A 121,896-nucleotide genomic window follows, 5' to 3' on the forward strand; every position below is an offset into this window, starting at 1 on the left:
GGTCCCTTCCAACCCTGATATTCTAAGAGCAAGGGTACTATGTTTGTAAGCAGCTGACTTCATACTTTTTTGAGAACTGTCCCTCTGGATGTTCCAGTTCTGATGCACATGTGGCTCTTGAGCCTTGGATCGGAGAGTTCTAGATAGCAGTGCCCATTAGGCCTGATCATGTGCCCTATGCCTCCTTGTGGCAGACACTGAGGCTATAGAGGGGTGCATGGGAGAACTGCTCTCAGTTCCTTCTCTACCACTCGGTCCAAGACGGAACACTAGCATGTCCACCTAGAGCATACTTGGCCTTCTCTTTATAACTTTTCCTATCAAAGCTATTTAGAGTTGTTGTTAGTATTAGCATAGTTAGCTAGTATAGGTGAGAGGACTGTTTTCCCGCTCCTTTCACCCAGGAGACTTGTCTTCTCCTGGTGCTGTATGCTTGGCTTACCAACATGAGCAGTGGGTATAATAGGCCCGGGCAGGCCAAGCCTCCCCTGGTGCAGCTGCCACTGATCCAGCGCTAAATGCCTAGGATGTGTTGGCCCTCCCTAAGCTCCACCTGTTCCCCCTCCTTGCTCTGCCCCTTCCCCAAGGCCCCCACCGCCTGCCACAGCCACTGCCTGATCAGTCCCTCCTCTCCTCCTCCACTCCATTCCCCTCTCTCCAGAGGTCCCCCCCACCCTCCGTGTCCCTCCTCTCCTCCACCCCTCTTTCCTTGAGATCCCCCCCTGCATCCCTCCTCATCCCTCTGCCCCTGGAGGCTGGCGGGGCCTCAGCTCCAGCCGGTGGCCTGGAGCAAGGGGCTCAGGCTGGCCTGCAGTTCAGGCCAGTGGTTGGGCCGATGGCCTGAGGAGGCGGCTCGGGTTGGCAGCTCAGTGGTGCGGCCTGTCCCAGGCCTTGGGCTGGCAGCTCAGGCCAGCACTTGGGCTAGCGGCCCAGGGTGACCTGAGCATGGGGGTTGGATGGGTTTCTGGACGGCCAGCAGCCTAAGAGTCAGAGTGGTCTTTTCAACCCCCTGTGAAAAGGACCAAAGCAATTGGATCTCTTTGGATGAAAATCTTATTTGTTTCGGATCATAAACTACCAGGAGGCCATGGCCAAATATAGTGTTATCAATTACAAGAAACTCATGGCCTTTATTGAACATTTGCCACATGACTTCAGGGAACAGTTCATGTCAATTGCTGCAGAGGGCTAGCTGTTAGCCAGAACACCTCTCCAGGCATCCCCAGGCCACTCCGGACACTGCTGTAAGATCCATTTCCACAGTGACAGTTATGCGCAGGGCATCCTGGCTCTAGCTTTCAGGGTTTCTAAGAAAAATCCAAAGTCCTGTAGAAGACCTCCCTTTTGATGGACACAGGCTCTTCTGGGAGACCACAATTGAGTCTCTGCACACGCTCAAGAACACAGGTCTACCCTGTGTTCTGTGGCATTTACACACCTACATGCAAAAAATGTTCCAGGAGGACACAAAGTTCCCAGAGATCATGCCCTGTTCAGTTTTCAGGGTACCAAAGACCAGCAGAACCCCCCGAAAGAAACACAGGTTTCAGAAGAAGAGGGCCACCCAACCATATCTTGACTACTGGCTCCTCAAAGGCCATTTTTGAGGCAGTATTGTCATCCACCCAGAAGGCCCTTGCTCTGTTCCGGACATTGGGACTTCAGCTGAATGCAAAGAAATCCATGTTACTATTGGTGCAAAGGATACTGTTTATAGGGGCATACTTGGATTCAGTGACAGCCAGAAAGTACCTCCCTTTAGACAGATTTGCGACTATTGGGCCTGATAGGGACAGTTCCAGGAAGCCCTCAGACACCAGTAAGGAACTTCTTCAACTCCTTGTCCATATGGCAGCATGTGCCTTTGTGATCAGTCATGCAAGGCTGTGGCTCTATTGTTTCCTAGATTCATTGAGAACTACCTATTCTCTGACTAATGATGCCTTGGACAGGCAGATGACAGTTCTCTTGCATGTAAAGAACTCCCTAAACTGATGGAAGGAGCAACTCCACATCTGTGCGGGTGTCCCTTTGTTCTGCCTAACCCCATCAGTGCCTCTAACAACCAACATATCTCTGTTTGGGTGGGGAGCCCACCTTAGCACCCTCCTGCTTCAGGGCAGATGGACAACCCACAAAACCGTCTCCACATCAACCTGTTGGAGGTCAGGGCAGTCAGGAACTCTTGCCTCCATTTCCTGTCCTTCCTCGAGGAAAAAGTCCAGCATATTTTACATCAACATGCAGGGAGGAGCAACATCCCTCTCATTGTCTGCTGAAACCATACAGCTCTGGAACTGACGCATAAACAATCATATTCAGATTTCAGCAGCCTACCTTCCAGGCATCCAGAACACTACTGTCGATGCCCTCAGCAGACACTTCTTCCATGGCTACAAAGTGGAGCTGGACAGGCAGGTCCTTCAAGACATATTCTCAACATGGGAATGGAAAAGATCGATCTTTTTGGCACCTTTGAGAACATGATGTGTTCTCACATCTGTTCAAGGGGGTGTCTGGGTCATCACTCCCTGGAGGATGCCACTGTGGAGGAGGAGTCTGTTCTATGACTCCCTGGAGGATGCCACTGTGGAGGAGGAGTCTGTTCTATGACTTTCCTCTGATGACCCTAATTCTGCTGGTGGTGAACAACATCAGGCAGGACAAGTTCACAGTTATTTTCATAGTAACTACCTGGCTGAGAAAAACTTGGTACCCTTACCTGCTTCCGCTGTGTCCAACCACCAATGAACTCCCGACCATTCCTCAGCTCCTGTCTCAGGATGCGGGTCACGTGCTTCACCCTGATCTGCTGGTTCTATGTCTCTGAGCCTGGCTTCTGGATGGTTCTCGGGAATAGAGATTTCCTGCTCTATGGAGGTGCAGCAGGTTTTATTAAGCAGTAGAAAAATATCAATCTGCACTACTTATTTGCAAAAATGGATGAGATTCATCCATTGGTGCAGTTGTCACTACCTCCAACCTGAATTGGTTCCCCTTTCCCTCATCCTAGATTACTTGTTGGATCTGAAGACATCTGGTTTATTCATCAGTTCAGTCAAGGTACCCATGGCCACCATATCAGTCTTTCATACCCCTGTTGAGGGATTCTCCATTTTTACTCACCCAGTACTGTCCAGATTTATTAAAGCTCTGGATAATCTCTTCCCAAACATAAGACACCCCACTCCACTTCTCCTCTGGGACCTCAACCTGGTTTTCAACCACACCATTAGACCTCCATTTGAACCAATAGCGATCTGCTCCCTACTTCATTTATCTACGGATAGGGCCTTCCTAGTGGCTATCATGTCAGCTAGTAGGCTTAAAGAGATTGGAGCCTTGATGGCAGATCCCCCACTGCCAGAGTTATAAGGCCCAGATCGCCACGGGTATTTAGGTGCCCAGTTCCCACTGAAACATTGAACACCTGGGAGTTCCCAGTTCCCATTGAAACATTGAACACCTGGGAGTTAGGTGCCAAAATAACACTGAGGATTGGGGTCTGAGTTCTAATCCACTGCAGTTATATTGGGGATGGTTTTCAGGCATGGTCAGGTGGGTTCTGGCTTTGAGATCTGGGTGCTGCCCAGGTAAACTACAGTCTGATCCCAGATGCTCCAGACAGGGACTCACTCTGCCCATCTTTATGTTCATTTTCTTCCCGTTTCTTTCCTCTTCAGCTCCAGCTCCTCCCTGGCAGATCAGTCCAGTGATTCTGGAGATCCTCTGCCTGGTGTCACTGGGAATAGCAAGGGTCTTGGTTGCCAAGGGTAAGTATTTTCAGAAAAAACATTAGGGGCCAAATTCTGATATTAATGTCACTGGTCTAAATACAGTGCTGAAAATAAGGGGCTTACTGTACTTTTACAGTTGTGACTGAGAGTGGGATCTGGCCTTAGAAATCTGCTCTGAATCATTAGAAATAATTTCAAGTAAATATTCTTCTTAACAAGAAGAAAAGGAGTACTTGTGGCACCTTAGAGACTAACCAATTTATTTGAGCATAAGCTTTCGTGAGCTACAGTATGTGTCCGATGAAGTGAGCTGTAGCTCACGAAAGCTTATGCTCAAATGAATTGGTTAGTCTCTAAGGTGCCACAAGTACTCCTTTTCTTTTTGCGAATACAGACTAACACGGCTGTTACTCTGAAACCATTCTTCTTAACAGTGCACTTAATTTTCTTTTACTGAGATGCATATTTGCACATTTCGTCCTGATTTTCCCTGGTCCTAGCATGGGTGTGCAAGGAAGGGGCAGAGAACATCAATGGGAAATGTACAAACAGCTTCTCCTGGTGGCCTGTGAAAGCCCCTGATAAGGGTTGCTGTGAGTCTGGATGTTGACACACAGTGTGTTTGCTGTGTTGGGTGCCCACCCAATTACATGTCATGTCTGGAGCAGGATTTCAATGCACACTGAACTAAGATAAACTAGGGAAAAGATCCAGAAGTGGCCAGTGAAATAGCAACAAGCCCAGGGTGGAGCTTTATTGTGATTTGTGGAGGAAGAACAGAAACAGCAGCAACAATTCCAAGAGAATCTACTTCAAAGTCACAGGAGTTGTTAAATTAGGTTGCATTGATGAGTCTGCCAGTAAATCCTCACCCTTCCTTGTCCAAAATGTAATTGGAAGATTAGCCACCTCGTTACTTTTGAGCAGGTGATTACTGTAGTCCTGTGAATCCTTAGCTATATGATTGAATCTTTTTTTGATAGGAGAAGTGCTAACTGTGCATTGGGCCTTGGATTAGGATGTTATGACAAGGCTGTACAGGCTGCTATTGTGAACAGATTGGGGTGTCTGCAGAAAAGTGCTGACACAGGTTCTGAAATGAGCCATTCTCCTTGGGAGTGCAGCCACATGCCTTTGTCCAGCAGGTATTAGCTTGGTACAAGGCTGAGACCCAGATGGTACTGGAATCAGATTTGTACTGATTTGAATAGTTTCCCAGTGAAAGTGCAGACTTGGGTGCACTGGCACCAGCCATGCACATTAACTGAAGTTGCACAAAAAATGGGAGACTATCTGAAAGCAGAGTAGACCCATAAAACATCATGATCTTGGCCATCCCCTAACACTGGAAGGCAGTCGTACAGATGAGTTAAAGATGGACCAGTGAAGAGAAGAAAGAAAGTACACTGAATTCTAAGGGAGGGGGAAAATGGACAAGAATCCTCATCCAGTACCCTGAGATGCCCACCAGCCGTTGATGTCATCTGTTTCCATTGTAGAGGATGGGGGCATTTTAAAAAGTCCTTTATGGAATGTGACTGTAGAGAGATATGTGGATATACACAGGCCACAAGAGTCAGGTCTCTTCGGCTTCCCAAGAGTAGCTGTGTTACAGTGAATGAGTGAGCATTCTCTGTATTCATTCTCTCAAGAACAAAAGAAAAATTGGAATTCCAGCCAGGTATCCTGTATCTGATGATCCTCATGTATCCGGAAGATGTGAGGACTTCTGTCCCTTTCACCACAACAGGGGTTGCAATCTGTCTCCAAATTCCTGGGTCCTCGCCAGTCTAGCCCACAAGCCTCAGCATTCACTGAACTATTAAACAGGCTGAAATTATCAGACAGGTCAAAAGAATAGGGAAGCCCTGGGAAGACGGCTCAGGAGTCAATGCTATAATGTGAGTTTGACATTAGCTCATTTTGGTTTATTTGTGGTTTCAAAACAAAATGGGTCAGGTGTTTAGATTCTTAGCCCTGGTCTACACTACGAGTTTAAGTCGAATTTAGCATCATTAGATCAATTTAACCCTGCACCCATCCACACGACGAAACCATTTACTTTGACTTAAAGGGCTCTTAAAATCTATTTCTGTACTCTTCCCCAAACGAGGGGATTAGCACTGAAATCGACTTTGCCGGATCGAATTTGGGGTAATATGGTCGCAATTTGACGGTATTGGCCTCCGGGAGCTATCCCAGAGTGCTCCATTGTGACTGCTCTGGACAGCACTCTCAACTCAGATGCACTGGCCAGGTAGACAGGAAAAGGCCCACAAATTTTTGAATCTCATTTCCTGTTTGGCCAGTGTGGCAAGCTGCAGGTGAGTGCAGATCTCATCAGCAGAGATGACCATGATGGAGTCCCAGAATCGCAAAAGAGCTCCAGCATGGACCGAATGGGAGGTATGGGATTTGATCGCTGTATGGGGAGACAAATCCATGCTATCAGAACTCCATTACAAAAGACAAAATGCCCAAACATTTGAAAAGATCTCCCAGGGCATGAAGGACAGAGCCTATAACAGGGACCCACAGCAGTGCCACATGAAACTTAAGGAGCTCAGGCAAGCCTGCCAAAAAACCAGAGAGGCAAACGGCCGCTTGGGGTCAGAGCCCCAGACATGCCGCTTCTATGATGAGCTGTATGCCATTCTAGGGGATGCAGCCACCACTACCTCACCCCTGTGCTTTGACTCCGTCAATGGATTATCATGCAACAGGGATGCGCATTTTGGGAATGAGGAAGATTATGATGATGAGGAGGAGGTTGAAGATAGCACACAGCAAGCAAGGGGAGAAACAGTTTTCCCCGAGAGCGAGGAACTGTTTCTCACCCTGGACCTGGAGCCAGTACCCCCCGAACCCCCCAAGGCAGGCTCCCAGACCCGCCAGGTGGTGAAGGGACCTCTGGTGAGTGTACCTTTGTAAATATAATGCATGGTTTAAAAGCAGGCGTGTTTAATGATTAATTTGCGGGCAGTACAGCTACCGGAAAAGTGTGTTAACATGTCTGGGGATGGAGCAGAAATCCTCCAGGGACATCTCCATAAAGCTCTCCTGGATGTACCACCAAAGCCTTTGCAAAATGTTTCTGGGGAGGGCAGCCTTATTCCAACTCCATGGTAGGACACTTTACCACGGCAGGCCAGTAGCACGTAGTCTGGATTCATTGCATAACAAAGCCTGGCAGCATATGGTCCCGGTGTTTGCTGGCATTCAAGCAACATCCGTTCTTTATCTCTCTGTGTTATCCTCAGGAGTGATATCATTCATGGTCACCTGGTTGAAATAGGGGAATTTTATTAAGTGGACATTCAGAAGTGGCTGTTCCTGCTGGGTTGTTTGCCTGTGGCTGAACAGAAATCTTCCTTGCTCTTAGCCACATAGTGGGGGGAGGGGTGAAGCGATCATCCCAGAGAATTGGGCGTGTTGGGAGGGTTAGTTGGGTTTGTGCTGCACGTTAACCCAAAACCCGCAGCCCCTCCTTTTAAATTGCCAACCCATTTTAAATGGCCAACCCAATGGCTGTTTGGTATGGGAAATGAGGTCACTGCTGTTTGAAACCATTCCCACATGTTATTAAGATTAAAGAAGCCAAAGAAGACTGTGGCTTACCATGGCTGCCTGCAAGCCGAATTCTATTGCCCTCTGGCTCTGCGTGTGTGATCTCTCACACCAAACCGGCAGACCTTCAATATACGAGGCAAAATGAGACCTTGTAGCAAATGCACATGTGCTATGTAATGTTAACAGCAAGGTTCACCCTGAAAGAGTCTACCCATTGTTCTCTAAAATGTGTCTTTTTAACTACTACTCTCCCTTTTTTCCCCTCCCACAGCTGCAAATGTTTCAATGCTCCCCCTATCATCACCGTCCCAGAGGCTAGCGAAGATTAGAAGTTGAAAAAAACACACTTGAGATGAAATGTTCTCTGAGCTCATACAGTCTTCCCACAGTGAAACAGCCCAGCAGAATGCATGAAGGCAGACAATGTTAGAATCCAGGAAAGAACAATGTGAACACGAGGATAGGTGGCGGGTTGAAGATAATAAGTGGTGGGTTGAAGATGATAGGTGGCGTCAGCTTGCTGAGAGAAGGCAGAAGTCAATGCTTAGGCTACTGGAGGATCAAACTGATATGCTCCAGCGTATGGTTGACGTGCAGGAAAGGTAGCATGAGCACAGACCCCCGCTACAGCCCATGTGTAACCACCCACCCTCCTCCCCAAGTTCCATAGCCTCCTCAACCAGACGCCCAAGAATGTGGTGGGGGGCCCTCTGGGCTCCCAACCACTCCACCCCAGAGACTGCCCAAACAACAGAAAGCTGGCATTCAATAAGTTTTAAAGTGCAGTGTGGTCTTGTCCTTTCCTCCTTCCCCACCCGTCCCAGGCTACCTTGGCAGTTATCCCCCTAGTTGTGTGATGAATTAATAAAGAATGCATGAATTTGAAACAACAATGACTTTATTGCCTCTGCAAGCCGTGATCGAAAGGGGGAGGGGAGGGTGGTTAGCTTACAGGGAAGTAGCGTGAACCAAGGGACGGGGGGGTTTCATCAAGGAGAAGCAAACAGAACTTTCACACCATAGACTGGCCAGTCATGAAACTGGTTTTAAAAGCTTCTCTGATGCACAGCGCTCCCTGCTGTACTCTTCTAACCACCCTGGTGTCTGGCTGCACGTAATCAGCCACCAGGCCATTTGCCTCAACCTCCCACCACACCATAAACATCTCCCCCTTACTCTCACAGATATTGTGGAGCGCACAGCAAGCAGTAATAACAATGGGAATATTGGTTTCACTGAGTCTAACCAAGTCAGTAAACTGCGCCAGCGTGCTTTTAAACGTCCAAATGCACATTCTACCACCATTCTGCACTTGTTCAGCCTATAGTTGAACAGCTCCTGACTACTGTCCAGGCTGCCTGTGTATGGCTTCATGAGCCATGGCATTAAGGGGTGGGCTGGGTCCCCAAGGATAACTATTGGCATTTCAACATCCCCAACAGTTATTTTCTGATCTGGGAAGAAAGTACCTTGCTGCAGCTGTTGAAACAGACCAGAGTTCCTGAAGATGCGAGCGTCATGTACCTTTCCCGGCCATCCCACATTGATGTTGGTGAAACGTCCCTTGTGATCCACCAGTGCTTGCAGCACCATTGAAAAGTACCCCTTGGGGTTTATGTACTCACTGCCTTGGTGCTCCGGTGCCAAGATAGGGATATGGGTTCCGTCTATGGCCCTACCACAGTTAGGGAATCCCATTGCAGCAAAGCCATCCACTATGACCTGCACATTTCCCAGAGTCACTACCCTTGGTAGCAGCAGCTCAGTGATTGCATGGGCTACTTGGATCACAGCAGCCCCCACAGTAGATTTGCGAGGGCTACCTGGATCACAGCAGCCCCCACAGTAGATTTGCGCACTCCAAATTGATTCCCAACTGACCGGTAGCTGTCTGGCGTTGCAAGCTTCCACAGGGCTATCGCCACTCGCTTCTCAACTGTGAGGGCTGCTCTCATCTTGGTATTCTGGTACTTCAAGGCAGGGTAAAGCAAGTCACAAAGTTCCATGAAAGTGCCCTTACGCATGCAAAAGTTTTGCAGACATTGGGAATCGTCCCAGACCTGCCACACTGTGCGGTCCCACCATTCTGTGCTTGTTTTCCAGGCCTAGAATCAGTGTTCCACAGCATGAACCTGCCCCATTGCCACCATGATGTCCACATTGCTGGGGTCTGTACTTTGAGAGAAGTCTGTGTCCATGTCCTCATCACTCTCCTCACCACGCTGCCATTGCCTACTAACCTGCTTTTGCAGGTTCTGGTTTTGGTTCTGCATATACTGCTGGATAATGCGCGTGGTGTTTAGAATGGTCATAACTGTTGCAGTGATTTGAGTGGGCTCTATGCTTGTCGTGGTATGGCATTGGCAGGTGAGCAGAGTGGCAGCAGAAGTGGCGGGTGGATGGCAATGCTGACAGCAATATGGCACCCGCACGGAAAAAGGTGCGAAATGATTGTCGGCCATTGCTTTCACAGAGGGAGGAGCAAGCTGGCAGCAGATGGTGCAGTACAACTGCTAGCCATCATCATCTCCTGGGTGCTCGCCAGCAGACTGTGCAGTACAACTGCTAGCTGTCATCGTCTCTTGAGTGCTCACGGTGCTGCTGGCTGGGAGAGCAGCCTGAGGCAGAATGGCCCCCTCAAGGATTGAATTCACAACCCTGGGTTTAGCAGGCCAATGCTCAAACCACTGAGCTATCCCTCTGCCGCTATTCCAGGTAGGACTGAATCTCCATTAGACTGACCTGAGAAGAGAATGACCTGAGTCACTCCCATGTCTGCCCAGGCACCCCTGACAGACCTCACCGAGATCTGCCAGGAGCACCCATGTCTGCTCAGGTGCCCCGACCAACCTCACGGAGGCCAGCCAAGAGCACCCAGGAGATGACGAGGATGGCTACCAGTCATAATGCACCATCTGCTGCCCCAAGGCAATGAGCTGCTGCTGTGTAGCAATGCAGTCCCACATCTGCCAGTACCCAGGAGATGTACAGTGACGGTGAGCTGAGCGGGCTCCATGCTTGCCATGGTATGGCGTCTGCATGGGTAACCCAGGAAAAAAGGCACAAAACTATTGTCTGCCATTGCTTTCACGGAGGGAGGGAGGGAGGGGAGGCCTGACGACATGTACTCAGAACCACCCGCGACAATGGTTTTGCCTCATCAGGCATTGGGATCTCAACCCAGAATTCCAATGGGCAGCAGAGACTGTGGGAACTGTGGGATAGCTACCCACAGTACAACACTCTGGAAGTCAACACTAGCCTCGGTACTGTGGACGCACTCCACTGACTTAGAATCATAGAATCATAGAATATAAGGGTTGGAAGGGACCCCAGAAGGTCATCTAGTCCAACCCCCTGCACGAAGCAGGACCAATTCCCAGTTAAATCATCCCAGCCAGGGCTTTGTCAAGCCTGACCTTAAAAACCTCTAAGGAAGGAGATTCTACCACCTCCCTAGGTAACGCATTCCAGTGTTTCACCACCCTCTTAGTGAAAAAGTTTTTCCTAATATCCAATCTAAACCTCCCCCACTGCAGCTTGAGACCATTACTCCTCGTTCTGTCATCTGCTACCATTGAGAACAGTCTAGAGCCATCCTCTTTGGAACCCCCTTTCAGGTAGTTGAAAGCAGCTATCAAATCCTCCCTCATTCTTCTCTTCTGCAGGCTAAACAATCCCAGCTCCCTCAGCCTCTCCTCATAACTCATGTGTTCCAGACCCCTAATCATTTTTGTTGCCCTTCGCTGGACTCTCTCCAATTTATCCACATCCTTCTTGAAGTGTGGGGCCCAAAACTGGACACAGTACTCCAGATGAGGCCTCACCAATGTCGAATAGAGGGGAACGATCACGTCCCTCGATCTGCTCGCTATGCCCCTACTTATACATCCCAAAATGCCATTGGCCTTCTTGGCAACAAGGGCACACTGCTGACTCATATCCAGCTTGGTCATATCCAGCTTGCTGACTCATATCCAATGGTCTTAATGGTCTTAAGTGGGGACACACACAATCGACTGTATAAAATCAATTTCTAAAAATTCGACTTCTATAAATTCAACCTAATTTTGTAGTGTAGACATAGCCTTAGTGTATGAAACACACAACATTCCCTTTGAAACAAACGGTTAAAGACTGATCAGCTGAGGAGACTGAACGACTCTAGAATTGTTTCCAATGGTTTTATGACAATAATGATATAATGCCGCCCTAGCACCTTCCATCGGAAGACCTCAAAACACATTAAAAACATTAGTTAATAAAGCTGCAGATTACCTTGTTGATAAGTTAGTATTATTATGAATCCCATTTTACAGGTGGGAATTGATGGACACATAAGGTAAATGACTTCCTTGAAGTGGCTAGAGGGAGGAATACAATCCAGGTCTTAGGCTTTCCAGTACACTGCACAGACCACTAGACTATGCACTCTCCGTAATTCCACCCCTGTCTATTCTGACTTTACCCTCTTGATTTTCTCTAATGAGTAAAGAGATCATTTCTCTCTGAGGAAGAGGCTCCCAGTGCTGCCACTTTTATCACAGTCCCCAAAATTGCCTGTCTGGGGCAACCAGGTGTTGCCAAATTTAACACGATTAGCTGTGTCTATGGCAAGCTGTGACAGTGATAATGAAGTAAGTGGAGTTTTACACCATTTATCCATTGTCTGACTGTCCATTTCAGATTCAGTCACTCCTGCCATGTGCCATGAAGCTGTTTCTATCTTACCCTCAGGTTTTGAGTTTTTCTTCCTCCTATTTTGACACTGAATCTCACTAATTAATGTGTGTGTGTGTGTGTGTGTGTATGGGTGTGTGTGTCCCCTATGCATGTATTTTGCAAGGTCATTTTTAACAGCTGTGAAACACTGTGGTGTCCTATTGATTGGTTCTCTCCAAGCTTCCAGCTATGAAGTTCTTGCTCCATGGGTCTGTGAAAAAGATCTAAATTAATCTCCTGCTGCACTTTCCCAGAATATGCCCACTGCTCATGCTTGTTGGATCCTGACCCCCCAGTAGGGCAGGGCAGATGACATTCTGAGGCCCTAAGCTATGTCAAGTGTAAAAGGCCCCATACCATAAACATAAATGAATTTATTATTTTCACAGAAAGGACATTGAATATCTAAACAGGAAAGCTTTATTTTTGCATATATACAAAGCTGAAGTTGTAAAAATAAAACAATAATCTTCATTTTCAGCAGCCCTCTCTGTAACAATAACATCATGACAGAAATAAATTTTAGACAAACTCTTTGAACTAATTGCATATGTAAGTAAAGTAGAAGTAAACAACACAATATAAAAGATACAAAATAAAAAAAAAAAGTAAATAATACAATTTACTAGAAGAGTTCTCAGTAAATTTTTCGTCTCTGTTGGGGCATCTAAATTGTGGAATTCCTTGTCTGAATATGCAATGAGACTCTTAGAGGATATAAGATGGCAATAGAGGACACAAGAGGCAATAAAGGATATAGGATGTGGATAACCCACGAGCTTAAAGCTCAACTATTACTTATATTGATATGAATTACACCCAGGTAATAAGCAAACCATCAGAAAATTGTATGTGGGTTGTATTTTTCCAATAAATTGATTTTTTTTCATTTTATAGAAGGTTACACTGAATTACCTAATATTGGCACTAAAATTAGTAGCAGAAAGTTTTTATTCAAATCATTAAAAATTAATTTTATATTATAAATATGGAGATTTATATATCTATGCAACAACTTATTTTTATTAATATATATATGCCAAAAACCTGTGTTATTTTACTAGGATATTTCTGTGAAAGTTAGTGCTATTTTGTCTATGTTCTCACAGGAAAACAAGAGAGGATATATATATATATTTTTTACACCGTGAATAAGGAAAATTATACTTTTCATATGAATAAAGGAAAAAAAATGTTTGATTAATTTTATTAGGGAAATACAAATTTTATCCAGACTATATAAAAATATATTTACAAATGTTTATTCCGATTTAATTTTCGGTATGAAAAAATGAATTGTTGGGATTTTTCTTTTGCCTTACTATAAAAATACAATGTATTGTGCATAGGATAGGTGATTTATAAGTCTATATAAGAATTTTTACATAGCATACTACCTAGAATAAAATATATTCTTGTGCGCTCCAAACCGGCCGAGCAGAAAATCCTACTCTTTTTTCTAGGCAGACATTTCTCTTCGCGTTCGCTTTTCTATCCTCTGCCTCCCCCAGGACCACTACTTAATCTCAAGTAATCACCTCGGACACACAGAGTGACAATAAGCTATATGTGCAAAAGGGAAAGAGAATTTACCAGAAAAAAGACTGGTAATCTCTAGACAGGCATTGAGAAAGTGAGAAAAACTAGCCTATATTCAAGCAAATATCATGAATATTAGAGGCTTTAATAGCCTAACAATCATATATGCACATAGTTTGAAATAACTTGCTCATCAAATGCAGCTGCACGGCTACTGAGAAGCATTGGAGAGATGGTGCCTCAGGCGGGCAGTTTTTATCCAGGGCTCCTCCACACACAGAGAGAGATTTGAGGAGGCACAATTTGTTTCATTCATTTGGTTCATTCATCGCACCCCCGGCATGCCTGCCCCTCTTTACTGTGAAGCCTTTAGCATTTTTCCTCATCTGATTATTCCTACGGGACAACTGGATGAAAATGAGATGTCTGTTATGCAAGATTGGGGGATGAGGTGCATAGGTAAAGTTGTGGGGCGGGGGAGCCCTGGGCTGGAATAGCAGGGCGTGCGGCAGCTCCGGAGTCAGGGGCATTGGCAGAGCTGTGATAGGAAGCTGTCTATGCCCAGCCCAATTTTTTCCAATGCTTTTTCCTCCTGACTTTCATGAACATTAGATTCATTCCCAAATTGTTTCAGAAACTGTGCCCATCTCTCCCACCTGCTGCCCTACTAACCGCACAATGAGTACCTCTACTGGGGATTCGTATATGTCACTGGCAGGCAGTAAACTGTGCATTTCCATCCTAGGTTTACGGTCACCCATCATGGTACTCTACAGCACTGTGTACTTTTCCTCAGTAGAGGAGCCAAGTCCGATTCTTGTGACGAGCAAAACCCCTGTATTTGTGAGAAGAAAGCTGTTCACCCAGAGCCCACTGCACTGGCAGAGGAAGGATGAAAAACCATGAAAATCATTTCCTGATGTACCCTGATTCCTAAACACAAAGATAACCCTTGGATTAATCTCTGGTCCTGGCCTAATATATCACATTTATTGTAATTGCCATTTATAGTATTTGTATAGTATAGTAATTGCCATTTTCAAATATTTTGTTGCAATCACAGAAAATGTTGATTAGTTGCAAGAAGGACTTAGGTACTCAGAATGAGCAACAGCAACTTCATTTGGACTGGTGAACAGCCAATCAGAGCACCCTCGCTACGCTCTCACTAGCCCAAACTGTGGTATATTTAGCCATGAACCTGTGATGCCATTTTTTCCTGGGTATTGAACCTTAAAATGTCCGAGAACTCTGCCTTTCTTCAGCAGAGCAGCCATTTTGTTCTCAGAGTTACCTCAGCTTGTTATGGAAGAGGCACACACACTGTTGTGTTGGGGGCATCCCAGGTTCATTAAGTGGATCCCAAGTCCCAAGCCAGATGCCTAAGAGAACTCTACTTGCCCACACAAGGCCCAACTCCAGTTTCCCTTCCTCAGCCTTTGAGGAGGCAGGAATTAATCCCAGAAACAAATGCTGCTTTCAGAGAAAAAACAACACTTGTGTCTGGGCAGAGACAAAACCTGGATTACAACAAAGAGGCCATTCAGAAGCCTTCGGGGGGGGGGGGGGTGCGTGGTGTCATGCATGCCTCTATCCACAGCAATGGTCCAGCATACTGAATCCGCAATGGCAGATGTAGAGAGGGATGCTCTGTAACCCAATTAAGAGTGAAGCTGGGCAGGAAACCTTTTCCTGTCTTGTGAGAATTTTCAATATTTCCCACCCCAATCAGGATGAAAAGTCAAAATCTTTTTAATATTTTGCAAGCCAAAAACCTAAACAAAAAATAGATCAGGTCAATAGAAATCTTTCATTTAGACATTTTAAGAAGTTTAATTTTAATTTTTATTACAATTAACTTTCAAAACAAAAAGTCATTTTGAACTCAAAAGAGAAAGTATTACTGAAAGGGACCTTGATGGGTCATCTAGTCCAGTCCCTTGCACTGAGTCAGGACTAAGTATTATCTAGACCGTTCCCTGGCAGGTGTTTGTCTGACCTGTTCTTAAAAAATTCCAAAGACAAAGATTCCCCAACCTCCCTAGGTAACTTGTTCCGGTGCTTAACTACCCTTACAGCTAAGAAGATTTTCCTAATGTCTAACTTAAATCTTCCTTGTTGCATTTTAAGCCCATTATTCCTTGTGCTATCCTCTGTGGTTAAGGAGAACAATTTATCACCCTTCTATTTATAAAACATTTTATGTACTTGAAGACTTATGATACCTTCTCTTCTGCAGACTAAACAAAACCTTTTTTTTTTTTTCAATCTTTCCTCATAGGTCATGTTTTCTAGATCTTTAATCATTTTTGTTACCCTCCTCTACACTTTCTCCAAATTGTTCACATCTTTCCAGAAGTGTGGTGCCCAGAACTGGACACAGTATTCCAGGTGAGGCCTTATCAGTGCTGAGTAGAGTGAAGAATTACTTCCTGTTTCTTGCTTTCAACACTCCAGCTAATACATCCCAGATTGACACTGGCTTTTTTTGCAACAGTATTACATTGACTCCTATTTAGTTTGTGATCCACTATAACCCTTAAATTCTTTTCTTCAATACTTCTTCCTAGGCAGTCATTTACTGTTTTTGTGTATGTGCAACTGATTATTTCTTCCTAAGTGGAGTACTTTCCATTTGTCCTTATTGAATTTCATCCTATTTATTTCAGATCTTCTTCAGATCTCACTCACAACTTTTATCCCAGTGATTAGGGTCCTGACCTTGGATGTGGGAGACCCCAGCTTGAAGTGCCCCCTCCACCTGATGGGGAAAAGGGATTTGAACCGGGCTGTCACCTCTCAGAAATTTACTCAAACCACTGGGATATGAACTAGTCTGATGTGAGGCTTCTTCAATCTCTCCTCTTGAAGCTGTTGCACTTTGAATAAATAATGAGAAGGGGCCAGAGAGAGGAAGTAAGCCTGGGAATGATTCTGTAGCCTGGTGGTTAGAGCCCTCACCTAGCGGGATGGACACCCAGGATCCAATTTCCTTGCTCCAATACTTTTTTAAAAATTATGTATCTGGAAAGGAAAAGTTACAGCTGGAGACACTGAGAGAGTCCAGCATCACAATAGCCCAGAGGTTAGATTACTGTGAGAGGTGCAAGACCCCAGTTCAGATCACTGCTCCCCCTCAGGCAGAGGTGGGACTTGAACTGTGGGTCTCCCACACCCCCAGTGAGTACCCTAACCACAAGGCTAATAGTTATGAGGGAAGTGGGATATGGGGGGGAGGGATAGCTCAGTAGTTTGAGCATGGGCCTGCTAAACCCAGGGTTGTGAGTTCAATCCTTGAGGGGGCCATTTAGGGATGTGGGGCAAAAATTGGGCATTGGTCCTGCTTTGAGCAGGGAGTTGGACCAGATGACCTCCTGAGGTCCCTTCCAACCCCGATATTCTATGATTCTAAGTGCAATTGCCTAACCCCGAGAGAGGGTTTGCAGCTAAGAATCCCAACCACAGGAAGTCCTTCTTCCCCCATAATCATTCCTCCCTATCTGCTGTGACAATTATCCCTGATCAGCTACCCAGGTTTATATATATACTTATATAAGCATTGTATATTTAAGTGAAAGGTTTCCCAGACTATCTGGAGCTCTGTGGGCATAGAGGCAATCAGGATTATTAAATACACTCTAACACATAGAATTCATGAACAGGGTTACTTATAGGTCAAGGGTTAGTGTTCCAAACCCCATAACATTGCGCTGGCAGAAGTCAGGTCTGTCCTGAACAAAGGAAGGAATGTTCCTTTCCTAAAATTGTTTTTAAGGAGTAAACAGTGCCATCAAGGAGGCAGGGAAGACCAAGGACATTCAGACAGGTGAAAAAAACAGCAGGGAATATCCTTCCACATAGAATCTTTACCTCCTAGTTCTCAGCGGGAAACGTTTTTCAAGAGGGGCACTGAAATTATAGAAAGGAGGGACAAACATTCCAAGGATTCATTGCATTCTCTGCACCTGAGAAGAGAAAAGGAATCAGTTGTTGGCCCTGGGGAGGGGGTCATGACCTGAGAGTTTGGTCAGTAATCTGCTGGAGCATGTGGCATGAAAGTTTGCTTTCCATCTAAGACAGTTTCTTACATAGATAGTAATAAATGTTTTATCTTTATTTTTCTGTAAACCATTTCTGACTTTTATGCCTCATTACTTATACTTATTTAAAATCTATCTCTTTGTAGTTAATAAACTTGTTTTACTGTTTTATCTAATCCAGAGTGTTTAAGTTGGAGACTTGCACTGTTGCACTGCATGCTTTTAGCCGGTCAGATGAGTTTCTAGCAGAAAGATAGTGAGCATTTGCCAGTCTTGTTCGGAACCAGTATCCAACGTCAGGATTAACAAATGACAATGGACTTAACAGTGGCCTCCAATTTTCAGTGTGTGGTATCTCTCACTTACATAGAAAGTATGATGTGACAGCCATGTTTGTTCGCATAAACTATGCTGTGTCTCCAGCATTCTTAACAGCCTCATTAAGTAATTCTAAAATTAGCTTTGACAGTGACTGGCTTGTAAGATTTTCTGCATGTCGATGCAGTCCAGAGTCTTGGTGTTTTGCAGCCTTTTCATGTAGGTTGTCAGCATTGGCATTACTGATTGGTCTGGCAAACCAAATGTGACGTTCCCCTCTGGTGTTATCTGGACCGGTGATCTGCTAGGTCACTCCAATCCTTGACTCTGGGAGCCAGCCTTACCCTGCTCTGCTGTGAGAACGCCCACTCCTGGGCTGTTCACACACAGCCTCTGGCATGTAAGCTGCTCCTTGGATTGTGTAACCAAATGACACTAGCCAATATCTCTGGTCTCAGACACAACCCTAGGAACCTCCATCTTGCAGTGCCAGTTATGCCCGCTGGACACTGCAAGCTTATGTGAGTTCGTCAATTTCACAAAGAAATTTATATGCACCAGGCTTGTTAGCCCAAGGGGAGTCTCTGACACTCTTCAAACCAAATGCACTGCTTCATGTAGAATAAACAAATAGATTTATTAACTACAAAGATAGATTTTAAGTAATTATAAGTGATACGCAAACATTCAGTGGTTACCAAAAGAAAATAAAATATAATCACGCAGTCTAAACTCTCAACCCAATTAGACTGGGCAGCAACTAGATTAAGCAGTTTTTCTCACCCCACTGGATATTGCAGTCCTTAATATACAGGTTTGTTCCTTAAACCTGGGCCAATCTCCTGTGTTGGAGTTTTGTCTTCTTCTCAGTGTCTTGGTTGCTTGCAGCATAGGTGGGGGCAGGAGAATGGCACAGTATGTGTCCACTCTGTCTGTTTTATACCCTCAGTCCATTTGCTTGGGGAGCACAAGTCCAGGCATGTCTAGGGGGGCATTGCTGCGTCTCTCTACCTTTTGTAAAACCATGTTGTATTTTGTCCCATTTACCATTGACTTCAATGTCCTTAACTGTTAGGGGGCTTATTCCTTCACCCACTTACTTCCCTGGTCCTTCTCGCATGAACAGAGAGCAACAATACCCGAAGTCCAAAGGTGCAAACAATTCGATGTTTATTGGGGTGAACTTCCAGCAAGCATGATTCCAGTTTCCTTCCTTAGTATCCTCCTTCCCAGCTCTGACATCACAGAGCCTTACGCCTGTGTCCCTGTTCCCATTCCTACCCTTAGCCAAACATGATTCTAACTTCCTTACTCCCATTCCCTGTTCCCATTTCCCCCTTTAGCAAAACATGATTCCAATTTTCTTACCCCCATTCCCTGTTCCCATCTCCCCCTTTAGCAAAACATGATTCCAATTTTCTTACCCCCATTCCCTGTTCCCATCTCACACACCCACATGCCCACCCCCACCCCCACCCAGTCACTCCTCATTGACTACAGATTATATAGTAAAACTTGAGTTCTGCTTAGCTATACCTTAACCAATCATTTTCCTGAAATTTAACTAACCAATCCTAACATATTGTAACATGATTATGTAACCAATTATATCCCACCACCTTAATTAGTTTACACCCAGCAAAATTAATTATACAGCAGACAGGAGCAATCACAAAACCAGACAAGAGATTATACAAACAACAGCAAAGTGGGAACTATAATGACAAGACAATACAGAAGTGAGGATTTCACATCCCAGCTATTGATAAGTGAGTTCTTGCCAGACAGGATGCTATCAAACTAAGTTTCCTTTTACATTTTCTAGGCACCTCCCCCTCTCTGGAGGTGACAGGAATACAATCCTGTCCTGATAGTGCCCAACAGCCCAACAGCACCTTATTTCACTGTGACTAGTTTGGAATGTGAGGATGTGACCGTTCGCTTCCCAGCTTATGGCTGCCTCGGCTGCTTAGCCAAAGGCCTTAGCCTAAGCACAGGGCCACAAACTGTCACAGTAAGAGAAGGCCCTTACACCAGCAGACAGTGATTTTGATTCTTTCTTTTATACCTCTATCACTAGCCAAGTGATAAGAATACACCTAAATTCTTAGAGTATAGGCCTTTACAGACAGGCCTGAATATCTATATCCTATATCCTTCTCCTTCAAAATTTTTTCCAAGACCTTGCATACTACAGATGTCAAACTAACAGGCCTGTAGTTACCCAGATCACTTTTTTTTCCTTTCTTAAAAACAGGAACTATGTTAGCAATTCTCCAATCATACGGTACAACCCCTGAGTTTACAGATTCATTAAAAATTCTTGCTTGTGGGCTTGCAGTTTCGTGTGCCAATTCCTTTAATATTCTTGGATGAAGATTATCTGGGCCCCCCGATTTGGTCCCATTAAGCTGTTCGAGTTTTGCTTCTACCTCAGATATGGTAATATCTACTTCCATATCCTCATTCCCATTTGTCATGCTACCATTATCCCTAAGATCCTCATTACCCTTATTAAAGACTGAGGCAAAGTATTTGTTTAGATATTGGGCCATGCCTAGATTATCCTTGACCTCCACTCCATCCTCAGTGTTTAGCGGTCCCACTTCTTCTTTCTTTGTTTTCTTCTTATTTATATGGCTATAGAACCTTTTACTATTGGTTTTAATTCCCTTTGCAAGGTCCAACTCTACTTGACTTTTAGCCTGTCTCACTTTATCCCTACATGTTCTGACCTCAATAAGGTAGCTTTCCTTGCTGATCCCTCCCATCTTCCACTCCCTGTAGGCTTTCTGCTTTTTCTTAATCACCTCTCTGAGATGCTTGCTCATCCAGCTTGGTCTACAACTCCTGCCTATGAATTTTCCCCCCTTTCTTGGGATGCAGGCTTCCAACAGCTTCTGCAGCTTTGATTTAAAGTAATACCAGGCCTCCTCTGCCTTTAGATCCATAAGTTCTTCAGTCCAATCCACTTCCCTTACTAATTTCCTTAATTTTTGAAAGTCAGCCCTTTTGAAATCAAAAACCCTAGTTGCAGATTTATTTTTGTTAATCCTTCCATTCAGTTTGAACTGAATTAGCTCATGATCACTTGAACCAAGATTGTCCCCTACAACCATTTCTTCTATGAGGTCCTCACTACTCACCAAAACCAAATCTAAAATGGCATCTCCTCTAGTCAGTTCAGCAACTAGTTGATGAAGGAATCCATCAGCTATCGCATCTAGGAAAATCTGAGCCCTATTATTATTACTAGCACTCGTCCTCCAGTCTATATCTGGGAAGTTAAACTCTCCCATGATCACACAGTTTCCATTAGTATTTACTTCATTAAAAACATTAAAAAGGGCTCTATCCATATCCAAATTAGATCCCGGCGGTCTATAGCACACCCCAAGCACTATCCCAGGGGAGGCTTTAATAGTTTTCTTCCCCAGTGTAATTTTTGCCCAGATGGACTCTGTCTTATCCATTCCATCACTTCTTATTTCTTTACATTCTACCTCATCATTGATATACAATGCTACTCCACCACCTTTACCTTTATTTCTGTCTTTCCTAAACAGCACATACCCTTCAATGCCCGTAGTCCAGTCATGACTACTATTCCACCATGTTTCTGTTACCCCTATAATATCTGGTTTCACTTCCTGCACCAGTAGCTCTAGTTCCTCCATTTTGTTACCTAGGCTCCTCGCATTGGTATACAAACATCTTAATTTTTGCTGTTTGGCCTCGCTCAAATTCTGTACCCTATGAGGCACGGTCATTCTACAGCCAGTATAACCTATTAGACTGGTATCCACACTGCCCTTCCTCCTTATATCCATTCTCCTACCCATGGCTGTATCCTTTTTTACTTTGTTTTCTTCCCTCTCAATGCTAAAATCCGGTGTGGAGATTACCTGGACATCTCCCAACCATCTCCCTCAAATTCCTAGTTTAAAGGTCTCTTAATCAGTTGTGCCAGCCTCCATCCTAGAAGTCTATTTCCTTCCCTACTCAGATGAAGTCCATCCTGAGAGAAATGACCTCTGTCCATGAATGCCTCCCAGTGGCCATACATCCCAAAGCCCTCCTTATAGTACCACTGCCTAAGCCATCTGTTGATAGTCATAATCTTGTCACCCCTTTGTTGCCCTTCTCTAGGAACAGGCAGAATCCCACTGAAGATCACCTGAGCCTCGATTTCCTTAAGCGTCTTCCCCAGCCTAGCATAGTCTCCCTTAATACTTTCCAGCGAGAATCTAGCCGTATCATTTGTTCCCACATGAAGGATAATTAGGGGATTCTTTCCAGCTCCCTTTAGGATCCTTTTCAACCTCAGGTCTACATCCCATATCTTAGCACCTGGAAGACAGCACACCCTTCTATTCTCTGGATCAGCTCATGTGCACAAATAAGATGACCACCCTCTTTCCAAATGCTTTTGTTGCTCTGCGCATACTTCTAACACTTCCTGTAACAGTTGCCAGTGGAGAATGCAGCTTCTCCAAGCTGAAGTTAATAAAAACACATCTACGCTCCACAATGACACAGGACAGGCTGGTCGGCCTTGCAACCATCTCAGTAGAGTATGAGCTGGCCCAGACTGTGGACCTTCAGGAAGCAGTTCAAATCTTTGCGACCGAGAAGGCACAGAAAACACCACTTTAATTATTCAAACAGATACAAATGCCAATGTTTACTATGCAGACAAGAAAAGTTACATTTGCTGTTCAGGAGTTTGAAAGTTACGTGTTACTTAAAATTTTTGAACAAGGCATTTTAAGTTGTTAGTTCTCCTTTATTGGGGTAGGTAGCAGAGCAGTACCATGAGAGGAGTAGAACAGGAAGAGGGGCCCAAGCGAGGGGGCTTGGAGGCGTCATTTGAGCTCCCTGCCTCAGGTGCCAAAATGTTGTGGGCCGGCCCTGGCCTGCCAAAAGCTGCAGAGAAGTAAGCGTGGCATGGTTTTGCCTTCAGAACTGAGTGCCTGGAGACCAGATTTCAGTGTCCGTGATGCGATTTTCATGGCTGCAAATTTGGTAGACCCCTAGTTATGATTCAGACAAACACTGGGGATTGTTCTTCTTGTACCAAATAGCTTCATTGTCTTCCAGATAATGGAAGTGTCTTGGCCATAGTCCACAGTTCCATGATAAAGCCAGGAATAGCACTCAGCTCTCCACTGGGCTACACTTGCCTCCCTGGTAAGTCAAGTAGGGAACTTGAACACAGAGACCACAGGCTAGACTCTGATTTAATTCATATCAGTATAAATAGGGAGTGAATGCATTCACTTCATTGGAGTTACTCTGGGTTTACACCAGAATAACTGACAGAAGAATCTCGCCCCATGTTTTAAGAAGTGCAGAGACACGAGCTGATCATTGGTTGCTTAGACAACCTTGTGTAATAAATTCAATATTTAAGTGACCTTAAGCAGATTAAATTCACAGGTAAATCTATAAAGAGAGAAGTTCCTGTGAGCGCTTTGTGAGGGGGCAGCGCATTTCAAACTACCAGAGTGAGAACTTCCTGTGCAGTTTCAGATGGGCCATTGCAGTGTGAATAATTCTTCCTCTCTCAGCTCCTGTTGTCCATCTCCTTACAAGGCAGTGTCAGGGTGATACTAGACTGTCTCTCTCCATCCTCAAGGGATTTTCATGAAGGACAAAACCATTTGTGGCACTTCAAGGTCTAGTTCCTGCACGGCAGCCTCCTATCAAAGAGCTACAAAGGTATGAGTTCCACATTCTTCAGGGACTTTCATTGTTAGAGCACGTAGTTGTTGTAAGAGGCATAGTTTATTACTTTGATATACTTCAAGAAATGAGTGAAATTAGTGATTCTCGAATAGACATATGTCTGCCTCCTGTACAATATTTTTCTTCTGATTACAAGTTAAGAGACAGTATGAAATATAGTACCATTTCATTATTATTATTTATAATAAGTGACTGTTGAAGGATTTATTATCACAGGTGTTAGAATTCTACATTTCTGTATTTTATGCATCTCTGGTGCAGTATGTAGATTATCTAATTGTATATGGCAAATCTAGCAGATCAGCATAAACTGGGGAAGACCAGAGATCTAATATCTTAATTTTTAGTAAGGAATTTGACAGTGTTTTTCAAGAAATCTTACTTAGCAAATTACTTCAAATAGTCTTGGATAAGAACATTATCACTGAATTAAAAACTGGTTGAAGTACTGTGAAAAAAGTGTAATGATAAATGGAAATAGACTGAGTTTAGTGTCAGGATCTTTGTTATTTATCATCTTTATCTTCACAAATAGTCTGGAAACTGGAATACATAGCCTGTTAATGTAATGTAAACTAATGTCATGTAATTCTCAGATGATGCTAAATGGAGGGTTGTTGCAAACACAAACAAGATCAGATAGATAATCCAAACACATCTGGAAAGTTTAGCAAAATAAGCAGAACATTATATTAAAACTATAACATCTGATGTAATAATCCAACACGACTATTCAGTGGTAGGGAGAAATGGAAGCCAGTAATGATGAAAGAAATCTAGGAGTGAGAATGGAGAACAGATTAAACATGTACTTGCAATGTGTTATGTTTCCAAAAAGGTAAATAACATTTTGTTCATATGTAGTTGCATTATGTTACAGGATTGTCTGTCTATGGCTCTGATGAGAGTGTACCTAGAATACCACACTCAATTCTGTGCACTTCCATTTGAGTCATTATTATTAGTATTTTATTGTTTATTTGTTGAACACCTAGTGTGTAGCTATCTGTATAGAATATAAGGGAGATGGCCCAAGATTTTCAAAAAATTCATGGAGGATAGGTCCATCAATGGCTATTAGCCAGGATGGGCAGGAATGGTGTAACTTGCCTCTTTTTGCCAGAAGTTGAGAATGGGTGACAAGGAATGGATCACTTGATGATTTACTTGTTCTGTTCATTCCCTCTGAAGTACCTGGCATTGGCCACTGTTGGAAGATAGGACACCGGGTTAGATGGACCTTTGGTCTGACCCAATATGGCCATTCTTATGTTCTTAAAAATGGGTGTCTGAACTTAGGTTCCTAAATTAATATATAGGCATCTGAAAGTAGATTTATGTTAAAAAATATTGAGCACCCATCAGCTCCTCTGAAGTCTATGGTTAGTACTGGGTGCTCAGCACTTTTGAAAATCTGGATGCTTAAATAGGCACCCACACATAGACTTGGAAGCTTAATGTTTAGCACCAATTTTTGAATATTTTGGCCATGGTCCCTAATCCAAAGATTTAGATAAACATGGCTTTTAAAAAACTAATTTAAAAAAAGGCAGAAAGTGGTTGGAAGTTTTGAAGGAATTCATAGAAAAGACATGACCTTTATTAAAGGGGCTGGCGGGATTGACTTATAAACAAAAGATGGAAGAACTAAGTGTGTATAATGAACTTTGTGCAAACTGTGACTAAAAGGGGATGCACAATAACTGTTTAGAAATATTGAAAGTGTATCAGCATCAAAGAGGAAATGGATTGCTCAGAGTGGTGTGAGGTTGTGGAGCTAGGTGTAAAGGGAGGGAGGTAAGACAAATATGTTTCCCAAGGTAAGTGGTGGAAATCCCTCTGCAAGAAACATTTAAAATTAGACTAGATAAAGCTCTAGACAGAATCCTACGATAAACATATGAAAGTATAAGCCCCAGTCTGTTTTCAATGCAAGACTGTTGTATAGACCATGGGGAGTTGGGTGGGGAAGAGGGTCTCTATTTCACCGGCTAGAGAAGGGAAGCAATCTCCAGGCCCAAGTCCCTTTTCATCCCCTTCTTTATTGTTTACAACAATGAGAACAAACAAAAATGAGAAAAATAACTCAACTGAAAACACTGCTCATAATCCCCAGAGGCTTCCCTGCCTCAACCAGCCAATGGGAAAGAGGACTCCTTTCCCCTGTGACCTTTCTGGACCCTGATTCCTGTTCTTCCCTGCCATGTGAGAGTCAGGGATCTCTTAACCGTTCCAGTCTGCTGCATTATCCTTGTTACAGACTTCCAAAGGATGAAATAAATGACATTAATATGGGACTGACATCTTTACTTCTATCTCTGCAGCATGAGGCCACATTCTGACCTCTTTTGGACTGTGTAAATCTGGAGTAACTCCAGTGATTCCCATGGAATTACGCCAGGTGTGCACAGGGCTGTCTCAGACATAACTTGGTCCTGTGACTCTGTACTCGAACTCAGTGTGCATAGTACTAAAGGATATCACACAAGGGGAGGAGCAGATGGAGGAGGTGCACCAATCAAGTGTCAGTTCTTGGAGGCACTGGGCTATAAAGTTTTGTTCCTAAATCCATATATAGGTATCTAAGGGTGGGATTTTTAACAAAAGTACCTAAATGATTTAGGTGCACAATCCCTATTAAAGTCATTGGTATAAAACAGGACCTCTAGAAACCTAAAGGGGGAGCAGAAAGGGGCACCCCTTGTAATATTGCACATGTTTGACATATGCTGTCAGCATTTCCCCCAGCACAGCCATCCCTGTCAGCAAGGGGAGGGGGCCACAATCCGGTTCCAGCACTACCCAGAAATTGTCTGACTGAGGGCTCTTTTGCTACTGGCAGAGCTAACTGTTGCCACTAACGATTGAGTTCTCCAGCATTAGGAGCCAGGTTGTGTCCACCCTCCCTCCACTTCCAGAGCAAGTGAAATTGTAGCTCTGTCTTTTAAACTCCTAAATCTGTCCCCTCGGGGTATTATTTATTTGTTTGTTTTTCTTTTCTGAATCCCTCTAGTTTGTCAGTGTGTATTAATGTGTTCCCCATTCAGAACTATGTGCCACGTTCCCAGTGCAGTGAGAAGGAGGCTTGGTTCTTCCAAACCCTCAGTTATTCTGCTATTAAATCCTGACGATTGCTGTTGCTCTTCCTTAGTACATGTATCAGTTTCCATCTGATCCCATTTTTCATCTCACTCGACTGAATCCAACTTTTCTATCCCAGAATACACCAGAAATGTGTGAGCAGGCAGTGACCTATGTAGACCTCAAATTTCAAACTCTTTCCAAGGAGCAGAAGAAAAAGACACCTAAGAACACCAGGGACAAAGGTGCGGTATGTTTGTAGGCATTTGAGAACATATCTGCTATTACTGATATTTTATTTTCCATGTTAAATCTCTTCCTTGAGCTGTACATATAGTACCTGACATTATCTACTTATATTATTAGCTTTTTCTTCAGTGTCAGGCACAGTTATTTTAGTAATTTGTTAACATCTGTCAGGCACTGAAATGCTCCTAGAATGGTACACTGTATTCAGGCATGGGGAGCAAAAGTTATCGTACCTTTGGACCCCTGGAACACAGTTCTGTGATTGTGTTATCGCAAACCAGTACATGTCAATGGCTGTTGTTGATTTGCCCTGTGTTCAAGGAGACACGGTCTCTTTAAGTCATGCTTTGTGGTTGGAGGATCAAAAAAGATGATGTGTGAATTATTCTCTCCTTTCTGAAACCTATTTGTATTTGAATAAATTACCATTTTTCTATTCTTTGCCTTCAATATCATGAAGTCATGACTGATCCTTAATTGTCCACATTTATTTACCATCCCAGAGCCTTAAGATCATTCCTGTCCAGCAGAGAAATTCCTGAGCTACAGAGGATTTCCACTGAGCATCCAAGAAGTTGAGCAGTTAGTTTTTGAGAAGATGACATTTAAAAACGCTTTTTAAAAAACAGAAAAAAATGGGCTCCATCTAGAAGAGCATAACGCCAAGTACCATGTTTCCTCTGAAATCAATTGTAAAACAGCCATTGACTTCAATGGGAGCAGAAGCCAGCTTTAAATCAAGGAAATAGCACTGGAAATGTTTAATGAGTTTATAAATACATTTAGTAGATCACAGTTCAATTTGTTTTGAAGTACGTAAAATGAAATTTTACATTTCAAGCTTGTCATTAGCAGAATGCATGTGTCAAGGGTAGTCAAACAGATACATTATCTTAACTGGATATTTCCATAACTTTTAATGCCTAGCTTTTTAACTGTAATTTTCTGATAATCGTGTACGTACGTACTATATAAGATACTTGAACAACTTTAGATGTTATAACACTTTTGGGTAAGACTCTGAATAGGAATCAGATATTGGAAACAAGCTGATAAGATGCATACGCTGAATTCACAGATGTTGGTTGGTTGACCCCAGTACACTGACAGGCTACTGCAGACCATTGTGCTTTGGGACAAAACCTTTTAATACCAAAGTTCTGCCATGTCCTACATACTGCAGTGACAGTTTTAAAGCTCTATAGATTGTAATCAGATCTGTCCACTTTTGTCAGTGCAATGAATGAAATTCACTGTTTCTATGCTATAACCCACTAGAAATAAACGAGGAGGTGGTGACCTACACAGAACTGAAATGCCATAATGCTTCTGAGCAGCAGAGGAGACGAAGGACTACGAACCCCCAGGGCAAAGGTACTGTGAGCTACATGCTGCTGACTCCGCACATACTACTATTTAACTGTCCATCGTCTAACACCTTCCTTGAACTGGATGAGAACATTAAAAGCAAAACTCCATATAAAGAATCAGGATTTAAATACACAAAATCAATACAATCAATGGCTAAGATGCCACAAGCATTATCCACCTGGTTTCCTTGCACATTCTTTATATTAAGATATAAAATTAATCCTTAGAAATAAATTCAGAGCAGTGCTATGTATCTACGTAATACGGGGAATTGGGCCATATTGTTCTCAGCTGCTGTATGAATGTTTGCAGGGAGAGGAGCAGAGGGTACTAGGCATGCCCTGCCTTCTATCCCCAAATGCATTGGCCAGATATTCTCTTCCCAGCTGCAGGGATTGTTCCCTCCTATAATGAACAGAGGCATTTGCCACCCAACTGGAGGGAGAAATACAACCATGACCTTATCTAGCCCCCCATCCCCAGAGCCAGCGCTAGACATAAGCAGACTAAGCAATTGCTTAGGTCCATGGGGTCCCCATTCACTTTTTATTATAAAAACTTTCCTGATTTAGAATTAGGGCATAAAATATTCCTGTTTAGAGCCCACAATGGACTAGCACCATCACTGCCTCCCCCACGAGGTAACACAGGGGAGCAGCTCCACCATCCTATAAGATGGTGCAGTGAGTGCTCTCCCCTTGCACACTTGAGAGCTCGCGGAGGGACTGTGCCGCAGGAGACACAATCCCCACCTAGACTTTCTGCTGGCGGGGGCTCCACACTGGCCCAACATGGGGCTGTCCTAAAAGGCACAGTTGAGCCCTTAATGCTATTTTTAAGGTGCCCTTGAAGGTGGAGCTCCCAAGAGGGAAGGGGGAACCCTTTTTATTCTTCCTAGAACTCCCTTGTTCTCAGCCTCCTTATCCTTACCCCACCTTAATGAGTGTACACGGTACTAGCAGTGAATGAACATAATGCTTCCCCTCTTTTATAAACCACTTCATAGAAGCAGTTTGGACCACTGCACAGGGCTTCTAACTGGCAACCAGGAGAGTTGGGTTTATTCACTTCCTTGGTAAGCCTGGGAAAGCACTTCACCTCTCTCTGTTTCAATTTCCCCATCTGTAAAATGGGGATAATAGTTTCCTACCTTTTTAAGTGCTACAGTGGAAAAGCTCCATATAAGTGAGAAGGTGGAAGGAATATACCTTAATGGTGTTCTATTAGGACCCCAGAACACAGTTCTGTAACCATCAAGTACCATATAAAACAGTCTGCCTCCTTACTAAGGCTTTGTTAAGGCTAGATCCTGTTCTCCGGATATCTTGACCTGTATAACTTTGAACAGGGCAAGAGTTTTCATTCCATAGTTCAAGAGCCCTAACAACTTGTTCTGACAAATCTGAATATAGGTATAGGTGAAGGTAGGGGGAGGAGAATGAATACTTGTGTGTGGTTGAGCTGCATTTCACTAACACAGAGAATACGAATTGCTTATGCCTAGTTTGGGATTTAAAAGCCTTCCCCCATATAATTCTGTACTTCTCCCTTTTCTCTCTCTCAGATTCTTCTGCTCCATCTCCTGCATGGAGGCTTATAGCAGGGATTTTGGGGATCTTCTGTTTGGCTTTACTCATAGCAGTGGGGGTTTTGGCTGCAAATGGTAAGCTTGAGCAAAGAAGATATTGAGCACCAAATTCTGTGCTGACATACAGTAACTCCTCGCTTCACTTTGTAGTTATGTTCCTGAAAAATGCTACTTTAAGTGAAACGATGTTAAGCTAATCCAATTTCCCCATAAAAATTAATGTAAATGGTGGGGTTAAGTTCCAGGGAAATTTTTTTTGCCAGACAAAAGACTATATTATATATATATGCACACACATATACACAGTATAAGTTTTAAACAATTTAATACTGTACACAGCAATGATGATTGTGAAGCTTGGTTGAGGTGGTGGAGTCAGAGGGTGGAAGAGGGTGGGATATATCCCAGGGAATGCCTTATTGCTCAATAACGAACTAGCACTCGGCTGAGCCCTCAAGGGTTAACACATTGTTGTTAATGTAGCCCCACACTCTACAAGGCAGCAGGAATGGAGGGAGGGGAGACAGCATGGTAGAGAGAGACAGAGACAACACACACCATGTGTGAGAGAGAAAGAGAGATGTGCATTGCCCCTTTAAGTACTCTGACCCCACTCTAAGTACATTGACTTTTTAAGTAGATCAGGAAGTTGATACAGCAGCTGCTGCCAGCAAGCTCCCTCCATCCTGAGACTGGTCATGTCCCCCCTGCTCTGTGGAGATGTCCCGATGGGGTAAAGGAGCAGGGGTCAGGAGCAGGGAGAAGGGGATACTCTGACATTAGCACCCCTCTTCCCCCCATCTTGCACAGCAAGCAGGAGGCTCCCTGGGGCAGCTCCAAGGCAGAGGGCAGGAGCAGCACACGGCAGTGGAGGGACAGCTGAACTGCCCGGCAATTGATAGCCTGCTGGGCGGCTGCCGCACAGGGAATTTAGGGGAGCCAGGAGCTGATGGGGGGCTGCCGGTCCACCCTGGTTCCAAGCCCCCACCAATTAGCTCCAACGGGCTGCTCTTTCTGCAAGTGGTGGACAAAGCAGGCGGCTGCCAAACAACGTTATAAGGGAGCACTGCGCAACTTTAAACAAGCATGTTCCCTAACTGATAAGCAAGGTAACAATGAAACGACGTTAACTAGGATGACTTTAAGTGAGGAGTTACTGTACTCCTTGTGTAACTGCTGGAGAGTAAATCTCATGAGGTGTAAGTCAGTAAAGAGCTGCAATGCTTAGCTCCTGTGAAAATCGGGCCACTTATTTAGATGCCTAATTATGGCTTTAGGGGGCTTGGTATGGACACCAGCTGGATTCTTTCACATTCTCTCCCTCACACACACCCAAACCGGGGACCCCCTTTGCAGAGTTTCTAGGGACAACTGCAGCTGACAAGCCTCTGGCATAACACTCCAACTGGCCACATCTCCCTAGAGCTAGAAGGGGTAGAGGGTCCTCCAGAACAAATATGAAGCATAGACTTTCTGTTGGACCCCTGCAGAATCATAAATCTGGGGTCTAAACCACTGGCTTCAGCCTCATGGGCCAAAACACATCCCCCGGTGTGAGCATTCCTCTGGGCTAATACTCTCATTGAATTTCCTGTCCACAGTGTAAGGTCTTCCTTGCAAAGATTCCAGGGCTTTTCAGTTACCACTTTCTTCCTAAGTATCTGATTTTTCTGTTTTGAAGTCTTACTTGGAAAATGGGATTTTTCTGCTTTGTGGTCACTACAAACATTACCTGTGTTCAACCCAGATGTTGGAAATCAGGAGGTTTTCAATTGCTATATTCTGTAACTCTTCAGAGAGTCAAGATTTTCAGCCACACAGTGTTTTGTCAGGGGGGGTTAAGTTCAAAATGTTAATTTTAAGATGACTTTTAACAAGAAAAAGTATCTGACATTTTACATATAACATAACATGTTCTAGTAATATAACAGACACTCTGCCCGATGGCATAACTGCAGGTAGAACTTGGCCCTTTGTGTCACTATAAAGCACAATATATTGATCTGTAAAACTGTGCTGCAATTTACTTTTAAGGGGTACATTATATTGTTATATTACTTTGGCTTTCAGTTTTTCAGATCTCCCTTGTACCATGTAGACAGCACAATAACCTCACCCAGCACCAGGAAATTACCCAAGGTAAGAACAGAAACCTGCCAATGGCTTTAAACAGGAAAGATACACATCAATTGGCTTCAGGAGGGCAATTTTTTCCTTCTGTGTGCTGTAGCTTTAGACTGAAATAATTTCATATTGAATTCCCAACACTGTTGCTACACTGATGGATATCAGAGTAAGACATTTTGGTTCTTTAGATTCCAGTTCTTTTTATCCTTATTTACCAAAATTTTACATTCACTGAAAAACTCAGAAGCGAGTCTTAAGGGAACATAAGGGAGGCTAAGCTGGTTTAAGTCACATGTTGAAAGCCCACCAGAGAGGAGTGTAGGAAGAAAAAAACAGTTAACAGGAGGGAATAATACAATCACAGAAATGTAGATCAGGGAAGGACCTCAAGTGGCCATTTAGTCCAGTTACCTGCACTGAGGCAGGTCCAAATATACCTAGATCACCCTGACTGGTGTTTGTCTAAACTGTTGTAAAAACCTCCAAAGATGAGGATTCCACAACCTCCCTTGGAAGACTATTGCAATGCTTTAAAATCCTTATACTCGGAAAGTTTTTTTCTAACCCTAACCCAATTCTCCCTCTTGTTGCAGATTAAATTGATTACTTCTTGTCACCTCCCAGTCTTCTGTTCTGTACATTAAGCATGCACAGTCTTTTCAACTTTTCTCATATGTCAGATTATCATTTTTGATGCTCTCCTCTGGAGTCCCTCCAATATGACCACATCTTTCCGAAATGTGGCACCCAGAAATGGACATAGGACTCAAACTGAGGCCTTACCAGTGCTGAATACAGAGGAACAGTTACCTCTAATGTCTTACATATGACACATGTTAATACACCCCAAAATTATATTAAAATTATTTTGTAACTCCATCACATTGGGGGCCCATATTCAATTTGTGATCCACTGTAAACTCCAGATGGCTTTCAGCTGGTTCCCAAGGCAAGAAAGAAATCTGTGCCTTGTGGAAGTTTTAACCTAAGTTGGTAAGAATAAGTTTAGGGGGTCTTTCATGCAGGTCCCCAGATCTGTACCCTAGAGTTCAGAGTGGGGAAGGAACCTTGACATCCCCTAGGGGGAAAACAAACAAACATGATTTGTATATAAAAGGAAAGTGATGTAGGCACAGTAATAATTACTTTATTTACTGTAGAACAAGAGTCCTCATGCCAGCATCAAAATATGAGCAACCATGTGAATTTCAAGATTGTTTGTGATGCACTTGACTCAAAATCAAACTACAACAGAAAATATATTATTACAAATTGAACTTAATACTTCTAATAAAGTAACATCTAGAGGCCCCAATCAGATATGGGCCTCCGTTATATTAGATGTTGTAAAAACACACCATAAGAGACAGTCCCTATGTGAGAGAGATGACAAACTTAATACAAACGAAGCATAATAAGTAAATTAAACAGTCAAGTGGAGGGAATTGGGGAGGAAGGACAAGGGTAACAGCAACAGAAGAAAGATAAATTGTATTTTTTTTTCAAGGGTGGAAGTTTCTTTGTCCAGAAAATTGGTTTCTCCATGGAGAGAAATGTTACCACTTTTCTACTGAATCCAAACCTTGGCTGGAGAGTCAAAAGGCCTGCTCTTCTTCTGGCTCCAGACTCCTCCTGATAGAAAACAAAGAAGAGCTGGTAGAGTATCTTTCTCTTTGGAAAGCTACATATTCAAAACAGCTGACAGAAGATTTGTGAGTGAAAAGAGGATTGTGGAAAATGAGATTTGGCTTCATTTGGTACCTTGCTTTATGATGATTTTTTTTCTTGAAGGCAAATTACCTCACACCTCCTCTTCTCTTCCCAGCATTAGAACCATAACTGAACCCAAAATTAATTTAAAAGGCACCTGATACAAAGCAAAACCCAAATGTCCCCTGTATTTTTCATATTTATGGTACATCTATTACTGTAGCATAAGAAAAACCTGTACATCACTCCGGGCATTTTTCTCTGTCTCAGAAGTGATCTAGGGGAGGTATTGTCCTCTAGACAGGAGAGTGAATAGAGATTAACCAACAAAGAAAGCTGTCACAATTTCTACAGCAAACACTTGTGAAGGAAATGAAGAATGTGATCAGGTTGGTTAATGGGGTTGATCAACCATGAGTAAGGCCCTACCAAATTCACGGTCCATTTCACTCAATTTCACAGTCAGAGGATTTTAAAAACACTAAATTTCATGATTTCAGCTATTTAAATCTAAACTTACACGGTGTTGTTATTGGTGGACCCCTGACCCAAAAAGGAGACATGGGGGGTCGCAAGGTTATTGTGGGAAGGGGTTGCGGTACTGCTACCCTTACTTCTGCGTTGCTGCTGGCGGCGGCGCTGCCTTCGGAGCTGGGCAGCTGGAGAGCGGCGGCTGCTGGCCGGGATCCCAGCTCTGAAGGCAGAGCCGCCGCCAACAGCCACGCAGAAGTAAGGATGGCCTGGTGTGCTATTGTCACCCTTACTTCTGTGATGCTGCTAGCGGGGCGCTGCCTTCAGAGCTGGGCACCCAGCCAACAGCCGCTGCTCTCTGGCCACCCAGCTCTGAAGGCCGAGCAGAAGGGTGGCAATACCGTGACCCACCTAACAAAACCTTGCGACCCCCCTGCAACTCCCCTTTGGTCAGGACCCCCAGTTTGAGAAATACGGTATCCCCCATGAAATCTGTGTAGCATAGAATAAAAGCACACAAAAGACCAACTTTCATGGGGGGAGGCCAGATTTCATGGTCTGTGATGCAATTTTCATGGCCATGAATTTGGTAGCCATGAGGCTACCTCTGGACATAGAGACCTGTTAACCTCATCACTGTACCTGATATCCATACAGTTGTGAAATGAGCAAATACCTGATGTACATACACCCATGAAATGAGCAGGGAAAGGAATGAACTGGCTTTGTCTTTGTACAGGACTTCATTAGCCCCCTTGCAACTTCTCACTGGATAGGATTGTCACGTAAGAAGACTGACAGACCATGGATGTGGGGGAATGGCACACCTTTCTCCACTGACGGGTAAGTTCCAGACACAACTAGAAACTTCTAATTTCAATGAAGTGAATTGACAGTGCTATGACAGAGAGAAACCCAAGCTTCGTAAAAAGGAGTGCAGTATGTTATCACTGAAATGTGTTTTTAAATTCTATGGGGGCCCAAATCAGCAGAGAATGGTGCAAGTCCATCCATCCAAGAGTGATGTAGTGGTGGGAGTCTGCTATAGACCACCGGACCAGGGGGACGAGGTGGATGAGGCTTTCTTTCGACAAGTCGCAGAAGCTACTAGATCGCACGCCCTGGTTCTCATGGGTGACTTTAATTTTCCTGATATCTGCTGGGAGAGCAATACAGTGGTGCATAGACAATCCAGGAAGTTTTTGGAAAGCATAGGGGACAATTTCCTGGTGCAAGTCCTAGAGGAGCCAACTGGGGGGGAGCTTTTCTTGACCTGCTGCTCACAAACCGGGAAGAATTAGTGGGGGAAGCAAAAGTGGATGGGAATCTGGGAGGCAGTGACCATGAGTTGGTTGAGTTCAGGATCCTGACACAGGGAAGAAAGGTAAGCAGCAGGATACGGACCCTGGACTTCAGGAAAGCAGACTTCGACTCCCTCAGGGAATGGATGGGTAGGATCCCCTGGGGGACTAACATGAAGGGGAAAGGAGTCCAGGAGAGCTGCCTGTATTTCAAGGAATCCCTGTTGAGGTTACAGGGACAAACCATCCCGATGTGTCGAAAGAATAGTAAATATGGCAGGCGACCAGCTTGGCTTAACGGTGAAATCCTAGCGGATCTTAAACATAAAAAAGAAGCTTACAAGAAGTGGAAGTTTGGACATATGACCAGGGAAGAGTATAAAAATATTGCTCGGGCATGTAGGAATGAAATTAGGAGGGCCAAACCACACCTGGAGCTGCAGCTTGCGAGAGATGTTAAGAGTAACAAGAAGGGTTTCTTCAGCTATGTTGGCAACAAGAAGAAAGTGTGGGCCCCTTAATGAATGAGGGAGGCAACCTAGTGACAGAGGATGTGGAAAAAGCTAATGTACTCAATGCTTTTTTTGCCTCTGTCTTCACTAACAAGGTCAGCTCCCAGACTGCTGCGCTGGGCATCACAACATGGGGAATAGATGGCCAGCCCTCTGTGGAGAAAGAGGTGGTTAGGGACTATTTAGAAAAGCTGGACGTGCACAAGTCCATGGGGCCGGACGAGTTGCATCCGAGAGTGCTAAAGGAACTGGCGGCTGTGATTGCAGAGCCATTGGCCATTATCTTTGAAAACTCGTGGCAAACGGGGGAAGTCCCAGATGACTGGAAAAAGGCTAATGTAGTGCCAATCTTTAAAAAAGGGAAGAAGGAGGATCCTGGGAACTACAGGCCAGTCAGCCTCACCTCAGTCCCTGGAAAAATCATGGAGCAGGTCCTCAAAGAATCAATCCTGAAGCACTTACATGAGAGCAAAGTGATCAGGAACAGTCAGCATGGATTCACCAAGGGAAGGTCATGCCTGACTAATCTAATCGCCTTCTATGATGAGATTACTGGTTCTGTGGATGAAGGGAAGGCAGTGGATGTATTGTATCTTGACTTTAGCAAAGCTTTTGACACGGTCTCCCACAGTATTCTTGTCAGCAAGTTAAAGAAGTACGGGCTGGATGAATGCACTATAAGGTGGGTAGAAAGTTGGCTAGATTGTCGGGCTCAACGGGCAGTGATCAATGGCTCCATGTCTAGTTGGCAGCCGGTGTCAAGTGGAGTGCCCCAGGGGTCGGTCCTGGGGCCGGTTTTGTTCAATATCTTCATAAATGATCTGGAGGATGGTGTGGATTGCACTCTCAGCAAATTTGCGGATGATACTAAACTGGGAGGAGTGGTCGATACGCTGGAGGGTAGGGATAGGATACAGAGGGACCTAGACAAATTGGAGGATTGGGCCAAAAGAAATCTGATGAGGTTCAATAAGGATAAGTGCAGGGTCCTGCACTTAGGACGAAAGAACCCAATGCACAGCTACAGACTAGGGACCGAATGGCTAGGCAGCCGTTCTGCGGAAAAGGACCTAGGGGTGACAGTGGACGAGAAGCTGGATATGAGTCAGCAGTGTGCCCTTGTTGCCAAGAAGGCCAATGGCATTTTGGGATGTATAAGTAGGGGCATAGCGAGCAGATTGAGGGACGTGATCGTCCCCCTCTATTCGACATTGGTGAGGCCTCATCTGGAGTACTGTGTCCAGTTTTGGGCCCCACACTACAAGAAGGATGTGGATAAATTGGAAAGAGTCCAGCGAAGGGCAACAAAAATGATTAGGGGTCTGGAACACATGAGTTATGAGGAGAGGCTGAGGGAACTGCGATTGTTTAGTCTGCAGAAGAGAAAAATGAGGGGGGATTTGATAGCTGCTTTCAACTACCTGAGAGGTGGTTCCAGAGAGGATGGTTGTAGACTATTCTGAGTGGTAGAAGAGGACAGGACAAGGAGTAATGGTCTCAAGTTGCAGTGGGGGAGGTTTAGGTTGGATATTAGGAAAAACTTTTTCACTAGGAGGGTGGTGAAACACTGGAATGCGTTGCCTAGGGAGGTGGTGGAATCTCCTTCCTTAGAAGTTTTTAAGGTCAGGCTTGACAAAGCCCTGGCTGGGATGATTTAATTGGGGATTGGTCCTGCTTTTGAGCAGGGGGTTGGACTAGATGACCTCCTGAGGTCCCTTCCAACCCTGATATTCTATGATTCTACGATTCTATGATTCTAAGTCAAGGTTGAGATGTATTGATCAAAAGAAACACCAAAAGTGGAGGGGAAGCGGGTGCTGCAGGTCAAGAATGAAGTGCATTGGCACAACTGAGGGCAGTAGAAATTCAAGAAAAAAGAAGAGTAGAGAGGAGGTTGTGTCATGGCCGAGGTGCACCGGCAGTTAAGTGAAAAGTTTGCACAGCATGTAATGCACTACTCCTGACTCTAGCTAATGGAGTTATTCCCTCAAATTCATAAATACCAAATTTCTGATGATTTTTTTAATAATGGCCACTCTGCTTCTCCACAATTGTTTTGTTATTATTAAAATTATTTGTTTTTGCCATATGTTTCAGTTACAGACATTTTAACCTTTGAAAAAATAAGGTAGTAATAGAGATATAACTAGAATTACTTGAAGTAACATTTTATTCTATCATAGGTTTGCAGTAAAGAAAGGATACATTGATGGGAACTGTGCATATGTCACAGGTCAAGAGCTCTCCTCTCGTCCATGCAAAGATGGAAAGCGCTATATTTGTGAGCAGCTGGTTCTTTGGCCAAAGCCTGAGATATAGGCATGAGATGGATCATGGAAACCATGAAATCTGGGGCACCCCAAACACCGTGACAAATATCCCCAATAAATACTACCACTCTCATCTTTTCCTCTTCAGAGGCTGTGTTCATATTGTAAAATTGTAACACATTTTGCTGTGACCACATATTGTTCATGAGTCTGTCTCAAAAGGAGCTGGGAATGGCCACTCAGAATAAAAAGCAGATAGTTAAATCTGATAAACCACACGTCTTTTGGATACTCACAGCCGATCAGAGCCCTCCCACTAGAACCTGGTTTCTTTTTCCTTGTCCAGTTCAATGATAGTGAACTAATTACTGTTTTAAAATAAACTATCTGGTTCAAATAGTTTTCTTTCAATAAACTGGTAAAAAAATCTGATTTAGTTGCCACCTTTTATATTATATTTTTAGTTTTTTGCATTTCATTCAATCACAGAAGAATTGCCATGATGAAGGACAACATTGATCAAACTACAAATACTTTTTGGGCAAAATAGTTTGAAGGTGTTCTTGGAAAGTGTGATGGGATGGACTGAGATGGATGTGAGGGGCAATCCATATCCCTGTCCATGGGGCCAACACAACACAGGTAAAATCACCTGTGCCACCCACTTCCCCCTTCCCTCCACCCAGCTGCTCAAATCACTAAGCAAACCTATAGGTGCATCATGAACAAGATGAGAGCAATGGAGAAGCCCTGCTGTGAGCTGCTGTAGTCACCAGTGAAGAGGTTCTCATTGACATCACTGAATAATTAAACATGCTGTTACACAAAGTACACAATTTGGGAGAGGATCCCACTTCTATACCATATTTCATGGACTGGGCATGGTCAAAAGGGATGTTCCTTAACTTCACCACCTCAAGCCTAGTAAGCTCTCCCTGGTGCGAAGGTATCCTTACACCTCATGACCCAGTCAGTCTCCCTTTGTCCCCATTGGAGAAATGTTCCATGCCAAGAACACTATGGTCAACCTAGCCCACTTGTTACACACCCCATGTCCACTTACCAAAGTGTTCCCAATGGTTTTACATTTATGCCTAATGCTGTTGGAAGTAGGCCTGTTTTCAACAGCCCTACATGCCATGTGGTCCTAAACAATCCCAATTTGAATGATTTAGAATCACTGTGGACAAGCTCTGTGTCAAGGAGCCCCCCCCCCAATAATTTCCATTGCACAAGAGTGGCCTTTCAAAATCTCCCAGAATCCTCTGCTTCTCAGTGTTGTGCTGGGAAAAATGGAATAGGTACCCACAGGACATTGCAACTTACAGAATTAAAGCAGAGGTCCTGGAGATGCAGGAGAAACCTGCAAATGGGCAGCAGCAGCATGGATGTAGTGGAGATGCTGAACCATTTGTATTTAAACCCTTTCTACCCTACCCATTTGATAACTAATGGCTCAATTCCAAAGTGTAAACACAGCCTGTGTGTTTCTGAAATATTGTCTGTGCATAATGGAGCTGATCCTCTCAGTTATTTCTGTTGGGATGCTACCAGTTTCCTGTAAGGTGGGGGGACCAAGTTAGCAGCATCAATTACAGTGCGAAGCTCTGCACAGTGGGAATAGCTATAAATGACTGTGTTTAGAGTCTTGGTTGGTTGGTTGGTTGTTTTTGTCTGATTTTGGTTAGAGTATAAGAGGAGTCAGAATCTGAGGAATGCAGAAAACACTGCAGAAGGGTCCTCCAATCTGATTTTTTTTGCACCTTCCACTCTCTAATGTTTACTGTTGCACTTACACAAACACATACACATTAAAATGTTGAATTGCTTTTGTAAACAAATATGAGTTAATGTAAAGGTAAAAGTTTAGAATTTTACCCCTCTTCACCTTCTTATTTGTAACCTGTTCTGAGTGCGCTGGTCAGGGTGCAGGGCTTCTGACAGAAAATTCCTATGTGGCATTACCCGATGCCTTCGAACGGCATTCTTGTTTCCATTGTTGGCATTGGTGGCACTCGAAAAAGAGGACAGTCAGATGGTTTCTCTCCCCTGGGTATTTAAATACCAGGAAGGAGTAGTGGAGCAGAACCAGAATTGTCTGCAGCTTGAGAGAGAGACAACATATGTTCACTTTGACATCTTTCCTTTTTCAGTGTTCTCACCAAAAATTAGCTGAAATGTAACAATGCTGCAGCATGATGAGGCAAACATTCATTCTCTGTTTAAAACTTCATGCTCTTTCTTTTGTTAAGATTCAGGAAATGCATTTTGGTCTCGGGCCCATTATCTGTGGAGTGGATCCACATCCCTCCTGGACAGTGAAAGTTAGTTGGATCACAGCTCTAATACTGAGGAAAGTTCTCAATGCCTCAATCTGAGAGGGAAGGACGCCACCATGATTATGTGTGGGAACGTTTGTCTTAATATAATCTTCTCTTCATATGAACAACTTGACTGAGAACCAGTTTGCCATAAACCTCCCCTTTGTGGGGTAGGCAACAAGACCTTCATCTACTCTCAACATGCTCCTGGGATTACACTGATCTTTCATTTGTTCTGAGAGTGATTCCTGGCCTCATACATCTTGAACACCGGACACAGGAAACAGCATTTTCATTAATGAATTGGATGATGAAGTAGAGAGTATGCTTATTAATTTGTGGATGACACGAAAGGGTTGCAAGCACCTTCGAGGACATGCTTAGAATTCAAATTAACTTCACAAATTGCAGAACTGCAGAATTAGTATGAATCAACAAGATGAAATTCAATGAAGACAAGTACAAAGTACTGCACTTAAGTAGAAAAAAAATCAGATGTACAATTATTGAATGGGGAATAACTGGCTAGGTGTTAGTACTGCAGAAAAGGATCTTGGGATTGTAATCAATCACAAATTGAATATGAGTCAGCAATGTAATGCAGTTGAGAAAAAGCCTGCTATCATTCTGGGTGTATTAACAGGGGTGCTATATGTAAGGTATGGGAAGTAATCAGCCCATTAGACTTGGCGCTCAGGAGGCCTCAGCTGGAATAATATGGGCTTCTAAGGGAGATTGCGGAATCCCTGTCATTGGAGATTTTTAAGACCAGCTTAGACAAACACCTGTCGGCGATGGTCCAGTTGCACTTGGTCCTGCCTCAAATTCTTCAACTGTATTAAGATTAAAGGCAACAACTGCTAGCGATTCCATATTAAGAGTTGACAGAGAATTCAGCAAAGGGTCTCAGAGACAGCAGGATAGTGTGCTGTCTCCCTTGAGCAAAGACATGAGATTCATCTACAATACTGGACAGGATTCTGAATTCATCCAGCAAATCTCCACTGCTGATGAGTGACATTGGAACCAACAATATGACATCATATGGAACTACCCAGGTTATAAAATATTTCAGGGATTTGGAAGGGAGTTAAAGAAGAGGAAAATGCAAGTGGTCTTAGAGGTCCTGCCCATCCAATGAATGAGAGAAAACAGCAGACAAAAAATACCGGAGGTGAACTGTTGGCTGCTCAACTGGTGTGAAGCTGAATTTTAGTTTTGTGGAACACTGGGTCACATTCCAGTGTGAGAGGAGACTGCATGAATGAGACCTCTGCATCTCAGATGTAGTGGGGCTAATCTTGGTTGGAGACTACATGGAGCAGCCAGGAGAGCAAGCAGAAGATGCTCAGGGTGTATATGCAGTAGAAAGTCAAACTAACTAGAACCAAATCCTGCAGAACCCCCATTAGAACCACCCATGTTCAGGGATGATTCCTCCTGACAACTACTTTTTTGAGAAATGTCAGTTAGCTAGGTCTTAATTCATTTAGCATATGCTTTATTGGTACTCTATAGTGCTAGGTTTTTATCAGAATGTTATGGGATAGTAAGTTAAACACCTTAAAAATGTCTGGCCCAGATCCTCAAATGGAGTTAGGCACCTAAATACCTTTGAGATTTTGGCCTAAGTGCCTAAGTCCCTTGGGTGCTTTTGAAAATTTTACCTACAGTGTTTAAATACATAATCACAATTTATTTTATATGTCTCTTGCTTCATTCAGTGTGCAGGAGGTACATACTTTGAGGCACCGGGTTGTAAGAAGAGAGAAGATTTTCTCTTGTGAGTAAGGGACTCTGGACTGCAACTCAAGATAGCTGAGTGCTGGTCTTGGGCCTACCACAGATTTCCTATATGGAGTTGGGTACAACTGTGTCATAATGCATATGTGCAATGGGGCCAGGTTCCCACAAGCAGCCTTAATTGGGGCCTTTCCTAATACTTGAGTGCTTGACATTGCAACCATAATATTTTTTAGCATGGTTTATTTTATTTTAATATGTATATACAAGACTCTGTGTAGTCCATGGTTCTGTGGCTGTTTCATATAGGGTGACCAGATGTCCCGTTTTTATAGGGACAGTCCCATTTTGGGGGACTTTTTCTTATATAGGCACCTATTACCCCCCATCCCCATCCCGTTTTTTCACAGTTGCTGTCTGGTCACCCTATTTCATATGCTCTGGAATCTACACCTTCCCTACCCTTTGCTGCTGAAACTGGGTTATGCAGATAACCTTGTAACTGTGAAGTGACAGTATCCAGTTTAATGTTAACTTCCTGAGCTAGCAGACTACTTTCAACAATAGCTCTAACAGGTGTTAACTGCCCCATTCATCGTAGTGGGCTGTTGACTCTGAATCATAAAATGACAATTGGGGTGGTTGAAAATTTACCAATGAAAGTTTCTTCAGACAGGAAATTCAGTAATCACTGAAATAAATATTTTTGTTGACAGTTCCTGCTTTCCTTGACAAGTTTTGATTTTTCATCAGAAAACCTAATTCCCCAAAACTGAATATTTTCAGCTGAAAATTAAATTTGTTCCCATTTTTGTCTGTTTTGCATCTTAGATGCTTAAAATAGTGATTCAAGTATTTGAATGTCCTAAATATCAGACCTTGCAATCAACATATGTTAGGTCTCATTATTGCCACCTGACACATCAAGATGAAAGATCATTTGCTCAAAGTGTAGGGGCGGTGAGACATTAATATGAGAACTTCTTGTGTGATTTCAGCCAGAATATAGTAGAGTGAATCATTGTCTTTCAACTCACACTGATCCTCTTTAACAGGGGAGTGCGAGTAATTTTTTTCCATCTCCTTCTTGCTCAGATATTTAGGCAGAACAAGGTTTAATACATCTTTTCTCATTTTGTTCCAACACTCCAGCTGATAGACCTCAACACACCAGCACAGATATCATCACTGGGGACTTTGATGATTACTATACATTGCTATACTCTCATCTAATTCAGCAAAGGAGTGAGAAAAGTGTCTATTTTGAAATATCTTATATACAACTGTAACTATTCCATTTTTTTATTTGTCTTGAACAACAAAACAAAAACAAAACAAAACAAAAATTCACGGCCCGTGACCTGTCCATGACTTGTATTATATATAGGGTTACAAACTTTGGTTGGACGAATTCCTGAATGTTTCATCGCATGACATTTTTAATTAAAGATTAATCTTTAATTCCTGGAGAACCCAGGACAATCCTGGGGGTTTGGCAATCCTAACTATATACCTCTGACTAAAACTGGGTACTCTGGAGTGACAGGGTGGCCCGGGGCACTGCGGGTACTTGGGGAGGGGCAGTCCAGGGGGTCCCATGGGTGCTGTGGGGGGGGGTGTGGGGTGGCGCGTGACCCAGGATCCCTGCTGGTGCTGGGGGCGGGGTTGATAGTGCTGGCAGGTTCCCTACCTGGCTCAACATGGCTCCCCAGAAGCGGCAACATGTCCCTCCCTCCGCTCCTAGGAGCAGGGGCTCTGCACGCTGCCTCTGCCTCGAGTGCTGGCTCTGCAGCTCCTATTGGCATGGGAAATACGGCCAATGGGAGCTGCAGGGGTGGTGCCTGCCGATGGAGGCAGCACATGGAGCTGCCTGGCTGCACCTCCACCTAGGAGCTGAGGGAGGAACATGTCGCCGCTTCTGGGGAGCCCCTTGAGGTAAGCGCCACCCAGAGGCCTCACCCCTCTCACGCTCCAACTCCCAGCCCACTTCCACACCCAAACTCCTGCTGCTGCTGGGGGTAAAGGGGTGCATAGTCCCCAGACTGCCCCAGCAGTGGCCAGTGTGGCTGAACCGAGGGCTTTCTGAGTTGCCCAGGTGGCCCTCAGGCCAGCCGCACCAGTCGCTGCAGAAGACAAAGTAGCAGCTTTAATCAAAACATACATATGCAGTCCATTATTTAGTGTTGATGCTGTAGCATATGATTTCTGCATTTGTACTGGTGTGTGCTTTATATCACTATATAATGATCATCACCAACAAGGGAATGCAGTAGATAGGTTATGACTTGGTATCAGTAAAGTATTTGTACAAAGTCTCAAGAGATATTGGAAATATTGTTCCTAATTGGCTTAGAAGTGAGCATAGTCTTTTTGACTGAAAATTATCTAAGGCACCACAAACAAAGGGTAATCATAAACATCAAAATATTGAATCAAAGATTTGTATTTGGTCAGGTGCTGTGGGGATTCAGGCACCTTCTTATAGTGGATCCACATGAAAAGTTTCTTCCATTTTTAAATATTCTACTGGTTTGAGAGACGATATTCCAAGTGGTAGACTCTTTTTAAGTGTGACCACTGTACTAAACATCTGTGCTTATGATCTGGAAGAGAGTGTAAGCAACATATTAATAAAACTTTGAAATGATTCTAAATTATTCTGAATCCTAGAAAAGTGAGGGAAACAATTCAAAAGGACAGAGAAATGTTAGCAATATGCATGGGCAATAACCAAATGAAATCTAGACAAATGTATAACCCTTCTGCAACACAGCCACAGCTGAGATCAGCTGCATTCAGTCTCTTGATGGTATCCAGATATAATCTCTTGGGTACTTTGGGCAGGCCAATTTCAGTAGCGGGGCCGCAGTTTTTAGTTGTTTCCCTTGTTTTTCTGCTAGAGCCTGAGTTCATTGACCATCAGAGCATGGTGCAGAGCTAATGTTATCACTCTCGGTTTAGCTTGAAGGGAGTCTTCTGCAAGAATGGCCTTCCAACGGTGTTTCTGAATTATTTCTATCAAACCATTGCAAGGCATAAAGCTGTTTCAAAATGGGAGAAACTGTGCTAAAATTCTTGAAACATATTTGAAAATTAGATTTTTTTCAATTGCGTCTATAAATGGCAATAAGTAAATATATACATATTGTTCATTAATTTTATGATTATATTTTCTTGAAAAAAATGGTTCCTGTTTTTCATAGAAAAACTGAAAAATTTGAATTGTTTTGACTCGCTCTGGAAATTATATTTACTAGAGGGAGAAACTGGTCATGCGAGCTGCAAGCGAGCTATTTTTATTATTTTTATCTTCATTGGGTTTGCAGTGTTACCAATTAGAACTTAATTAACAATTCTGTTCATTACACTTTAAAAAGAAAGAAAAATGTAGAGTATTCCCTGTGGAACCCTGGTGGAGTCTCCACGGTCCTACCACACCACACCCCAGGTAAGGAGCAGCGAAGGTGGAGCACCAGGCCTGCCTACAGAGGCTGCATACAGGCAGCCAATCAGAGCCTGGCAGGCTCAGACAAAAGGAACTGCAAGCCCTAAGCAGGTCAGTTCCTGCTTGGGATCAGAAGGGTGAGGAAGGGCTGGATGAGAGAGAGAGAGAGAGAGAGAGAGAGAGAGAGAGAGAGAGAGAGAGAGAGAGAGAGAGAGAGAGAGAGAGAGAGAGAGAGAGAGAGACTGACTGACTGACTGACTGACTGACTGACTGACTGACTGACTCTCTCTCTCCAGGCAAAGAGGCCTGGAACAGATGGTGAGAATCCAAGGACCTGTAATCCTAAAGTAATGGGAGAAGGTGATGGGACTGAGTGGGAAGCAGCCCAGGGATGGCAGCTGCAACTATTAAGGGAAGCGGTGTGGCTACTGCTAATGGGATCCCTGGGTTGGGACCTGGAATAGTGGGTGGGCTGGGGTCCGCCAGTGGTGAAGTGGCCTAAGTCCTGAAAAGGGGACAGGATTATTTACTAAAAGCCCAAGAAAAGGGCTGGAATTTAAACAGGCCCAGAGATAGGGCTGAAGACCCTGGTGAGGGCTGACCATTTGTAGAACGCTGTTACCCCAGAAGGGGTTCATCCATTCAACTATTAACTGTGCGATGTAGCCAGGGGGCTGATCCACTGAAGTTCCACTTAGTGAGGTCACCAACTTACCAGGGGCTCCAGAAATGGAGAAAAAGAGATTGCAGCAGCACACCCAGCTGACAGGAGGCACTCATGAGAGGTGAGTGGCCCCTGCACCTCATCACACTTCCTCTTAGTTGTGTATGTGCTGCAGGGCAAATGGTAGTAAAGAGCAGTAGTAACTTATTTTATGCAATAAGGTTAACATATCTACAAGGGTCATGTATGCTGCATAGGAAGCAGCTGTGTTTCCACAGTTATCTTTCATATATTTAAAGTTGATTGGCGCATCTTCTCTCTGCAGCTGAAATTGTTATTTTTTTAAAATCTTTCCCTAAAATGATAAAATTCTGCCTTTCTATAGTTGACTTTTGTACAATTTTATTCCTTTAAGTTTATTTGTCCCCCCCCTTAATTTATTGATGCATAATTATAACCTTAATTCTAATGTATCTAGGCCTCAGACTGGCTTCTTTAGTTCATCCTATTATGCCATAAAACAGGTCACGATGTACATTGCTTGGTATACATTTATCGGATTCCAGCATCCACATTGCTCCACTGGCAGCTTTTCACTGGATAGGATCCTCATGTGACAAGCTCTACAGGCCCTGGATATGGGGGAAAGGCACAGCTCTCTCCACTTATTGGTGAATCCCAGACACGGCTAGAAACTTCTCATTTCTATGAGGATTACTTTACAGCATTTCTGTGGTGCCAAATATAAAGCCTAAGGAAAGAAGATCCCATGATCCTGAGCTTAGATATGTTTGCAATAATGTGACTCTGAAATCGAGTATGAACCAAATTACCCCTTATTCAAATCAGTGTCCAGTTTCACTAATGAATGAAAAATACTATACAATATACAGATAAAATTGTACTGCTGTCTCACTTATGGATGTAATCTAGATTTTCCTTCCCTTCATACATTGTTACAATTGGCCATTTACATGAAGACCGGATCTTTGATTTCTCAGGATTCATCTGCTACTGAAACTTAATTTTGATTTTCAAGATGTCGATGTGAGTTTGTTAATGTCTTGTCTTAGTCCACATTGGTTTTGAGATGCTGACTAATGTAAAATTTGGTATGACTGGCTGATTGGAATAGTAAGGGGTGATGGAAGTCTTGTATATACCTAGCTAGCTTTTTATGCATTTATACCACTCCCTTCATCATGGTGTGGGTGTACATGGAGGTCATGACTGAAGTGCATTGACAGTACAGGATAGGAGAGAAATCTGGGAGTGCAGCTAGTCAGAACTGAACTGTATTTTTTTAACTCCAGGAGGGGCCCAGGATAGCAGAGGATGGTGCAAGTCAAAACTGAGATGCACTCGTTGAAATCCATAGGAAATGCAACACCAGAAATGAAATAGCAGAGGATGCTGCAGATCAGGAATAAGGCACTTTGACAGAGCTGAGAGTGGAGTGGGACTCGGGACTGAAAAATGGAGACCTGAGGTTTTGTGTGATGGCAGAGGTGCAATTCTAGAGTTATATAGAAAGTTTATACAGTATCCGCTGCACTACTCCTGCGTATCCAATGCAGTTATTCCCTCAGATTCATAGCCAGCAAACTAACTAATAAATCTTTGAATAATGTTCCCTCTGCTTCTCTATAGTTGTTCTGTTATTACTAAAACGGTTTGGAATTGCCATACTCCACGGCACTTAGATTCCAGAGTGATTAGTCTCCTTAGAAAAAACTAAAATAGTGATGTTGATACATCTACAATGGCGGGAAGCAACATTTTTTTTTCCGGTTTTAGGTTTCCAGTAAAGAAAGTATACACTAATGGGCACTGTGCAGTTATCAGCAGTGCGGAGTGCTTCTCAAATTACTGCAAAGATGTAAAGCGCTCTGTTTGTGAGTAGCCAGCTCTTTTGGTGAAACCTCACATATCAGCACAAGATGGAACTTGGAAACCAAGAGAATTTTATCCTGGGCAATTGCAAACACAGCAACAAATATCTTTTTATAAATGCTACTGCACTTGACTTTCTCTTCACAGGCTGTGTTTATATTGTAACATTTCAATATACTTTGTTGTGATCACACAGTGATCACGAGTCAGTGCCAGAAGGAGCTGGGACTCAGCCATTTACAGTAAATATAAGATAACAGTTATGGAGAAGCCCTGCTGTAATCTCTTCTACTCATAAGGACAGAAACTGTTGTTGTCATAGTAGGAGAAGTAAGGGTGCACTTGTGTAAATTGCAAAACTGTGTGTAGTTGGGGAAGGGAAACCTACTTATGTACCATAGTTTAATGTAAAGCTCTCCCTGGGCATAGTCAAAAGTGATGCCAACATTCTTAACTTCATCTCTGAATGACCCCTGTTGCAATATGTGGCAGACAGAGGGAGCAAAAGCATAAGGACAACCTGCCCATACCAAGAACTCCATCTTTCCAGGGTTGAAGACAAAATTTCCCTGACACATGCATCTGGGAAGGACCCCAGGCTTAAGGCTGATTTTTTTCAGGATCCACGGTGAGGAATTTGTCCAGTATTCTAACCCTAGCAGTCTGTGGTTGGGACAAAGATGTCCTTGCTCAACAAGATGATCCTGCTGCTCACAACCCAGTCACTTCATCCTTGTCTGTACTGGAGAAATGTACAATGGTAGGAACCCCGTGGTCCCACTAGTACATTTATTATCTTGTGTCCACTCACAAAAGCACTCCAAATGCTTGACAAATACCATTTGGAGTAGACTTGCTTTCAGCTGTGTTAAATGCTGTGTGGTTCTCTTAATCCATTTTCTTCTGAACTATTTAGTGTTAGTGTGAATGGAAGTTGTTCAACCATTCCTCAGTGGTGGCATTTCAAAAACACTGCTTTTGCGAGTTGGGTTGGGTGAGGTACCAAGAAACCATTGTAACTGAAAGGGTATAAAAAGTGCTGAAATGGCTCTTAACATGAATCAGCATGGCTAGAGGGGATACTTTTAATTATTCCTAGCCTGCCCATTCAGTAACAAACAGTTCAGTTCTCTAGTGTGGAAAGAAGCCTGCTGTAAGTTACAGAAGCCTGACGTTTGTGAGACGTTGCATGTGCATAACTGAGCTGCTACTCTCAGTTGTTATTTGACCACAGCCAGTTTTCTGCAAGATGAGGTAAACAGCTTACCTGCATCATTTGCATTGTGAAAGTGCTGCACCATGGAAAAAGATAGAAACTACTGAAGTGGGGCTCTCCTGTATTAGTTTGCTGTGTGTTTCTCTATGAAGGCCGAGAATCTAAAGAAGCAGAGAAAACTCTGCCCAAAGCCTCCAGAAACTGAGGGGTTTTTATCTTAACTCTTCCAGATTTCTAGCGTCTGCACACATGTGCACACACACACAAATTAATCTAGAAGAAAAACATTAGAATTTTAGTCTTCTTAGCTGAATTGTCTTTAATTCTAAATGTTACCATGCTCTGAATTCTCTGGTCAGGTGCAGGGTTTCTCATTAGCAATGTGAGCCTGATGTTTCCTGTGTGGTATAAGCCAGTGCCTTGAATAGACATTTGTATTTCCTCTGCTGGTTGCAATTGACCCTTTAATATGAGGATAGCTAGAGAGCCACATTTAACAGGAAATAGTAGCCACATGTAACCAAATTGTTTGTTTGCCAACTAGAATGGAGTCAGCATTTGCTGCCTGTGACATTTTTCCCTGTTCAATCTTCTCATGAAAGATCAGTTTGGAGAGCATGGTCCGCACCTTCTTAAGAGTGTTACCACGTAGTGCGGTGAACACCGAACCTCTTGTGGTTGAATTTAACACTGTTTCTCAAGCAAGCCTGGCAAGTATTTGTTGCTTTCAGACCCCACAGCAGTACTTATGGAGTGGACCCAGATCCCTTGTGGACAGTTCAATGCAGTGAGGAGTTCCTATCTCATGATATGAACAACCTTATTAATGACCAACCAGCCTTTAACCTTTTTATTTTGTGGGGGACAGGAATTGGTAAGTAGTCAGTGGGTGGCTTCAGGCACACCAGGACTTGATGGGCTTCTTAGCACCTTTACACTCTCTCCTGCATTGGCTAATGTGGCTGACAATCTGTGCTGGGGATGGATAATAAGGAAAACTGTGCAAATAGTTGCTTTTTTTGGTTCAGTGGTGAGAATGAAACAAAGTTAGTTCAGGCTGACCTCAAAGACTTTTTACATTTTTTTTAACAGCAAAACAATAAAGTACAAAACTAAACATTTTGTTTGTGTAGGGTAGGGTTTTAAACTTTTACAATGTTTCATTTGATTGTTTTCTTCAAAAAAATGAAATTGAGGAAAATTCTGAAACAAAAATTCCAAAAATGTCAGAATGAAGCATTTCAAAATTTCTGAAATGTATTTTTATTCAACAAAACCAGTTCCCTGAAACTGACTGAAATTCACTAATTGTTTCAGTCAACCCAAATCTGCATTTTTCTGTAAAATAAATATATAAAATAGTTTGCATGAACACTTTTGCCCAGCTCTAATATTAATGAATTGTCTGTCACACTGTCTGAAATGGCTCATTACCATGAATGCCTGCCTCTGGGCAGACTGTCAAAAACAGGGCAGACACCCTAAACTAGTGATAGATTCTATAATTAGATTTCACCAACCCAGTGCTAAATGTGAACTACTGGATCACTACAACAGTCTCACCATGGAGTCATAGACAGTCCCCCTAGACTCTCCAGTCTATCTTGTCACCCAGGCAAACTGGATTTAGCAATAAATGGTCACTTACCCCACACCAAAAAAAAAAAAAAAAGGTTGCTTCCAGTCCTGCGAGACCACTTACTTATCGCAGATCAGTTGGTATGCTAGATCTTACACCAAAGACAACGCCTATAGCCAATTCTGTAATAAGATATCTAAAGGCTTATTAATTAGGAAAGAGAAATGAGAGAGTTGTTTACAGGTTAAAGCAAGCAGACATACACAAATGCGTTATAATGATCTGTCACTTTAAAGCGTCTTTCAGGGTGGACCCAGGGGCTAATCCCAGAAGACCTCTGGCTCCAGCTTGGTGTGTCTGGTCCTGTGAGAGTTCAAAAAGCAAAGAGATGAAAAAATTTCCTGTGTCTTTGATTTAATTCCTTCATTTGGCCTCCAAGTCCATAGGATGAGCTTCCTTGCATGTAGAATTTTCAAGGTGCAATAGAGTCATTATCCAATCCTTTGTATTGTGATGTTCCTTGATGTCCCATCTGATTTTGGTACTACTACCAGGTGGGAAGGGGGTGGGAAGAAACTTTCCATCTGGGTCCCAAGTTTAGGGCAAATGTTTTCAAAGTTATGAATATTTCCTTATAGTGTGGAATACAGATGTTAGAGGGCTTATTCCTTCACCCACTTACTTCCCTGGTCCTTCTCGCATAAACAGAGAGCAACAATACCCAAAGTCCAAGGTGCAAACAATTCGATGTTTATTGGGGTGAACTTCCAGCAAGCATGATTCCAGTTTCCTTCCTTAGTATCCCCCTTCCCAGCTCTGACACCACAGAGCCTTACCTGTGTCCCTGTTCCCATTCCCCCACTTAGCCAAACATGATTCCAATTTCTCCACCCCCATTCCCTGTTCCCATTCCCCTCTTACTTCCTGTTTGACTGCAGACTATGTAGTAAAACTTGAGTTCTCTTTGCTATACCTTAACCAATCATTTTCCTGAAATTTAACTAACCAATCCTAACATATTCTAACATGATTAGCCAACCAATTATACCACACCACCTTAATTAGTTTACACCCAGCAAAATTAATTATACAGCAGACAGAAACAATCACAGAACCGGACAGAGATTATACAGACAAACAATAGGGAAATGGGGACTACAGTGATAGAACAACACAGAAATGAGGATTTCACATCCCAGCTATTGATAAGTGAGTTCTTGCCAGACAGGATGCTATCAAACTAAGTTTCCTTTTACATCTTCTAGGCACTTCCCTTTCTCTGGAGGCGATAGGCATTGTCAGGACAGGATTGTATTTCTAACAGCCCAATAGCACCTTATTTCAATGTGACTAGTTTGAAATGTGAGGATGTGACCGGTCGCTTCCCAGTTTATGACCTCTGCTGCTTAGCCAAAGGCCTAAGAACAGGGCCTCAGACTGTCACAGTAAGAGAAGGCTCTTACACCGGCATACAGTGTTTTTGATTCTTTCTTTTATACCTCTAGAACTGTCTAAGTGATAAGAATACACCTAAATTAGAGTATAGGCCTTTACAGACAGGCCTAAATATCTATATCCTAACAACAGACATTACAAATAAGATTAATGCATGCAGTAACTTACAAGCATTCTATATCATCTAAAAAATAAATACATTCTTATAAGACTAATAGCTATTTTGAGCATAAGTAAACTGGTCTGGTCTCCAGCTATGAGTTTGTTAGTTCTTAGCTAATGCTTTCAGCCTTGGCAAGAGCTGGCATCTGGCCTGCCCGCATCACACTGTCCTTTCTCGTTAATATATTACCAAAGAAAATAAGGAAAAGTTCAAACTCATCACATCTTTAGATCATACTGTAAGATAAATCTCTTCTCTACCAGTGTTTCTCAGAGAGCCAAGGCAGAAGAAAAATCTGCCAGTAAATTCAAAGATAAATGAAACCAGCAACTAAATCAAAGAGCAGGATGCAAACCTAATCCCTGGATAGATTTGACTGTTTTTCTGCATTCCCTGTATACAGTCTAGATACTGTGATGGACACTTTGGAGATGTCAGTAAATAGATAGGAGGAATAAAAGGCTCAGTGTTGGATCCAATAACACCCCAGGACTTCAAACCTATCTCTGAACATGGTATGGTTTCAGCAGAGGTAACAGTCATAATCCCTGTCAAACCCATGATTATTTCTTTACTTGATAAGGTCATGCCCTGTGAGAACTTGGATTGGCAATTTCCAAGTAAAACCTGGGGCTGTGGGAATTGTTGGTCGTTCAGCAGTGGGCATTTTTCCTTTGCATCAGGTCTGACCTTCGTTGCCCAACATTGCAGTGAGAGGTGCTGTGCTGGTTTAATGTCCTTTTTACGAGATGCCAAATTGTGGCCCTAACCACGTGTAGTCATTATATTGACCATGTGGGACACAGGGTAAATAAACTGAGCTGAATATCAAAATATAACATGGAGACATTGCACTTAATGGTTTTCATATTTTTCTTCATTACACACCTCTGTATTGTACATTTCTATGAAGCTGCCCCAGAATGCCAGAACTGAGCCATCAAGAGCTGACCTGCACAAATCTGACTTGTCACGCTCCTTCCAGGGAACAGAAAAACAAAGATGCAAGGATACAAAGAGCAAAGGTACTGTCTTCATAAACGGCTGACTCTGTACTTTCTTTTGCTGACCATCATCAAACCTCTTCCTCCTTTCACTGCCCAGCATTAGATATTTGGAATGGTAAAGTAAAAATGTCCCTCTGTATGTCACACAGAACCCTGATATGGGGGGAGGTAGGTGGGTAACAGCACCTAGAACCAAATAGGGGTGACATACATGGAGGTTTGAAGATAGGGACTCACAGCTTGGGCAAGAATGACAAGTACCTATTTCCTCCAAGAATTCTCACTGGCTGCCGGATCCTCAAGGGTATTTAGGTGCCCAGCTCCCACTGAAATCAATGGGAGTTAGGAGCCTAAATACCTTTGAAGGTGGGGGACTGAGTGTCAGTTATATTGGGGATGGGGGACTGAGTGACAGTTATATTGGGGATGGTTATTAGACAAGGTCAGGTGAGTCCTGGCTTTGGGATCCAAGTGCTGCCCAGATAAATTACAGTCTGACCCCAGAGTCTCAGGACAGGTGTTCACTCTGCCCAACTTTATGTTGATTTTCTTCCCATTTGACTCGTCAGCTCCAGCTCCTCCCTGGTGAATCATTGCAGAAATTCTGGGGATTCTCTGCCTGGTATCACTGGGAGCAGCAGTGCCCTTGGCTGTTGAGTGTAAGTATTTGCAAGAAAGACACTAAAGGCCAAGTTCAGATATTAATTATCACTAGTCTCAATACAGACTGACACTGCTGAAAATAAGGAGGTTACTGTGGATTTACGGTAGTGACTGAGAGCAACATCTGGCCCTAGGGATCTGCTCTGAACTATTAGAAATAATTTGAAGTAACCATTCTCCTTATCAGTGCACTTAATTCTCTTTTATTGAGACATGTGAATGCGGTTTTTGTCTTGTTTTTCCGTAGTGCAGGGATGGGTGCAGAAAGGAGGTGCAGAGCACATCAGATGAGGAATGTACAAAGAGCTCCCGTGAAAGTCTCTGATAAAGGTTGCTGTGAGTCTTGACATTGACTTACGGTGTCTTTGCTAAAAGAAAAGGAGTACTTGTGGCACCTTAGAGACTAACCAATTTATTTGAGCATGAGCTTTTGTGAGCTACTGCTCACTTCATCAGGTGTCTTTGCTGTACTGGATGCCCATCTATTTGCACGTCATGTCCAGAGAGGGATTTGAATGCTGTCTGGAGTAAGGTGAAATAGGGAAAAGGCCCAGAAGTGGCCAGTGAGACAGAAGCAAGCCCTGGGTGGAGATTTGTTGTGATTTATGAGGGACAAACAGGAACAGCAGCAACAGTTCCAGGAGCATCTACTTCAAAGTCACAGGAGAGGTTATCTAGGCTGCACTGACTAGTCTGCCAGTAAATCTTTGCCCTTCATTGTCCAAACAGGGATTGAAAGATTACCCACCTGGCTACTTTTGAGGAGGTGGTTACTGTAGTGCAGTGAGAAGGAATCCTGAGCCATTGGCTCCTCTCCTAATAGGAGAGGTGAAACTATGCATTGGGCCTAGGATACTATTACAGATGATAAGGCTGTACAGGCTGCTGATGTAGGGTCTCTGCAGAAAAATATTGTCAGCCATTGTGGAATGAGCCGTACTCCTTGGGAATGCAGCCACATGCTGTTGTCCAGCCGTATTAGAGTAGTACAAGGTTGAGACCCAGATGCTGGTGCAATTAATTAATGTACTGATATTGGAGCAGTTTTCAACAGCGGCCCAGTGAAGGTGCTCACGGCTGACTTCGTACTTTCTTTTGCTGACCATCATCAAACCTCTTCCTCCTTTCTCTGCCCAGCATTAAATATTTGGAATGGTAAAGTGAAAATGTCCCTCTGTATGGTACCAGCCGTCCACATTGCCCGAGGCCGTACAGTAAAAGGCAGTTCTGAAGGAAGAGCTGACCCATAAGCCATTGTGATTTTGGTCACACTCTAGCACTGAAAGGCAGTTGGAATGGGTCAAAGATGGGCCACTGAAGAGAAAAGAAAGAAAATACATTGGATTCTAAGAGAAGGAACAAAAGGGACAAAAAGCCTCACCCGGAATCCTGAGGGGCCCGCCAGCCCCTCCTGTCGTCTGTTCCAGTGTAGAGGATGGGAGCATTTTAAAAAGTGCTTTGTGGAATGTGACTATAGAGAGATATATGGTACTACAAAGGCCACAAGAGTCAGGTTGCTTAGGGTTTCCAGAAGTAGCCATGTTACAGTGGGTGAGGGGGCATTCTCTGTATTCAATCTACAGTGCTCCTTGCAATCCTCTGGGATGAAAGAAGAGAAGTATAAGATACATTTATGATCCCTTTACAGGTCACTCCTGTATGGAGTGGGTGGCTTTAAGAGGTGGCTTTTTCTCCAGAATAGAAAAGAACTGGAATTCCAGCCAGGAATTTCCTTCTGCAGAAGGATCACATCTATTGGTAATCAGTGATGCCCAGGAAACGATAAATAACTGTGCACTGTGATTTGTGACTTGACACTGTTGCAATACCATTGGAAAATGTGAAGGTTCTCAGCCCTGTGAGGTTACGGGAAAATGGCCATCTGTCTAGGAGTTCTGTAGAAATATGGGAAAATCTACATCTGTCACAGCAGTGGTTAGCCCCTTTCTGTTGTAAAATTTGCAGACATATAAAGAGCAACAACAGGTTGTCAGGACACACCCATGTTCCTCCTGCATCCTGCAGATGTGATGACTTCTCTGTCCTTCATCACAAGAGGGGTTGCAACCTGTCTCTAAATTCCCAGTTCTTCACTAATCTCCCTAAGAAGCTCCATCAGTCACTGGACTTTTAAAGAGGCTGAAATCATCCATCTCACAGAGCAAGTCCCAGGAATAAGGAAGCCCTAGTAACCCCAGTGGATGTTTTTAAATGCTGAACTGTTTCACTCCCTGACATTTGTTGGCTCTGTTTGCCCCTCAGGATTTCAGTATTCAACCTGATCTGTTTAGATCCCTTGACTCTTCTGTCCCTCCCAACCCCCATCTGGGACCTGTTCCTGGTGATCTGCACAGAAGCCCACTGGATTGGGTTGAGGAATAGCACCAGCTCTTGGTGGGCCTGGGAAGAGGGCTCAGGAGTCAATGCTATAAAGTGAGTTTGACATTACCTGGTTTGTTTTTGTTTTCTTTGTGGTTTAAAAAATAAAATAGATCAGGTCTTGTGATCCTTAGTGTATTAGTCAGTTCTTATACATGCACCATTCCCACTGAAGTCAGGGAAAGTTGAGCCGGAATAAACTCAGGGTTAAAAACTGATGAGGGACTCAAGGATTTTGCCCAGTGGCTTTATGACAGTAATGATATACCACTTATTTAGCACCTTCCATCTGAAGTTATCAAAATACGTTACAAACATTAGTTAATGAAGTTGCAAATCACTTTGTTGGAAAGTCAATATTATTATTATTCTTACATTATAGGTGGGGAATTGAGGGAGAGACAAGGTAAAACTTAAAGTCACACACTGGTAGAGCCAGGACTACAGTTTAGATCTCAGGATCCGGGTACAATGCACTGACCATTAGACCATGCACCCTCTGTAATTTTGCCTTTGCCTATTCTGGCTTTAACCATTTTATTTTCTCTAATAATTAAAAAGACCGTCTCCCCCTGAGTAAGAGGCCTCTAGTGATGCCACTTGTATTGCAGTCCCCCAAAATGGCTGTCTGGAGAAAGCAAGTAAACAAGTGTTGCCAAATTTAACGTGGTAATCTGTCTAGGGCAAACTGTGACAGTGTTAATGGCTTACTTGGAATTTTACATCATTTATCCATTGTCTCACTGTCCATATCTGGTTCAGTACCTCTGCCATAAGCCATGGAGCTGTTTCTCTCTTACTGCCCAAATTCTGAGTTTTTCTTCATCCTATTTTGGCAGAGAATCTCATTAATTCCCCATGCTGTGTATGCCCTGTTCGTGTCTTTTGCAGTGTAATCTCTACCAGCACTATGGAGTCCTGTTCAGTGGTGCTCTCCAGGCCTCCAGCTGTGAAGTTCTTGCCCCATGGATCTGTGAGAGAGATCTGAAGGAATCTCCTGCTGCGCTTTCCCAGAAAATGTCCATTGTTCATGCTTGCGGGATCCTGACTGCCTAGTAAGGACACGCCTAAAGCTGAGGTGTGGAAGGCAGTGTCAGGAAAGCACTTCTCCATGGAATAGTAGTGCATAATAAGGTACATTGTGGGATGAAGCAAGACACAGCTGTAGATATTAAACAAAGTTCTATTTCAGACCCACTGGAATTATTAATTTACAACAAACACCCACTGAGACAAAGACAGAGTAGGTGCAGCCTCTTATACTGTCTGTCTTTTAGCATGAGGCCCTCTAGATAAAGCTTTTCTTAGATAGGTGTCCAGGCAGAGTGTGCTTCTCCCTGGACTCTGCAGATGGATCACATCTACTGGTGATCAGTGCTGCCCAGGAAATGATAAATGCCTGTGCATTTTGAACTGTGCCCTGACATTGCAACAAAACCATTGGCAGATGAGAAGGTTCTGAACCCTGTAGGGTAACAGGGAAATAGGATTATGGGAAAATCTACACATGGCACAACAGTGGTTAGCCCCTTTCACTTGTAAAATTTGCAGACATATAAACAGAAACAACAGGTTGTCAGGAAATCCACACTCCAAACATTTCCTAAAGAGACCCAGCTCTTATTTCTCCATCCAGGACTGACAGCTTGTACACTCCCTTTAGGGCAGGGCTGGTACTTTTTCCTTCCCTACAAGGAAGAACAGTAACTCCTTCCTCTCATTGCTGAGGACACAGAGGGCATATTCACCCCACCTCACTCCCTCAGAATCCTACATCATTTTAGCCTCTATGGTAAGAGGGCAAGGTTCCTGATTCACCCCATGTCACTTTTAAGCACTATGACCCATTAATCTGTCTCAGAGACTGACTCTCTGTTTCCAGTCTCCTTGACTCTGGCACTGCACCATCTGGGCAAAAAAGGAATCAAGATGATGGGGTTGGCAATACTGATGTCTTTGTTTTGCTCAACCTGCTGGCACTCTTGTCAGTGGAAATGAAGCTGCTAGTGCTGAGTCAGGTGATCAGACAGTCAGAGAAGTTAGAAATGAGAGAAGTTAGAAATGATATAGTCTTAGATCCCCCTCCTCATTTCCTGGGGGCCAATGCAGGATGTTTCCCTGTAGCACTTTCCTAGTGCCACCCTGCCATTTTAAATGTCCAAAACTCTGCAACTTCAAGTACTTCCCTTAGACATCCTGTTCCAAGAGACTAAGGTCCTATGAAAAGAAAGTGTTACAAACTCTTTAGCCTGACTACTGTGCATGTCATTGATACCGTTGCTTATTAACTTCAACATTTAAATAGCTGTGACTAAACTTTGAAGGCCTCGTCAGCATCACTGTAGCTCAAAGATGAAAGCCCCTTTATTCTGAACCTTTTGGCCTAGGGGAGGTCTTCTGAAATTAGCAGCCAATGAACTTCCTGTGCAGTTTCACATGTAACATCATAAAGCAACTAAACCTTCCTCTTTTGGCTTGGGCTCTCCATCTTCTGTCAGGACAGCCAAAGGAACAGATATTTTCTCCCTGGGGATTGACATATAAAGGACCTGATCAGACACAGCACAGAAAAGTGCATTCCAGCTCTCCTGCCTCTTCCCAAAAAACTACAGGTACAAATAAAGGTATCGTGGCCAAATGCTTCTAGGGCTTTTAATATTAGAGAAGAACATTAATGTATGCACAATGTATTTGTGTTTTCTTATTCAAGAAATGAGAGTGCTTACTATGAAAATTACTATATAGCGGTATAACTTTGATTTTATTTTTCTGTGTTTATAGGTTAGGAAAAGTGGTATGGATGGTATATTTAAAGATTTACTTGTGAGACAGTCCAAATGATGTGTAGTTTTCTGTTTATACTTCTATGCCCTACTCCTCCTTGGGGTAACATGCATTAGCTATAGAGATGTCTGATCTAAATTCCTGGGTCTCAACAACGTTGAACTTTAGAGAAATCATATGGCCCCATCTCCAGTTATTTTACTTTTAAAGGCAAAATCTAGTAGTTCAGCATCTCACAAAGAAATTGGTAGATTCAGTATATAGGGATAACAGGAAACATTTGTTATAGGCTCTCAAGAAAATATGTTTGAGAGAACAGTTTACATTATAGATTAAGTGATTTGTTTTGAAGGCTGTTGTGACAGGGCATGGTCCCACACCTGTCTCTTTTCTAACTTGGAGACCGTCTTCTGGTCAAAACACCTTGGGTAATTAATTTACACTGTTCTTTCCCACCACCTTTATGGACGCGCAGTTCTGTATTTACAATCGCTTACTAACCTTAAGGACACAGAAGTTATCTTCCCCCTGAGACATTGCTCCTGGCTCTGACTCTGAAAAGCCTTCCAGTCTCTTTCTTCCCCTCAAGTACTTTCTCCCTGTGCCTTTCTACTTTCAGGGCTAATTGGCTTAATTAGCCTTGTAGCTCTCTCCATTCCATCCACAAGCTTTGCCCCTCGGGTTTACTCTGGGGTGATTTAATTGGTGCTCCAGTGATCAGAATGCTGGTACAGCTGCTGTTCCCCAGCCTTTGTCACAGTTGTAAATGAAGGGAGAAGTTAAATGAACCATATGAACTTGTTTGTGAAGACGGTGTCTAGTTGAGTACCCCAGAGAACTCTATCGTGTCTGGGTTTACTTATGTATTTATTCATGATCTGTAAAAATGAGTGAATAACACAATATTGACATGGGAAAGTATTGGGAACATCATGAAGGACTCTGCAACCTAGAGAATTTAGAAACATTGACAGGAAATAAGGTGAGAACCAAGCCGGACAAAATGAATCTGGGTGAAAATATTCTAAAACAATGAGATTTAATAGTACAAAAGACATTTTGGAGATCAGCAATTCTAATATAGGGTAAAAATGGACAGAATAGTATAGCAGACAATAGCTAATTTAGATTTGTTTAAGCAGAAATAGCTTGTCACAGAGCAGGATGCCATATCTAGAATTCTGCATTCTGTTCTGGGCATCTCCATATGAAAAACATGTAGGATATACTAAAATCTGAGGATATTCAGAGGAGGAATAAAAATAGTGATTAAGGGCAAGATCGATTCATTAATGAAGTATGAGGGAAGCTAAAAAGAAGGGAGTAGGTATAGGCTATGGTTGCTAACTAATGTCAAAATAAGAGATTTTGGAGAGCATGAAACAGTCTACAAATATTGGGAGATGTAAACACAAAGGACAGAGAAAGAGATTGTTCTGGATAATCCAGAATATAATTTGTATAGATATAATGGTATAGAATTAAGAAAAATTTGCATTAGACACTACAAACATTTTACAACAGTGAGTGACTATTCAATAGCTTCCCAAAGGTACTGGTGAGAATGCAATCACTTAAATTATTTAAAAATGGAAAGGACAAGTGATAAAGGGTCTGATACAGCAAGAGGCTGAGCACCCTCAGATCCTATTAATGTCATAGATACTCAGCAATTTAAAGAAGTTGCTCAGCAAATTGCAGGAGGAAACCAACAGTGTGCAGAACAGTCCTGTACTGGTACTAAATGGATCTAGGAATAATGCCTTGGTTTGTACTAATGAAAATGAACACACATTACGCCAAGGATAAAAGAATACAGAACTAAAAATAATATTGCTACCACAACCATAAACTCTTGTTCGAAGTGCTACAGACAGTTGGAGCTGAATATTACTTTTCTACATATTAGTCAATATCTGTTAGCAGTAGTGAATACAGGTGATCCCTTTCCATGATTTCTTATTATCAAATAGCGTTAATGAAACCTAAAAATCAAAGGCAGAAAAGACCTTGAATGACAAGGCCATCCTGTCCATTGTCCCTTTCACACTTACACATATCCCTCGGACTATTGAATTGCTCCCACGAGTAGGATTTTTCAAGTCCATTTTTAAGAGGACGCATGGGAATGTTTTTTCCAGCCTCAATTTTTTTTATCCTGTATCCTTTTGACTGTCTCCTCCAAGCCTCTTATAACCTGAATCTATCTAGGAACGATAGTCCCTCAGTTCTCTGTAGATGGGTGGCACTTTGGAGAACAAAATACTGTATATAGAATTACTATGATTATTTATTATTTGTATGAAAGTACAGCCTAGAGGCTCCGACCAAGATCAGGGAAGCATTGTACTAGATAATGTACGAAAACATAGTGAGAGACAGTCCCAGCCCTGAAAAGTTTGCAATCTAAACCACTGTATAAAATATTAAAGGGGGTTTAGGTTGTTCCATTTTAACATCAGTTTCTGTGAGGCTCAGAGGTAGCCAAAATATATTTTAATTGTTCATGTTTAAATAGAGGGCAGATAACAGAAAAAAAAGATAAGATGCATGTGCTGCACTGATGTCCTACATTACGCCATTTCCTCTCGCATTTCTGTTCCTCCTGATACAGATTATTGTAATGTACTTATTTAAACCAATCATTGCAATGTCTTGAGATTTCTTACCTGTTGTGATTTATGTCTCATAGATCCATTAGTTGTTCATTAAATGTCATCTCAAAGAAGAGCTCTGTGTAGCTCGAAAGCTTGTGTCTCGCACCAATGGGAGTTGGTCCAGTCAAAGATATTACCTCGCCCACCTTGTTTCTCTAATATCCTGGAACAGAAGCATCTGCAACTACACTGCATATTATCCACCATCATCCACTAAAGCAGAGTCTACAGTTTCCACACTTACAGTCCTCCAGGAATGAGTGAGCAGGAAGTGACTTACACAGAATTGAAACTTCACGCTCCTTCTGAGCAGCAGAGGAGTCAAAGACCTAGGAACTCTGGGAGCAAAGGTATTGTATGTTAACATGCTGCTAACATATTTTCTGTTTAATGTCTGTAGTCAGACCTCTACTCCTCCACCCCTGGAAACTGACATTCGACTTTTTTGAATTATAAAGTAAGAATGTTCCTCTGTTATGCTACCCAGTGCCATGCCACTTAGAAGATAAAACATCTAGGAGCAAATAAGGATGACAGTCACTGAGGTTTGAAAATAGGACTCTCAGCTCTGGCAGTCATGAAATGTACCCAACTGCTCAAGCAACATGCAAGGTCAGTTAGTTTGGAGCTGGCTTTCAAACCTGATCTGGTGGGTAGGTTTGGGGTCCAGGTGCTGCCCAAACTATAGTCAGACCCCAGATTCTCAGGACAGGGACTCACTCTGACCGTCTTTATGTTCATTCTCTTCCTGTCAGACCCATCAGTTCCAGCTCCTCCCTGGCGGATCATTGCAGTGATTCTGGGGATCCTCTGCTTGGTATCACTGGGAGCAGCAGTGGCCTTGGCTACCAAAGGTAAGTATTTTCAGGAAAGACACCAAGGGCCAAAATCTGATATTAATGTCACTGGTTTAAATACAGACTGACACCACTGAAAATAAGGGGGTTATTCTAGATTTACAGTTGTGACTCAGAGCAGTATCTGGCCCAAGGGATCTGCTCTGAACTATGAGAAATAATTTCACATAACCATTCTCCTTATCTCTTTTCCTGAAATCTCTGAATGCACATTTTGTCCTAGTTTTCCCTGGCCCAGGAAGGAGTGCACAAGGGAGGGGCAGAGCACATCAGATGGGGAATGTACAAACAGCTGCTCCCATTGCCTGTGAAAGCTCCCAGTCAGGGTGGCTGCAAGTCTGGACATTGACACAAGGTGCCTTTGCTTGGTTGGGTGCCCATCCATTTGCACGTCATGTCCAGAGTGGGATTTGAACGCTGTCTGGAATAAGGTGAAACAGGGAAAAGGCCCAGAAGTGGCCAGTGAGACAGAAGCAAGCCCAGGTTGAGCTTTGCTGTGATTTATGAAGATCAACAGGAGCAGCAGCAACAGTTCCAGGAGCATCTACTTCAAAGTCACAGAAGAGGTTAACTAGGCTGCACCGACCAGTCTGCCAGTAGATCCTTGCACTTCCTTTCCCCAAATGGGATTGGAAGATTATCCACCTGGTTACTTTTGAGCTAGTGGTTACTGTAGCCCAGTGAGAAGGAATCTTGAGAGATTAGATTGGTTCCTTTTTTGATAGGAGAGAAGCAAACTGTGCAGTGGGCCTAGGATGTTACTGCAGATGAAAGGCTGAACAGGCTGCTGTTGTGGAGAGATGGGGGTCACTGCAGAAAAGTATTGGTAAAGATTGTGGAATGAGCCGCACTCCTTGGGAGCGCAGCCACATGCCTTTGTCCAGCAAGTGTTAGATCGGTGCAAGGCTGAGGCTCAGACGGCTGTGGAATCAATTTAGTGTACTGGTACTGGAGCTGATTTCAGAAGTTTCCCAGTGAAGGTGGAGATGTGGGTGCACTGGCACCAGCTGTCCACATTGCCCGAGGCTGTACAGCAAATGGGAGACTTCCTGGCAGTAGAGCTGACCCATAAACCAGCATGATTTTGGCTGCACCCTAGCACTGAAAGGCAGTTGGATGGGTCATAGATGGACCACTGAAGAGAAGAAAGAGCATACATTGGATTAGAAGGAAATGAACAAAATGAACAAGCATCCTCTCCCAGAATCCTGAGGGGACCACCAGCCTCTCCTGTCATTTATTCCAGTGCGGAGGATGGGAGCATTTTAAATAGTTCTTTAGGGAATATGACTGCAGAGAGATAAGTGGTCTTACAGAGACCACAAGATTCCTTGGTGTTCGAAGGACTAGCCATGTTATAGTGAGTGAGGGAACATTCTCTTTATTTAATCTACAGCACACTTTGCAACCCTCTAAGATGAAAAAAGTAAAGTATAAGGTACATTTATGATCCCTTTACAGGTCACTGCTCTCCAGGCTGCCCTGATCAGTGGGTGGCTTACAGACACAGCTGTTACTTTTTCTCCAGGACAAAAAAGGATTGGCATTCAAGCCAGGAATCCTGTTCTGCAAAGGGATCACATCTACTGGTGATCAGTGACGCCCAGGAGATGGTAAATGCCTGTGCACTTTGATTTGTGACCTGACAGTGCAGCAATACCATTGGCAGTTGTGAAGATTCTGAGCCCTTTATGGTTATGGGAAAATGGACATCTGTCCTGGAGATCTATAGGATTATGGGAAAATCTATATCTGGCACAGTAGTGGTTAGCCCCTTTCATTTGTAACATTGACAGATGTGTAAAGAACAACAGGGTGTTGGGAAACACCTGTGATCCTCATGCATCCTGCAGATGTGAGGACTTCTCTTATTTCCACCACAAGAGGGGTTACAACCTATCTCCAAATTCCCAGTTCTTCACTGGTCTATCCCACAAGCCCCAGAATTCACTGGACTATCAAAGAGGCTGAAATTATCTGTCTCACAGGGCTCATCCAAATAGAAGGGATGTTTGAAAATGTACTATTTCTCTCCCTGGCATTAGATTGCTCTGTTTGCCCATCAGAATTTGAATCTTCAGGCTGCTCCTGTTTAGATTCCTTGTCTCTTCTGTCCCACTGAAAACTATTCTAGGACCTGTTTGCGGTGTTCCACACAGAAGCCCACTGGATTGGATTGAGGAACAGCACTGGCTCTGAGTGGGCCTGGGAAGATGGCTCAGGAGTCAGTGATATGAAGTCAGTTTGATATTAGTTATTAATATTGGTGATGGTGGTGGGGATTTTGTGGTTTAAAAAATGGGTTAAGTCTTGAGTTCCTTAGTGTTTAGTGTTGTATTAATTTAGATAGAATATATATGCCAAACATGTTACCAAAACCAAATCACTAACCAATTTTAAACAGTGTTGAACAAGATTGGGTCTTTGGTGTACAAAGACCTGATCCTGCTTACTATCATGGTAAATGCACCATTAAAAATCCTTTAAACCTTTTATTAAAGACACAAAAAAGAGGAAATAACATAAAGCATTTGAAATGTAAAGTATTAAGTATGGCTTTTATTTTTAACAACATGCCTTCTTCCCTTTCCCTTTAGCTGGAGAGAGTTTAGAAGGAGACCTCTCCTTGTCTGACAGTTTTAGAGGGTATCAAAGATTATAGTAACTGGCCTTTTGGGGAAAAGAAAAGAAATTAGTTGAGATTGCTGCTGCTGTTAAAGTTCAATCCCGTTTCATCCCAGGTGATTTTTGGGATTCAGCTGGAGCTTGTAGGGGTGGCGATGACATCTGGAGCCCTCTCTCTGGCCCTTTTTGGTCAAGACATTTCTCAGGATCAATATCATCAAGGCCTGGGGTCCCAGAAAACTGTGGGGGTGACAGCCAGGATGGTGAAGCTTGCTCTAGCAGCCACCATCTTTTCTCCCCAAAGTCTTTTTTTCTTTAAGGAACCACAAAGGGAATGGTGGGTGTAATTATCCCATCCCCACATTATTTAGTTCACCAGTTAGACCTAGTTTCTGATACACCAATTTTGGTTTATTAATTTCTGGTTGCACATACTGTTTTCATCAAGCATGATTTCAGCTTAGTCTTTGAAGCATATTAGTAGGCCTTTTTGTTGACACTAATTCAGTCTTTCTATCTCCCTGTCTATCACACCTTTCCCCTTCAACATTTGTTACAAAACATTATTGTCACATCTCATAAATACATTTCCAGAAATACATTTCACATATTTTTACAGTTGAGCTCCCAGTTAGGGTAAATTTGTAGGGCCAGTTTTCAAAACAATAATCAGTCCTCATACACACAATGGTCCCATTAAAATCACAGAAAAGTTAGCCAGAATAAACACAGGGTTAAAAAGTGATTAAGGACTCCAGGATTTTGACCAATGATTTTAATGATGTTGATGATGATGATGATATAACACTTCTCTAGCATGTTCCTTTTGAAGATATCCAAACACTTTACAAACATTAGTTAATGTAGCTGCAAATCACCTTTGTTGGTAGGTTAGTATTATTATGAATTTTATTGGTGGGAAATTGATGGACATGCAAGATAAATGACTTGCCTAAATTCACACAGTCGGTGGAGTCACAGTTCAGGGCTCAGGATCCCAGCACACTGCATTGACCACTACACCATGAACCCTTTAGTTCTGCCTCTGTTTATGCTGGCTTTACCCACTTTATTTTCTCGAGTACTGAGATAATCTCCCCCTGAGGAGGTGGCCTCCAGTATTGCCACTTTTATACCAGTCTCCTAAACTGGCTGTCTGTGAAAACCAAGTAAATATACACTGCCAAATTTGACATGATGATCTGTGTCTAAGGCAAGGTGTTACAGTGTTAATGGAGTCAGTGGAAGTTTGCACTATTTATCCATTGTCTGACTGTCCACTTCAGATTCAGTCACCCCTGTCACATGCCATGGAGCTGCTTCTCTGTTACCGCTGAGTTTTTCTTCCTCCTATTTTGTCAGAGAATCTCTTGCTAATTCTCGTGTGTGTGTGTGTGTGTGTGTGTGTGTGTGTGTTCTATGCATTTATTTTTCAGGGTAATCTCTAACAGCCCTGTGCAGCGCTGTGTCGTCCTGTTGAGTGGTTCTCTCCAGGCTTCCAGCTGTGAAATTCCCTCACCATGGATATGTGAGAAAGACCTGAAGTAATCTCCTGCTACACTTTCCTAGAAAATGTCCATTGTTCATGCTTGCAGGATCGTGATCACCCAGCAAGGACACCGCTAAAGCTTCTTCACAGTTAGAAAAAATCTGCTGGTACTTCATAGGGGTTATTAGCTGGGATTGCCATGATTCCAGAAATCATATAGGTATCTGAATGGAATTGTACCTGAGCCCCTAGGAAGAGCAGCATAGTTTTGGTGTACAAGAAGGCAAATTCCTCATAAACGAAAATGTTGCTGATGTTTGTATTCCTGCTCTTTAACATGATTGTATTGTAAGATTACTGGAAATAGAAAAAAAGTAAAAGCTGATTTTATGATATTTTTTACTTTATTACATTTCATTCAATCACAGAAAAAATATTCAGATATGAGAATAAGAATGGTCAGACTAAAAATACCTGTTGGGGAAAATAGTTTAAAGGTGTTCTTTAAAGGTATGGTGAGGCCACATCTGGAGTATTGCACCCACTTTTGGGGCCCCAACTGCAGAAAGGATGTGGACAAATTGGAGAGAGTCCAGCAGAGGGCAATGAAAATGATTAGGGGGCTGGGGCACAAGATGTATGAGGAGAGGCTAAGGGAACTGGGCTTATTTAGTCTGCAGAGGAGAAGAGTGAGGGGGGATTTGATAGCAGCTGTCAGCTACCTGACGGGAGGTTCCAAAGAGGATGGAGCTCGGCTGTTCTCAGTGGTGGCAGATGACAGAACAAGGAGCAATGGTCTCAAGTGGCAGTGGGGGAGGTCTAGGTTGGATATTAAGAAAAACTATTTCACTAGGAGGGTGGTGAAGCACTGGAATGGGTTACCTAGGGAGGTGGTGGAATCTCCATCCTTAGAGGTTTTTAAGGCCCAGCTTGACAAAGCATTGGCTGGGATGATTTAGTTGGGGTTGGTCCTGCTTTGAGCAGGGGGTTGGACTAGATGACCTCCTGAGGTCTCTTCCAACCCTAATCTTCTATGATTCTATGTTAAGTACAGAGATCACACTTTAAAAGAGTCTTCTGTTTGGAAATAACTCAAACCAAACCAAACTCAAACCAAAACTCAAACCAGTAGCATATTTAAAAATAGAAGAAACTTTTTATGTGGATCCACTCTACATACAACATGGGAGATGCACACGTACAAAATGGGAAATGACTGCCTAGGGACTGTCACCTGATGTGCTGAGACTACCTCTGAGCCCATTTTCGCTGCCCTTTTGGGACTCCAGAACCCTGTCTTGTTGAGCCAGACACTCAAGCTTGCTGCAACATAGACCCAGGGTCTGAACTATGCCCCCAAAGCTGTAGACTAAACTGAAAACAGCTCAGCAAGTGCTCCTGTGTCCAGCACCCAGACATCCAGCTCCCAATGGGATCCAAACCCCAAATAAATCCGTTTAACTCTGTATAAAGCTTATACGGGGTGTGATCGGGTAAGGCCAGATGGCTATAGAAAAGTAGTGGGAGATAGATATATTAGCTCCAGGCTAAACAAATTCCTGGTACCAGAATAAGTGAAATGGCAGCTGCTCCAGGTCAATTAAGACACCTGGGGCCAATTAAGAACTTTCCAGAAGGCAGGGAGAATGCTAGGTTGACTGGAATACCTGAAGCCAATCAGGGGCTGGCTGAAACTAGTTAAAAGCCTCCCAGTTAGTCAGGTGGGTGTGCATGTCAGGAGCTGTGGGAGGAAGTTGCGCTGTTGGAGAGACTGAGTAGTACACACCATATCAGGCACAAGGAAGGAGGCCCTGAGGTAAGGGTGAAGTGGAGCTTGAGGAAGTGAGGGCTGCTGTGGGGGAAGTAGCCCAGGGAATTGTACATGTCATGTTTCTAAAAGGTCAGCTACCATAGCTGATACTATTAGGGTCCCTGGGCTGGAGCCCGGAGTAGAGGGTAGGCCCAGACTCCCTCCCCACCCCCTTTGCCCCCTGATTAATCACTGAGACTGGGAGACAACAGAGACTGTGCAAGGAAGGATAACTTCTCCTCACCTCCCTCACTGGCTTGTGATGAAAATGGCTCAGTAGACTGTGACCCTTGTCTCTAGAGGGTCACAGTGAGCCTCTGAGGCTAGCGAAATCCCCCAGGAAACACGGGACCCACAGCGGCAAGGACAGAGCTTTGTCACAGGGGTAAACTCATACATTGTCCACCCTCTATAACACTGACAGAGATATATTTTCTGCGGAAAAGGACCTAGGGGTGACAGTGGACGAGAAGCTGGATATGAGTCAGCAGTGTGCCCTTGTTGCCAAGAAGGCCAATGGCATTTTGGGTTGTATGAGTAGGGGCATAGTGAGCAGATCGAGGGACGTGATCGTCCCCCTCTATTCGGCATTGGTGAGGCCTCATCTGGAGTACTGTATCCAGTTTTGGGCCCCACACTACAAGAAGGATGTGGATAAATTGGAGAGAGTCCAGCGAAGGGCAACAAAAATGATTAGGGGTCTGGAACACATGACTTATGAGGAGAGGCTGAGGGAACTGGGATTGTTTAGTCTGCAGAAGAGAAGAATGAGGGGGGATTTGATAGCTGCTTTCAACTACCTGAGAGGTGGTTCCAGAGAGGATGGTTCTAGACTATTCTCAGTGGTAGAAGAGGACAGGACAAGGAGTAATGGTCTCAAGTTGCAGTGGGGGAGGTTTAGGTTGGATATTAGGAAAAACTTTTTCACTAGGAGGGTGGTGAAACACTGGAATGCATTGCCTAGGGAGGTGGTGGAATCTCCTTCCTTGGAAGTTTTTAAGGTCAGGCTTGACAAAGCCCTGGCTGGGATGATTTAGTTGTGGATTGGTCCTGCTTTGAGCAGGGGGTTGGACGAGATGACCTCCTGAGGTCCCTTCCAACCCTGATATTCTATGATTCTATGATATGCACAGATGTTTGCTCCCCCAGGTATTAATCACTTACTCTGGGTTAATTAATAAAAAGTGATTTTATTAAGTATAAAAAGTAGGAATTAAGTGTTTTCAAGTAATAACAGACAGAACAAAGTAACCAAGCAAAATAAAATAAAACACGCAAATCTAAGCCTAACACATTAAGAAACTGATTACATATAAAATATCACCCTCAGAGATGTTCCATTAAGCTTCTTTCACAGACTACAGAGTAGCAGCTGTGTTAGTCTATATTTGCAAAAAGAAAAGGAGTACTAGTGGCACCTTAGAGACTAACCAATTTATTTGAGCATAAGCTTTCGTGAGCTACAGCTCACTTCATTGGATGCATTCGATGGAGTGAGCTGTAGCTCACGAAAGCTTATGCTCAAATAAACTTGTTAGTCTCTAAAGTGCCACTAGTACTCCTTTTCTTTTCACAGACTAGACTCCTTCCTAGTCTGGGCCCAATCCTTTCCCCTGGTACAGTTCTTGTTAGCTCCAGCTCAGGTGGTAACTAGGGGATTTCTCATGACTGGAACTTCTTTGTTCTGTTCGACCCCCTTATATATCTTAGGCACAAGGCGGGAATCCTTTGTCCCAATCTGGGTTAGCACCCCTCCTTCTAAATGGAAAAGCACCAGGTTAAAGATGGATTCCAGTTCAGGTGACATGATCACATGTCACTGTAAGACTTCATTACCGATTTGCCAGCACATTGGTATACAGGAAGACTTACAAGTAAACAGAGCCATTTACAACCAATTGTCCTGGTTAATGGGAACCATCAATATTCCAAGCCACCATTAATGGCCCACACTTTGCATAATTACAATAGGACCTCAGAGTTATATTTCCTATTCCTAGTTTCAGATACAAGAATGATACATTCATACAAATAAGATGACCATACTCAGTAGATTATAAACTTTGTAATGATACCTTACAAGAGACCTTTTGCATAAAGCATATTCCAGTTATGTCATATTTACACTCATAAGCGTATTTCTATAAAGCATAATGGAGTGCAGCATCACAGACGAGTTGTAATAGAGGTTTATAAAACAATGAATGGGACAGGGGAGGCCATTGCTAATGTAGTGCCCATCTTTAAAAAAGGGAAGAAGGAGGATCCTGGGAACTACAGGCCAGTCAGCCTCACCTCAGTCCCTGGAAAAATCATGGAGCAGGTCCTCAAGGAATCAATTCTGAAGCACTTAGAGGAGAGGAAAGTGATCAGGAACAGTCAGCATGGATTCACCAAGGGCAAGTCATGCCTGACTAATCTAATTGCCTTCTATGACGAGATAACTGGTTCTGTGGATGAAGGGAAAGCAGTGGATGTGTTGTTCCTTGACTTTAGCAAAGCTTTTGACACATACTCGCAATGGCACTCATCGACCTAGCACAAATATACATAGCAGTATTGCTGCAGTAGCAAGGATAGCAGCAGTGGAGGGATGGCTTAGCTGTGCTGAGTACATACCCGCTGGTATGGACTCGTGCTGGTATTTCAGATGGATGTGTACTTGGCACGGCTCAGCCATGCCTCTGCTGCCACTCTCCATGCTACCATGGCTACACTCACACCCCAGCTCATAGTGTAGACATAGCCTTAGGCACCACGACCCTGAAACTGCCCATTGATCTGCCTCAGAGGCTGACTCTCTTCTCTTTGTTCCCATTCTCCTTGACTCTGGTGTCACATGATCTGGGCAAAGAAGCCTGAAAATGTTGATGGGGTTCATGCTGGCCCTACTGGTACGGTGATGTTTTGCTGGGGCTGCTGGCACACCTGTGCTGAGGCTGGTGATCTGATAGTCGGAGAAGTTAGAAATGAGACAATCTTGAATCTTCAGCCTATATCCCAGGGGGCAAGGAAGGATGTTTCCCTGTTGCACTTTCCTAGTGCTATCCTGTCACTTTAAATGTCCAGAAGTCTGGGGCTTCAAGTATTTCCCTAGTGGAGACTGTTCCAAGAGACTGAGAGCCTAGGAGCACAAAGTGTAACACATTGTTTGGCCTAACTACTGTGTGTGTCATAGATACTGTTGCTTCCTAGCTTCAGCATTTAAAAAGCTGTAAATTAACTTTGAATTTAACACCATGAGCCAAGTCACATCACTGTAACTCAGGAGGCAAGCCCCTTTATTCTGAGCACTTTGGACTGGGGGAGGTCTTCTCAAATTAGCAGCCATGGAACTTCCTGTGCGGTTTCAGACAGAACATCATAAAGTAACTAAAACTTCCTCTTTTGGCTTGCATTCTCCATCTTCTGTCAGGACAGCCAGAGGGACAGATATTTACTTCCTGGATATTCATATACAGAGGATCAGATCAGACAGAACGGAAAAGTCTTTTCCAGCTCTCCTGCGTCTTCCCAAACAACTACAGGTACCAAAAAAAAAAAAAGATATCAGGCCAAATGCTTCTGGGTTTATTGTTATTAGAATAGAACATACATGTAGGTAACATTCACTTGTGTTTACTAATTCAAGAAATGAGTGAAAGTGTTTACCATGAAAGATATTATATAGATGTGTAACTTTGATTTCATTTTTTTCTTTTGTTATAGTTCAGTACAAGCAGTAGGGATGGTGTGTTTAAAGACTGACTGGTGAGACTATCCAGGTGACATATAGTTCTCCGTTTACAATTCAGTGATCTACTCCTCCTTGAAGTAACATGCATTAGATATAAAGTAGAGAAAAGTCTGATCTAAAATTCTGGATTTGTATGCCATTTCTAGTTATTTTTACTACGAAAATCAAAAGCTACAAGTTCAACATTAGACTCAAAAGGTGGTAGATGGGATATATATAGTTGAAAGCATTTGATATAGTATCTCAAGAAAACATACTTGAGAAAAGAGTTCACATTAGCTTGGTTTGAAGTGGAATCATTTGTCCTGAAAACTGTTGAAGGCGTCACCAAAGGGGAAAGATAAAAGACAATAATATGAACTTGTGAAGAAGGTGATCAGTGGGGTATCACAAAGGACTTTGTTGTGTCTGGGTTTACCTCATATATTTGTTCTTAATTTGTAAATAACACAATAATGAAATATTAAATCTCCGGATGTGGTAAATTTTGGCTCCACTGCAATGCACAAATGCCCCTGCCTACTCCTGTAGGCACCTAAACTCACTCAGCAATTATAGTTTTGCAATAAAAGTTTCCTAGGCACCTATATTTGTGCCTTTGGGCATGCACACTGCTGGCTCCCTGTCAGTCCCTGGGTACCTATCGCTTGCCTAAGCTCCACAGTGATTCACAAACCCGGGGGGAGACAGGCATTCATCTTCAGGGCCTGATCTTCTAGGTGTGTTATGGTGTGCCTAACGCCACACAGAACAGCTGGGGTGAGGGTGTAGGGGAACGAGGATGACTTCTCATGAATTTTAACCCAGTGGTAAGAGTACTCATAGGTACTGGAACTAGGGGGTGAGGGTGCTGCCACGCCCCTGGTTTGAAGTGATTTCCATTAGGATTTACAGTTTGGTTCAATGGCTCTCAGGACCCCCACTATACAAATTGTTCCAGCATCTGAGTGTACCCACCTGGGATGGTGGAGACTCCCAGTTCAAGCCCCCACCTCCCGCCTCCATCTCAGGTAGCACAGAGGTTTGAACTGGGACCTGCCAACTCTCAGGAGCTTGCTTTAACAATTGGACTACAGGACATTTAGATGTGGGGCTCACTCAGGCTCTCCTGTTGAAGCTGTTGCACTCTGGATGAATATTTACAGAGTCATTGGAGCCAGGGACTGGATCCAGGAATCCCACATTTCTGAATGTTCTAACCACAAAGCTATACAATCATTCTCATGTTTGTGTTCTCCCTCTTGGTCTCTCTATTTCTCTGGCCCAAATGAGCCTTTAAGAGACAGAGAAAAAGAGAGAGAACAGAGTCATGATGGCTCTATATCCTGGTGGTTAGGGCATTCAGAGACATGGGCACCCTACTGCAATGCTCATTATTTATCCAGAGTGAAACAGCGTCAAGAGGAGAGATGGAAGAAGCCCCGCATCAGACGATGCCATAGCCCAGTGGTTAGAGCGCTCCTCTGAGTGACAGGATTTGAACAGGGATCTTCCCCTTGTGCTCATGTATGGTTATGAGGGAAGTCCTAATCCCCCTGCCTTCTTGCTAAAGTGGCATAAGGCACCAAACTCTGAGAGGCTGGGGCTTAGCACGCACTCCTCTTGTCAGCATCTCCCATTGGCTAACTGAGGCAGCTCTCTGCCTAGCATGGTGGCTTTGGTGCATCACAGTCTAAGGCTCCTCTCTCCATTCATTCTATAGAGATCCAGGCACTATAACTCAGGCTTTGTGTATCACAGTGATTTTTTCAGGCACATAAAAGGTAGGAGTTGTGACACTGAGCATCAAAACATCCTTTTGAGCATTCAGCCCTAAGACATTTGGAAATCAACGATGCTAACAGACATACTGGGTGAAATGAATGATATAGCAGCCAATAGCTAATTTAGATTTGTGTAAGCAGAAAAGAGCTTGTCACAGAGCAGGGTGCCACACACAGAATAGTGCATTCTGTTCTGAACACCTCCATACTCACCATATGTATTAAATCTGACGTTATTCAGAGAAGGGAAACACTAGTGAGTAAAAGGCTAGAGTGATTGTCTAATGAGGGATGAGGTAAAATGAAAAGAAGGGAACAGGTATAGGCTAACGTTGCTAACTAGTGATGAAAGAAGAGGGCAGTTTAGAGAGCTTGGCACAGACTACAAATATTTGAGAGATGTAAACACAAAGGACAGAGGAAGAGATTGATTCAGATAATTCCAAATATAATATGGAATAATGGTATAGAATTAAGAAAAATAAAATTTAAGCTGGATACTAGAAACAGTACAGGGAGTGACTGTGCAATAGCTTTCTGAAGGTGTTGCTGAGAACACAATCACTTGAGATATTTAAAAATGGAAAGGATGAGTCCTGATACTGCAAAACATTGAAGGACCTCAAATTCTATTAATACCAGTGGTAATCAGCAATATAAAAAAAGTTACTCAGCAAATTGTAGGAGCAAGCAGAACAGAACTGTACTGGCATTATATGGATCTCTGAATAGTGACTTGGTCTGCATTGGTGAAAAGGAACACATTATGCAAAAGAAAAAAGAATACCGACCTATAACTAATATCACTAAAAAGGCCAGAAATTCTTGGTCTAAGTGCAATAGACAACAGGAGTTGAAAATTTTCCCTTTTTTTCTATATATTAGTCAGTATCTTTTAGAGAACAAATATGAATGAGGTCTTTTATTGGACCAGCTTTTGTTGGTGAGAGAGACAAGCTTTCAAGCTTACACTGAGCTCTTCTGACCTGAAGAAGAGCTCTGTGCAAGTGCGCTTGTCTCTCTCATCAATGGAAGTTGGCCCAATAAAAATTATTACCTCTCCCAGCTTGTCTCTCTAATATCCTGGGACCAACACGACTACAAGAACACTGCATGGAATCTTTTAGAGACAGACAATACAGGTGATGCTTTTATATGACTGATTATCATTAATTAACTTTACTGAAATACAGAAATGAGAAAAGACCTATGGGACAAGGCTATCTTGACCATTATCCCTTGCACACATAAACACATCCCTCAGACTACTGGATTGCTCCCCGAAAGTAAATTTTGTTACATTCCACGTTAAACAGACTCATGCAATGGAGTTTCCAGCACCAATTATTTTATCCAGTATCCTTTTGACTGTCTCCTTCAAGCCTCTTAAAGCTTGAATCTAACTAGTAACAATAGCCTCTCACTTCTTCTGCTGATGGGTAGCACTTTGGAGAGCAAAATACTAGATTTACAATCATTATGTCTATTTAATATTTGTATTACAGGAGAGCTTAGAGGCAACATACAAGCTATGGGTGCCATTGTGCTAGACACTGTGTGAACACCCAGTGAGAGACAGTCCCAGCCCTGAAGTGTTTGCAATCTAAACCACTGTGAATAGTATTAAAGGTGGTCTAGGTTGATCCATTTGAATATCCAGTTTTCTGAGACTCAGAGGTAACCAGAATATATTGTCATTATATAGGTAAATAGAGGGCAAATAATAGACAAAGATAATAGGATGCATGTACTGAACTCAGTATGCCATTTAATTCTGCATTTCTGTTCCTCTTACTACAGACTATTGTAATGCAGTAAATTAAAACCAATCACTGCAATATCCTGTTATTTTTTACCTGATATTTCTAGATCCATTGGTTTTTTATCAAATGCCATCATCTATCATAGGCCACTGAAGAAAAGTCTACAATTTTCACACTCACCATCCTCTAGAAATGAGCAAGCAGGAAGTGACTTACACAGAAGTGAACTGTCACACTTCTGAGCAGCAGAGGAGACAAAGACCTGGGAACTCTGAGAGCAAAGGTATTGTATGTTAACTAGGTGGTAACATATTTTCTGTTCTACTGTCCATGGTCAAACCTCTGCCCCTATCCCAGGAAACCGACACTAGATTTTTGGAATAGTAAAGTTAGAATGTTCATTTGTTATGTTGCCATATGCTGTGCTACTAAGACAATAACAACATCTACAACCAATCAGGTTGATGGTCTCTGAGATTTGAGAAAGAGGCTCACAGCTCTGGCAGTCATGAACAGTACCCATGAGCACAAGCACCTGCAATGGCAGTTATAGAGGGGCTGGTTTTCAGACTGCTCTGGTGGATAGCTTGGGACCTGGGTGTTGCTCAGATAAACTGTAATCTGATGCCAGATACTCAGAAAAGTGGCACACTTTCCCCATCTTTATGTTCATTCTTTTTAGATTCTCCTACTCCATCTTCTCCCTGGTGGATCATTGCAGTGATTCTGGGGGTCCTCTACCTGGTATCACTAGGAGCAGTGGTGGCCTTGATTGCCAAGTGTAAGTAATTGCAGAAAAGACACGGGAGGACTAATACACTCCTGCATTAATCCAGTTTTATGCCATTGTCAGTCCACTGTGTAACACTGATGTAAAACTGATGTAATGCAGAAGAGCAGATGCAGTGGCTTGTACATAACCCCTCTCCTCCAGCCATCCCCTGATTTAGGGTGCATTTTGATTTGGTCCCATATTTTATTCTTATGAGCCTAGATGTTAGGCTTTACTTTCCTATTCTTACTGTAGAATATGCACCTTCTTCTATACAGGGATTATTGTTCAGAGGAAATTCACAGGTAAGTTCTTCCATACATGTTCAAAGAATCAAATTTCAAAACTCTTCTTTAGCAAAAAAAGTAATGTTATTAAACACACAAGCAAGCAACCCCAGTTAAACATTAATTTTACAAGAACAAAGAGTAATGCCATGATGCTATTTGTGTTTCCTTAAAATGCAAACTTGATTTTTCATTTTAAGTGGTGTAATGTATTAATATAATTGCAAATGCAAGTTTTCCAGGACTCCCATCCATCAGAAAATTTTGGCCAGCTGGGAAATGCATATCAGCAGCAACAGACTAAAACTCCCGGTCAAGAATCACACAAGGAAACCGGAGGTAAATATTTTGGTTGGATCAGCTTGTTAGAGGGCTTTCCCTTCACCCTCTCCCAAGGTTCTTGTCACACAGACAGAAAGCAGAAGACCAGAAGCCCGAAGTGCAGGCAATTCGATGTTTATTGGGGTTTGTTCCAAACAAGCATATCCATACCTCTACACGCTGGCAGAGTCTGTTTCCCAGTGTTCCCTTCCCAGCTCTGATGCTGCAGAGCCTTGCCTGTGTCCCCGTTCCCCCCTCCCATTCCTAATTCCCATCTCCTCCTCTTTAGCAGGCCCAAATATACCTGCAGTGCATGCCCCTATCACACCCCTTACAATTTATGGTCATGTTCCATTTGGGAGGGTTGCGAGTTTGGGTCTTCGTCCCACCTCTTTTGTATCCCATGGGAGGGGTAAGGAGTGAGGTTATGCTCTGGCCAAGGCGAGGGTTTTCTTTGGCTTTTAGTGTTTCTTATGCCTTCCCCCCATTCCTCCTTGCCCCTTCTGATTGGTTGCTTGACCTTGCCTTGAGAGAAGAGCCAGGCAGTCTTCCAGTGTATGCGTATATATTACACTCCCCCATACCCTGTAACACTTTAACTGCTCTATCCCTTATCTCCTCCCATTGTATTAACAAACCCGTCTGGCTAGGGAGAAGCAACAAACACAGTGTCTTTTGTTCTTTGTTCACACATATTAGTATAAGATATAAGAGTATCAAAAAGTCAACCCCAAAATTCTATCTCAGGCTGATAAACAAGCCTGTATGCAAAGACAGCTGTCCATATTGTTCAACTTCCTGAAGACAAAAGCATAAATAAATTGCATATAATTATCCCATAATATTGCAGCATGAAGGTTCTCAGTAACAGAGCCAAATGAAACCAACTAAACAAGCTGAATGAGCAATGTAGGGAGATCTAAAAATACAAGTTTTGCTGAGTACATGTGGCTGAAATGAACAGAAATGGAGCTCACCTGTTGCTTATGCACTTATTGCTTCTTCAGTAACTCAAGCAAGAACCGATGGGATTCCTGTTAATTGAATTCAGCAGCTCTAGGCTGACGTAGGAAAGCAGTAAGTGCAGGAGAACTTAGAGGAGTGAGAGGGGAAACAAACGATTACAAAATAAAGTAAAGAAATGTATTTAGAATAACCACATCAGCATATAGCCTCCTGAAACACCACAGCATGAGAAGAACTGCAAAAGAGAAGTTGCTTTAAATAATAAAAGCCCTAGAGTACAACAACATAAGCTGCCTAACATCTCTAATACTTCACTTACAGGGGCGCTGATGGGACATGAAAACCAAATGTGATTTGGCCTGACGTAAATCAGGGAGAATTCCCAAACTAAACACTGTAACCATAAGTTTGTAGATACAAAAGACAGTGCAGCTTGGCCAGCCCTACAGCTATAGCCATCACTCTTGGTGCTGTGAGAGGTACAGAATGAGCAGGCCAGCAATAGCTCATGTGAATAATGGGGTGGTTTGGGTGGTGATCGGATCATAACAAATCTACATCCATATATGTGCAAGCCACCAGTCAGGAGCTAAACTACATACTTCCACTATCTGCAATAGAAATGATACCTTTCAGCTTCCATAGCACAGGCCTCTATCACTTGAGATGGGATTATATCCTTTTTAGAGGCATCAACTAGGGAGAAAACCGAACTCTTGAATATGTTGCTTTCTATCCAATGGAGAGCAGTAGGGCAACATATACAAATCAGTAAATGACATCAAACAATATCAGATTGCATCACACCCATCAGCCAGATATCTGATGAGGCTATGAATGTGTTTTCTTTTCAAGGAAGTAAATTCAGCCCTTGCCCAGAGAACTGGAGGCAGCATGGAGACTATTGTTATCACTTTCCTACAACATGGAAAACTTGGCAAGAGAGTAAAGATTATTGCCTTTCTTCGGGCTCCAACCTTCTTAAGATTGAAAACAAGGAAGAACTGGTAATCTCTTACCCTTCATTTTCCAGAACCAACCTCCATATTTTTGGTCAGGACTGCAAAACATTTTTTCCCTACAGCCCTATTCCCCAACCAGTATAGATTCCTGTCTACCATGATCACTGCAGTGTGCAATGGGCCAACTCAAGGATTTGAGGTGCTTAGGAAGGTGATTCCTTGAGTTACCCCCAAATATAACTGTCTCACACAAAGAAAAGGAGTACTTGTGGCACCTTAGAGACTAACCAATTTATTTGTTGGTTGGTCTCTAAGGTGCCACAAGTACTCCTTTTCTTTTTGCAAATACAGACTAACACAGCTGCTACTCTGAAACCTGTCTCATACAGTGTATACAACAAGATTTTGTGCACTAGTTTAAAAGGTACAAAAAGAAATCCTAATCCCAACTAATCCTGGAGCCAAACACATCTGCAATCAATGGAAAGACATGTATTGACTTCAGCATGCTGTGGATTAGACCCCAAACTAGCAGAGGCAGCCTGTGGGAAGGTCCATTGGCACCAAAGGGTAAAGGTGCTTCACATCCCGCCACAACTCCTGGACCTCACTAAGGAGCAGTAATGACAGGGCCTGCAGGGAACCTCATCCAGGATCCCCGGTTGGAAGGATGGTGGCTGGCCTGTGGAGTGACCCTAAAGGGAGAGAAGAGATCAGTTGTAACAAAATTTATAAAAAATCTATAAAATCTGTGGGTCTATTAACTGGGAGAAAAAAACTAAATCTAACTCTTCAGGGACAGTTATGGGCAGGGCAGGAAGCTCAGCACATGGACTCTGTTCAGGACTCCTCAGTCACATTCCATTCCCTGATAGCCATACAGTGATAAAATGGTCAGATAGCATGGATTGGGGTTAAATGATTTGGTTGTGTTCCCATACAGGATTTCATAAAGTCAGTGACATTTACTTACCACTGGATTGGACTATCTCGTAAGACAGACAATGAGTCCTGGGTGTGGGGGGACGACACAGCTTTCACCAGTGACCTGTAAGTGATTCTCAGTGAGAGAAACTGTTCCCTTCTGTTTAGGCGTGCTACATATGTTCTACAAGCAGCAGGTATTTATGCCACAGCCAAGCATAGGGGATACATGCAGCTGCCCGGCCCCTGTGAAGCATTGGGGAGATAGTGCCTCAGGTGGACAGTTTTTATCCAGGGCTCCTCCACACACACACACAGATTTGAGGAGGCACAATTTGTTTCATTCATTAGGTTCATTCATCGCCACCCCTGCCATGCCTGCCCCTCTTCACTATATAACATTTAGTATTTTTCCTCGTCTTATTATTCCTACGGGACAACTGGATGAAAATGAGATCTCTGTTATGCAAGAGAGGGGGATGAGGTGCATTGGTAAAGTTGTGGGGCGGGGGAGCCCTGGGCTGGAATAGCAGGGTGTGCTGCAGCTCCGGAGTCAGGGACATTGGCAGAGCTGTGATAGGAAGCTGTCTATCCCTGGCCTAGTTTTTTTCCAATGCTTTTTCCTCCTGACTTTCATGAACATTAGATTAATTCACAAATTGTTTTAGAAATTGTGCCCATCTCTCTCACCTGCTGCCCTACTAACCGCACAATGAGTACCTCTACTGGGGATTCGTACATGTCACTGGCAGACAGTAAACTGTGCATTTCCATCCTAGGTTTACGGTCACCCAACATGGTACTCTACAGCACTGTGTACTTTTCCTCAATAGAGGAGCCAAGTCCGATTTTTGTGACGAGCGAAACCCCTGTATTTGTGAGAAGAAGGCAGTTCACACAGACCCCACTGCAATGGCAGAGGAAGGATGAAAAACCATGCCAATCACTTGCTGGTGCATCTTGATTCCTGAAGACAAAGATAACGCTTGAATTAATACCCGTCCCTTGGTCAATATATCACATTTGTTGTTTACTGCCATTTACAGTCATTTTCAGAAACTTTGCTGTGATCACAGAATTGTTGAATATTTGCAAAAAGAACATAGGTATTCAGAATTAGCAATATCAGCTTCATTGATAAACCCCTTCCCTTTGGACTGGTGAACAGCCAATCAGAGCACCCTCGCAACTCTCTCATTAGCCCAAACGGTGGTATATTTAGCCATGAAGCTGTGACACCATTTTTTCCCTGTGTATTGAATTTCTAAGAACCCTGCCTTTCCTCAGAGAGAGCAGCCATTTTGTTCTAAGAGTTACCCCACCATGTTATGGAAGAGGCACACATACTGTTGTGGTGGGGGCATCTCAGGTTCATTAAGTGGCTTCCCCTAGCCACATGTCTGAGAGAATACTGCTTGCCTCCCGCAAGGGGCAAGCACCAGTTTCCCTTCCTCAACATTTAAGGAGACAAGAATTAGTCCCACGAACAAATGCTGTATTCAGATATAAACCAACACTTGAGACAAACCCTTGATTACAACAAAGGGGGTAATTCAGGAGCCTTCATGGGGAGCACACATACTTCCATCCACAGCAATGGTCCAGCATACTGAATACCCAATGCCTAGATACAGAGAGACTTGTTCTGTAACTCAATTAAGAGTAGAGGTGGGCATGAAACTTTTTTCCTTTCTTGTGAGAATTTTTTAGATTAAAAAAAATCCTTTCCCAAATCAGGATGGAATGTCAAAATCTCTAATATTTTCTCTCACCAAATATCTGGGAAAAAATGGATCAGGTCAATGGAAATGTTTTATTTAGCTTTTGACCTATTTAAATATTTAATTTTATTATGCTACAATTATTAACTTAAATTGCAAAACAAAAAGTCATTTGACAACTATTCCATTGGAAAAATGTTGAAACAGGACATTTCAATAATTTCCCTTTTTTTTTTTTCACAGTTCTTTCAAAATGGAGAATTTGTTGAAACTGATTCTTTCTTGTGAACAGTTTCAGGTGTGAGGACTTGACATTTTCCAACCAAAAATGTTTTGATGAAAAATTCCCAACCTACTCTAATTAAGAGTCCAAAGTGCCCTCCAGCCCCAGTCTCTTGGTTCCAAATAAGGTGCTTTCTGTTCCGTGTGCTGCTCACTGGTGCTTGGCTGTGGTACAAGCTCAGGGAATCAATCCCTGCCTCTGCTGCTCTGCCTGGCACCCATCTCCATGTACTGGTGAGAACTCCTGGGCTGGGTCTAAGCTGTGCCTCCAGCCTGCTCCTTGGGTCAATCCCCTAGCCCCAAGTCCAGGCTGTTTGAGCCTGCTCTCTTCTTTAGCAGCAGTAACATGTGCACAGGCTTCTGCATGTATGTGCTTTCTGCACTCCTGGCCTTTTGTTAGGCAGGGCTCACTCCCTTCACTGGAGCGATATTCCTCTCTTCCAATGAGAGGTGGACTGGCAGCTGGGAGTCAGGGCAGAGTTTTATTCCTATTCCTCTAGCCAACATCTCTCTGTGGCGAGCTCTTCTCTTCACATATCCCCTCATCAATCGCAGCTCAGGGGATGGGACTGGCCTTTTCTCACAGCTGCTGCTCTGTGGAGTGGGGGTTCCACCCTGTACTCTCTGCTGGAGATTTCAGTTTTGTTCTTTTTTGTTTGTTCGTTCTCTAAAATAAAACTTATTCTAGACTAAATTTATGACTGGTCTTCTTGTTTGAAAAAAAATATGTATACAAAATATAAAATAAGCAACTACCAGTCCCTTTACTATCTGTGAAACATTATTTTAAGGGGACAGTTAGTGCACTATCAAGTTCATAAATATAGTACTTATATAACTGTAACCGCTTTGGAGGGGGTATTGCTCAAAAACCACACTGAGTGCATAGGGGACTCCCCTCTGGACTACAGCAGCAATGGTGGCTGAAGTTCAGGATGCTGTTTTCCACATTGTTGACAGTCCAGAGCAGAGAGAGAACTGGGTAGCAACACGACCAGAACCAATAATAAACCAGAACTCAGAGACAAAGGGTTTGGTTTTACTTTTGTTTTTAGCTCTGTTTGGAGTACAACAGGGAAAGAAGCATCACAGTCAGGGAGGACCCTTCTACCCTCCATATTCCTACTCAAGGGAAGACATTGAGTCCTTCTGGGAGTTCTGGGATATTGAACCGTGTCATCTCAGCAGACACCAGAAATCGGAGTCAGAGGAAAGTCACATCCAGGCTACCAAGAGCCAAGCTACCTACACATTTGAATGCAGCACAGAGAGCTACAGGGATGATCTTAACATCCTTCATGTGAATACTTTTAAGAACATCCTTGTTTATTTATTTTTCTATTTTATTTTAAGATGGACACTGACTTCAGTACTGCATCACCCATCAAAGACTGAGCCTAAATTCACTATCTGCGAAGGCAAGTGCTGGAAGGGAGAACATGGTGGTTTTTAGCAGCTGTAAATGGTTGGAGGGGTATAGTTTATGTATTGTTGTTTTTGTCTTTTATTATCCTTATCCCCTTTTCCACTGTCCCTTATCCTGATTTCCCAATACCTAATAAAGCCCCAGTTCCTGTTTTATTACTCTGCGATTTGAGATAGTACTTTATTTTTGTGTGCTCTGACTGACACTCCTCTGTATGAGATTGGGTGTCAGGTATTTACCCAAGGGACAGGCCCTCTGTGTTCTTTACACTAGGAGGGGTTTCCTTGTGTGGAGGCACCAGGTGCCCTTGTAGGTAAACTCAGGACCCATAACCCAGAGGAGAAATGAGAGAAGACTGCCATGCCCCAGGGATGGGGTAATATATAATAATAGTTCATTCAAAATAGTAAATGCTAACAGTGAACACCTTAACACAATACTGCTCCCTCAGATCCTCTTCTTACATTGGCATCAGCTAGTAGTGTTGCCACCTCTGAGGTAAAAACAACCAGGACATCTGGGATGATCCTGAGCCCACAAAACTGAAATCTGAGCCTTACAGATTTCCTGGGAATTCTACCTTAAAAATGAATAATTCTTGGAAGACCTGGGCAGGTGGCAAACCTGTCAGTGAGGGTATGTCTGTGCTATAGGCTTACCCTGTGTTTTTATTGTTTTAGTCCAACCTCCTCTTCTATCCACACACAAGTCCTAAAGCATGTTCTAATATATATGCTTTGAATCCATGCTCACTTGTATGGCTGGGGGCATGAATTAAAGCCTGGGTTTTGCTTTAAGGTCCTGTCCTACCTACACACTTTGCAGTGAGGAGGCAATTAAAGTACATATTCCTGAGTTCATGATTATAGAGTCCTTCAATAGCATCCCACAATGCCCAGGGCCTGTATGTTCCAGACCTTCTACTTACTCACTCCCCACTCACCTCCTGTGCATTGGAAGCTACCTGTCAGTTTATATACTCCTGACTGGCGTTTAACCCACTTTTGCCAGCTCTTGTGAATTAATAAAAAATCACAGGATTTCAGTCCTACAGGAGGAGTTCTTGGAATAACACAAGAAGCTTGTCCAATCCCATGATTTTTAAAAATGCCCAAGTCAAACCAGCAACTTTTCTTATATTCCTTCCTCCCGCAACTCCCACTGTCTCACTGCTTCCCCTCTGCCCAAGACCCAGGAGCCTTTCTTCTCTGGGCAGGGAGAGGGAAGAATAATTAAAATAAAAATGAATTATTTTTATTTATTTGGACAATTAATTATAATAAAAGAGAAAGGTGTTGCATTGTAGAACTGCTGTCAAAATTTTTCAGAATTGCTGGTTATTTATGACAGGCAATGCTGGGACTGTAAACTCAATCTTTGGATTAATACAAGCCACATTGTTAAATTGGATTGTTTTATTAGTACCAAGGACTAAATCAAATCATACAAATGTTAAGATAAGGAATCTTGGCTTCTAGAATATTTAACCCAGTAAATAAAATATGGATGATCACAGTTGTCTTTCAAAAGGCTAAACCAGTCCATACTGGTTTTAGTGAGACATTATCACATATATGAATGATTGATATAAGCTTTTTTATAGAAATATAATCATTAGGGGGACATTTCTAGAATTGTAAGGGGGAGTATTCCAGAATGGTAAGTGGGTATAAAGATAGAGGAATCAGAGTGGGGTGGGGTGGAGACAGGATCACTCGCTGACTCTCTGGCCCAATGACTCATTATTTAGTCAGAGTGAAACAAATTTGACAGGAGAGATTGAGGCTGAGCTGCTGCTCTTTGGTGGGAGGCAATTTTCTGCAGGGTGGCGTGAAGTGGTTAACAGGACCTATTATACTGTGAAAATTCTGCACTGCAGAAACTCTGAGAAATGACTGATTACTGGAGATGGAAACAGAGAGTCCATTCAGTTGGGGGAAAACTACAGAAAGACACTAAAACACAAGGGTGTAATGATCTCTTCCCACCTATAATTCTCCAGTACCAAAGATTTTAAGCACACATAAAAAGATCATGCATGGTGGAAGAAGATAAGACAGGATTAAAAAAGGCCTGATAATTATATCTGAGTCATCTTAACTCTTAGTGCTCTGTGTAATGGCAGGTCATCTCAAAATAGCAGCACAAGTCTGGCACTTCCTTTGTGGTTTTAACCAGAATATTAAAACAAAATTAATGTTTCACCTATAGGCTACTGCTGTGCTTCTTGTAACAGGACCATCAGACTTTAATCCTCCCACAACAAGGTCTCTTTAAGTCAGACCTTGTTGTGGGAGGATTAAAGGAGGTGACATCTGAATTCTACTCTCCTTTCTGAAACTTACTCATACCGGAATAAAGTACCATTTTCTCTCTGCTTTTCCTGATTGTGATAGTCAACATCATGAAGTCATGACTGATCCTTAACTGTCCATATTTATTTACCACCCCAGAGCCTTAAAATCTTTCCTATGCAGTGGAGGAATTCCACTGAGCATCAAAGAAGTTGAGCAGTTAGTATTTGAGAAGATGACATTTAAAAATGCTCTTTAAAAAAACAGAAATAAAACATGGTGTCCCTCTAGAAGAGTGTAATACATAGTAGCTTGCTTCCACTGGAGTACAACTATTGACTTCAATGGGAGCAGGAACAGGATTTTAATTAAGGAAATAGCACTGGATATGTCAAATGAGTTTATAAATATGTGTTGTGGATCACGGTTCAATTTGTTTTGAAGTATGTAAAGTCAAATTTTACATTTCAAGATTGTCATAAGCAGAATGCATGAGTCATAAGGGTAATTGAGTAGATGTGCTATCTGAACTGGTGAACTAGTGATTTCCACAACTTGGCTTTTTTGGCAATTTTCTGACTACAGAGCATACACAAAGGGTTATATTAGTCACTTGAACAACTTTCAGTGTAAATTGACATTTGAGGTAGGACTAAAAGAGGATTCAGATATTGGACGGAAAAAAGGTGATAAGATGCATGTGCTGAATTCACAGATGTTGGTCAATCCCAGTACACTTGTAGTAGTAGGATTTTATGTTTGTATTTTATATAATTTAGAATGAAGGATAAAGAATAGTAAAGTAGCAGGTATTAAATGTATTGATGTATGATTTGATCATATCATGCCAGCCATCCTTTTTGAATAGCAGAAAGGAATGGCCTAATGGGCCATTGGTAGAAATACATCAGCCAGAATCTGTGTCTGTGCTGATTTCAAGGCAGTGACAGACCTTTGAGGGTCACCAATTTGTTGTAGGTTTAGCATTTTAAAATAAGTAAAAGAATGCAATGATTGTTTTTCTTTTGCATTGCAATTTGATGTTCCTGTTCAAAATGTTCTGTGTTCATTAATTTTGTTTTGTGTGTGAATGAGGAATGTGTGTGTTAAGAGATAAGTGTGAAGGCCATCGCTGAACCAGATGGTCTAAGGAGGAACTGGAGACCGATGTAAGGGCTCCAGGAGGCTGCAACACACACCAATTGGAAAGGCAGAGGAGGGCAGATTGACGACTCTAAAGATGAGACAAGAACCTACCAATGGGGACAAGATAGCTGTGATCAAAACCAGCATGGGATAACTCCCTGAGGAACTTGATGAAAGAACAAGATAAAGAATTTAAGAAAACAAGCAGTCATCAAACAACAATTGATTACAGCATGACTGTGCAAAACTCATTGGTCCCAATGAAGGAAAATCACTATAAACAGGATGTTTTGCCATGAAACTTTGGGTTCGTCCTGCCAAGACTTCCCCGAAGCATCATGTCGCAACCGACAGAACCCAGCTCCTCCCTACCAGTGATCACCCTAGCTGGCCACTAGGTTGATCCAGACTCTGGATTGGTAAGTATAACATCGACTCTGTGTGTGTGTGTGTGTGTGTGTGTGTGTGTGTGTGTGTGTGTGATGTGATTAAATGCATATGGTAATTGTTGTCTCTTCAATAAACATGGCGTATTGCCTTTTCCCCTGAAAAAGATCCCATGTGCTTCTTATAAGCATAACACACTGACAGGCTCCTGCGGACCATAGTACTATGGGACTAAACTTTTTAATACAAAAGTCCTTCCATGCCCTACGTACTGCAGCAGCAGTCTCATAGCTCTATTGGATTTTAATCAGAACCATCTATCTTGTCAGTGCACTGAATGAAATTCACTATTGCTATGCCATAACTCACTAGAAGGAAACGAGGAGGTGGTGACCTACCCAGAACTGAAATGCCATAAGGTTTCTGAGCAGCAGCAGAGAAAAAGTACTGTGAACTCAGAGAGCAAAGGTTCTATGTGCTCCAAGCTGCTGACTCCATATTTACTGTTGTTTAACTGTCCACAGTCTAACACCTTCCCTGAACTGTATGAGAATATTAAAAGCAAAACTTTGCATGAAGATTCATGAGTTAAATATCCAGCATCAAGACATTCAATGGCTGAGAGGCCTACAAGCATTATCCACCTGGCCACCTTGCACATTCTTCATATTAAGATATAAAGGTAATTCTGAATTTATGTAGTATGGGAGAATTGGGACCAAATTGTTCTCAGCCACTGATGAATGTTTGAGGGGAGAGGAGCAAAGCATGCTAGGAGTGCCCTGCCTTCTACCCCCAACCGCAGTGGTAAGGCATTTTCTTCCCAGGTGCAGGGACTATTCCCTCGTAGAACACATTGGGTGGAGAGTGAGACACAGCTATGGCCTTATCTAGCCCCCACTTCACTAGGTAACTCAGGAGAGCCGCTCCACCATCCTATACAATGGTGCAGTGGGTGCTCTCCTCTTGCACACTTGAGAGCTCAGGAAGGGACTGCGCCTCAGGAGACACGATCCCCACCCTGACCTCCTGCTGGGGAGGCGCCACACCGGCCCAACACAGGGCTTTCCTAAAAGGCACAGCTGAACCCTTAATGCTTTTTTTTCAAGGTGCCCTTGAAAGAGTAACTCCCACAATAAAAAGGAGCCCTTTTTAGTCTTCCTAGAACTCTTTGTTCTGAGCCTCCTTATCCTTACCCCACCTTAATGAGTGTATGCAATACACTCTTTCACAAATTGCTGCATAGAAGCAGTTTTGTCCATTGCACAGGGCTTCAAATGGACAGTCAGGGGAGCTGGTTTTATTCACTTCCTTGGTAAGCGTGGGAAAAGCACTTCACCTCTCTCTGTTTCAATTTCCCCATCTGTAAAATCCAGATACAAATTCCACACCTTTTTAAGTGCTACAGTTGAAAAGCTCCATATAAATGCTAACGTGGAAGGAATATCCCTTAATGATGTTCTGCTCGGACCCCAGAACACAGTTCCCATGTAAATCTGCCTCCTTAGTAAAACTTCATTAAATCTAGATCCCTCTATGCAGGCATCCTAACCTCTATAACCTTGATCAGGAAAAGAGTTTTCATTCCATAGTTCAAGATCCCTGATGACCTGTTCTGGCATAGCTGAATATGTGTGAGGGTAGGTAAATGAATACTTGTGTGTGATATCAGACTTTTTCACAACTGCATCACATCGTTGACTCATATTCAATTTATTATCCACAATAAGCCCCCAGATCCTTTTCAGCCATCCTACCACCTAGCCAATTATTTCGCATTCTGTAGCTGTGCATTTGATATTTTCTTCCTAAGTGTAGTTTAGCAGGGTGGTCACCCCGCTCCAGTCAGAAAGGAGTTAAAAGCAGCCAAGAGAGGCTGGTTGGGTAGTCAGCCACAGATGTGGTTGCACCCAATTAGGGCACAGATGGCCCTGATAAAAGGGCAGGCTGAGCAAGTGAGAGAGAGACTCTTGTGCCAGCTGGGGAGCAAAGGACTAGGCTGCCTGGGAGAGTAAGTAGGGTACCTGAGGCAGAGCAGGGCTGGGGAAAGGCAGGAAGAGCTGAGGAGCTCTGGCCTGGTGACTCCTCAGGCTGAGGCCTTGCTAAAGGCCAGAGGAGGTACTAGGGCTGCAAGGAGGCTGCTGGGCAGAAGATCCAGCCCCTTTGCCAGTGATGAATGGCCATTACAGATGGCAGTTTGCCCCTGAGAGAAGGGGCTACATGATGACTGGCTGCACCCACTGAGGCAAGGTGGGTATAGGGGGTTGAGGTTCTTCTGGAAGGGGAGACCCAGAGTGTGGGGCACTGCTGTGGGGCAGCACCCCAAAATAAGGGGCACTGGGGTCTGGGAGGGACATGGGGCCTGAAGCACTACAAGCGGTGGAGATTCACAGGAAGTAGGTACCGTTAGGGAGACACTGGCCAGCAGGAGGTGCTCTGAAGCTGGAATTGAGCTAATTCCTGGAGGACCAGTAGGAGGCGCTGCACCGGTGAGTCGGCATACTGTTACATGTAGTAATTTGCACTTGTTTTTACTGAATTTCATCTTGTTGATTTCAGACCAATTCTCCAGTTTGTCAAGGTCAGGTTGAATTGTAATCCTGTCCTCCAAAGTGCTATCAACCCCTCTCAGTTTGGTGTCATCCACAAATTTTATAAGCATATTCTTCACTCCATTATCCACATCACTAATGAAAATATTGAATAGTACTGGACCCAGGAGATTGAAGCATTAAAAACTATTTTTTTAGTATGGTCTTGCAACCAGTTTTGCATGCACATTGTACTAATTTCATCTAAACCATATTATCTTAGTTTGCTCATGATTAATGTGGGACTGTGTCAAAAGCCTTACTAAAATCAAGATATATCACGTCTACAGCTTCTCTCCTATCCACTAGGGCAGTAGCCCCATCAAAGAAGGAATTTATTTTAGTTTGGTATGATTTTTTGTCTTGACAAATCTATGTTGTCTGTTATTTATCACCCTATTATGCTCTAGGTGCTTACAAATTGATTGTTTAATAATTTGTTCCAGTATCTTTTCAGGTATCCAAGTTAGGCTGACTGCTCTATAATTCCCCAGGTCCTCTTTGCTCCCCTTTTTAAAGATTGGTACTGTGTTTGCCCTTCTCTAGTCCTATAGACTCCTCCAGGAGTTCTCAAAGATAATTCTTTACAGTTCTGAGACTGCTTTAGCAAGTTCCTTAAGTACTCAAGGGTGAATTTCATCAGGCCTCACTGACTTGAATACATCTAACGTATCTAACTAATATTTATCCTGCCTTTTCCTTGTTTTGGCTTTTGTTTCTTTCCTTTTGTTGTTAATTGCATTTAAGTATCCCATCAAAAATTGCCTTTTTAGTGAAGACTGAGGCAAAATAGGCATTAAACACCTCAGCATTCTTCATATCATCTATTATTAGCTCTCCTTCATGCTAAGGACCTTCACTTTCCTCATCTTGCACCTAATGCATTTTATTATAGAACCACTTCTTATTGCCTTTTATGTCCCTTGCCAGCTTCAACTCATTTTGTGTCGTAGGCTTTCTGATTTTGTCCCTTCATTCTTGTGCTGTACTCATCCTTATCAATTTGTCCATGGTTCCAGTTTTTGTAGGATTCCTTTTTGATTTTCAGGCCATTAAAAAGCTCCTGGTAAAGCCATATTAGCCTCTTCCTATTCTTCCTGTCTTTCCTTGACATTGGGATAGTCTGCTGTTGCATCTTTAATATTGTCTCTTTTAGATACTGCCAGCTGTTCTGAACTCCCTTTGCCCTCAGACTTTCTTCCCATGGTATCTTACAAACCAGTTCTCTGACTTTGTTAAAATCTACATTTTTTTAAGTCCATTGTCCTTATTCTGCTCCCTTCACTCCCTCCTTTCCTTAGAATCCTGAAATTTATGATTTCATGGTCATTGTCACCAAGTTACATGTCACCTTCAGATTCACAACCAATTCCTTCCTGGCAGTCAGAATTAAATATAAAATGTCTGTCTCCCTGGATACTTCCAGTTAATGCTGTTGGGCTGCCACCAGTTTCCTGTAAGATGGGGTAATCAGGTTAGCAGCATGGGCTACACAGTGAAGCCCTGCACAGTAGAAACAACTATAAACTATCATGCTGGAAGCCTTGGCTGGCTGGCTGGCTGGTTGGTTGGTTGGGTAGTTTTTTTCTTTTTTGTTTCTTACTTGTATTTGAAGATTCAGAAGTTGCGGAATGCAGAAAACACTGCAGAAGGGCCCTCCGAACTGATTTTTTGCACCTGCAGTTTTCTAATGTTTGCTGTTACATGTACACAAACACATACATTAAAACATTGGATTGATTTTGTAAACAAATATGAGTTAATATGGAAGTATTAAACTGTAGAATTTTACTCCTCTTCACCTTTTTATTTTTAACTAGCTCTGAGTGCTCTGGTTAGGGTGCAGAGCTTCTGACTTCCAATGTGGCTTAAGCCAGTGCTTTTGAAAGACATTCTCATTTCTTCTGTTGGCTGCTACTGCCCTACAAAAGAGGCCAGACAGGTGATCTCTCTCCCTTGAGGATTTATATACAAGGAAAGAGTAGCAAAGCAGAACCACAATTACTTGCAATATGAGAGAGAGAGACAACATTTGTTCACTTTTCAGAGCAGCTGTGTTAGTCTGTATTCGCAAAAAGAAAAGGAGTACTTGTGGCACCTTAGAGACTAACAAGGTGCCGCAAGTACTCCTTTTCTTTTTGTTCACTTTGACATTTTTCAATTTTCTCACCAAATACTAGCTCTAGGGGCATGGTTCCCACTTTGTAACAATGTTGCATCATGATGATGCAAACATCCATGCTCTTTTTAGAACTTCAGGCTGTTTCCCTTGTTAAGATTCAGGAAATGCATGTTGATCTGAGATGCATTATCTGTGGAGTGAATCCACATTGTGCCTGGACAGTGAAAGCTAGCGGGAGGCTTCCCTTCTGATACTGAGGAAAATGCCCAGTGCCTCAATCTGAGAGGGAAGGACCCCACCATCATGTGTGTGCAGGTTTGTCTTAAAATAACCTTCTCATCGTGCGAACAACTTGAGTAAATACCAATTTGTCTTAAACCTTCCTTTTGTCGGGGTAGGCAATAAGATCTTCATCTCCCCTCAGCATGCTCCTGGGATCCCACTGATCTTTCATTTGCACTGCTGGTCTCACACGGTTTGAGCTCCAGACAGGACACAGCAGCAGCAGTTGCTGCTGCTGCCTGGTACTAGTCAATATTTTCATTAATGACTTGGATGATGGAGTGGAGAGAATGCTTATAAATTTGTAGATGACACAAAGGGGTTGCAAGCACCTTAAAGAAGAGGATTAGAATTTAAATAGACTTTACAGATTGGGAAATTAGTCTGAAATCAACAAGATGAAATTGAATAAAGACAGGTACAAAGTACTGCACTTAGGAAGAAAAAAAACTCAAATGCACAACTACAAAATGGGGAAATACTGGCTAGGTGGTAGTACTGCTAAAAAGGATCTGCGGGTTATAATCAATCACAAATTGAATATGAGTCAACAATGTGATGCAGGTTAGAAAAAAGCTACTATCATTCTTGGGTGTATTAAAGGGAGTGTTGTATGTAAGACGTGGGAGGTAACCATCATGCTATACTTGGCACTGTGGAGGTCTCAGCTGGAGTACTGGGTCGAGTATTGGGTGCCACACTTTAAGAAGATGTGGACAAATTGGAGTGTTCAGAGAAGAGTGACAAAAATGATAAAAGGTTTAGAAACCCGAGCTATGAGGAAAGGTTAAAATAACTGGGTATCTTTCGTCTTGAGAAATGAAGACTGAGGGAGGACCTGATAAGTCTTCAAATATGTTAAGGGCTGTTGAACTGTGATCAGGTTTTCTCCAAATGGCTAGGCAGCAGTTCTGCAGAAAAGGACCTAGGGGTTACAGTGGACTAGAAGCTGGATATGAGTCAACAGTGTGCCCTTGTTGCCAAGAAGGCTAATGGCATTTTGGGCTGCATAAGTAGGAGCATTGCCAGCAGATCGAGGGAAGTAATCATTCTCCTCTATTCAGCATTTGTGAGGCCTCATCTGGAGTACTGTGTCCAGTTTTGGGCCCCACACTACAAGAAGGATGTGGAAAAATTGGAAAGCGTCCAGCAGAGGCAACAGAAATGATTAGGAGACTGGAACACATGACTTATGAGGAGAGGCTGAGGGAACTGGGGTTGTTTAGTCTGCAGAAGAGAAGAATGAGGGGGGATTTGATAGCTGCTTTCAACTACCTGAAGGGGGGGTCCAAAGAGGATGGATCTAGACTGTTCTCAGTGGTAGCAGATGACAGAACAAGGAATAATGGTCTCAAGTTGCAGTGGGGGAGGTTTAGGTTGGATATTAGGAAAAAATTTTCACTAGGGGGGTGGTGAAACACTGGAATGTGTTACCTAGGGAGGTGGTGGAATCTCCTTCCTTAAAAGTTTTTAAGGTCAGGCTTGACAAAGCCCTGGCTGGGATGATTTAGTTGGGGATTGGTTATGCTTTGAGCAGAGGGTTGGACTAGTTGACCTCCTGAGGTCCCTTCCAACCCTGATATTCTATGATTCTATGTCCACTGAAGGTAGGACAAAAAATAATGGGCACCACCTCCCTTAGGTTTAGTTTAGATATTCAGAAAAAAACTTTCTGACTAGAAGGATAGTTAGGTGCTGTAATAGGCTTCCAAGGAAGGTTGTGTCATCCATGTCATTGAAGATTTTTAAGACAAGCTTACAAAAACACCTTTTAGAGACAGTCCAGATATACTTGGTCCTGCCTCAGATTCTTAAACTCTGCTAAAATGATAGGCTATTATTGCTAGTGACTCCATATGAAGAAGAGTTGACAGAGAATTCAGAAAAGGGTCTTAGAGACAGACAGCAGTGTGGTGTGCTGTCTCCCCGGAGCAAAGACACAAGATGCATCTTTTAGTTTGGACAGGATTCTGAATTCATCTGGCAAATCTTCACTGCTGATGATGCACATCAGAACCGACAATCTGACATCACATGGAACTACACAGATTATAGAAGATTTCAGGGATTTTGGAAAGGAACTAAAGAAGAGGAAGGTCCAAGTGACCTCAGAGGTCCTAGTGGTCCAATGAATGAGAGAAAGCAGCAGGCAGAAAATACTGGAGGACTTGATTTTAAGTGCCTCTGACACCTTTAACATGTAAGTTTTATTGCTGATATGACTAGAATGCTTTGAGAGAGAGAATAGTTTTGTTGAATCTAGGAGAATTGGAGACCCATTAACGTTTACTATGGTGACCCACTAGGAGTCATTGTTTAAAGTTAGCTATAAAAGATTAGATGTAAGAATTTGCTTTGGAGCAGTCTGAGGGAGCTATACTTTGGGCAAGGATCTGACACCTCAGTTTCCCAGAAGCTAGATGGAAGGAGGGGCACTCTAGAAGCCTGACTATTGATGCCTTGAAACCATCTTAACTTTGGTAAATATAAAGGTTTAAGAGGCTCTGAATCTACTGCTACAGCATGTGTGTGTGTAGTGTGTGTGCGTGCACACATGCTTGAGACCTAATAAAAAGTAATTTAGGTGAAAGTACTCTGGCTTGTATCAATCATTATTCAGACAAATGAGCTGTCCTCCCACTGATTTATTCCTGACACCGCCTGGAGAGAAAGAGTTAAGTTACCACTGCTTTGGGTTCTGAAAACCCTGCATAACAGGGGTGCTGAAGGAGAAGTAATCAAAAACAACTAGAGCTTCAAATTCAATAGGGCCAGTTTAATGACAGCCTCCTACACAACAAGGAGCCAATGTAAAAAATGTAATGAAAGATGAAATACGATCCCAATTTCTCAAACCAGTAAGCAGAACTACAGGTGCATTAAGAACAAGTTCAGAGCTAGGGAGAAGCCCTGCTACGAACTCTTATGCTTACAAGGATAGAGTTTGTTGTTGTCATAATAGGATAAGTAAGGGTGCACATGTACAAACTACAAAACTGTGTGTTGGCCGCTTTTGTACCATCTTTAATACAAGGATGTCCATGGTAAGGTCTAAAGTGATGCAAAGATTCTTAACCTCATCTGTGAATGATCCCAGAGGAAGCAAAAGCATAAAGAAAACCTGCCCACCAGCAAGAATTCCATCTGTCCATCTTTCCAGGGTTGAAGATAAAGTGTCTCGGACACAAGCATCTGGAAAGGCCCCCAGGCCTAAGGCCGAGCTGTCAGAATCCACTCTGAGGAATTTGTCCAATACTGTAATTCCAGCACCCTGTGCTTGGGACAAAGCTGTGTTGCTCCACAAGATTTACCCGCTGCTCATGACCCAGGCACCTCACTACTCTGGAGAAATGTACCATGGTTAGGAACTCTGTGGTCCCCTGTTATATGTATTATCTTGTGTCCACTCACAAAAGCACTCCAAATGCATGACAAATACCATTTGGAGTAGACTTGCTTTCAGCTGTGTTAAATGCTGTGTGGTTCTCTTAATCTATTTTCATCTGAATTATTTTAGTGTCGGTGTGAGTTGTAGTGGTTCAACCATTCCCCAATGGTGGCATTTCAAAAACCTCCGAAAATACACTGTTTTGGGGAGCTGTGTTGAGCAAGGTAACAAGAAACCATTGTAATTGGAAGGGTTTATAACAGAGCTATTGTGGATGCAGGGCAAACCTGCAATTGTTTTTAACATGAATCAGCATGGCTAGAGAGGATGCACTTAAACCATTCCTTGCCTGCGCATTCAGTAACAAAACAATTCAGTTCTCTGGCATGCAAACAGCTTAGTGCAAGCTAGAGCTGCCTGGAATTTGTGAGACTTTGTATGTGCATAACTGAGCTGCTTCTCAGTTATTTGACCAAAAGGTGAAGTAAACATATTAGCAGCATAATTTACACTATGAAAGCTTTGCACTATGGAAGATATAAACTACTCCAGTGGGGCTTCCTTGTGTGTTTGTTTGCTGTGTGTTTCTCTTTGAAGGCTCAGAACCTAAAGAAGTAACGAAAACACCACAGAAAGGTCCTAGGCCACAGAGGGCTTTTGATTTTTTTTTACTCTTGGAGATTTCTAGTGTCTGCAAACACACACACACACACACACACACTTTGAAAAGATAAATTAATCTGAAAGAATTTTACTTTTCTTAGATGATTTGTCTTTAACTCTAAAAGTTTCCATGCTCTGAGTTCTCTGGTCAGGGGCAGGGCTTATCACTAGCAATGTGAGTCTGATGCTTCCTGTGTGGTATAAGCCAGTTCCTTGAATAGACATTCATATTTCCTGTGTTGGCTGCTATTGACCCTTTAATATGAGGACAGCCAGAGAGCCTCATTTAACAGGAAAGAGTAGCCACATGTACCAAATTGTTTGCAACCTAAGATGGAGCCAGCATTTGCTGTCTGAGACATCTTTCTCTGTTCAACCTTCTCACCAATTTGGAGAGCATGGTCATCACCTTTATAACAATGTTGCTGTTTAGTGGGGTAAACACCCAGCCTCTCTTGGTTGAATGTGACATTGTTTCGCAAGCAGGACCCTCAAAGTATGTGGTGCTCTCAGACCCCCCAGAAGTACATCTGGAGTGCACTGATGTCGCACCTGGAGCCAGTGAGTGATCCTAACTCTAGAACTGAAGAAAGTCCCTCGGTGAAGTCCCTCACTTAAGTAAGGGTGTGGAGGTTTTTCCATTGCTTTAAACAACCTTCACCTGTTCTGAGCAACCTGATTAACTACCTGGAGTCCCGGGGGGCAACCTGGGCTGTGGGACCCCTGAGCCTTTCAAACGCACCAACCTAGACTGCCTCTCACAATGTGATACCGATGTCAAGCTACAAACCTCTGATAGGCACTATGCCATAGGTGCTGGAACTCGGGGTGGTGGGGGTGCTACTGCACCCCCAGCTTGAAGTGGTTTCCATTATATGCAGGGTTTACAGTTTGGTTCAATGGCTCTCAGCACCCCCACTATACAAATTGTTCCAGCACCCCTTGCACTGCACTTACACAGGCGGGACACACCCAATGGAGTTACATGAATGATCTCCCAGCCGCTCATGAACCATCAGGAGAGATGCCCCAGCTAGTTTCAGCATCTCCAGCCCGATACCCCAGGACTGTACTGTCTTACACTGCTCAAGGCCCCCTTGGGCAGTGCAACTTCATTACGTGGTTTGCTACTCCCTCAGTGTGGAATGGACACACACTAGCCTTTGTAAACTGAACTGAGATTTCCGAAGCACTTCAACCAAACCACACTGTTTCAGGTAAAATATAAAGCAAGTTTATTAACTACAGAAAGATAGCTTTTAAGTGATTGTAAGTGGTAGGCATAAAGGTCAGAGATACTCACCTTATGAAAATAAAAAAGTAAACATGCATTCTAAATCCTAAGCTTTTAGTCTAAGAAAGAGTTGAACCAAACAATGTCTCACCCTGATGGATGACACAAGCAGGTTATAGTTCCTCACTACAGATGTAACCCTTCTGCCAGTCAGATTTGGCAGCAACAACGGTCGGCTTCAGTATCTAGCGGTTCCTTTTCAACAATACAACACAAAACCGGCTCAAGCCCCCACCCAGGGACCTGGAACAATCACATACCACCCCCTGGGTGCCTCTAAGAGGCAATACTTCCCCTCTCACAAGCACAGAATCTGAGTGTAGCAAAAAAACTTTTAATAAGAGGAGGGAAGTAATCGGGCATTAATTTGGGAAAACACCACAAACAGGGTTCATAAACATAAACCATGAGTAAAAGACCCATCCCCCCGACTAAGATGGGCAGAGTCCTTTTCCCTCAGGTTCTTAAGTACAGCAACCAAAAGTCCCTTTAACATGACCGTCCCTTCTGCGCACCCCACTCACAGTTGTTGTCCTGGGTCAGTGCAGGCCTAGAGTTCAGAGGTGCATCTGCAGAGTTCACGTCCCACCTCCCACTGTGTGGAGAGGGGGGTAAGAAGGCACTCCGCTGCCCAGGCACTTTGCTCACTTCTCCTCTCTGCCGGTGGCTCACTGCTCCTCTTCGCCAGCTGCCCTGCTCGCTGATCCGCCAGGATGTCCTGAGGTCCCACCACTTAACACAGCTCTCAGAGATTTCAGCTGTTAGTGAGGGAGACTCACTGCTGGTGCACACTGGGCAGTCTCTTGTATAATCCATGTCAAACTCATGATTATTTCCATTACTTGGTAAGGTCATGCCTGATCAGAACTTGTACTGAAGCTGCTCCAGAATTTCTAGTCTGCCTCACCAGAATTCTGGAGAATCCAGGGGCCTTGTTGCAGAAATTATGTCAAGCTCACTGTGGAGTATACAGAGCCTCATACATTTGTTATAAAGCTCTCTGAAATCCTTTGGGATGAAAGAAGTTATCTAATTGTAAAACATTATTATTATTGCTATGGACTGTATGGTAAGTGCTCATGACTTACACAGCATCATCACAGGATTTCTTTTACTGGCTGCATTAAGACTGTTAGTTCTGATTCTGGTGGCTACAGAGTCATAGACGTTACAGATGGAATAAAGCCTGTTAGTTTATTCTGCCCATAACCCTACCAGTGTGGGATTACTCATGAAACGACATTTTCCAGTGTGCTTCCGATCTCATTTTAAATGCCCAAAGCCACGCAATCTTCCCCATTTCCCTTGGGCAATAATTCTGCAGCATACTGCATCTTAGGGTATGTCTACACAGCTAAGATAAACTTGTGGCTTGCCCGTGCCAGCTGACTTGGACTTGCAGGGCTGGGGCTGTTTTATTACTGGATAGACTTCCAGGCTCAGGCTGGAGCCCAAGCTCTGGGTCCCTTCCACCTCACAGGGTCCTAGACCTCAGGCTCTAGCCCAAGCCTGGAAGTCTACACAGCAATAAAACAGCCCTGCAGCCCGAGCACCACCAGCCTGAGTCAGCTGGCACAGGACAGCCACAGGGGTCTAGTGGCTGTGTAGACATACCATTCGTGTCAGGAAGTTTCCCTTGATTTTGGAATAGATCCTCTGGTCTAGCTGAGATGCACTTGGCATGAAACTGGAGGGGGGATGGGTTGGAAACCAAGAAGGTTTTAGGACACCATTTATCCCTTGGATAATGGAACAGATCTGCATGGGTCTAGATCCCTGGTGCAAGTCGGAGCAGTTTGAAGTCAGATCTAACTTAACAAGCTGAACACTGGCTGTGAGGAGCCATTCTGGCAGCCAGCAACTACCTGGATTTAGGGATCCCTATGGAGCATAACAAAGCAGCTCATGTGGAACTTGGTATCTTGTCCATTTAGTCTTAATTTTCCCTTTCTTAATTTAACTCATTACTCTTAGTTATATGCCTGTGAACCACCCTAAATAATTCATCCCCCTCATTGGTGTTTATGTTTATCAAACCTTAGTAGACTATCTTATGGCCTGTGCAATCATTGTCTAGCTAAACTCGGCTTCCATGGAGTTGCCCCAGTAAATGGGAGGAAAATTGGGCCATATACATTTAGCCCATTTAAAATTTTCCTGCTAAGTCAGTTCTTCCAATGCAGCTGATTGGTTTTGTTGCTGACCTCTGAACTCCCTCCAGGTTGTCAATATCTTTCTGAGAAGACACACAGAACTGAATGTTTCAAGTCCAATGAAAAGGAAAACACATTTTTTGACCAAAAACATTTGTTTCTTTTTCTTATTCTTATGTATTATTTGTATTATCGTAGTGTTTACAAGCCCCAGTAATGGACCAGGATCCCATTGTGCTACCCACTGTATAAACACAGAACAAAAATACAGTGGGGTGTTCATCCCACACTAGCCCTGGAAGGGTTAATGGAAGGTATGTTTTCAGGAGATGTTGTACCTGCCTGGTCTCTCTCTCCATCCAGAGAGGGAACAAACAGAGACCCACAAACAAAACCTACCCCCCTCAAGATTTGAAAGTATCTTCTTTCCTCATTGGTGCTTCTGGTCAGGTGCCAACTAGGTTACTTGAGCTTCTTAACCCCTTAGAGGTAAAGCGATTCAGTACAGCTGCCCTTATCTCTATGTTTATGACATGCCCCCCAAATCACAGACGGTGCTGGACAGCCTGTTCCACACGGGCTCTGATTTCTTCCTGGACCTCTACGAGAAAACAGAGTTAATAAGACACATGCACCTCTAGACATACTACTGATTATATAAAAACTAACAATATTTTCCACATTTTAAGGACGATTTTAACCAGTTGATTCTGGGAAACTTTCATGGGAGAGTGCATCAGCCACTTTGTTAGAAGCCCTGAAATGTGTTGTATTTCAAAATCAAAATCTTGGAGACTTAAACTCCACTGAATAAGTTTTTTGTTATTTGCGGTACAAATCACCTGTAATATCTGGCCAAGCCTGAGAAGGATTGGACCTGTTTTTTTGACTTTGGGACAGGCCACTTTTGGGTAGCATTCACTTTGGCCTATAGGAGGTTGATAGTTCCTTAATCCACCTGATGTCCAAGGTAAGTCACTCTGTTTAGGCCTATTTGACACTCCTTAGCCTTAACAGTTAGTCCTGCCTCCCTTATGCACTCAAAGACTTTTTGTAGATGCTCCAGGTGTTCTGACCAGGAATCCGAAAATATGGCCACATCGTCAAGGTAGGCAACTTCAGATTCTCCCAATCCTGCTCGAAGACTATCTACAAGTTTCTGGAAGGTGGCGGGTGCATTTCGCAGCCTGAAAGGAAGCACATTAAATTCATATAGCCCCTTATGGGTGATGAAGGCTGACCTTTCCTTGGCAGATTCATCTAGCGGTACCTGACAGTACCCCTTGGTTAAGTCTAAGCTAGAGATGAACTGGGCACATCCCAGTTTCTCCAATAGCTCATCTGTGTGTGGCACTGGATAGTTGTCTGGGCAAGTTACAGCATTTAGCTTACGGTAGTCCATGCAAAAGCATATTTCCCCATCTGGTTTGGGAACTAGAACCACTGGAGATGCCCATGCACTGCCAGAGGGGCAGATTACACCCATCTGTAGCAAGTCCTGGATCTCCCATTCTATAGCAGTTTTGGCTTGAGGAACCACCTGGTAAGGTTGGGCTCTAACTGGGCGAGCATTACCTGTGTCAATGGAGTGGTATGCCCGTTTGGTCCATCCTGGGGTGGCTGAGAACATCGGTGCGAAGCTAGTACACAGCTCCTTGATCTGCTGTCAGGGCAAATGGATGAGAGTCATGGAGAGGTTCGCCTCTTTCATGCCACCATCACTTTTTCCTTCGTAGTAGACACCTTCAGGCCACTCAGCGTTGTCTCCTCCCTGGGCTGTAAACTGAAAAACCTTGAATTCATTGGAATAAAAGGGCTTTAGAGAATTAACATGGTTCACTTTAGGCTTTAGGTTTGAGGTGGGGGACGCTATGAGATAGTTAACAGCTCCCAGGCACTCTTGGACAGTAAATGGCCCTTCCCACGATGCTTCCATTTTATGGGCCTGGAGCGCCTTTAAGACTATGACCTGGTCCCCTAGTCCGAAGGAATGCTCTCTGGCATGTTTATCATATTAGGCCTTTTGCTCTTCCTGAGCATCTGTTAGGTTTTCTTGAGAAAGGGCTAAAGAGTCTCAGAGGGTGTTTTGTAGGTTGGTTACAAAGTCCAGAATGTTAGTTCCTGGAGAAGGTGTAACCCCTTCCATTGCTGCTTCACCAACTGTAATGGCCCCTTAACCTCGCAGCCATACACAAGTTCAAATGGTGAAAAGCCAAAACTGGGATGTGGTACAGCCCTGTAGGCAAAAAGCAACTGCTGCAACACTAGGTCCCAATCGTTAGAGTGCTCATTTACGAATTTACGTATCATAGCCCCCAAAGTTCCATTAAACATCTCCACCACGCCATTTGTTTGATGGTGGTAAGGGGTGGCAACCAAGTGGTTCAACCCATGAGCTTCCCCAAGGCTTTTCATGGTCCCTGCCAGGAAATTAGTTCCCGAATCCATAAGGATGTCAGAGGACCAACCTACCCTGGCATAAAAGTCTGTTAATGCCTGGCACATGCTTTTAGCCCTGGTGTTGCTTAGAGCTACTGCTTCTGGCCATCGGGTGGCAAAATCCATGAAAGTCACTATGTACTGCTTTCCTCTGGGTGTCTTTTTAAGGAAAGGACCCAGAATATTGACAGCTACTCTCTGAAATGGAACCTCAAGTTGCAGTGGGGGAGGTTTAGATTGGATATTAGGAAAAACTTTTTCACTAAGAGGGTGGTGAAACACTGGAATGCGTTACCTAGGGAGGTGGTAGAATCTCCTTCCTTAGAGGTTTTTAAGGTCAGGCTTGACAAAGCCCTGGCTGGGATGATTTAACTGGGAATTGGTCCTGCTTCGAGCAGGGGGTTGGACTAGATGACCTTCTGGGGTCCCTTCCAACCCTGATATTCTATGATTCTATGATTCTATGATTCTCAATTATGGGGAGTGGCTGGAGGGGGGCTTTGACCTGGTCTTGGGGTTTTCCCACCCTCTGGCAGACCTCACAAGGCTAGACATAGGTAGAAATGTCATTGCACATTCCCTCCCAGTGGAATGACTTCCCCAAATGATCTTTGGTCCTGTTCACCCCAGCATGGCCATTAGGATGATCATGGGCTAAGCTCAAGAAGTTTACCCTGTACCGAGCTGGAACTACCAACTGTCTTTGAGGATGCCAGTTCTCCTGGTGTCCACTAGAAAGAGTTTCCTTGTGTAAAAGTCCTCTTTCTAGAACAAACTGGGACCTATTAGAAGAGCTGAGAGGCGGTAGGTCGCTCTGTGACACCTTCCAAGCTCCCTGGAGGCTCTCATCCACTTCCTTCTCTGCCTGGAACTGTGAAAGAGATTATATAGATGTGTAACTTTTCATTTTTCTTGGATGCAGTTTAGCCCAAGCACAAGGAAAGGCATATTAAAGGATTTGTTATTTCAGGCAGCTCATGGAGCGCACAATTCCCTCCTTGAAGCTTTGTGTGTCATTTTCCTCTAGTGAATTATACTTTGTCTTTAGAAATGGGTCCAATCCAAAAACTTGGAGGCAAACTCCATTGAACTTCAGGGAGTTCAGATCCAATCCAGACTTTGTAGCTAGTCACAACTCTAAAATCCACTTAAACAGAGTGTAAAATTTCTACCATTATAAACCACCAGAAATGAGCCATCAGGAGCTGAGCAACACAGATTTGGAATGTCACACTCCTTCCAAGAACCAAAGGAAACAAAGACCTAAGGAAACCAAGAGCAAAGGTACCATCTTAATAAGCCGCTGCCTTTATACTTTCTTTTACTGACCATAGTCAGAACGCCTCTTCCTTTCGTGGCCCTGACTCTTGGTATTTGGAATGGTAGAGTAAAAATGTCCCTCTGTATGTCACACAGCATCAAGTTATGGGTGGGGGTGACAGCACCTAGGTCCAAATAGGGTTGTTGTTCATGGAGGTTTCAAGCTGGGGGCTCACAGTGCTGGCAGGCATGACAAGTACCTATTTTCTCCAAAAGTTCTCATTGGCTGCCAGAGTTATTGAGGCCCAGATACTCAAAAGTATTTAAATCAATGAGAGTTAGGTGCCTACATATCTTTTAGGACCAGGGCCTGAGTGTCTAATCAATGAGAGACAAGGTGGGTGAGGTAATATCTTTTATTGGACCAACTTCTGTTGGTGAGAAAGGGAAGCTTAAGAGCAACACAGAGCTCTTCTTCAGGTCTGAGAGTCACAGGAGACGTTAAATAGGTTGCACTGACCAGTCTGTCAGTAAATCCTCAACCTTTCTTATCCAAACTGGGATAGGAAGATTATCCACCAGGTTACTTTTGAACAGATTATTACTGTAATCTAGTGAGAAGGAATCCTGAGTTAGCTAATTGGCTCATTATCTAACAGGAGAAGTGCAAACAGTGCACTGGGCCTAGGATGCTACTCCAGATGACAGTGCTGTACAGGCTGGTAATGTGGACAGACTGGGGACTCTGGAGAAAAATACTAGCAGAAATTGAAAAATGAGACAAACTTCTAGGGAAAAAGAAAAGGAGTACTTGTGGCACCTTAGAGACTAACAAATTTATTTGAGCATAAGCTTTCGTGAGCTACAGCTCGCTTCAATAAATTTGTTAGGCTCTAAGGTGCCACAAGTACTCCTTTTCTTTTTGCGGATACAGACTAACACGACTTCTAGGGAGTGCAGCTACACACCTTTGTCCAGCAGGTATTACATTGAAGCTGAGCTGAGACCCAGATGGTATTGGAATCAATTAATATGCTAATATGCCCACATTTAGGGAAATAATCTGATATAACTCATATTTCAGGCTCAACAGATTCAATGGTCTTTCTTTTTTTTTAAGTCTCCCTCAATCATTATTAACTATATTTGTGTATTTTCCCCATCATGTTTCTAAAAAGAGAAGTCTAAGAGAAGATGTGATAAAGGGTTATAAAACAGTGAATGAGACAGGGGAGGCCATTCAGGAGATCTATTTACCCTTTCCTTTGAAAGAAAAAAACATAGTGGTTCAGAGTGAAATTAAAAGTTCAGTACATTGTAAATGGCTAGAATGAAATATTCCATTGATGTGACATAAACTAACTTGCGGAACTCCAAATTCCATGATATTCCTTGGTAACCTGCTGCTGAGAAGTAACCCCACACGTTCATTGAGATTAAAATAAGAATTAGACCTGAATCTCCTCTCATTTACACTGATTTCAAAAAAAGAAAAGGAGGACTTGTGGCATCTTAGAGACGAACCAATTTATTGGAGCATAAGCTTTCGGGAGCTACAGCTCACTTCATCAGATGCTGATTTACATCTGAGTCCAGGAAGAATCAGGCACTTCCATCAGTGAACTCTCCTCAGTGAGCACTTTGCATCGAGGGAGGTCTTTTCAAATTAACAGCCAATGACCTTCCTGTGCGGTTTCAGCTAGAACATCATGAAGTGAATAAGCCATTGTCTTTTGGCTTGCACGGTTGATCTTCTATCGGGTCAGCCAGAGTGAAATATCATCTTTTCTCCCCTGGGGATTCATATATACAGGACCAGAAAAGATTGAGCACAAATTATCTACCCTAGCTCTCCAGCCTCTTCATAATAACTACAGGTACAGACAAAGGTATCATGGCCAAATACATATAAAGCTTTTATTATTAGAGTAGAACATTAATGTTGGTAAAATGTACTTGTATTTTCTAATTCAAGAAATGAGTGAAAGTGTTTTCATGAAAGATATTATACAGGCATGTAACTTTGATTTTATTTTTTTTCTCTTTAGGGATTATGTATTTAAAGATTTATAGTTGTGAGAGTCTCTGTGATATATAGTCCTTTGTTTATAGTCCTGTGATCTCCTCCTTCTTCGGGTAACTTTAGTTAAATATAGAGATGAGTCTGATCTAAATTCCTGGGTCTCAACAATCTTGAACCGTCAGGAAATCATCTGACCCCATCTTTAATTATTTTGTCCTTAAAGGCAAAATCTACAAGTTCAGCAACTGACAAGGAAGGTGGTAGAAGGAAGATATAGGGATAGCAGGAAAATATTTGATATAGACTCTCAAGAAACCATGCTTGAGAAAACAGTTACATTAGTTTGCCTGTGAATCAAGACATTTCATCTGAAAGCTGTTGAAGGTTGTAAGCAAAGAAAGAAGGAAAACGACGACGTATGATCTTGCGAAGGGGGTACCACATAGGACTGTGTTGGGCTGCGTTTACTTCACATATTTATGCATAATCTGTAAAAGTGAGTAAATAACATAATAATGAAATATTAAATGGGGAAAGTGCTGTGAATATCATTAAGGAGAGTGAAATAATATAAATCACCCTAGAGAAGTAAGAAATATTGACAGGTAATAAAGTAAGAATCAAGCTGGACAAAGTGCAAGATATTACATTTGGGGGAAAATAATCTGAAACAATGGAATGTAATAGTTACTAAGGGCAGAATGCTCAAAAGGAGTCAAGCACCTAAGACCCTATTTTAGGTGCTTACACTTAGTTTTAGCTCCACTGTGATGTACAAAACCCCATGACAAATCCTGTAAGCACCTAAACTCACTCAGTGTCTAAGTTTTTGCAATAAAATTGCCCTAGGCGCCTGAATTTCTGTCTTTAGGCATGCACATGGACAAAATGGGGTAAAGGAAGGGTGGGTGTGGAATGTTGTCAAAAAGAAATCTATAGCCAATATTCTTGGAGAAAATGAACAATGTGACTGATCTGGCCAATTTGATTTCCGAAACACAGAGAAGTTTCAGTTAATCAGGACTTGTTAACCACACTATCCTACCTGATATCCATGCCTCCATGAAAGAGCAACATTGGGAAGCTAGTTATGATTTGCTATTGTTCTTGCACTGAATTTCATAAACCCACTGACAACTTTTCACCGTGATTATCCCATGATAAGACTACAGGCCCTGCATGTGGGGAGGCAGCAGCTCTTGCTAATGACCCAAAAGTCTGAAGCTTGATAAGTTTATGGGGGGGATGATATGACAGGACTGCCTACAATGGCAGGTGGCCCATCGGCAACTGCCAGTAGCAAAAATCCCCAATGTCCGGAGACAGGACACTAGATGGGGAGGGCTCTGCGTTACTACAGAGAATTTTTTCCCAGGTATCTGCCTGATGGGTCTTGCCCACATGCCCAAGGTCTAATCGCTCGCCATATTTGGGGTCAGGAAGGAATTTCCCCCAGGTCAGATTGGCAGAGACCCTGGGGGATTTTGCCTTCTTCTGCAGCATGGGTCACGGATCACCTGCAGGTTTAAACTAGTGTAAATGGTGAATTCTTGGTAATTTCAAGTCTTTAAATCATGATTTGAGGACTTCAGTAACTCGGCCGGAGGTTAGGGTTCTATTACAGGAGTGGATGGGTAAAGTTCTGTGGCCTGCAATGATGAAATTCTGCTGCTTTCTCTAGATCTCCCTTGACTTCATTCATCATTCCTTTGAGATATTTATATGCTTCTCCAAAATCGTCCTCTTATTACTAAAATGATTTGGCATTGTTATATACCACAGCTCTTAGATTCGAGAGCGATTAGGTACCTGTGGGAAACTAAGATAGTGATGTTGAAATAAGTACTACATTTTGGAAGGAAAACTCAAATGGGATATAACTGGCTAGGCAGTAGTACTGCAGAAAAGGATCTAGAAGTTACAGCAGATCACAAATTTAATATGAATCAACAGTGCCACACCACGGCAGAAAAGCAGATGTCATTCTGGGATGTATTAACAGGAGTGTCATATGTAAGGCATAGGAGGTAATTGTTTCACTATACTCTGCACTGGTGAGGTCTCAGGTGGAGTAATGTGTCTGGTTTGCAGCAACATACTATAAGAATGTTGTGGACAAATTGGAGAGCGTACAGAGGAGAGCAACAGAATTGTTTAAAGGTTTAGAAAACCTGACCTATGAAGAAAGGATTAAAAAAAATGGACGTGTTTAGTCTTGGGAAAAGAAGACAGAGGGGGGACCTGATAACAGTCTCCCAATACATTAAGAGCTGTTTAAAAGAAGATGGGATCAATTGTTTTCCCTGTCCACCAAAGGCAGGACAAAAGTAATGGGCTTAATCTGCAGCAAGGGATATTTAGGCTAGATATTAGAAAAAACTTTCTAACTACACCCCAGAATTATATTAGCCTTTTTTGCAACTGCATCATATTATTGACTCACACGCAGTTTGTGATCCACTATAACTCCTAGATCCTTTTCTGCCTAGCCAGTTATTCCACAGTTTGTATTTGTGCATTTGATCTAACTTTCCTAAGTGTAGAACTTTGCAACTGCTTTTATTACATTTCATCTTACTGATTTCAGACCAATTCTCAGATTTGTCTAGGTCATTTTTTAAGAGCAAGTTAGAGAAACCTTTGTCAGAGACGTTTTAGGTATACTTAAACCTGTCTCGGTATGAGGGGATGGACTAGATGATCTCATGTGGTCCCTTCTAGCCCGACAATTCTATGATTACATAACTAAAATGGCTGGAAGTAAAAAAAAAAATTCCATCATGAGAAAAGGTACATTGATAGGGACTGTGTAGTTGTCACAGGTGCAGAGGCAACTGCATGGATGCAAAGTGCTATATTTATGAGTAGTCAGTTCTTTCATCAAAGCCTGACACATTGGTACAAGGAGGAACATGGAAACCATGACACCTGTATCTTACACTGTGAGTTAGTGCACAAAAGTCAAGGTGGTAATCTACTGCATATTAACTCACCATGTAGACAAGACAACACTAAAAGGAGCTTGGCCAGAATAAGAAGCAGATGCTTAAAACTGCTAAACCACAAACCATTCAGGATTTTCACCAGCCAATCAGAGCTCTCACAGCATCCCAAGTGGCTGTCTTTCCACCGCCAATTCAATTGTACTTTATTGTGAAAGGGTAAGTAGTTCGAAAACAAATATATTTTCAAAAGCATTTTACTACCTGTGTCACTAACAGAGCAGGAAATGGTCAATTTTATGAATTTGTTTTATTTTTCATCAAGAAGTTCAAAAGAAAAACATGTTTCTAATTAATAATTTAAGTGAAATGAATTTTCTCATTTCAAAATGTCAATTTCAAATGATTTTTTTCTACATTGCTTCTGAGAGTTGAACTGGGAACTATCGGATAGGTACCCAGAGAGCACTTTGACTGGAATGGATTAATAACAGTGGTAGCATGGATGCAGGGCAAATTTGCAATGATTCTTCGTATTAATCACCATGGGAAGTGAGGTCACACTGAATCATGTGTGCTTAAACCAAGTCTATTCTACTTTTTAAATAACAAACCGTTCCATTCTCTGATGAACAAAAAAACACGTGTGTTTGGGAGATGAAGTGTGGGAGTACCTGAGCTGTTTTTCTCAGATATTGATGTTTGGTTGCAGACAGTTTCCTGTAAAGTCGAGTGACCAGGTTAGCAGCTTTGGTTACTCTGTGAAAGCTCTGCACCATGGAAACAACTATAAATTGCTGTGTTGAGGGCAGGAGTTGAGTGGGGCTGCTGTTTGTCTGAGAAGGCTCAGAATGTGAAGAAAGCAGACAATACTGTAGAAAGACTCTAAATATTATGGGACTGTACAGTGTTGTTGTAGCCATGTTGGTCCCAGGATGTTAGAGATTAGGTGTGTGGGGTAATATATTTTATTGAACCAACTTCTGTTGGTAAAAGAGCTGAAGAAGAGCTCTGTGTAAGTCAGAAGCTTGTCTCCTCCGAGCTACACCTCACCCACCTCATCTCTCTAATTGTGGGACTTTTTTTTTTTGCATTTGCCTCTTTATATTGTCTGTACACACTCTCTCTCTCTCACTCTCTCTCTCTCTCTCTCTCACACACACACACACACAGAGTAAACAATTAAATTTGCTAATATAAATTAATCTGGAAGTAAAACTGTAATGTTTAACTTCAACATTAACTCATATTTGTTCTCAAGTAAATAACGAGGAAGTAAAACATTACAGTTTTACTCCTTGTTGCTTACTTGTATTTAACTCTAAAAGTCCCCTTGTTCTGAGTGCTCTGGGGAGGGTGATTCTTATGAGTAATGTGAGTAAGCTACTTCCCACGTATAAAGTATAAGCCTTCAAAAGACATTCCTATTTCCTCTGTTGGCTGTTGCTGACCTAATAAAAGGACAGCCAGACAATCTCTCATATAACAATAAAGAGAAAGAGTACATAAGCTCAGATTGAAACAGAACCAGTAATTGCTCACTGTGAACTTTTTCCTTGTTTGGTATTTTTAAAAATCTATATGTTTTAAATGTAAATGAAGTTCCCACAAAATGTCCTGTCAGCTGCACCAGAATGCTGGAGAATCCAAGGAACTTGCTGCAGAATTTAATCTCTGCTAGTCAAGGAGTATATGGGTCCTTGTTAATACTTCTTAAACCTCTGTGAGAACTTTTGGGATGAAAGGAGCTAAATGTGATTTTATGAGAGCTGGTTAAATTTTTTTGTTTGTAACTTTTCCAATAAAAATTGACTTTAAAAAAGTAACATTTTGGGGAAAGGATTTTCTTTAAGAATCTATTTGTTCATTGAAGCAATAATTTTGAAATTTTAAGATATTCATATTTTCATATTCCCCTTTTGACCCTCCTCTTTTTTGATTTGCCACTGAATACAATATAGTGTATCATGTCTACATTTTCCCTTTTCTTCTGTTCCTTTTTCCTTTTACCACTCTAGCTTTTGAAAACTTCCTCAACTATGCAAAAGTTGCAGAGTGGCAAAAGGAAAAATTAAACACTATACTGCAGCTCTTCCAAATTTGCAGAAGTTTTTCAAAGTTACAACGGAACATAAGGAAAAAGGAAAATATGAAAAAAGTGAAGGAAAAGAACCCTGGACATCCTTCATTTCATTGCATTCTATGGCAAAAAGGAAAACCAGGATGGAAAGAAAATAAAAATTTTAAAATGCAATTTAAAAAAAAATTCTAAGATTTTGGGGGAAATATTTCATGGACAATTTTATAAAAGTGAAAAATTGATCAATTTCAAACCCTGCAAAATGGAAACAGTTTCATAATATTGGAAGTTTGCCACCAAACTGTTTTTCCATTTATTGACCAGCCCCAGATATTATTGTTATTATTATGTACTGTGCAGTAAGTTCTCAATACACACATGGTAATTTAACAGGATTTCACTAGGCCAACTGATTTCTTATAGAAGTTCTGAGTGGTTGCACTCAGTATAGCTGGCAGTAAATATATAGAGAGATACATTTTTTTTGTATCAGCCAGAGGGGATTGCAGTTGAACACTCTGAATCATCACTAAGATAAGTGGTGTAATAATGGCTGTGAGAAAATGAGGAAACATACTGAGCACTGTTGTGTCCATGAGGCTTTCATAGAATCATAGAATATCAGGGTTGGAAGGGAACTCAGGAGGTCATCTAGTCCAACCTCCTGCTCAAAGCAGGACCAATCCCCAATTTTTGCCCCAGATCCCAAATGGCCCCCTCAAGGATTGAACTCACAACCCTGGGTTTAGCAGGCCAATGCTGAAACCACTGAGCTATCCCTGCCCCCTCCTCAGTTATGTGTGTATTTCTGTAAACTTGAAAAAGAAACAAAATGTTGAAATCGTACTACAGACTGAAACTCTAAGGAAACTGGAGTCCATAACTATCCCTTTTCACACACAAAAGGCCACACAGTCTTCCATTACTGGAAGGGCTCTGTTGGTAGGCTTGGAAAGATTAGATTTTTATCGACGAATGTTGATAAATAGTGAAAAGAAGTACTTGTGGCACCTTAGAGACTAACCAATTTATTTGAGCATGAGCTTTCGTGAGCTACAGCTCACTTCATCAGCTCACGAAAGCTCATGCTCAAATAAATTGGTTAGTCTCTAAGGTGCCACAAGTACTCCTTTTCTTTTTGCGAATACAGACTAACACGGCTGTTCCTCTGAAACCGATAAATAGTGATTTCACCAGACACACACAAACTGAAAAGGAAATATTTCTCTCAATAATTATCAAAATTTACAGATTGTCAAAGTAAGACAAATGCTGCTTAAGAACATATTAGAGTTTGATTTAAGACTAACATTTTGACATATGATGTTGACAGTTTGTGTTTTAAGAGTTTTACATCTTTCATTATTTAAATCTCAACATCTACTGTCATTAAATAATTATTGTCTGACCCTCCATAACTTTCCACAACTGTAACAACTCAAATAGAGAAAAAATCTTTAAAAAATTGCTTAAAACTCATAATTTTGCACCACTGTGAATTTAAATTGCTGTAAATTCAGAAAGGTGTGATGATACTTACAATGAATGAGATTATATGAATGTGTAACTTTTTAATTCTTCTGTGGTACAGTTTAGTACAAGCAGCAAGAAAAAAGTATATTAAAGAAATTATTATTTTAGCCAACCCATGTGACTCACAGATCTCTCCTGTTCTAGTGTATTATGATTTGCCTTTAGAGATGGACCCAAACTGAAAAACTTGATCCAAAAGCCAATCAACTTTGCAGAAGTTCAGATCCATATCAGATTTTGCAGCTAGCCACCTCTCTACTCATTTCTTATCTTAGCCCCATAAATAGTCTAAATTTCCACTCTTATAACCCACTAGAAATGAGAAAGAAAGAGACGATCTACACGAATACAAAATTTCTCACTTCTCCTAAGCAGCAGTTGAATCAAAGACCTGAATATGCAGAAATCAAAGGTATTGTAAATGATCAAGCAGCTGATATTCTTCCTTTTGTTGTTCTGTCTTTAGTTAAACAACTTACTACTTCCTCTGCCCCTAGAGAGATTTTTAAGGATATTAAAATAAAAATGTTCCTCTATTATATCAATCAACACCATACTAGCAGGGAGATAAAAAGCAGCACATAGCACAGAAGCAGGGTGGTTTGCAGGTGAAGGGCTCTGACAGACCAGACAAATTTGTTGCAAGCACTCTCACTGGCTGCCAGAATTACTTAGCATCTAGTGAATGGAAATGTGTTATTTGGTTTTCAGATATGGTTGTGTGTTATCTGACTTCAGATACTCAGGACAGTGGCTCATTCTGCCCATATTTATGTTTCCTGTTTTCTTGATAGCTTCCCCTGCTCCGGCTCCTCCCTGGCAGATCATTGCGGTGATTCTGGGGATCTTCTGCCTGGTGTTGTTAGGAGTCTCAGTGGCCTTGGCTATCAAGTGTAAGTATTGTCAGGAAAGACACAGGGTCTCTGACCTGAGCCATTATAAGTATTTTATGATTCCTTTACAGATCATTCCTGTCTGGGATGCCCTGACCAGTGGGTACAATATAGAGACAGCTGTTACTACTTCTCCAAGGAAAAGAAAGATTGGAATTCTAGCTGGAATTTCTGCTCTGCCCAAGACTCAGGGCTCTTGGTAATCAGTGACAACAGGGAAAAGGTGAATGCCAGTAATGCAGCCAAATCTGTAGCAATTCAATTGGCAGATGTGATAGTCTGGAGCTCTGAGGAAGGGCTGGTTGAAAATTTATCATCAAAATGTTTTTGACAGAAAATGGGTGTTTTGACTAAATGGAAATTTTCATACCAAGAGTTTGTTTTCCTCACAAGTTTTAGATTTTGGAAAATTGAACACCCAAAACCGAAAATTTTGGGAGTTTGACAAAGTGTTTTGGTTTTCATCTGAAAATTTTCAGTTTCTGAAAATCTAAATATTTCTAGTTTCTGGGGGTTGGAGTTTTAGGTGTCTAGTCAGAATTTTCCATTTTGGTAGAAATTTTCCGCAGAAAACAATACCATCTTTGGACCAACTCTACCTGTGAGATTATGGGAGACTGACATTTGGTGCAGAGTCCCATAGATTATGGGAGAACAGGCATCAGAAATGGAGATCTGTAAAATTATGGGATGAATGACATCTGGTAAAGAATTGTTTAGCCCCTTTCATTTCTAGTTAACAGACACATAAAATAACATAAGTGAGTGCTGGGACATGCTCCTGCTCCTCCACATGCACCCTGAAGATGTGAGGTCTTTGCTCCCCTTCACCACCAGTTGGGATCACCACTAGTTCCCAAATTCTCAATTCTTGTGGGTCTTTCCCACAAGTACTATGACTCAAGGAAGTATTAAAGAGGCTAAAATTGCTTGGCTCACAGAGCAGGTCTTAGTCAGCGGGAATCACAGTGGTCTTTCTGAAAGGTTGGAATATTTTACTCCCTTACATTATGTTGCTGTTTTTTGCCCAGGGTGATTTTGTTCAGATCCTTTGTCCCTTCTGTCCTTCTTCCCTTGTAGAACCTGTTCCTGGGGATCCATGCAGAAGAACACTGGATTGGATTGACAAATTTCAATGGCTCTGGCTGGGCCTGGGAAGATGGCTCAACATTCAACGATATAAAGTTGGTTTGATTCAATTTTTAGTTTTGGGGTTTTCAGTTGTTTTCAAGTCCATAAGACAGATCCTGAGCCCCTTACTCAGTGTTTACTCAGGAAAAACTCCCTCTGAAGTCATTAACCAGAATATGGGTGGAGTAAAACATGAGCCTGTTTCTCTTTCGGCAAGGAATCTTTCACTATTCTTCGCACAACCCATCTGTGTTCCTTTTGTGTCTTTTGCAGGGTGACCTCTAACAGCCCCGTGCAGCACTGTGCTGTCCTATTGAAGGATGCCCTCCACGCCTCCAGCTGTGCAGTTCCTTTCCTATGCATCTGTGAGAAATCCCCCAAGTAATCTCCTGCTGCACTTTCCCATCAAATAGTCTTCACGCACACTCAGCCAATAGACCTGAATCATGAACCCATTAAAGATGCTCCTAGCTTTGTTCATGTGGGACAAGTTTGACAGTATTCCTAGGTGGTTAGCAGCATACACTGCCTTGTGGGAGACCAAGGTTTGATTCCTGCTGTAATGTAGGTATACAATTGTGTCTAAGCATCTAGTTAAAGCAGCATCAGCTGAAAAAGCTGAAGTTCTTGTTAATACACGTATTGTTGATTATCTTTGTATTTCTATTTTCAGCACAGTTGTACTGTGGCTCAGACTGCCAGAAATTAAACTGTGTTTAAAAAACTCAATAAAGGAAAATAATGGGACAATATTAAGTATTTCTCCTTTAAAGATGATATCTCACTGTTGTACTTGGAGTGAAGTAAGCAGTATGAGTAGGATTAAACTGGATTTTTTATTCATTCACAAAATGTTACAGTTACACTGTGTATCTTTTCCTCTTTCTTTAGCAGGATTGCTCGAGTATTCTCAAGTAATTATTACATTTACTCACTCCTACCCTACTCAATTAACCTTTAGATATAATACTTTCCCCAAATGGAGGGAAATACTCTGGCATGACTCATATTTCAAGGTAAACAGATTTAACATTTACTCCCTTTTCTTCTGCTTCCTTCAGCAATTATTAGCTATACTTGTGATTTTCCCCTCTGATTTTTTTTTAAAAAGAAGACTAAGAGGAGATGTGATAGAGATCTGTAAATCAAAGAATGGGACAGGGGAAGCCCTTCAGGAGCATCTATTAGCTTGTTCCTATGTCCCGGTCTATATTACGCGGTTAGGTCAAATTTAGCCGCGTTAGGTCGATTTTATAAGGAATGTGTCTACACAACCAACCCCCTTCTGCCAACCTAAAGGGCTCTTAAAATCAACTGCTGTACTCTTCCCCGACGAAGGGAGTAGCACTAAAATCGACCTTCCTGGGTTGAATTTGGGGTACTGTAGATGCAGTGCTGTGCAATTCGATGGCCTCCAGGAGCTATCCAGAGAGCTCCAATGTGACCACTCTGGACAGCACTTTCAACTCCAATGCACTAGCCAGGTACACAGGAAAAGCACTGGGAACTTTTGAATTTCATTTCCTCCTTGGTCAGCATGGCATGCTCAGCAGAACAGGTGACCATGCAGACCCAAAATCGCACACGAGCTCCAGCATGGAGCCAACGGGAGACCCTGGATCTGATTGCTGTATGGGGACAAGAATCTGTGCAGGCAGAACTCCGATCCAGCAGAAGAAATGTTAATATATATGCCAAAATTGCACAGGGCGTGGTGGAGAGAGGTTACACCAGGGACACACAGCAGTGCCACGTGAAAATTAAGGAGCTCAGGCAAGCCTACCAAAAGACAAAGGAGGCAAATGGTTACTCTGGGTCAGAACCCCAGACATGCCACTTCTAAGATCAGCTGTATGCCATTCTAGGGGGGGACCCTACCACTACCCCACCAGTGTCCGTGGAGACTGCAAGGGAGGAGTCTCATGCAACAGGGAGGAGGATTTTGTGGATGAGGAAGAGGAGGAGGAGAATGTGCAACAGGCAAGCGGTGAATCCGTTCTCCCCGGCAGCCAGGACCTTTTGATCACCCTGGAGCCAGTACCCTCCCAGGGCATATTGTTCCTGGACCCTGAAGGCAGAGAAGGCACCTCTGGCGAGTGCACATTTGTAACTACAGTACAGGGTTTAAAAGCAATTGTGTTTAATGTTTGATTTGCCCTAAACAATTGGGATGCATTCGCAGCCAGTACAGCTACTGGAAAAGTCTGTTAACGTGTCTGGGGATGGAGCGGGAATCCTCAGGGACATCTCCATGAAGCTCTCCTGGAGGTACTCTGAAAGCCTTTGCAGAAGGTTTCTGGGGAGGGCTGCCTTATTTCGTCCTCCACGGTAGGACACTTTACCATGCCAAGCCAGTAGCAAGTAGTCTGGAATCATTGCAGCGCAAAGCATGGCAGCGAATGGTCCTGGGTTTTGGTTGCATTCATGCAACATTCAGTCTTTATCTTTCTGTGTCAGCCTCAGGAGAGTGATATCATTCATGGTCACCTGGTTGAAATAGGGGAATTTTTGTAAGGGAACAGTAATCCCATTTGTTTGGTGATCCCCGGCACATTAGACCCCAGTCATGCTAGGCTGTTTGTGCTTGGCTAAAAGGGATCATCCTGGAGAATAGCCACGCGGTGGGGTGGGGGGAGGTGTGTGCTGCACATCCACCCCAAAACCGCAGCCCCTCCTTTTAAATGGCAAACCCAACCAGCATTGGTTGCTATGGGAAAGGAGGGCACTGCAGTTTGAAACCATTCCCACATGTTATGAACGCGGAAGAAGCCAATCCTGCATACCCTTTGGCTTACCATCGCTGCCTGGAAACCAAATTCTGTTGCCCAGCCGTGTGTGATATTTCACCATACCAGCAGGCGCTCAATATAAAAGGCAAAATGCGACCTTGCACCTAAAACACATGTGCTGTCTGCTGTGAATTGCTTGATTCACTGTGAAAGAGTCTCCCTTTTGTTCTCAGAAATGTATCTTCTTAAATTCTATTCTCCCTTTTTTTCCCCCCCTGCAGGTGCAAATGTTTCTATGCTCCCCCTATCAACTCCATCCCTGAGGTTATCGCAGAGCTCATGCAGTCCTCCTGCACTGATAGGGCACAGCTGAATGCATGGAGGCATTCGGTGGCAGAGGCCAGGAAAGCATACAGTGAGCATGATCAGAACACGCAGGAGGAGTTGCTGAAGCTAATGGGGGAGCAAATGGACATGATGAGGCATCTGGTGGAGCTGCAGGAAAGGCAACTAGAGTACAGACCCCCACTGCATCCATTGTGTAACCGCCTGTCCTCCTTGCCAAGTTCCATATCCTCCTCACCCAATGCCCAAGAACACGGTGAGTGGGAGGGGAGGAGGCTCTGGGCACCAGCCACTCAACTCCAGGGGATGGCCCAAGCAACAGAAGGCTGTCATTCAAACAGCTTTGATTTGTAGTGTGGCTACAATAAGCAATGTGGCCTTGTTCTTCCCTCCTCCCCCACCCCACCTGGGCTACGTTTTACTAGTCAGCATTGTCAAGGTTTTTTTATTAAATAAAGAATGAATGGATTCAGAACAATAGGGACTTTATTTCCTGTGCCAGCAGTGGTTGAAGGGGGTAGGGGAACTGGCTTACAGGGAAGTACATTCACCAAAGGGGGCAGCTTTGCATCAAGGACAAACACACACAACTGTCACACCATAGCCTGGTCAGTCATGAAACAGTTTTTCAAAGCCTCTCTGATGCACAGCACGCCTCAATGTGCTCTTCTAATTGCCATGGTGTCTGGCTATTTAAAATTGGCTGCCAGGTGATTTGCCTCAACCTCCTACCCTGCAATAAACATCTCCCTCTTACTCTCACAGATATTATGGAGCACACAGCAAGCAGCAATAGCAATGGGAATATAGCTTTCACTGAGGTCTAACCTGCTGAACAAACAGCGCCAGCACCCTTATAAACATCCAAAGGCACATTCTACCACCATTCTGCACTTGCTCAGCCTATAGTTGAACTGCTCCTTACTGCTGTCCAGGCTGCCTGTGTATGGCTTCATAAGCCATGGAAGCAAGGAGTAGGCTGGGTCCCCAAGGATAACTATTGGCATTTCAACATCCCCAGTAGTAATTTTCTGGTCTGGGAAGAAAGTCCCTTCTTGCTGCTTTTTGAACAGCCCGGAGTTCCGAAAGATGCGAGCATCATGCACGTTTCCCAACCATCCCACGTTGATGTTGGTGAAACAGCCCTTGTGATACACCAGTGCTTGCAACACCATTGAGAAGTACCCCTTGTGGTTTATGTACCATTTGGCAAGGTGGTCCGGTGCCAAGATAGGGATATGTGTTCCGTCTATTGCCCCACCACAGTTAGGGAACCCCATTGCAGCAAGCCATCCATTATGACCTGCACATTTCCAAAAGTCACTACCCTTGTTAGCAGAAGGTTATTGATTGCCCTGGCTACTTGGATCACAGCAGTCCCCACGGTAGATTTGCCCACTCCGAATTGATTTCCAACTGAGCAGTACCAGTCAGGCATTGCAAGCTTCCACAGAGCTATGCCACTTGCTTCTCAACTGTCAGGGAAGATCTCATCTTGGTATTCCTGCACTTCAGGGTGGGGGAAAGCAACTCACAAAGTTCAATGAAAGTGGCCTTACACATGCAAACGTTTTGCAGCCTCTGGGAATCATCCCATACCTGCAACATTAGGCAGTCCCACCAGTCTGTGCTTGTTTGCTGGGCCCAGAATCGGTGTTCCACTGTATCAACATGGCCCAATGCTGCCATGATATCCCAATTACCACATCCCATGCTTTCAGGAAGGTCTATGTCCGTGTCCTCCTCACAATCTTCCTCGTGCTGGAGGCTCCTAGCTAGGCTCGGCACATACTGCAGGATAATGCGCGAGGTGTTTACAATGCTCACAAAAGCAGTGTGCAGCTGAGTGGGCTCCATGCTTGCAGTGCTATGGTGTCTGTACAGATAACTCAGCAAAACGGTGCAAAATGATTGTTTGCCATTGCTTTCAAGGAGGGAGGGAGGGATGGGAGACTGATGACATGTGCCCAAAATCACCCGCGACAATGTTTTTGTCCCATCAGGCATTGGGAGCTCAACCCAGAATTCCAATGGGCAGCGGGGACTGTGGGATAGCTACCCACAGTGCAACACTCTGTGAGTTGATGCTAGCCACAGTATTGAGGACAAACCTAATGCGCTTAGTGGGGACACGCACGATCGACTGTATAAAATCACTTACTCAAGATCAACTTCTATAAAATTGATCTAATTTCATAGTGTATACATGCTCTATGATGTAAAAGAACCAGAGATTTCTCAATGAAATTAAAAATACTGTACATTGTAAATGGATAAAATGTACTATTTCATTAACAAAATGTAAAATTAATCTGTGGAACTCAATGTTTCAGAATATTCCTGAGTAACACATTGTGAAGCAATAACCCCACTAGCTCAGTAATATTAGAACAAGGATGAGACAATTGTGGACCTGTTTCTCTTCTCACACTGGTTTTACTCTGAGGTAATTACAATGAATTCAAAGGAGTTATTCCTGACTTAATAATTAAGTAAATCACCTGTAGCATAATAAGTAGTTATTCCCTACACAAGAATAAGGAGAGAATCAGGTGTAATGGTTTAGGAGTGTGGTGACCTAATATTAGGTGTAACTAATACACTCCCTTTTTACCTGAGCCTCAGCCTATCTCTCTGCTGAAGCATAGGCCAGAGCTCAGTCTTTTCAGGACTTAGAAAAAAAGGATTACACAGATTTAAACCACTGAGGGCTAGTCTACACTGGCAACAGGCTTGTGTAGTTGCAGTAGAGCGCTGGGAGAGAGCTCTCCCAGAACTCTAAAAAAACTACCTCCATGAGGGGTGTAGCTCCCAGCGCCGGGGCACTGTCTACATTGGCACTTTACAGCACTGAAACTTGCTGCGCTCGGGGAGGCGGTGTTTTTTCACGCCTCTGAGCGAGAAAGTTGCAACGCTGTAAAGTGCCGGTGTCGACGAGCCCTGAGACAGCGTGCCATAGAAGTTGTTAAGGATGAACAATTAATTTTGATACAAATATCTGCAACCGGCCTTTGGAATACTTGTGAAAATTTTGCCTTCGACAAAATTAGTAAGCAGTAACTCAGTTGGCGTTTTCCCACACAAACTTCCCCACTTTACTGCTGTCAAATGAATTATAGTGACAGCTGTACACCTGAGCTTGCACACACGCATACACTCTGATGACTTCTCAGTCTCTGCAGTATGCCATCAACAGTGCACGTGTCACCTGAACTCCACAGAACCAGATGACGATGGAAGCTCCACAGTGTTCCATTAAACTCCTCATGGCCAGCTCCACTTCTGGCATCAACAGCTGGCATCTGCTCAGCTTCCAGCAAGCTAGGGCAGCTGTAATCTGGATCCAAAGTGGCACAAGGCTCTGGGATGCAGCTTTCACAGCAGACATTTCTGAGTGCTGCATGGTTCATCTGCTGAGGCAACAGGTCAGTCTCTTGCTCCATTTTCCCCACTCTGCTCTTGGTGGATGTGTGGAACCTGGCGGACAGTCTGGCCTTAATGGAAACCCTCTGCACAACTCCAGAGGCAGTTATTAGCATACATAACCAGAGACTACTATCCCTCCCCACCACCTCCTCTAGATGCTTCTGGGGCTGGGCCCTTCTAACTAAGTGTCTTGTCCTGCTCTCTGCATATGTGTAGAGTAGAGATATGGAGAATTCAACAAAAATCTGTCTCCTCCCCACTGCTCTCTCCCTTCATTAGACTTAAAAAAAATTGCTGCAGTTTGAGCCTGTGGTTTACAGTGGCATTTACAGCATATGAACTGCATCTGCAGGGAAACCAGCTAGAGAAAAAGATACCAGGACTATAAGGTTCTCATTCTTCATTGCATTATTTTATTACCTGCTGGTGTGGTAGATTGCAAAGTCTGAGTAAAGAGGGCTGAAGATGCTGACAGGACTGGTATTGGTGCTACAGGTGATTTAATTGTTTTGCTGGGTTTCATTGTTTTTCTCCCCAGTCCTTGTTTTAAATGCTTCAGCACTGGGCCTTCAGATACTTCACTTGGGAGGACTACTTCCCCTCTAAGAGACCCTCCATGTCAGGTTTTTTTTCCTGATGTCTAGCCTGAAGTTTTTCTTTATTCATTTCATCCCATTATTCCTAATCATAATTCAGTGTCCCCACATAAATAATGATTTCCCCTCCTCAGGATTCGTAACTTTAAAGT

The 121,896-nt window shown here is 42.9% G+C and overlaps 2 protein-coding genes across 4 annotated transcripts; both read left to right on the plus strand.

Annotated features, from left to right (window-relative positions):
• The first annotated feature begins 76,500 nt into the window (after positions 1-76,500).
• On the plus strand, positions 76,501-116,732 carry LOC125623170 (killer cell lectin-like receptor subfamily G member 1). 3 transcript variants are annotated; one of them, XM_048822109.2, is made up of 6 exons: positions 76,501-76,649; positions 112,941-113,036; positions 113,419-113,517; positions 113,589-113,740; positions 114,598-114,701; positions 114,922-116,732. In XM_048822109.2, the coding sequence occupies exons 1-6, from the start codon at positions 76,559-76,561 to the stop codon at positions 115,031-115,033; spliced, it is 654 nt and encodes a 217-aa protein (XP_048678066.2). In that variant the 5' UTR covers positions 76,501-76,558; the 3' UTR covers positions 115,034-116,732. The 3 variants fall into 3 exon arrangements, with proteins under 3 accessions (XP_048678066.2, XP_048678050.2, XP_048678059.2); XM_048822093.2 differs by lacking the exon at positions 76,501-76,649 and adding an exon at positions 105,794-105,935; XM_048822102.2 differs by lacking the exon at positions 76,501-76,649 and adding an exon at positions 105,794-105,923.
• LOC142071009 (C-type lectin domain family 1 member B-like) lies at positions 77,653-82,811 on the plus strand. Its single transcript, XM_075125159.1, has 4 exons — positions 77,653-77,764; positions 79,568-79,719; positions 80,618-80,724; positions 81,378-82,811. The coding sequence occupies exons 1-4, from the start codon at positions 77,653-77,655 to the stop codon at positions 81,526-81,528; spliced, it is 522 nt and encodes a 173-aa protein (XP_074981260.1). The 3' UTR covers positions 81,529-82,811.
• Positions 116,733-121,896: the final 5,164 nt, after the last annotated feature.

This window comes from Caretta caretta, chromosome 1 (genome assembly GCF_965140235.1).
Source record: "Caretta caretta isolate rCarCar2 chromosome 1, rCarCar1.hap1, whole genome shotgun sequence".
Taxonomy (NCBI): domain Eukaryota; kingdom Metazoa; phylum Chordata; order Testudines; family Cheloniidae; genus Caretta; species Caretta caretta.

What these genes read in the sequence shown, in the direction of transcription:
- LOC142071009 (XM_075125159.1), top strand. Translation starts at nt 77,653, where the DNA reads ATGCAAGTTTTCCAGGACTCCCATCCATCAGAAAATTTTGGCCAGCTG. An exon ending in ATCACACAAGGAAACCGGAG is followed by an intron (nt 77,765 to 79,567) that starts GTAAATATTTTG and finishes TTTCTTTTCAAG; the next exon opens with GAAGTAAATTCAGCCCTTGC. An exon ending in TTGAAAACAAGGAAGAACTG is followed by an intron (nt 79,720 to 80,617) that starts GTAATCTCTTAC and finishes GTTCCCATACAG; the next exon opens with GATTTCATAAAGTCAGTGAC.
- LOC125623170 (XM_048822109.2), top strand. Translation starts at nt 76,559, where the DNA reads ATGAGCAAGCAGGAAGTGACTTACACAGAAGTGAACTGTCACACTTCT. An exon ending in AGTGGCCTTGGCTATCAAGT is followed by an intron (nt 113,518 to 113,588) that starts GTAAGTATTGTC and finishes ATTCCTTTACAG; the next exon opens with ATCATTCCTGTCTGGGATGC. An exon ending in TCAACATTCAACGATATAAA is followed by an intron (nt 114,702 to 114,921) that starts GTTGGTTTGATT and finishes TGTCTTTTGCAG; the next exon opens with GGTGACCTCTAACAGCCCCG.